Source organism: Phacochoerus africanus, chromosome 9 (assembly GCF_016906955.1).
Source record: "Phacochoerus africanus isolate WHEZ1 chromosome 9, ROS_Pafr_v1, whole genome shotgun sequence".
Taxonomy (NCBI): Eukaryota; Metazoa; Chordata; class Mammalia; order Artiodactyla; family Suidae; genus Phacochoerus; species Phacochoerus africanus.
The window spans coordinates 31,777,851-31,922,029 of NC_062552.1; the positions used below are offsets into that span (position 1 = coordinate 31,777,851).

The window sequence follows — 144,179 nt, forward strand, 5'->3', positions numbered from 1 at the left end:
AACAGCATGAGTTTTTTTTGGGCACAGAGATGGAAGAAAGCAGGGCATACATGGGGAAGAGAGTGCCTGTTGCCTCCCTAATATTCATTCTCCCCTTGAGATAACTGGAATCCCAATTGTCTGGGATGAAATCATGCCAGGATTCCTTGGAGACAGAAGGAACAGTTAACCAAGTCTGGCTAATGGGATACAAATTATTTTGTTGGGGTAGGGATTCCAGGGCAGCTCCTTTAAAAAAGGGCTGATTCAAACTCACCTCCTTTCTGCTTGGAACTGGGATGTGGTGGCTGGAGCTGCAGTGGATACACTGTGACTATGAGGAGGCCTTGAGGATGGAAGTCAGCACTGTAATTACCGTCAGACTTTACATTTAAGGAGAGGAAAGTATCTTGTTTAAGCTATTGTCTTTCAGAACTATGCTGACTGCAATTCCTAAATGACTCAAGCGGGTCCGTCAATAATCTCCTTCTTTACCATCTCCTTCTGTGTCTCGATGGTCTTGGGTGACCATTTCCCTTAAGAAGGCCTTTGAGAAGCTAAGGGGTTGAAGAGAAAGGGAACAGGGCCTAGAAGTGAAGCCAACCCTGGGAGAAGGCCAGGGGGTCCCCAGGCCTGGGAGTGTCGCCCTCAACAATAAACTTGTAGATAAACATATGACAGCTAGGCACATACAAATCTCCAGTGATACCACCCATTCTCCCAAATACATATATCCCCAATTGAAAATGTTCTAACACCCAGGAACTCCACCAGGGCCTCCCCTACTGCCACTCCTGGCAAATGCATCTAGCAGTCAAGGCCCTGGACTGAGGCTGTGGCCCACCCTGGAGTGAGGGTGACTGGGCCAGAGGCTTCTCTGGAAAACTCTGCCAGGCCCTGGGACCAGAACTTGGGTGACCACAGATGCCTCTCACTTGGTTAGAGCAGGTCCTTGAGGGCAGAGTGCTCAGGTGGACAGGGCTGCTCATTATCTAAGCCTCATGTCATGTGGCTGAAGAGACAGAGCCCAGAGAAGAAGGGTGGCTCCACCAAAGTCACACAGCACTAAGGGGCGGAGGGGGGGTGGTGGCCAGCATCTGCATTTCACATAACTCACAATTGGCATCTAAACGCAATGGGTGCCAACTTTCTGCTCGGTTTTAGCCGTTTTCCTTGCGTGGAGAGCTCTCCCAGATACCCGCAATGACTGCACCCTCGGCCGCTCTTGACATCCTGCTTCAAACACCACCTTCCTGACTTCCTATTTAAAGCTTGCACCCCCTCTTCCTCTCTGTTTCTCCCTTATTACCCAAAATGCCAGCTATGTCACTGTACGTCAGCTCCATGCTGCAGGGATATTTTGTGTCTGCTTCCCTGCTGCATCCTCAGCACCTGGGATACGGCTGGGCACAAGGTAGGTAAGCGTCCACTACATATTTATTAACAGAATGAGTGAATGAATGTCAAGCTTCGCCAAGTGTGCTTCTGCTGATGGAGGGCACGAAGAAAATGCCTGATGGCTGCTTCTACGGCTCAAGTGTCCTCAGATGTGTCCCCTGCCCCATGGATACACTGTGCTCCAGAGCAGGAGCTGCAGCCCTTGCGCTCACAGAGTTCACTGATTTTTCATGAGCCAAGTCATGCCCTTTTAAGGGCAGATGGAAAACAAAGCTTAAATTGTCTCTGTTGCTCTCCTCTTGGAGAGAACAAAGTAGGGCTTCCACCCCTTCTGTGATCATGGCCCTCTGTTCATGTGAAAGCGAGCACGTGTATAAGAATGTGTGTCTGTGTAGTGAGGAGCCTGGAGTCAGAGCTCCCGGTCTGGCCATCTCTCAGTATGTGACCATGGGCTCGAGCCTCAGTTTCCTCACCTCTTAAATAGACATGATGGCACTTTTTTTTCCCCTTTTTAGGGCCACACCTATGGCATATGGAAGTTCCCGGGTTAGGGGTCAAATTGGAGCTGTAGCTGCTGGCTCACACCACTGCCACAGCAACGTGGGATCCAATCCCCATCTGCGACCTACACTTCTCACAGCCACGTGGGATCCTCAACACGCTGAGCGAGGCCAGGGATCAAACCTGCATCCTCACGGACACTGTGTTGGGTTCTTAATCCCTTGAGCAACAATGGGAATGCCAACTGGCACTTACCTTAACAGAATGTTGGCGCCTCTTGTGTATCTACTGATTGGGAAGGCACGATGGGACCTGCTGGGGCACTGGACACGTTCTAGATCGTGATGTGGATGATGGTTATGCAATGTGTGCTTAAGAGTTCAGCACGCTGAACTCCTAGGTTCTGTGTTCTTCACTGTATGTAAAATACATAACCAAAACCAGGGGAAACAGGACTTCAGAAGGTTGTTGTGAAGACAGAATAGAAAGAATTTCAACTGTTTGTCTTGCAGGGAAAACTAGTAAAAAATATCAACTATGTTAAGTATGAATGTGTGAAATGGGTGTGGGTGTGAACTTTCTGTGGACATGTGCTAGTGTGAGAGTCTGTGACCCCAAGGGTGTGGTGATGTGTCTGTGTAGGAACTAATGTTGTGAGTGGGCACATGTGTCAGAACGTGGATGCACAGGTTGTGTGAGTGGTGCACAGGCTGCATGCGTTGGATCATGTGCTGCATGTGTGCGTACCTGCATAGCTCTGTGCGAGGCTCTGTACATCTGTCCTGTGTTCCACACAGGACAGAGCCTGAATGCTGAGCCAAGGGCACCGGGACTCAGCTGTGCTCCTGACACCAGGTGAGGTGGGGGCTGGCTGGCACAGGGCCTGCTCCCCAATACCCCCCCATCCAGAGGAAGATAGGAACTGGATGGCCTGGCTAACAGTTCCCAGCGCCCATTCCCTTCCCACAGCTGTAACTTCTCAACGATGCAAATCCCTCTTCACTCCATGCAAACGAGTCCCCAGAGCCAAGGCTACCTCCCCTGGGGCCCAAACACATCCTCTGTGATTGCCCACTGGATGCCCCTAGCCTGGCTGTCTGGCTTGGGGATTGGCTTGGTGATCAGAGCCAGCTGGAGTCATTTCCTGTTTCCCAACCACTGATTTTTCTCTCCATGGGGGACCTCAGCTCTCCCTGCCAGCTCAGGTGTCCTGGAGAGCCTGGCTGTGGGACTCTGGAGAAGGCAGTGTCCCATCTGGTCTCATGTCTGGGGGTGCTCTGAACGGAGAGGAGGAGAGGCCCGGCTTTCTCAGACACCGCATGGGCCCCACTTGCAGGAGGCTTGGCTACCCAATCCCCCGCCAGTGCCCACTCTTCCCACCTCCTAGTCCTGTCCCCCGTCAGGGACAGGGGTCTTCATTAGTCCTGGATGACCTGCACTGGGGGGGCCTGGCAGGGGCTCAGCACACACAGACAGCCCTCCTGACCCATCTTGCTAACAACTGCCCCAAACCCACCAGCTTTCTGAGGGCGTCCCCAAGTCCCATCCTACACCCTCATGGATCCTGGCTAAAGTGTGCACAGCCATCAGGAAGCCAGGATGTGTGGGAAGAAAGAGGTACGTGTGAAGGCAAGGGGAGGAGCACTGAGAGGATGCGGGTGCCACCAGACTCCAGCAAATGCCACGAGGATGGGATGCAAATGCACCTCGGTGCCTCCCATGGCCTGGCCCGCAGCCCTGGCTCTGGTACTGATATGGGTTCTTGTACGCATCTGGAAGCAAACGTGTCCATCCCAGGGCTCCACCCTCGGAAGTGGGAAACCACACTGGCCAAACCAGTTCCCAGGCACAAATTTCTGGGCTGTCGTTCTCAACCTCCAGCAGGCCCATGACCCTTCCACCCCTCTCGAGGAGGCCCCCCCCCCACTGTCTGGGGACTGGGCTGGGCAGTGTCCACCTCCAGAATTCAGGCCAGTCCAGCTCCAGGTGGTCTCTCTCTCCCCTGGTCTCTCCTACACGTCTGTTCATCTCTTCACTCAACAGCACACATCGGTAAGTCTATTCCAAGCTGCTGAGGGTGGTCTTCTCCCTGAGAGTCTTCTCTTCGAGGAAGCCAGGCTCTCCTCTGGAATGGTCCTTTCCTGCATTCCAACTCCCATCCAAGACCCAGAAATACTCACAGTGCAAGGATTTGCTGGAAATAAGGGCTGTGGCCCAGGGAGCAGCTCCTAGGCTGGCTTCCAAGTTCTTGGACTCTGCCTCCCCTGTGCTCAGGAGTCCAACCTTCCCACATCTGGCAGGTCACAAAGACGCAACACTGATCACCACATACTGGACACTTAACCATGTGCTAGGAATATGATGCGAAACTTTTACGAAGGGTTTTAATTCTCATGAAACCTCTGGAAAAAAGAACTGTCCTCATTTACAGATTGGGCCACTGAGGTTCTGAGGGCTTAAACATAAGCAGCAGAGCCCAGCTTCAAACCAAGATTGCCTCCTCTGAGTGGAGAGCAGAGGCACCACTAGCCCTGGAGGACAGGGGATCTGCAAAGTATGCTGGCAGAGGAGCCAGGCCAGGGTAGTGCCCGGCCCTTTCTGATAGGCCGGGACCACGTGGTGCCCTCTGCTGGCCATGGGCCCACCTGCACCATCCCTGAGGTGGCCACACTCCCAGCACCCCCAAGGGGCCACCCCGGTCTCCACTCCCCGCCACCCCCTGCCCCCAAGTGCAGCTCAGGGCCACCTGCCTGGAGAAGATGCCCCTCACAGCCCTCACTGACCCACTGCCCTCTGTGTGCAGGGCCTTGGCTGCTCAGAGGCTTCAAGCAGTGATGGCTCATCCTTTCAGGGATCTTTGGGTCTTAGCTGCTGACCAGGGCGGGGGACCCCATAGGGTCTCTCCTCTCAGCACACCCATCCCGAGACTTCTCCTTTCCCCACTGCCCAGCAGGAGGAATTCCTAGAACTTGTTTCCGGGGCCCTTGACTGTACTTGGGAGGACAGGATCACAGCGACTAAGGTCCCAGGGCTCTGCCTTCACTCCTCCAGACCTACCACCTAGTTCCTGGGAAGGGCCACCCTGGGAGTATCTATTCTGTAACCACCTGCAGGAGTGACTAATGGAGAGAGCTGGGACATAGGCTCCAGGGACAGGACGGGGATTGCCAGGACCGGAGAGAGGTCAACTGCAGCCATCAGCGCTCTGCATCTGAGCAGGGTCTTCTTGGTGGGAGATCATCACAGAGGGAGTTGGGGCAGCGAGCAGACTTTGAGACAGTGTGTGACACATGAGGTCAAACCCTCTGGCACTCCTTTGATCTCATCTAGTGCTCAGACTTTAAATTCTATCTACTGGCTAGATCCTGCACTGCTGGGGCTGTGTTGTAGGCTGGCAGCTGGTGCTCCGATTCAACCCCTAGCCTGGGAACCTCCATATGCTGAGGGGGTGGCCCTAAAAAGCAAAAAGAAAGAAAGTAAAAATTTAAAATTCCCTCTACTGGCTAAGGACTCCCCACTGAGCTGCAGATTTGGATAGCCCCCTAACAGCCTGGCACCTCCCGTGGATGCCTAAACAGCATCTCGCACTGACTGGGTCCTAAACTCCTGCCTGATTTCCACCCCGAGCCTCTCCTCGTGCCCCTCTCAGGGGACTCTCCCATCTAGTAAGAAGACTGGCTCTTCTGGTCCCAATTTCAGGAGTTGTCTCTGTCCTCACACTTGACTCTGGCAAATACTGCTGGCTTAACTTCCAAAATGTTTTGAGGATCTAATCACTTCTCAACAGCTCCACTGATGCCACCCAGGAAATGCAGAACTCCCCCCGCCCCACACCACTTCTGCCCTTGTCTCCCTCCAGTTTATTCTCAACACAGCAGCCAGAGGGGTCTCTCAAAGGATATCAGGTGCATCCTTCCCTGCCTGTGCTGATAGCCCTTCAGTGGCTGCCATTGCACCCAGAGTGAAAGCCAAGAAGGCCATTTCAGTCACCTCAAGGCTGAAGGACCTGACCCCTCTGACCTCACCTCCTACTCCTCTTCTTGCTCCCTCTGCAGCAGCCACGTCCCCACCTCAGGGCCTTTGCACTTGCTGTTCTCTCTGCCTCCCCTGTTCTTACCCCAGATCTTGTCCACAGGGCATTCTCAGACTGCCCTGTGGAATACAGCAACCCTCCCTGGCTCCCCCTCGCCTCCTGTGCTTTTTTTCTCTCCACGCCACCTCCCATCTCCTGCACATCATGCCCTTGTTAGCCACCTATCTACCCTGACCTCAATGTCAGCTCCGTGGGGTCGGGTCTTTGTCTCTCTGGGTCACTGCTGTGGCTCCAGCACCTATCAGCAACAATCCACTAAGTGGAAGAAGAGTACATGCACTCGGGGGGCAAGGGCAGCAGAGCTCCTGGACTGGGCTGGGCCACATTCCCACACCCCTTCCCCTCCAGACACAGAAACAGGACCAACCAGAATATTTTTCAGAGGCACCGACATCCTTTCAGTGTCTCAAGTTCACCACCCTCTCTCCCATCTTCTCACAAGCTGTCTCCTCCATCCTCTTCCCACCTGTCTTTCAGGTCTCAGCTGAAGTGTCACCTCCCCAGAGACACCCCCAGACACCCCTGGACAAAGTTCAGGTTGCTTACTCCATACCCCAACCTGCACTTCCATTTCTATGAGAGTCATGGGCCCTCACGGTCACTGTTAAAACTGAGCACCAGCCCGGCCTGCTCTCAACTGCTTCATCTGGATGGCTGTGAGGATCAAATGAGGTCATTCCCATAAACAGTTTAACAGGGGATGGCCAGCCAATGTTACCATAATCATAGCAGACACTCAGACATTCGTGAGGCAAAAGCAGCATGCTAGAAGTACTATTTAAGTCAGAAATCACAGCCTGGGATAAACCCTGGGAAATGCTGGGGAACCAAGGCTCAAATTTTGAACATTACAATTCTAAATGACATGGGCTCCCTCAGATTCTGGTGGGCCTGGCCAACGCAGCCCTGCTCAGTCTCACAGACCGCATAGACGGGGTGGGGGCTGACCCCTGTGGACCACCCCCTACTGTCCCCATGCAAAGCGTGGTCTGTGGACCAGCAGCATCCACTCACTTGGGAGCTTGTTAGAAACCCAGAATCTTGCCCTCTTTCCCAGGATCTACTAAATCAGAACATGCGTTTCAACACATTCAAGTTTGGGAAGCACTGCCCCAGATCACAGCATCTCAGGACTGAGAGCTAAAAAGGATTATTTTTAAACATCTGTGAGTTCCACCTAAATTCTGCTTTCTAAACCAGTACATCTCCACTTCATCAGAGGAGGCATCTGAGCCCCATTGATCGGTCACGCTAGTCTGTGAGAATCTGTTCTCTGGACACCCTGGCTCCCAAACTCACACCCCTTCTCCCATTTCAAGCAGTCTTGTCTGCTCCACTCCTGGCTTCAAAATAAAGGGCCACCATGAGTGCCCTTGGTGCCTGTTCTCTTGGCCGCCAGACAGAGCTGGACAGCAGGTGGTGGCTGGGAAAGTGGCGGGGTCATGCCAGCAGGTGAGGGAGAGGCCTTCTCAAGAACAGGGTGGGTGGCACCTAGGACAACCTGAGCTGGGGCAGGGAGGTGGCTTGAGAGGACCTGTTTGCTCTGCCTGGAGGGCTGGGGCCAGACCACTGCAACTGCCTCCCCACCCCTAGACAACAGCTCCGCTGACAGCCCCCTCCCTGTCACCTAGCCCCCGTGGGAATGGCTCAGGCCAGGAACTACCATCAAATCTGCTCCTTTCTCCCAGGGCCTGGTGACTTCTTGAGAGGTTACAGCCCCAAAGACAAACAGATTCTGCCAAGCAAATAACTGTCCAACAGCGGGGGTGTTGGAGAAGGCCTGGGAGTGGGTCTGAGCTGCCAGAAGACCCAGGTGACAGGGTGGGGGACCTCTTCTGCAGAAAACAAACAGCCATGGGCACCTGGAAGGAAGCAGGTTGCAGGTGCACTGTCACGGTTTCAGGGGTGGAGGCAAGGGTGCTCACCCCAGGGCATCTCTTTGGGCCTCTCACCCTGGGCCTTGTGTCAGGCTACACAGAGGCCTTCGGGCAGAGACCAGTTCTTCTGCAGTGCCTCCCCCTTTTCTCATGTGATCTGTGGCCACAGGCTGCCTCAGCGAGGGAGATGGCTGGGAATCCTCTTCCTCCCATTCCCGGCCCCTAGATCCCTGGGCTCCCTGCCAGGGCCACCATCACTGAGAATACACAGCTTTGCCAGCCAGGGTGAAGGCCCAGTTCGGGGGGTCTGCAATTAAGGGAAAATAATACCAGCATTTGGGAGCCGATGCCATGGGTCCAGGCCTGTTAAGACTTAAGTAATTCCTTTCCTCCTCTGATCTCACTTTCCCTTCAACACAGAAAGGGTGATGCTGTGACTGAGGACAAACTTGAGTCCTGAGTTGCTAAGAGTGCTTCAGATATGAAGGGATGGATCCAGCAAACCCATCATTTGCCGTCATATTGGTCAATTAAATTTCTTTTATGTTACTGACTCCTGTGTACCCCGCCTCGCCACCTCCCAGCCAAGATCACAGGCCTGTCTCATGTAAGTACACGGGGGCAGGTTCCAACTTTGGTTGCCAATTGCCTGGAGTGTGGTCCCTATCTGGCCTGCAGGCTCCCAGAACAGTCTGCAAAAAGAGATCTAATCCATAATCTGCCAGGACCGATAGGGGAAACACATAGGCAAAGACGCATCACTTCTTCTGAGTCCAGGGTGCCAGGGGACCCGTTGGGACTGAGGACTCCCCAACCTGGCCTTGCCTGACCCCCCAGAAGGAAGATGGCCATGGTGCTCTGCTTCCTGTGCTACTCCTGTACCTGTGCAATATGCCTGACACACAGACAACACCCCGACAACGCCTGCTGGCTGCTCAGTACTAACCTGGCCAGGAGAGCTTACGTGCTGGGGACAGAGCAGTGCCACTGGAAGCAGCTTCACCTCTGGTCACTGCAAAGCAGGAAGGGCAGACCTAATTGCAACCCCAGGACTTAGTTCCCAAACGTAATGAACCTCAGGACCTCAGTTTTCCACATGCTAAAAGGAGAGACCAGAGATCACAAAGTACACCGGACGGAGCCACTCTGGGGCCAAGCAGGTATGCAGGGGCTTCAGGGAGCAAAAAACTCACCGACACACATGAAAATAGGGGTGGATTTTTTGGTGTGTTAATTTAATCATACAAATATTCATTTATACAGTAAGGAAAAACCTCCTCATCTCCATTTCCTCCCAGGCACCATGACACCCCACCAAACACCACCCAGCCTGCTACACCACCACTGCCCAGGTAGAGGAGGCAGCCACTGCAGCTCCAGCATTCACCCAAGGAAACGAAAGGCAAGGGGTTGGGTGGGAGTGTGGGTGAATCAGCTTGTATTTCTGGGCCCTGGCAACCCCACCACCCTCTCCTGCTAGGGCTCACGCTGAATTTGGGGAGCTGGTTATTTTTATGCCCACTTCCTACCCTGGCTGCCCTCAGGCCACACCAGCTATCTTGGTGAGGCTCTCTCCAGGTTGGACATGCCTCTGATGGACTTAAGGTTACAGCCAGTCCTTGCTGGGGGAAGAGGCGGCTGTTTCTCATAGAAAAATGCCTCAAATTCAACTGTCCCCATGGCAAAAAGAAAAAAAGCATGCACGCGTGCACACACGTCCACACACACCTCACTCCATGCACAAGATAGGTTCTTTCCAAGCCTGAGCCCCTCTGCCTCCCCTGCTGGGCTCAGGTCCTTAAGGATGGTGCCTGCCTCACCTTGCGGGGGTCAGACCCTGGTGGTCCTGCCTGGAGGCAGAGGGGGGGCTCCGGGAGCTGCACAGACCCTAAACCTGTAAGACAAGGCAGCGTGAGTGGTACCAACAGCCTCCAGGTCCGAGGAGCCATGCACTTCTCCTGCCCCTGCCCCACGGCTTGCGATTGCTCTGGCCTCTGCAAGGAGCTTACCTGCCCAAGGACATGCACAGAGACAGTCTGCTCTTGGGAGGGAAACCAATGTGCTTGGGACAGTCACTTTGGGGGTGAGGTTGCCTAAAAGCAAGAGGAGGAGCGGGAGCCCCCTGGCAGGGCCAGACCCACTGACAGTGACCTAGGAGGCCACTGAACAAGGGCAGGCAGCCCCTCCTGGGGAAGGCGGCAGGGACACCTAGTGTGAGGCAGGTCAGGAAACCAGATACTGTAAAGCCTCCCGTGCTCCTGCTGGGGCAGCTGAAGATGTGATGCTTTGAGGGATATCAAGTGAGGAGAACAGCTGGGCATGTGGGGGCTCCAGGATGGCGGGTGTCCCAGGAGGTTGGCACCAACAGTGGCAGCAGTCTGGGCCTTGTAGGGCCCTCAAACAAAAAGCCATGGTGAGCCCTTGGCTTGGGCCTGTGGTGGCCTGGGCACTGGCAGGGACCCCTGTCTGCTCTGCTGGGGATGGGGTGCTCTTCGTGTGCATAGAAAGTAGGTGCTCTGGAGAGCACTGCCTTCTCAGCAGGTTGGCTGCACCCTCCCCAGGACCAATGTTTACTCCCCTTTTATTTCTGGGGAGGTGGGGAGGCAAATGGGGAATTTCGTACAAGCTTTTCTCTCACAATCAAGCTTAAAAAATAAAAACCACAGTCTCAGAAGAGGATGAGGAGGAACAAACAACACACTTTTGGAACTCAGACACCCAGACACAGGCAGGCAGACCCTCACCCACACCCAGGCTATATGACCCCTTGCAGCCGCTTGCGGACCTGGTCTCCCTGCTTGTCTCATACCCCCAGGGCTCGGGGGGTGGGCTGGAAACAGGCAGGGACCCTGCACCATATCCCCGGCTATTAAACCAACCAAGACTCAGAGAAGGAGGGGGTGAGAAGAGGGACTTTGCATATTCTCGTATCTTTGGCAGACAGCTGTTCTAGCCTGGTTTTAGCTTCCCATGGAGAAACCCACATCTCACCTGCTCAGAATCCACAGGATCCCAGCGGGGGCAACCTGTCCAAGTGCACAGCCAGCCAATCAGCTTGTGCTCTGGCTGGGCTGCTCCTTGCCCCCACCTCCCAACAACTACACCTCCTGCTCAGGGCAGGAGTCCTTTCATTTCCATCAAAACATGGCCTCCAAGATCACAGAGTTGCTAACCGTGGCCCTTCCCCATGGCAAGTTCCCCATCTGGGGCTCCATTTTCATACTTTAACAGCTCAGCCTCCACTAACACCACAAAAGACAAGTGGAAGGAAACACAGGGAAGGGAGCTGTGTGACAATAGGGAAGCAGGGACACCTTCACACTCGCTTGCTGCACACTTGCTGGTGAGCTGCATCAACACCCGCGTGTATGCACACACGCATACATGCAGCACGGAGGCTCTCTTCCCAGTGAATGGGGAGACAAAGAATCCAAGACAGCAGTAAGCACGATGGCATTTCTCTCTGCCAAGAGAAACATGGGAGGAGAGCAATTTGAACTGTTACAAGAGTGTGGAGAAGGACACCTCTCGGCCCCAGAAACTCCCATGTCACTCGAGAGCTGTCCTAACGGCTTCCTCTGCAGGCCACACAGGGAAGTTTGGTCTTCAGGGAGGTTCTGGTGGTAACGAGCCACAGGGCTGACGAATACAAATGCCAAAGGTGTAAATCAACAGAAGATTAAAGAGAAAAGAGGAGGAAAGGGGTGATAATTCATTGGCTGATGCCATTAAAAACAAATGGGGTCAGAGACGTGTGGAGTCCTGTGGGACGGCAGATGTCCTCCAATGGCACTGACCCGCAGAGTCCCCAAACATGCCCCGCCAGCTTTTAACCTGAATTGCTTCCAGAGCAAGCAGCTATTCTATAAAGAGTATGTTATTCCTTATCTAAAAAAATAAAGGTGGGGAAAGAGGGGAAAAAATTAACATGTGCTCAAAACTACAACCTGTCTGTAGGCAAAATAATTTTTGCTTAAAAAGATGGCTTTTTTTCCCCCATTTAAAACTTTTTTTCCTTCCCGAGTGACCTAATCACTTGTTAGAGACTGACACCTAATAAACAAAACCCAAAGTGGCTGCATGGATTTCTTCTTGGTAGCCTCAACACCATTCCTGGGTTCAGCATCCACACATGCATACTGAGTTTACTCAAAACTAGTCTGTTCTGCTTCTTCCTCTTCTTCCAGGATGGGGGTCAGAGCCAGGGGTCCATGCGATGTGGTCTGCAATCCAGAGGAACCCCTTGCCCTTCCCCCCCAAAGTCAAGCCTTCTGTCTTTTGTTAATTTTTCTTCTTGCTGATACCCGTTTAAGACTGGCCGAAGGGGTAAGGCCCGTGGAGCCCCTGGAAGAGAGTGAACACAGTCAGTGACGGTACACAGAACAGGTACAATTTGACAAGCAAACCGAGTAAAACAATCTGTGGTTCCCAGTGAGCCAGAAGGAAGCTCCAAGGCACAAACTCCAAGGCCTGCAGGTTGTCCCTGCCATGTAAAGCCTCAGGAGGCCAAACGCCAGCACGCTGCAAGCTGCTCAGTGTTCTCCCTCAATCACGCCATCCAAGAAGGGGGAGGCTGGTGGAAAGACTCTTCACCTTTCAACTTCTAGATCAATTGGTGCCAACTTTTTCCCACTGAGGTCACAAAGCCTTCTTTCCCTCTTGACAATGTCTTATTAATCTCTCTGCTCAAGATCCTTGGATACCACTTTCTGCACCTTAACCTCAGGTAGAGGCTACTGCTGGCTGATGACACATCAACACAAAAACACTGCAGCAGAAACGGCAATGTCCCCGGGCACCTAATACAGGCATTGTAGCAGGGGCCCTGCACACTGTCTCTAACTCTCACCTCGAAAGCCAGGTGAGTATTACTACACCCATCTGACTGCTGCCCATCTGACTGCAGAGGTTAAGAAATTTGTGCAAAGTCACATGGGTAGCAAAAGACAGAGCCAAGATTCAAACCCAAGTCTGATGTTTGTTCTCTCCACACTGTCACACGGTAAGGTTTATTTCAAATTCCTAAAGGCATTTTCTTGCCTTTGGCTTTGGTGGAGAAGGCACCATAGTCTCACTTCTCTCTTATGTGAAGAATGAGGCACCAAGATGTGCCAACACCAGAAGCAGCTGCATGGACTCACTGGAGGATGTCCTCCACATTCACAGCCCCCTCGGAGTACGTTCCCTTGAAAAGACTCAGTTGATGCCAAGGTCTGGGAGAGTAAAGGTAACTGGCAACTGTTCCTACACCCCTAACTGGCCTAGAAGCATCAGGGCCCTTAGAACAAACTGGGGTGGAAAGCAGGTATGGAAGTACAGCTGTGACCATGATTATGACCAGAGGGGTTTCCCAATGCTTGACAACTCTGTTAAGAATCCCGAATCTAGGAAGTTCCTGGATGGTTCAGTGGGTTAAAGGTCCAGTGTTGTCACTACTGTGGCAACAGGTTTAATCCCTGGCCCGGGCATTTCTGCATGCTGCTGGCATGGCCAAGGTGGGTGGCGGGGAGACTCTTGAATCTAGACACAATTGGGGTAACGAGGCACAGGGATGACTGAGATGACATTTTCCATTAGCTTGATAAGATGTGAGCAGCCAGTGTTTGGTTATCTTTTAAAAATGACATATTTCTTTGGAGTTCCCTTCGTGGCTCAGTGGTTAACGAATCTGACTAAGAACCATGAGGTTGTGGGTTCGATCCCTGGCCTTGCTCAGTGGGTTAAGGATCTGGCGTTGCCGTGAACTGTCGTGTAGGTTGCAGACATGGCTCGGGTCCTGCGTTGCTGTGGCTCTGGCGTGGGCCGGTGGCTATAGCTCTGATTAGACCCCTAGCCTGGGAACCTCCATATGCCACGGGAGTGGCCCTAGAAAAGACAAAAACAAACAAACAACAAACAAACAAACAAACAAACATATTTCTTTGAAAAGAAATGTAAGTGCTTGGTTGTAGGATTGCCAAAGATTAGAATTCCTGTTCAAAGAATGTATATATATAATGACATACAGAAACTGACAGAACATTGTAAATCAACTACACTTTAATAATACCAATACCAATACTACTACTACTACTACTACTACTAATAAAGAATCCTTTTTCAGTATGAACTTTGTTTTGTTTGCTGCCATCTCCCTGGCAATTAACATGGCACCTATCCCTTGGTAGGTACCCACTAAGTACTGCTGAATTAATAACTGAAAGAGGACAGGTATTTCTCAGACTCTACATGGAGTGTCAGACCCCTCAAAGTCACCAAGGTTTTAAAGAGCAGCTTAGGCCTGGGGACACAAGCGCCACCTATCTGGTCCTAGCCCCCCAGGCCCCAGGAAGGGCTGGGCTCTCTGGAGGTAATTCGCTAGAAATGCTCGACCTTCCGTTTCCAACGCAGTGGGGTTTGGGTCCTGCAGAACCAGGAGAAGGAGATCTGGGTTCTGCTCCCGGCTCTGCACTAGCTTGCCAAGCAACTTGGAGTAAGGGCCCTTTCCCTTATAGGACCTTGGATTGCTCTTTAAATTTTTCCAGATTTAAGGTTCTAGGAGTTGACACAAAGTACATAGCTAAGGAGGCTGAAAAACAGTATTCTAAGAAAAAAATTCCCTTTGGTCAGGCTTATTTAGGCCAGAGGTCAAAGCTGCCAAGAACAGGGAACATGAGAGTAAAGTTTCTAGTTTTCTCAGTGGAAAGCACTGAAATTGCATTTGTCCCCCGCCCCCCACCCCCAGAGCCTCAAAAGACCAGAAGCATGTCCCTAGGTGCTTGGTGGTATCACTGAACACAAAAGCCTGAAGAGGTGAATATGGATGACAGGCAGGCTAACATTTATAGGGCATCAGTTGTGTGCCACATGGTGCTGGAGCACTTCAACATGTTCCCTTTAATTCTCACAAAGATAAACTGAGACAAGTATGATCCAAGCTCAGAGAGGTGAAGGAACCTGATCCAGGGCACAGAGCGGGTAGGCAGAGCAGTAGTGATTAAAATGCCATATGTCTGCCAGCCCCCAGCCTCAACCATGCCTCCATGGCTGTCACCATCTCAGTAGTTTAAGCACCGACACACTCAACCAAGTGTGGGCTGGAGCAGCAAAAGGCTCTCAGACTCTATTTTGTGGGGCCTGGTCAGAGGGTCTCTCACACACTAGAGGTGGAATTAAAGAAGCGCAAAGCAAGCTGCTCTCAGTACTTCCCAACAGCATTCTTTCACCCGGAAAAATCCAAGGGAAGAAATAAAGGATTAGATTCCCTAGGACTTAGAACCAATACAATGCTCAAAGATCTCTGTGCAGCAAAATACACACGCAGAAAAACAAACAGCATTTGCCTTCTATAAAATATTTGCCCCTTTACCCTAAATTTAACTGCTTTTCAGACCAAAGCTCCACACACTTCATATGCGCCTTTATTACAGCAAGCACTAGTCTTCTGACTGACTGGTCTGGAATCCCGGAGAAGAGAATTCATGACTTTGCCAAGGATCTGTTATGCATTCCCATTTTACAGATAAATTTAACGAGTCCTTTGCAATCGGCACAGAGAGGAATACAGACATGGGCATTTTCAGACTTGCACCTGAAATGAAACATCCTGGCCCTCAGACCAATTCAGTGCGGTATTTACTGTTTTACCATTTATTTAGCTATTTACTGCTGTGTCTTTTGGAAAGAAAATGTTACCTAATTCCTTTTCATCCAGAGAATGGTACATTGGGGCGGTTGATTTTAATTGGTACAGAAAGGTGGCTTGAGGAACAAGCTCTATTTTCCTTCCCTTCAAATTAACTACCACCACTTTAAGGAAGCCAGAGTGAGCCAATCTATTTCAAAACTACCTTACCATCAAGACTCCCCACACGCAAGGTTAGAGGTGTCACCAGTGGATCACAGAACACAGGCAATGCAACTTCAGCTACATAGGAAAAGCCTGGCGGAGACTCCAAGAACAGCTTGTCCAGGGTGTCCTACAGCAGGAGGCCAAGTGGGGAGTGCCTTCCTAAGAGTGGCATGGAGGTATATTCCAAACGAGAGGCCCACCCACAGTTCAGGTTCCACTAGAGTTCCAAGACCTGGTGTAACAGGTTCTGGTGGCTAATATCTCCAGTCCTGGCCTAAATGTAGGCCTTAGCAATACCGATAACGTCCTCTCTCTCCTAGGACCTTAGCAACTCTTCAACTTTCACCCGTAGCAATAGCAAATACCAAATATTTCAATGAACCTGGCAGCACTATCTCCACTGTAACAGTTGTACTACTAATAAAGACGCAACAGATGGTACTACGAGCCCCGAATTAAACTGTGACAAGCAAAAATTAAGGCGCCAAGCCTGATTACCAAAGGAGAAAGGGTGGTTCTAAGTGACTAATGCCACAGGAATCCACACGGTGCCATCCACACCAGGCCTGCCCTCTCTAGGCTCATGTTCCTTTTGGGGGGCGGGGGGCGATGCTGTGCCCCCAGCCTGTGGACGTTCCCGGGCTACGGTGAACCTGCACTACAGCCTATGACTTGAGCTGCAGCAGTGACAATGCTGCTAGGCCACCAGGGAACTCCCAAAACTCAGTGAGTTCCTCTTCTCTGTGGCGATTCACTCTCACCACATAGGGATGAGCAGCTAGGCCACTAATACTAATACTACTAGAGCATGAATCATCGAACCGAGAATCCGAGAGTCTCAAGACCAGTTCCCCAGGGCCTACTCAACTTGCATAAAGTGAGTTTTCAAAGACTACATTTCTTGGGAGTAGACTATATTTCTTGTCTCCTGGAGGACAAGGAAGTGTTCCTATTGAAGGAAAGCCTTTAGGCCACAGGGGTTGAGGTGTTGCTGGTTTGCCTCAGTCTTCCCTAAGCTTTTCAATGAACTCCATCATGGCTGTGAACCCTGGGAACTAAATTCGTCTTGGCTACCGGGCAGGTGAGGCCTCTTAAGAGCTCAGGAGCTCCATCCTTGGCAGCTAAGACAGAGGGGCTTCCCCGCTCATAGGTGTCTGGGAAGAGACCTCGGCCTCATGCCAGCACAAATGATTACAGTGGTTGGGCCAGGTCCTGCACTGCACTTCTGCGATGGAGCAACTACTGTGAGCCATGATTTGGCTAATTTTCTAAAGTATTTTAAAAACAGAACACTTATAAACATAAAAGACAAGCCCAGTTTCATTCATCACAATCTCCTGAAAGGACAATTTAAGATGCAATACTTGTGGTCCTGTGCTGAAAGCAAAGCTAAAAATAACTACTATTTGTTTTTCACAATAGTTTACAGTTGCCCCTATGGAACAGCAAAGTTACTCCTAGCCAGCGATCTGACATGAGTGGGTACCTAAAATATCTTAAAGTTCTTCCTAGCAATTATACAGAAATAAAAATAAGTTTTCCAAAAAGAAAAAATAGGAAATTAGGTCTGTCTCCCTTAGAATATTTCTAAAAGTTTAATCATCAATGTTTGACAGCAGGAAATACAGCCCTATTAGAGGAGAAAGTGGCCCTTCTATGACAGTGGAATCTGTTTCTGCCAGTTATTTGTGCCTTGTACACATGGTAAGACTCAAGTTAAAAAAAAAAAAAGACTCAAATATCGGTGAAATGAATGAATGACCTGCACACTGGTGAGCCATCTCTGTTTAATCTTCCAGGGGAGAAAAAAAAAGGCAGCTAAAATTCCTCCTGAAACAAGGCTATCTTATGAGGACTTTTTGGGTTACCTTTTTTAATATGAAAGTTGTTGTTTAGATAAAGTACCACATGGACACTTTCACATACCTGTCTTTATTTTGCTTTCACTTGTGATTTGACTTAAATAAATAAAAAGGTTAATAAAAAGGAGGAGCATTTGCTGCAGGGCTGTGAAACAACAGGCCCTCCCAGTGAGTGCTGATGGCAGCATCAGATAACACCCCCTGGGCCCTCCTCCTCCTTCCCATTTCCTGGGCCCTTTTGGTCAGTGCTTCACCCGCCTAGTGCTCCTCCTGTGTCCATGTGCACTGAATGTAAACACAGAAGAATACAGGGTCGAGGACTCGGTTCTGTCCTGATCCTGTACTGCAAACGTGTGATGAGGCCCTGCTCTTAGGGCTGGCATGCCTGGCAAGGGCCAGAAGCTGACCAAGCTCTGATCAAACCATGAATTTCTCATTAATTATAAATAAAATCTGTATTGGAGGAAGGAGTAGGCAGGGCAATGAGGACTTCTCTCAGGAGCACTCAAAGCAGGAAACTTCCCTTGATGGATGCAGACCCTCAAGGAGGTTTGCTGGTGGAATGGCAGGGCCATAGCAGCATGACAGGAACTTCTGCAGATGCTTTAACACTGGTGTTTGAGCCACTTTCATTTGACAGTCCTCAGAATTTCAGAGATGTATTTGATGCACTGGCTAAAGATAAGCATGAGAACCAGCCAAAGAAAATAAAATAAATGTACTTTTATGCATGCAGGCTGTTCATCGGGGAGACTCAGTTTATAGCCTTCTGCCTGTGCCAAAGCTGTGCTTATTAAAAGCATGGCTCAGTTATAAGCATGATGAACGGGTTTGTTTTTTTTTAAGCCCTGTAAAAGCATTTTTTAAAAAACTCAATGAATTTTATATTTTTATAGTTGTACAATGATCATCACAGTGTAAAAGCATTTTTTATACTTACCTTTGTAACAGTTTTTCTGTTGCTCTTAACCAATTTCTACAGTCCTTCTGGGGACCGTCTCATCTACCTGTCCATCCCCCCACCCGCTCATCCAACCCTTTGCCACGCATCCCTCATTCTTCCTCCCTCCAGCTTCCTTCTTTCCGTCCTCCCTCCACACATCCTCCATCCTCCCACCATTCATCCTCTCATGTACAACGGCAACTCCCAGAGCCTTCCCCTACCCCCTGACAAATCAAGAAAATCACCATGAAGAATAAAACTCAAACATAATTGTGATTTAAAACACATTATTTAAAGTTTTACAAGGAGATGGAGGATATTGGCTGAGAATGACTTCGCCTTTCAGTAAAGACTTCAGAAAAAGCTATTCACTATTTGAAATTCTAGCCCCTAAGGTCTCATGTAAGAGCAAGCAAGTGTTAGAATCCAGGTGGGATGCTGGCGGACAGAGCTCCCTCATGGCCATCTAGGGTAGAGGAGATTCCTAGAAAGGAAGAAAGATGTGGTAAGAGTCTCACTGGGGAAAACACTTAAAAGGAGAGAAAGTGTATCCAGGTCCCTAGCCATGGGGCCCTCAGTGTTATACTATGGTGGTCCTGCTGAGCAGCCAGGGAGGCTGCTGGTCCCACTTCCTCTGAGAATTCCCATTCGAGCCTTTGTACATTTTCCTTACATGCTACTGTCCCCCACCCCCATCTCTCTTATAATTAATTCACAGCATCACCCTCCACATCCCTGCGCCCCAACCCCCGCAATGGCTGGTCGATTGAGGGAGAATCAACTCTCTCTTTCAGCCATATTTGGTTTCATCTTGCCCTGCCCCTGCTCAAAAGCGTTGCTGGCACTCTGTTCCCTTTCACATTAAACATGACCTCTCCTTTGCTTGGTTTTCAAAGGTCTTCCTCCAAAATTCACCCCACCCTCTTTAAGTACACCTCACTCACCACAGCCATGCTGGCCAGTGTCCCATGAATATACCCTGCCTGTCAACGCCTCTGGGCCTTCCTGCATGTGGTTCCTCTTCCCCGCAATTCAGTTTGAATCTATCATTCACCACAGTAACACTTTCCTGGCTGTTCCCAACCTCACTGCTTTCTTCCAAACTCAGGAGCTCCTAAAAATCAACTGCAACTCAAAATACTCCATCCTCAATGCCTCTCATTCTCTCCTATGAACTAGTCACATCTACGAAATCAGACAATAAATTCTTTGAAGATAAGGATTAGCAAGGGTGAGCAACCTAGGAGGGCTCCCTTAGTGACTAAATAGTATCAAAGCTCTTTCTGTTAAAACACTTTCAACCTGCCTGTGGGTGGTGTGAACGTCCCAGCTTTGAAAAGGGCCTCACTTTCAGTCAAGCTTTAAGGAAGCCCGTTTCCCCCGACATATAGCAATTCTTAATCTTAAGTCCTGTACCTGGTCCTGCTAGAATACAGTTATGGGGCAGACTCAGTGGAGAATGAGTCATTTGAAACCTGAGCATCTCCACCAGGATGCAAATTCTCACACTTGTGAGTTATACTTACTTGTTTGAACCTATAATTTCACTTGTCTCACTGTGAGAACTTTCATCAGAAATTAAAAATGCTATGTTCAGAGAACAGGGAAAAGAATAGCCCTTACGACTAAAAAAAAAATATGCTGGCTATCTTGGGAACACTAGCTCTGTTTCAACTATAAGACTGCCCAGCATCAAATCAGTCCAAAACAATGCTTAGAGCTCCAAAACAAAGAAAACGAAGCTGAACGTTCAGCTTTGAAGCTGCTGAGGTACAAAAGGGAGAGTTCCTGGAAATTCTTTTTATTCTCAGTCAGATAGTAATGTTACAAACAACAAAAGACATTTTCTAAGGCTCACAGTGTTTGCTTAATTTATTTTTAAATGCACACATGACCCATGCCAATGCAAACACCAGCTAGGCTGGGAGGACGTTACTGGTTCCTCTGGGTTTTCAAAAGAGAGTCATCTTAATATCATTAAACCAGAGTCTCTTGGCAAACCCCTTCTGGTACAGAATGTGCTAATCTGCCAGCGAACAGGGGCAGGTTCCTCAGTTGTCAGGCTCTGCTTCCTCCTTGGCCACAAATTCTTCTGCAGCTCCTGAAGATGAACAAGGTCTCTACAACCTGACACTAAGTGTATAAACTACCTTCAGAGAACAGCAAACAAACTTTGCTTCTGCCAGAAGCCTTGGCATAATGTAGTCTAGAACACAAGACTCAAATTGGGTTTCCTGGGTTCCAGCCCATGGCCCACCCCTAATTTACCGTGTGAATGTGAGCAAGTCACTTACAACCTCCTTATTGTTTGTCAAGTGAAGAGTATAACTACAAAAAAATCACAAGAGTTGTGAATTAAAAATAAGAATAAATGTAGTAAAGGTGCTTTGGATAACATGAGGCAGTTTGTTTATGTGTTATAGATGGACTGTGTTAGGCTCAGTCTCTGGACCTTGTCTCTATCTACATCAGTGGGTCTGCAAGGAGGGCAATTCTGCCCCTGCCCTAGGGGGGCGTATGGGCATGTTTGAAGATGTTTTTGGCTGTTACACAAGGGGTTAGGAAGGTACTTTTGGCATCTAGGGGGTAAAAGCTAAGGATGTTGCTAAACACCTCAAAATACATAAGATCTGTACACCCCCCCCCCTGCAAAAAGGCTTATCTGGCCTAAAATGTCAACAGTCTTAGTCTGTTGGCTGAGAAAACCCTGCTCTATCACGTAGTGAATTGCAGCCAGTCTCATAGCATTAGATCTCATCCATATGGCATGACTCCCAAATTTACATCACCATCCACAGCTCTCTCCTAAACTCTATATGCAATTTGGATATACAATAGTCCATTTGGATGTTTACAGAAATCTCTAACATATCCAAATGGAACTCCTGATCTCTCTCCACCTCCACCACAGCCTTTCCCCTCTCCATGGATGGCAACCCTATCCTTTTGAGGTGCTCAGACCAAAAACCTTGGTGTCATCACTTATTCCTGCTTATTCCCCTCTGCCAACCCATGAGCACACCATTAGCTCTAGCTAACAGACCAGATCCAGCCTCAGACCACTCGGTCCACAACACTCATCTCTTTACCTAGATGACTGCACTAACTTCCCTACTGGTCCCCTGCTTCTATCCTTGCCTCGTACTCTCCACGTGAGAGCCAGAGTGATTGATCCTTTTACGGCATTAAGTCAGACCACATCGCCCCTCAGCTCAAAATCCTTTAAATGGTTCCCTCTATCCCTCGGCACAAAAGCCCAAAGCCTTACAAGGGCTCATAAGGCCTTCCATGGTCTGGTTTCCACCCCTGTCCCTGCCTCACTCCAGTCCTTGAACAGGCCAGGTAAACTCCCACCTCAGTGCTGGTACTGACTATACAATACTCTCTCTCCAGGAACCTTTGCAGAAAAGAAATCTGACTTTAAAGGGAGTAAAAGAGCCCCTAAGTATGCTCTAGTTTTTAAACACTAACTATGTCCAAAGGGAGGTTTTAAATTCATTCCAAAAAAATGAAACTCCAGAGACTGTTGTCTTTTGGCCACAATCAAGGAATATAGATGGGTTTTGTGACTTCAAGAGGTATATAGGCTTTGCTGTCACAAAAAGTGAATTAATGGAAATTTCAGTATCAACAAAAATCTAAACCCAAGTGACCACTGAGGTTCTAGGCAATCTTTTCCCTTCAATGGAGGCTACAGAGAAAGGCTGATTTCTGTAGTTTCCATAGCAGCTCGTGGAGAAAGGGGTTTTAGCAGTGGAGAAGTCATATAATAGCTGTCCAATTATTGGCTGGATCCTCATTTGAAATGCTGCACTATTCTATAGAAAGCATACTCTATCAGGCCTACAGCTGTTAGCTCAACTGATAAAAATGTGCACTTGAACACTATTTGTCATTGGAAAGCAATGTATTGGATTGTTAGGAAAGCAGTCTCAGAGATCAAAAACAACTGGTTTTGTTTATATCCCGGTTTTATCACTTTTTAGCAACATGACCTTGGGCGGGTCATGGAACCTGTAAACCTCAAGTCTCACCAACTGTAAACAGGGGTAACAACAGTACCTGTATGGTGGTACAATTGTGGGGTCGAAATGAAGTAAGGCAAGTCAAACTGCTGCCTCGGACTCTGGGGAACAAATACTAGGAGCTGGGAGGCCAGGAGGTGACTGGTGTTTTTTGTAATAAACTTTGTAGAACTCCTTGGCTCCTTAAAATATGTACATTGATAAATACCTATATCTATGTATCTATTTTGTCTTTTTAGGGCCACACCTGTGCCATGTGGAATCTCCCAGGCTAGGGGTCGAATTGGGGCTGTAACTGCCAGCCTACTTCACAGCCACAGCAAAGTGGGATCCGAGCTGCCATCTTCGACCTACACCACAGCTCACGGCAATGCTGGATCCTTAACCCACTGAGCAGGGCCAGGGATCCAACATGCATCCTCATGAATACTAGCTGGGTTCATTACCCCTAAGTCGCAACGGAACTCCCACTGATAATTTTAACAATAAAAATTAAGTTAAAAAGTCCTCAGCACAGTGCCTGCCTGGCACATATTAAGTGCTCAATGAATGGCAGCTTTACAGCTCTGATTACTGCACTCTCATGGGCCCCAACCTGGGAAGAGTGTGCCTTTGCCAGAGGAGAACACAAGCTGGGTAAAATATAAAGTAACACAGTTTTCCTTCCAGATTCTCTCCGAGCCATCTTTAAATCTTTCAGAGAAAGTGTCTGCACCTGAGAATTAAGACTCAGGCTTCATGGCAGTGGGAGGGTTATATTGCCCTCTGTTGCCATTAGCCCAGCTAAGGACACCAACCACCTGCTTTTGGGTCAAATTTAAATTCAGCGCCCTCTGAACTGGGCCCCATTCCACTGAACTCACCCCTTCTCATTATATTAATCTGATCGGCAACTTCAAAGGAGATAATAAGGTCCACAAGCCATTACATCCTGAGGCCCATGTAGTAAAAAGATTGGCTTTCCCCAAACTCCCCTGGTAACCTCTACTATGTTTCTAAACCCTCACCCAAAGAGAAATGAACTCTTCCATGCCCTGTCAGCACAGACAGCAGCTGGTTAAAAGAGAAATGGTTTCTGATGTAATAAAAGCAGACTGGCTTCTCTAGCCCTGGATCCAAAATGTACTAAAGGGTGATGATGAGAGAGAGAGAGAGAGGTGGAGGGAGGGAGAGGAAGAAGAGCAGGTGGAAATGTGGGCAGGCAGGGCAGATGGCACTCGGCAGTGGCTGACGCTGAAAGAGCACGATGAACCTCCCCCAAAGATAATAACACGTTTCTTCTTCTGAACCAGCACTTGGCGGAAGTAATAACAGTGGCTCAGACGGTAATCAGTTTAAAGGAGGAGTAGATGACAAACACCAGCTCCAAACATTTAAAAAAAAAAAAAAAAACATAAAATGAGAGGCATAGTCCAAGTAACAAAATAAAAAGAATTTGGGATTTTTCCCCACTGCCCCAGTGTAAACCATTACTCTTTAGAAAAGGGAAGCAAAGCAACTGGGCTCTCCTAAAGAACAGCCCTTGGTTTTGTCCAGCCACACTCTTATTCCCAGCTGTCCTGAATCAGACCAATTTGGCTGGTGTCTTATTCCTCTGTAAGGCTTTCTTAGAAAACATTTAGAAACTTTAAAAATTACCGGCAACTAAGAAAAAGAAGTATCTAATTTCAATAGGTCTTATTTTCTCCTTCCTCACCTCTATAGATTCTTTTTTGCGACTCTAACACTGTCCAAAGAGAAGCTATCCTGGCCTCCAGAGAGGAGTCAGAGTTATAGCCCCGAGTCAACAGAATCAGCCCCTAGCCTACTCTGACTGTCCTCCTCAGAGGCTCCTGAGCTAATCACCTAAAAAGAATTCATCAAAACAGCACCTAACCTTCACCAATACTTGATCTGACTATCCAACTGGGACAGGTCAGCCACAACTCAGCTCACAATGAGGCCAGCCAATATTGAACAAAAGCAGAGAGTCAGATTTATGAATCTTTGCAGCAGGTCAACTTACACCTATTCACCTTTCTGACTCCCTCTGACAGCTCTCACACAGGAGGGACCAGGGTCTCTGGGCTGTGGGATCGAGCTAGGACAGGTGTTCCCACCTAGAGATTCCTCCCCCCTCCCCAACCCCTCTCTGCACAGAGCACAGTCCAGAGAACATATGGTTATTCAAGGCTAGCTGGGGAAGGGCTGCAGGGGTGTTCAGTTCCTGGCACTGACCAGTTCCTAGTTCCATTATGTTGACATCCACACAGCCCTCATAAAGCAGGTGCATGAAGCAATCTTTTCATTTCATCCTACCAACCTTAGCGAGTTCAACTGTAATTATGGAGGCAGCAGGAAACTGTGCCTACCTCCTAAAACTGTGGTCATGGGCTTCCAGGAGCACTGTGTTCTTTCCCAGCCTTAATGGCAGGCAGAGAATTTCTTCATTTTATTATTATTTTTTTAACTCAGTGAATTTTATTGTATTTATAGTTGTACAACCATCATCACATCCTAATTTTACAACATTTCCATCCCAAACCCCCAGTCTATCCCTCTGCACCACAACCGGTCTCCTTTGGTAACCTAAGTTTTTCAAAGTCTGTGAGTCAGTTTCTGTTTGGCAAAGAAGTTCACTGTATCCTTTTTTCAGATTCCACATATAAAGGAATTTCTTGAGAGCAAATCAAGTCTGTTGTCAACTCCTACCCATCCAATAAAGATGGCACCTGGGGAGAAGTGAAGACACCTGCCCCAACTCTAGAGTCCCAAGGGTCTCACATCTTTTCCAGTCACTTATAAATAAAAAGGGGGCTATTTATTATTAACACCACATGGTTGATGCACCCCAAGAGTTTAAAAATAGTTTTTATTTTCATCAACTAGAAAAAGTAAGTCACTACTTTTTTTGTTTTTTCTTTTTTGGCTGCTCCTGCGGCATATGGAATTCCTGGGCCAGGGATCAGTTCTAAGCCGCAGTTGTGATCTAAGCCACAGCTGCTGCAAAGCCAGATCCTTAACCCACTGTGCCAGGCCAGGGATCAAACCTTCATCTTAGCACTCCCAAGACGCCGCTAATCCTGCTGCACCATGGCAGAACTCCAAGAAATCACTACTTTAAAGACTCAACAAACAGGGGACCTCTTTAAAAAGAAGATGCCTCAGGCAATCCTCAGTTTACATTAAAGCCACTAATCTTAACTCTGCTTCTTTCACACCTTGGTGATACTGGTTATCAACTCAGTTCATGTTTTTGCTCAACACAGCCTCCAGCCTAACAGGAAGATCTAAGGAGAGTCCAGGTTCATCTACTAAAACCTTTAGTAATGTGGCACCTAGATTTGAATCACAGCTCCGTCTCTTGCTAGGTGTGTGATACTGGGGCAAGTTACTTGGGCCTGTTGGAGCTTTTGTTTTCTTTTTTTTTCTTTTTCTTTTTTTTTTTTTTGTCTTTTCTAGGGCCGTTCCCTTGGCATATGGAGGTTCCCAGGCTAGGGGCCCAATTGGAGCTGTAGCTGCCGGCCTACACCACAGCTCACGGCAACGCCGGATCCTTAACCCACTGAGCAAGGTCAGGGATCGAACCCGCAACCTCATGGTTCCTAGTTGGATTCGTTCACCACTGAGTCACGACGGGAACTCCAGCTTTTGTTTTCTTATCAAAATTTGAGATGATACATGTAAAGTACTTGGAGGCATACCTTGCACACGCATAGGAATAGCTAAAAAATAATTTTAGTATATACTCCTTCAAATGTCTGGTTTTTTTAGTGCTGTACCTGTGGCATAAGGAAGTTCCCAGACTAGGGGCTGAATGGTAGCTAACAGCTTCCAGCCTATGCCACAGCAATGCCAGATCCTTAACCCACTGAGTGAGGCCAGGGATCAAACCCACATGGATCCTAGTTGGGTTTGTTAACTGCTGAGCTGTGAAAGGAACTCCTCTATCTTTAAAAATAAATGTCTATTCTCAAGCCAAACACAAATGTTTAGAACTATGTATCATCTCTGCTTTATGATATCCATTTAACTATAGGCCCAATTTTTTTTTAAGTGTCCAAATGAACACATTGTAACCAATGGAATATATCTCCCATTGACCATCAACCATTATCTCTGGACCACACATCCCTTAGCACTTCAACTGTCCTCCTACCATCATCCTTCCTGTCTTTCCAAATCTGTACATTCTCTGAAAAGCCCTTTCCATCAACTCCATCTCTATTTTTTTTTCTCCTTTTTATGGTCACACCTGCAGCATGTGAAAGTTCCCAGGCTACGGGTCAAATCAGAGCTGCAGCTGTCAGCCTACACCACAGCCACAGCAACACCAGATCCGAGCCGTATCTGTGACCTACACTGCAGCTCGAGGCAACGCCAGATCCTTAATCCACTGAGTGAGGCCAGGGATCAAACCCATGTCCTCATGGATACTAGGTGGGTTCTTAACCCAATGAGCCACAACCAGAACTCCATCTCTACTTTATCTCTGCTTCTTTAACTCTAACCTGCAGCCATGCACACAAAATTACACATTCTGACTGTGCTGTGTTCTACTCACCAAATGCATGCTTCATACTGACTGAACTGCATGCATGTCTCAGCCCCATACTGTACTGTTAGCTGCTGGCTAGTAGGGAAAACTTTTATTCTTTACATGTCCTTACTCAGCAGTAGACCCTGCTCTAAACAGTGCACAGAAGTGTTAACAAACACTTACTGATAACTACCTATATCCTATGCCATTTCTAAGGAGCCCTAAGAGGTGCAGCTGACTCAACTTTAGCCAGAAATGCTTTCAGAGGACTTGCTAGTATTCATGTAACTGCTTTCTGAGTAAGATTTGGCTTAACTTAAGATAAAAAGGAGGCTCCAATTTCTGTGGGTTCAAGTGCCACATTCTCGGTGCACTACAGCCCACTGTCTTGTATATCATCTCCAGTGAGTACCTTTTCTCTGTGGTTCTTGCAAATGCTACTTCTAAATGGTCCTACAGTGCTTGTGAAAAAATTAGGTAACACTATGAGTTCGTCAACTTCAAGAAATATCTCAACAGAGTCACCATCGCCCAAGCCCTCCAAAACAGCAGCATGGTAGGATGGTGGTAGGTGATCCACTCTGACAACCTCCTACCCCCACCCCAGGCCAGGGCAGTGACAGAGTTAAAAGGCAACAGTCCTACAGCCCTAAAGAAGATGAAAACAACTAACAGGTTCACAACTCAGGAAGATGAACGCAGTGCTCTGGCCAGGAAGCACCAGGCCTCTCCTGAGACTAAAGGGAGGCAGGGAGGTCACGGCTGAGTGAAGGGGCTTCAGTGAGAAAGCAGTGGAGCAACTGGTTTTGCCTCCTCCAACTCTCTCACCTTCCCATCACACTCAATTGCCTCAAAGTTCTCATTCTAACAGGGCATGCTTAGCCTAGACTCTGTACCACCTCAATAGTCATACCCTGGGGGGTAAAAATTAAGGAAGAGAAATCTGGACCAATGGGAACTTAAAGGGAAACCTTTTATGAGAGTATTAAGACGTGAAGTCTTTCCTCAAATATGAGCAACTTATTGCCTTGCCAATTTACCTCCTTATATCCTGTATGACTAACATGACCTCATACTATCCTTTATAACGACCATCAAACCAATAAATAATTCTTTGTTACACTCCTTGTCAATGAGGTCCCTCTTACCAGACCATGTGGAGAAAAAGAATAAAGATCATCAGGTTTCTTTTCTTAATTTGCCTCTTGATCTAGACCACATATAAAGCACTGGTCAGAAAAATGCCATACTTATAATAGAGCAAGTTGTCTCTCAAATAAACATCAGTGCTATTTTTAAAATTTTGATGGTGAATGCCAACACAAAGCAAGGAGAGACCTAACAGCTATATGATTACACAGGTGGGACACTGGGCCTAATACACCACCATGTTAACCAGAGAACATTCACAGGCCCTGCCACACAAATCACCTACGACGTTAGCTCGGCACCAAGGCTTTATTCAACCAACCAACACCAACGACCTGGAGTCAGCATCACCTTAGCAGAGTATGGAAGGTGCTCTTTAGTCAGCCAGCAGAGAGAAATAAACCAAGAAATCAAACTTCTAGAAGACTGTCTTGAACAATCAGAATACTTAAAATCATGGTTAACCTAATAAACAATTTTCCCACTGATTCCTCATGAATGGAAAGTCAAAATATGACTCGGGCCACTCTGGGTTGTGGGTCAGGAGGTAGAAGGTAGATGGGCCATGAGAGACTGGAAAGACATGCAAACAAGGTAAATGAAGAGAAGCCCAACAACATTTAGGATGAATAATTGAGCTTATCTTTTTCCTCAGGAAAAATACCCCATCCTAAACCAAAAAAACAAAGGAACAAGTTCCAAAGGTGGGCTGTGCTCTACACAGTATACATTTACTAAGTGAGGCATGGCTGGTAATATTTTGACTTTCTTTTCCTTTTTTATTTTAAATGCTAAAGGTAAAAAACTTTGTTCTTTCAACACCCAAACCAGAGCAGAGAGACAGTAGTAAATTATAAACGTGGATGAAGTTATATCCACAGAACATGGAGAGAGGGAGGGGGGGAGGGGAGAAGGGGTAGGTTTTTGTGCTGTTGCATTGGCAGAGCTAAGCAGTCTTAAAGAACATTCGAGGCTTCTAGGTTTGCCATGAAGGGGTATCACAAATCCCAAGGCCCACCACCTACCCCTTCTCCTCTTCTCCGAGGGCACCTACCTTACTGTAAGTCACTACTGATAAGTTGTTTGCGTGACTGCTGGGGGACAGATTTACAGAGTTCTGTGAGAGTCTATTCTCATCTTGCTCGGTTTGGTCAGGAGCAGGAGCCCATGTGTTTTTGCTGATCGAGTCGAACCCGGAACCCCCAGGGTCTTTTAAGTTGTTTTCATCTGATTGTCGGTTCTTTTGGGGAGAGGCAAACGGGTTGAAGTTTCCTTCTACCTTGCGATGTGGCTGTGTGTTGAACTCCGTTTCAAAAGATGACAGCTGCTGCGTTACTCCTAAAAGTCCACCCACCTCCACACTGAGAATGACCCAGATGACATCTGAAACAAAAAGACAACTCAAGTCAATGCCAGGCACACCCTCAAGGCTCAAATCAGCCACCAAAGAGAATCCCGAACACCACCTGAACCACAGAAAGACATGTTCCTCAATAGGCTAGTTCAGAAGCTTACTGACAAAGTAATTCAGTACATTTGTACTGCAGGGGTACACATTTTTGGTAATGTTAAGTTCCAACTCTGGTACAAATTGAGTAGAAGTCTGTGGTGAGGCCCAAGAAACTATTTCTAAGCATGTTACAGTAGATTCTGATGCATAACCATAGCTGGAAATCACTACTCCACAGAACAATGATCAATATACAGAAATCCAAAAGCTATTTCCCCAGAATTATAAGCACTTTGTCGTTTTTACTTTATTTCACATGTGTTTAACTCAGAAAACTCATGGCAGGCATAATTCTTGAGTCAAAAAAATGCTTATAATTATGAGAACTGCAAGTTATCAACCACTCCCTCCCCCATTTGGGGCAATTTAGAGTGACCATATGTTGTCAAAACCAGGACAACTGAGAGTAAGAGAGGGAGCTATTAATAATTACACCAGGACACAGATGTAAACCAGCACTAGATATATTAGAACAGATATTACCCTGGCTATTTTCACCATATATATGTTCAAACGACACCAAAATTTAGTATTCCTGAGACTTTCTGAAATAATCCAACTTACACCAACTTTGTCTTTCTGTCAGACAAAGAAACTCCACCATGTACACCGAAACCATTAAGAGATCTGCCTTAAAAGTGCACCAAATACAAGGGCACCAAAGCACTTCTGGTCATAATTCAGTTCTTTTATTTCCTCAACTGCCAAAGCAAAGAGTTCACAAAGAAATAAAGAGAGAAAGCAGCAGTTTCTTTTGATGTTCATCAAGTCAACTCAGAGAACAGTGGCATCTACTGTTGGAAGGTTTCAAAAAGCAAGTTGCAGAAAGGCGAAGAAGCTTTTAAGTGTGAACTGTGCTGAAAATAAATACAAAAAATTGTCCAGGTTCCTAAAAAAACAGGAAAAGATAGAATCTCCCTGGTTAGCTGCGCAGTGGTCCCCACCGTCTGCAATTCACTCTGCATGGCTTAAGTTGTCCCTGTCAACAGTGGCCCAAACTAGCACATGGCAAGTGCCAAAAGTAAACAATTCAGAAGTTTTACACTGTGCACTGTTCTTAGCAGTGTCACGACATTTTGCTGTCCTGCTTAGCCCTGAATGGGGTATGACTTATCCCTCTGTCCACCATATCCTCTCTGTATATGCTACCTGCCCATCAGTTGCTTCTGGGTTATCAGACTGACAATCTGGTATGGCAGAGCTTATATTTAAGTCACCCTTATCTCACTTAATAATGGCCCCAAAGCATAAGAGTAGTGATGTTGGCATTTCAGATATGCCAAAGAGAAGCCACAAAGTGCTTCAGTGAAAAGGTGAAAGTTCTCAACTAAAGAAAAAAATCATATGGTAAGGTTGCTAAGACCTACAGTAACAAATCTTCTTTCGGTTTTGTCTTTTTGGCCACCCTGAGGCATATGGAGTTTCTGAGCCAGGGATCAGATCAGAGCCACCTACGCCAAAGCTGCGGCAATACCAGATCCTTTAACTCACTGTGCAGGGCTGGGGATTGAACCTGAATTCTGGTGCTTTCAGAGACATCAACGATCCCCTTACACCACAGTGGGAACTCCAGTAACAAATCATCTTCTTTTTTTGCTTTTTAGGGCCACACCCACAGCATATGGAGGTTCCCAGGCTAGGAGTCGACTCGGAGCTATGGCTGCCGGCCTATGTCACAGCCACAGCAACGTGGGATCCAAACCGAGTCTTCAACCCACACCACAGCTCATGGCAATGCTGGGGCCTTAACCCCCTGAGCAAGGCCAGGGATCGAACCCACATCCTCAAGGATACAAGTCAGGTTCATTAACCACTGAGCCACGATGAGAACTCCTCCAGTAACAAATCTTCTATCCATAAAATTGTGAAGAAGAAAAAAGAAACTTGTTCTAGTTTTGCTGTCACACTTCGAACTGTAAACACTAGAGCTACAGTGAGTGGTAAAAGCTTAGCTAAGAAGGAAACAGCGTTAAATTTGGACAATAAGATATTTTGAGAGAGAGACCATATCCACATAACTTTTATTACAGTATATTGTTATAACTGCTCAACTGTATTATTAGTTACTGTCACTAATCTCTTACTGTGCCTAACTTATAAATTAGGCTTATCATAGGTAGGTATGCACAGGAAAAAACAGGGTATATATAGGGTTCGGTTCTGTCTGTGGTTTGAGGCCTCCGCAGCAGGGGTCCTGGAATATACCCCCTGCAGATAAGTGGAGGACTAATGTATAGACAATATATAAGCCTAGAACAAATACACTTAAAAAGATAGTGAAGGAAAAACTGAGTAAAACCCTCTTGGGCTGTGTTTGTTCTCAATTTTCAGTTTGGGTTCTGCATCTAAGGAAGGGGACCTTAAGTGTCAGGTAACCATAAATACTCGATTTAAGATTAGTGGTTAGATGTATTAAGAATTTGGTTGTACCCAAAAAGCTATGAGACAAAACCCTAGTACGTGGAGATGCAGTGACATCTACTGTTCACGTGTATAAGGAGCAACTCTTTACAAGTCTTGTGAAGAGGAGGCTAAAGCCACTAGAAGCACTAGCAGGAATCAGAGGGATGGGCATTCACTCCAGATACACTTATCAGTGTGTGAAACTAATGACACTTCCTCCCTGGGCCTTATCATACTTAAGCCACCGCACTCTCTCCACCTTGGCTATTTTTCTGTACTGTTTACAAATTCTACATAGCAGCTGTAAAAGGAATGTCACTTAAGCCACTGATTTATAAACACCAAAAATAAACACTCCAGTTCTGATCCTCCAAAGTTATTACCATGATGGGTTATTATGAACAGCACAACATGGTATGATCTGAGCCCTCTAGACAACTATAGACCTCACATTTCAGAGTGTGTACATCCTACACATAGCATGTGTGGGGTTCTTTTTTGTTGTTGTTGTTTTTATGGCTGCACCCATGACATATGGAAGTTTCCAGGCCAGGGACTGAATCTGTGCTGCAGAAGCAGCAACGCCAGATCCTTAACCTACTGTACCAGAGCAGGAAGTCCCTGGTTTCTTCTTCTTCTTTTTTTTTGTCTTTTTGCCTTTTCTAGGGTCGCTGCCGCGGCATATGGAGATTCCCAGGCTAGGGGTCGAATTGGAGCTGTAGCCACTGGCCTATGCCAGAGCCACAGCAATGTGGGATCCGAGCCATGTCTGCAACCTACACCACAGGTCACAACAACGCTGGATACTTAATCCACTGAGCATGGCCAGGGATCAAACCCGCAACCTCATGGTTCCTAGTCGGACTTGTTAACCACTTCGCCATGACAGGAACTCCTGGTTTCTTATTTTTTTGGGTTTTTTTTGGCTTGCTTTTTAGGGCCACACCTAAGGCATATGGAAGTTCCCAGGCTAGGGTATGAACTGGAGCTGCAGTTGCTAGCCTATGCCACAGCCACAGCAACGCCAGATGAGGGCCATCTCTGTGACTGATACCACAGCTCATGGCAACGCTGGATCCTTTAATCCACTGAGCAAGGCCAGGGATCAAATCTGCATCCTCATGGATATTGGTTGGGTTCTTAACCTGCTGAGCTACAATGGGAATTCTGCCTCCCCCTTTAAAAAAAAAACAAACAAAAAAGGTTGACCATTTCCAATTCTCATCAGAACACCTTGATAACTGAGATTAAAACTACCAGCTATGGAGCTCCCTTGTAGCACAGTGGGTTAAGGATCAGGCATTGCGACTGCAGTGGTTCAGATTGCTGCTATGGTGCAAGATTGATCCCTGGCCCAGGAATTTTCCCATGCCATGGACATGGCCAAAACACCCCCAAACCAAAAAACTGCCCACTAGATAGTCTAGTACCTCTGATAATAAAATCACAGCTGAAAGGAGTCTTAGGAGTCATCTAATAGAACTGCTTCACTTTCTAGATGAAGGATCTGAGGACTGGAGGTAGAAGTGATGGGCCCAAGATCAACTTCAAGTTAGAAGCTGACCATGATGATGACCAAGAACTTCCAGCTCTTAACATAGCTCTTCAAACCCACACTTATTTCTTCCCAACAGGAGCCTGGGAAGCCAAGTGCCCAGGGAGCTACAGCTACAGTTAAGCCAGTCCCATCTCCCAGGCCATAATATCTTTACCTACAGACTTAGATCTTTGGCACTGATAATAAGAATGGCCCAAAAAGATGTCTCAGAAAAGTAGGCAAGAACGTAAAAACAAGTGTCAAGCCTAAATAGTCAGAGATTAGTAAGCAAATGGAGAAAATGATTTTAGGATGTCTTGCTTAAGGTGATTTTTAAAAAGCACCTAAGCCAGAACTTTGGAGCTACAATCTACTGTAAATATTATTTCATTCAACTTGTCCCTTTTACATATGAGAAAATCTTTAATAAGTATAAACATCCAGAGTTTCTGTCGTGACTCAGTGGAAATGAATCTGTCTAGTATCCATGAGAGTGCAAGTTCAATTTCTGGCCTCACTCAGTGGGTTAAGGATCCGGTATTGCTATGAGCCGTGGTATAGCTTGCAGACACGGCTCTGATCTGGCATGGCTGTGGCTGTGGTTGTGGTGTAGGACAGGGGTACAGTTCGGATTCCACCCTAGCCTGGGAACCTCCATGTGCCACAGGCGTGGCCCTAAAAAGACAAAAAACAAAAAAACAAACAAATAAAAAACCCCACAAACTTCCTTTTGCAAAAATGTGTAATAAATTACTAAAGAGAGAACATAACCTTTCATTTTTTAAGTTTAGACTATCAAAGTGTAAAGTAAAAAGAAAGTATTTTACTTGGAGCCCAAGTCTATAATTTTTTTTTTTAATAGGCAAGAAATACATTTATCAACATAGGACTTTTGTGAGAAATGCAAACAGGGAGGCAAGGAGGCTCTGCCCCAAGAATCAGCTCTCAAGTCTATAATCTTAATGAATCACGCTGACATACAAAGACATGTAAGATTTTGGTAAGAATGTTAAAAATATTTGCAAGCATCTAGCATCACAAGTCAAATCACACCATAATAAACATAAACAAACACCTATGGCTTGTCCACTAAAACAGAATTGTTAAAAATCAGGACAATATTTGAAGTGGTAAATTCGTTTCTTATGGGGATATTGGTTATAATGTATTTACAATGCAGGTACACTTATACTGGGTTGAACAAATAAATGAATGGTGGCTGCAAGGTTTTTCATTTTCCAAGAAGGGTATTACCAAAAAGCAAGAAAAAAAGTCAGATTTGTTAACCACTGAGCCATGACGGGAACTCCAACCCAATGGTTTCTAAATGTCATTCTCCAATAAAAAGAACAAGGGCTTCTTGGAGAAATAGCTGATTCCAGGGCTGGGGCATGGAAGAATATATGGAAAGCAATGATTGTCTTGGAGTACCAGAAAGTAAGTACTTAAACACCAGAAGATAAGGGTGTGTAACAGGGATACAGGAGCCACTTGAAAGAGCTCCCTCTAGAGCTGGAGCCATCTGGGCAACAAAATAAATAATGTAGTCCTCGACTGTAACTCCAAGTATAAAATAAATAAACATGGGCCCATAGTTACACAAATAAATGGGGGAGAAGAGACAAACTTCCTTACAGAAGAATTTCGAATGATATATAGAGATACTCCCCCTTCTGAGAGTTGGAAAGGTGGAGTTTACCTGTAGACATCCTCCAGCCCACCTTGAGGGTGGGCTAAATTTAGTGATGGGGGGAAAGAGAAAAGGAGTAGCTTTATATTGGAGAAAGTGGCAAACAACTTAACCTAGAGACCAAGGTTAACACCATCAGTGATGTTATGCAAATATTAAAAAACCCTCAGCAGGGTGTTTCACTTTCGTAGTATTCTTCCCCAAACCCATAACATCAGTCTCATCATGTGGAAAACATGAGAAAAGCGCAGACTGGGGGACATTATAAAGGATACTTTATATAGGATACTTGCCACTATCCCTCAAACCTATCCAGGGTTGTGAAAAACATGGGAAGACTGAGAAACTGTCACAGACCAGAAGAGACTGAGACACACAACAACTAAGTGTAATCTGGTTTCTGGAAGAGAAAAAAATCATGAGTAGAAAACTGAAGAAATCTAAGCAGAATTAGGGGTTGAGATAATAGAATCTACCTATGCCGATGTCTTCATTCTAGCAAGGGTGCCATGATTATGGAAGGTGATAACAATGGGGGAAACTGCGTATGTGAGAATTCTGTATCATCTCTGAAACTTTACTGTAAAACTTAAAATTGTTTCAAAGTAAAGCCTGGAAGAAATTAGTATTAGAAAATTGTACTTTTAAAGATCCAGTTTACAAGGACACCTCAAAGTAGTTCAAACTGTGGCTGAGACTGAAATCTTACAGGTCTCTGATCTCTAGAACAACTGCCTTGGGCTCACTCCCCAAGAGCTGTGAGATGGTACCAGGAGATACAAGCTGGCTTCAGTCTGCATGTACACTGAAGATTTCTATGGAGGCCACTTCTAGATCTGGAGGCTGCGGATTTAAATCCTTCCTAAAACTCAACTCATCTTCAAAGCATTAACAGGAACCTCACATTTGCCCTGAGGATTGATAAACAACTTGGGTCCGTAGAGGTAAACAGGCACTAGTCAGCTGTGGGGCTACAAGCTACAGGCTCACATTTCATCTCCGCAGTAGGAAGGCTGGGTATGTGCTGAGCTTCAGGGGGAGAGGCTTGAAAGGAGAGTCTGAGTGCTGGTAGTCCAGTGGACTGAAAACGCCCCCCAGTAGCTGGTGCAGAGGTCAGCACTAGGAGCAGGTTTCTTCGAAGTGCCAACTTCCAGTCTGTATCTCCACAGTGTTTACTCAGCACATGCCTTGCTCCGAGACACAGGCCAGACACTCTGATACTTTCACTATCTATCAACATACGACCTACCTCAGCATCCAAGGGGAAAATGGTAGAACCAGGTTCCAGTTCATCAGCTCCTCAGAGGACAACTCCTGACATCTGAGGCCCAGGCCCTATCTTCAGCAGAGTAACTGTTGAAAGACTGCCTCTACTCACCTCTGCTCCCCTACCCATTCTCACTCCCCACCCTATCTTGCCACAGTGTGCATTAAACACTTATTCCTTAGGGAGTTCCCGCTGTGGCTCAGCTGTTAACGAACCAACTAGCATCCATGAGGACAAGGGTTTGATCCCTGGCCTCGCTCAGTGGGTTAAGGATCTGGCGTTGCTGTGAGCTGTGGTGTAGGTCGCAGACGTGGCTCAGATTGCATGTTGCTGTGGCTCTGGCGTAGGTCGGAGGCTAAAGCTCCAACTGGACCCTTAGCCTGGGAACCTCCACATGCCGTGAGTGCAGCCCTAAAAAGACTAAACAAATAAATAAAAACTTATTCCTCAATTTCATATTCCTCTCAGGAATTTCCTTTTGAAATGCAAATGCCTCTAAACGAACATATTAAGCTATCTTAATCCCATTATCAGATGAACCAATAGGCAGAGGTTTATATGGGGAGAAGCGAAGCCTAGGAAAGAACCTGGAAGCCTGGATGAGTTGAGACAGTGAGGGGTCCCCAGTGCCCCTAACAGCAAGAGGGCTCAGAAAGAAAAGCAGCAATGGCAGCAACAAAGAGACTATTCTTACTTCGAAATTTTTCCAAATCAGGTCCTATTTAATAACCATGAGTTTTGGCTTTAACCTGGGGTGTGGGGGAGTAACAGCAATCATTTAATCACTTATTTATTTACTTCAACTCTTGGGAAATAATGATCTCTACTTCCCAAACCCAGTAAAATCAGTGTCATGAAACTGAAAGAATGAAATTATGTCTGAGACAAAAGATGAAAATCGGCTCAGATTGGGGGGAGGGGAGGGAGGGACCAAAGTTGCCGTTAACTGGGCTGAGAGGACAGACACAGAGAAAGGCAGGTGCAAAGATAATAGGAAACATTATTTCTCCTAAGGTCATACAGCAGCTTTACAATGTATACTGACCCTCTCTTTGGCCCCCGACCAGCTTCACTATAGCCATCTATTACTGTGGATATCCAACGATACACTGCCCTTCCCCAGCGCCTAAGCCCTAACTAATCTTCCCTTCTAATCCTGTCTCGGAAACAGCACCCAATCCAAAACAGATCCCATATCCCAAGAGCCTCCTCTGTATCCTTTGGCAGAACCCAACACAATGCCGCCTCCTTCTTCCCTCTGCCTGTCTGGCACTTTGATGGTCCCCTGCAGGGCCTTACCTTACCACATAGGGCCATAAATCTGGTTTTGTCAGACTACAGGCTTGTTTCAGGTGACCTCTGAATCTAAAAGGCGTACTCTCCCTCCCCTCAGCCTTATTCCTAGAGGCAGAGACTCCACCCCTTCCTCCCAGGCTTCCCCTCTTGTAATCAGCTGATAGCTGGGCCCAGCCTTCAGCTGATAACATAAGGAAGGAGGGGTCTATTCATTCAATGATAAGGAGGTCAGAAAAAAGAAAGAGAAGGAGCAGCCCCCCAAATAAAGGAAAACCAGGAGTACAGAGTGTGCTAGAAGCTTAGTGACAAAATTGTTTCAGGAGAACAGAGTCATCAATTGGAGCCAGCACAACTAATAAATCAAGGAAGTTGAGAACGGAGAGCACTGGATGTAACATCATACAGGTCACTGGTGACTTTGAAAAAAGCAGTTTTAGTGGAATGATAGGGACAGAAGCCTGAATGGAAAGAATTCCTGAGACAAAGAAATCAGGAGGTGAAAACAGCCATTACTGACATTAAATTTTCCAAGGAGTTTTGCTATGAAAGAGAGTAGAAAAATGGGGAAGAAGCCAGAGGAGGAAAACTAATATTAAATTATATGTAACAGCATGAAGTTTTTAAATAACTCAAATTTCCATCAAAGCGGACTGACTAGAAAAATAACATATCTACCTGAGGGAATACTCTACCGCCATAAAAAGGAATGAAGATTTCTACAGTGACTTACTTCTAGAACATATTATGAAGTGAAAAAAAGTAAGACGCAGATCCATATCTATAGTTATGACATTTCTTTATAAGAAAAGGGACAATACTGAAGTTCCCGTCGTGGCACAGTGATTAACAAATCTGACTAGAAACCATGAGGTTGCAGGTTCGATCCCTGGCCTTGCTCAGTGGTTAAGGATCCGGTGTTGCCATGAGCTGTGGTGTAGGTTGCAGAAGCGGCTTGGATCCCACGTTGCTGAGGCTCTGGCGTAGGCCGGCGGCTACAGCTCTGATTAAACCCCTAGCCTGGGAATCTCCATATGCCGCGGAAGCGGCCCTAGAAAAGGCAAAAAGACAAAAAAAAAAAAAGAAAAGAAAAGGGACATAATTATATATCTTTGCTGGTGTTTGCAAAACAAAACTTAACACTGAGTGGATAATCTATAAATGAATAAATAAAATGAAAACCTATACGAGGACAAAGGGACCAGCTGAAGGGGACAGAATGGAAGGGAGACTTAACTAAATACATCATTCTAAAATTAGACTTAGGATCACAGAAATGTTTTATATACTCAAGAGAAACAAAAAACATTAGGTCAAAGGGGAGTAAGAGTAAGGATTGGAAATAAAAATACATTTTCTAGGATGGCAACTGGCACAGGTAGGTGCTCAACAAATAGAAAATTATTTATGCAGAAGTATATAGCATTGTAAATGACATTTAAAAAAAAGTTGTGTTGCTCTGTTGGAAGTTAGAGTCAATGCTGAGTAATGTCTGATCACTGGCTATTTCTAACTGTAGCTGGAAGACTCTTAACAATGACAGTAAAACACTTTTCATATATAAAACCTAAGAGTTTATGATACCTACAAAAAGATCATATAATCTTTAATGAGCACCAAACCCTTACTCTAAAAAATTGGCAATTAAAGGTAAAGGCGCTTAATCTAGCCTTATCTGTAAAAATGAATTTCAGGAAAAATAAGCCATTGTGATGAAGAAAAGTTTCCTCCCCTGGATCTACTCCAGCTACTATGTGTGGGGGAAAAAATGCCACTTCATAATCCCTAATTGAAATGATTCAGGCAACAATCAATGAACAAAACCATTAGGCAAAATGTTGGTTGAAGGGGAGGACCTTTGGAGGAATCCAGCTATCACAACCTGAACCCTTCAATTGATTTCAGCATCACTGAGCCGAATAACTTTGAAAAAGAACAAAGTTGGAGGTCTCACACTTCCTGATTTCAAAACTTACTACAAAGCTACAGTAATCAAAATTGTGTGGTAATGGCATAGAGATAAGACATAGAAACCACAGAACAGAATGGAGAACTTAAAAATAAACCCTCACATTTAACATCAAATGATTTTCAACAATAATACCAAGACCATTCAATGGGGAAAGGACAGTATTTTCAACAAATGGTGTTGGGAAAATTGGATATCCACATGCAAATAATGACTTTGGATGCTTACTTTATACTGTATACAAAAATCAACTCAAAATGGATCAAAAACCTAAACATAAGAACTAAAACTCCTAGAAGAAAACAGAAGGAAAGCTTCATGCCACTGGATTTGGAAATGATTTCTTAGATATTACACCAAAAGCACAAGGAACCAAAGAAAAAAGATAAATTGGACTACATCAAAATTACAACTTCAATCCATCAAAGGACACAATCAACAGGGTATAAGGGCAAAGCCATGGAAGAGAGAAAATATTTGCAAATCATAGATCTGATAATGCAAATACCCAGAATATATAAAGAACTCCTACAAAATAAAATAACATAATTTTAAAATGGGCAAAAGGCCTTTGCTTCACTGCATCCAAGAAAGCAAGACAAGCCACCAGCAGATTTACTAAAGCCACCTAAGAAAATTAGGCCAGAGTTCTTGCTCTTGCTGAGTCTGCTCAAACTTGTACGGTCTGATCCAGAAATACAGCCTCAATATGTACCACCTGTGTTCCCAGCTGTACACAAAGGATACAGGCTTCATTAAGTTGGACCAAGTGAACTTCCTTGAATGGGTCATCAGGACATCGACCTTAGCGCAGAAACAATGTTAGCTCTTTGTAAATTAAAAAAAAACAAACAAAAAACCTTTCAATTGAGTGTTTTAATGTGAATGGAATAGTCAACTGACTATAGATATCTCCTTTTAAAATTTACTATTATCTTCTCAATAGATTCATCTTAAAATAAGTGGTTTTTCCCCCCCTCAGTTATAAAAGTATTCATGCTAAGGGGGGAAATGGGCAAAGGACTTGAACAAACTGAAGGATCTAAAAACATAGGTAAAGTTGCTCAACATCATTCATCGTTAGAGAACTACAAATCAAAACCAGAATGAGACACTACCTCACACTCATTAGGATAGCTACTGTCAAAAAACAGAAAACAAGAAGTGTGGGCAAGGATGTGGAGAAACTGGAACCCTGTACACTGTTGGTGAGAGGGTAAAATGATAACAGCCACTATGGAAAACAGTATGGCATGTCCTCCAAAAATTAAAAATAGAATTGGTCGGAGTTCCCGTCGTGGCGCAGTGGTTAACGAATCCGACTAGGAACCATGAGGTTGCGGGTTCGGTCCCTGCCCTTGCTCAGTGGGTTAACGATCCAGCGTTGCCGTGAGCTGTGGTCTAGGTTGCAGACGCGGCTCGGATCCTGCTTTGCTGTGGCTCTGGCGTAGGCCAGTGGCTACAGCTCCGATTGGACCCCTAGCCTGGGAACCTCCATATGCTGCGGGAGCAGTCCAATAAATAGCAAAAAGACAAAAAAAAAAAATAGAATTGGCCATATGATCTAGCAATCCTACTTGTAGGTATATACCCAAAAGAACTAAAAGTAGGGTCTCAAAGAGGTATTTGTATACCTGTTTTCATAGCAGCATTATTCATAATAATGAGGTATACTTATGGAGACAACTATTCCTGGCAGAAAAGATGGAAATACTAACACTGTAATAATTTACACTTTTACATCCTACTAATAAAGCATAACTGAGTGGGTGATAGCACAAATTGCAGAAAGTTAATACAGCATGAAAGTACATTTAAGCAACTTAAATTACTGATTTAAACCTCAAAGTATAATTATGTTTAAAGATAATGCAGGGAATCAAACCTATAGCGCATTAAGAGCCAAACATATGTAACTAGCATTTTAACAATCATTTTTCCATTAATTTTGAAAGGCACTTAAATATAACATTGGATAAAAAGCGTTAACATTTAAATATCGTCCATTTTACATGCAAGTAAGTAGGGAAATGGCTGGTTTTCTTATTCCTTCACTACTTCTGCTGAATATATCAACCAACCTGACTGGGACACCCTTGATGCTTCTCGATACCCATAACTTTTGCTTTTTTGTTTGTTTTTTTTTAAATGGTCCCAGCGGTGACATAAGGAAGTTCCTGGGCCAGGGACTGAATCCAAGCTGCAGCTGCAACCTATGCAACTGTAAATGCCAGATCCTTTAGCCCACTGCACCAGGCCAGGGATGGAAAACCCGTGGCTCCACAGCAACCCAAGCCATTGCAGTCTGATTTTTTAACCCACTGCACCAGAGCAGGAACTTCTGTATCTGCAGTATTTTTTATGAAAGGGTAATTTAAAATAGAATATTTAAACAGAAGTATTTCCAAATAAGTACTTGTTCAACAACCAGAAAGTCAAATTTTAGACTAGCAACTGAATTCCTTAATTCAATCTTAAATAGTTCCACTAAGGAGTTCCCATCGTGGCTCAGTGATTAACAAATCCAACTAGGAACCATGAAGTTGCAGATTCGATCCCTGGCCTTGCTCAGTGGGTTAAGGATCCGGCGTTGCTGTGATCTGTGATGTAGGTCGCAGATGCGGCTCAGATCTTGCATTGCCGTGGCTCTCACGTAGGTGGGTGGCTACAGTTCTGCTTAGACCCCTATCCTGGGAACCTCCACATGCTGTGGGTGTGGCCCTAGAAAAAGACCAAAAAAAAAAAAAGAGGAAAAGGTATGTTCCTCTTGGTATACAAGCTCCATAGGTGATGTTTAACTTAAGACCCTGATACCTTTCTACAGAGTTACTATGTTTCTCTGAATACTAAAAATCATAATAACAAGACATCAGCCCCAATTGACTTTTTTTAGAAGCCCAAATCCCATCTTTAACATAATTATGGCCAAAAAGGGTAAAACAGCATTACCGATGCTAATTAGTTATCCTCTTCTGTCCTAGAGAGCTCTGTTAATGTACTGAATCAACTCTGCTCTCCCCCCTCCTCCTAAAAGAGGATGGGCTTTGTTTCTGGCTTCAGGGAAATTTCTCCTAGTCAACATCATCCTAGGGGGACCAAAGTGAGAACTAGCAAAATAAAGAAAACAGTAATACTCATCCACCCCCAACATTATCTCTAAAAAGAACCACATTACAAACAACGCATTCACTGTCAAGTCAGAGTCAGACAAGATTCTTCATTCTCCTTTCACTTTCTTCTTCATCTCTTTGATCTTACCCAATCTTCCTAAGCACCTCTTCCTCTTCATTTCCACTGAAGGCCCTTAACAGGCTGAAATATTTTCCTAGCTTGAATCTGGGCACAGAGCTGTGAGGAAATGAATGACTGTTCACCCCGAGACTGAAGTAGCAACGTCCACACACAGGGGATCCTAGGACTCACTCATTTGGAGGTCTCAGTCCTAGAAAGAGGGAATCACCCTTACCACTTATCACAACTGAGGTACAGAGCATTGCGCCTTTTGGTCTGGGCCAGGACAGCCTGCTACTCATCTCTCCTGTGGATGTAAACATTCCTTGGAGCACCATCACCCTCAGTCCATCTCCCACTCTTTTACACTCAGAACGCTCAACTCATGCCAATCGCACAGCCATGCTCAGCTAGAGTTTATGCTTAATTACTGCAATCTGGAAATGTGATACCCTGTCACCCATATGAATCTAGTTAAAACACTGCATATCTGGGAATGCCCTTTCACATACCATTTGACCTAGGAAGTTATTATTTTCTAACGTTTATTATTTATTATTGAAAAGAACTTTTATTATTTTCTTAAGACTTTATTTTTAGAAGTAGATGTAGGTTCACAGCAAAACTGAGAAGATTACATACACCCTCTGCCTCCACATATATGCAGTCTCCTTAACTATCAACATCCCACAGCAAAGTGGTGTTTTCGCTACAACTGATAGACCTACACAGATCACTGTCACTCAAGAGCTACAGTTTACACTAGGGTTCACTCTTAGTGTTGTACATTCTATGGGTTTTGCTAAATGTATAGATATCTTTCCACCACTATAACATCATACAGAATAGTTTCACTGCCCTAAAAATCCTGTGCTCTGCCTATGCATCCTTTCCTCCCCTAGTCCCTGTTGCCAGAGTTATGCCTTTTCCAGCATGTTCTATAATCAGAATCATACAGTACTTAGCCGTTTTGAATTGGTTTCTTTTACTTAGTAATATGCACTTAAGGTTCCTCCATCTTTTTGGGAACTGAAAGTTTGTTTCTTTTTAGTGCTGGATAGTATTCCACTGTCTAGATGTAGCAATGTTTATCCATTCACCTACTGAAAGACATTTTGGTTACTTTCAAGTTTTGGCAATTATAAATAAAACTGCTATAAACATTGTAAGAATATTTTAGCTTTTTTTTTTTTGTCTTTTTGCCTTTTCTAGGGCTGCTCACACGGCACATGGAGGCTCCCAGGCTAGGGGTCGAATTGGAGTTACAGCTGCCAGCCTATGCTACAGCTCATGGCAATGCCGGATCCTGAACCCACTGAGCGAGGCCAGGGATCGAACCCGAAACCTCATGGTTCCTACTTGGATTCGTTAACCACTGAGCCATGACGGGAACTCCAACTCTGTAAGACACTGCCACATTATCCAATAAAGTGGTTGTACCATTTTGCATTCCCATCAGCAATAAATGAGAATTTCTGTTGTTTCATACCATTGCTAGTATTTGGCATTATCAGTATTCCAGATTTTAGCCATTCTAACAGGTGAATGGTGGTGATTTAATCTGCAATTCTCAAATGACATATGATGTTGAACTTTTTTTATATGCTTATTTTCTATGGCGAGATGTCAGTTCAACTCTTTTGCCTGTTTTTTTAATTGGGTTGCTGTCTTACTATTGGGTTTTAAGAGATTTTTGCATATTTTGGATAATAGTCCTTTATCATATGAGTCTTTTTCTTCTTTTTCTTTTTTTTTTTTTTTGCTTTTTAGGGCCGTACCCACAGCATATGGAGGTTCCCAGACTAGGGGTCCAATCGGAGCTACAGCTGCCAGCCTACACCACAGCAACTCGGGATCCGAGCCACATCTTCAACCTACACCACAGCTCACGGCAACACCAGATCCTTAACCCACTGAGCTGGAGGCCAGGGATTGAACTGGCAACTTCATGGTTCCTTGTAGGATTTGTTTCCGCTGCACCAAGATGGAAAATGCCCCAGGTGAGTCTTTTATAAATATTTCCTCCCAGTCTGTGGCTTGTCTTCTCATTCTCTTGACACTGTCTTTCACAGAGCAGAAGTTTTTAATTTTAATGAACTCTAGCTTATCAATTCTTTCATTCATAGATCATACCCCTTCGGTGCTGCATTTAAAAATTCATCACCTGGGAGTTCCCGTTGTGGCTCAGTGGTTAACGAATCCGACTAGGAACCATGAGGTTGCGGGTTTGGTCCCTGCCCTTGCTCAGTGGGTTAAGGATCCGGTGTTGCCTTGAGCTGTGGTGTAGGTTGCAGACTCGGCTCAGATCCCGTGTTGCTGTGGCTCTGGCGTAGGCTGGTGGCTATAGCTCTGATTCGACCCCTAGCCTGGGAACCTCCACATGCCTCGGCAGCGGCCCAAGAGATAGCAAAAAAAGACAAAAAAAAATAAAATAAAAAATAAAAAATCATCACCTATAAGTGAATCACTCTGCTGCACACCTGAAACACAGAACTGTAAATCAACTGTACTTCAAGAAAAGAAAAAAAGTCATTGCCATACCCAAGATCATCTAGGTTTTTGCCTGTATTATCTTCTAGGAGTTTTACAGTTTTATGTCTAGATTTTTAATTCATTTTGAGTTAATTTTTGTGAAGGACGAATCTGTGCGTAGATTCATTTTCTGCAAGCAGATGTCTACTTGATCCAGCACCATTGTTGAGATGACTATCTTTTTCTCTGGTGCATTGTCTTTGCTCTTTTGTGAAAGATCAGTTGACTATATTTGTGTCAGTCCACTTCTGTGCCCTCTATTCTGTTTCATTAATCTATCTGCTTATTCTTTCACCATTACCATAATATCCTGATTACTGTATCCATAGAAAGTCTTGAAGTTGGGAGAGTGTCAGTTCTCCAGCTCTGTTCTTCTCTGTTATTGAACTGGCTATTCTGGGTCTTTCGCCTTTCCATATAAAATTTACAATCAGTTTGTTGATATTCACACAATAACTTGCTAGGATTTTGATGGAAATCATGTTGAATCTGTACATGAAGCTGGGAAGAACTAACATCCTGACAATGTTGAGTCTTTCTACCCACAAACATGGAATACCTCCTAACCTATTTAGTTCTTCTTTGGTTCTTTTTATCATTTTGTTTTCCTCAATATCTTATTCATATTTTGATCATTTTATAGTTAAGTGTTTTGGGTGGATGGGAACATAAATGATAATGTGTTTTTAACCTCAAATTCAACCTGTCCATACTGGTTTATATGAAAGTGGTTAATTTTTGTATATCAATCTTATATCCTGCAACCTTGTTACAGCTGAGTTTAGTTACAGGATTTTTTGTTGTTGTTCATTCTTTCAAATATTGCCAGCTGCCCAAAAAAGTTTTATTTCGTCCTTCCCAATCTGAATACTTTTTATTTCCTTTAATTGTCTTACTGCACTAGCTAGGACTTCCGCCACGACGATGAAAAGCAGTGTATTTTCCCTTGCTTCATTTCTTTTTTCTTTTTTTTTTTGTCTTTTTTGCCTCTTCTAGGGCCACTCCCGTGGCATATGGAGGTTCCCAGGCTAAGGGTCTAATAGCAGCTGTAGTCACCGGCCGTGGCCACAGCCACAGCAACACCATATCCGAGCCATGTCTGCGACCTACACCACAGCTCACAGCAACGCCAGATCCTTAACCCACTGAGCAAGGCCAGGGATCAAACCTGAATCTGCAACCTCATGGTTCCTAGTCAGATTTGTTAACCACTGAGCCATGATTGGAACTCCCCTTGCTTCATTTCTGATTTTAGCAGAAAAAGTCTAAATTCTCACCATTAAGTATGATATTAGCTGATGACTTTTTGTAAATATTCTTTATCAAGCAGAGAAAGACACCCCTCCTCTATTGTAGTTTGCTGGAATTTTAATCATGAATAGCTGTTGGGTTTTGACAAATGGTTTTTCTGTATCTACTGATATGAACATGTGGCTTTTCTTCTTAGCCTATTGATGTGATGGATTATATTGTGATTTTTGAATGTTAAACCAGTCTTGCATATCTAGGATAAATCTCAATGGTCATAGCATGTGTATTTCTCTCTATACATTGTTGTATTTGACTTGCCAATATTTTGTTGAGGATTTCTGCATCTACATTCATGAGAGATAATGGTCTGTGATTTCATTTTCTTGCACTGTCTTTCTGATTTTGGCATTAGGGTAACACCTCACAGTATGCATCAGGAAGTATTTTTCTACTTTAATCTTCTGGAAGAGACTAGAGAACTGGTAAATTTCTTTCTTAAATGGTAGAATTCACCAGTAAACTCAGATGAGCCTGGTGTTTTATCCTTTTTAAGATTATTAATTGTTGGTTCAATTTATTTGATATAAGCCTATACAAATTTTTTATTTCTTCCTTGTGTGAGCCTTGACAGATTGCACCTTTCAAGGAATTGGTTCAATACACCTAGGTTATCAACTCTGTGGGCACTGCATCTGTTTGTTACCAACATGAGATGCTCATAATATTGTTTTATTATCCTTTAATGTCCATGGGATCTGTAGTGATCTTTCCTCTTTCATTTCTGATTTTAGTAATTTGCGTTTTCTCCTTTTTTTCCTGTTAGCCTGGCCAGAGGCTTATTGATTTAATCAGTCTTAAAAAAAAAAAAAGTTTTTGGTTTTGTTGATTTTCTCTATTGATTTTGTTTGCAATTTCATTGATTTATGTTCTAATTTCTACTTTTCTTCTGCTTTGAATTTCATTTGCTCCTTTTCTAGTTTCCTAAAGTATAAGCTTATAAATTTTAAATCTTATTTATTTTATAATATATGTATTCAATGCAATAAACTTCTCTGTATGCAATGCTCTTGCAGCATTGCACAGTCCTGATAGGTGTTATTTACATTTTCATTTAGTTCAAAGTTTTGTTTTTTTAAAGCTGCCTCCATAGCATATGCAAGTTCCTGGACCAGGGACTGAATCTGAGTTGCAGCTGTGGCAACACCAGATCCTCTAACTCACTGCACTGGGCTGGGGGTCAAACTTGCACCTCCACAGCAACCTGAGCCACCACAGTTGGATTCTTAACCCATTGTTCCACAGCAGGAACTGTTCAAAGTATTTTAAAATTTCTGGAGATTTCTTCTTTGATCCTTTATTTAGAAGTGTGGGGATTTTCCCACAATCTCTCTGCCATTGCTTTCTAGTTTAATTCATTTGTGGTCTGAGAGGATATACTGTATAATTGCTATTCTCTTAAATTTGTTAAGGCGTTTTATGGCCCAAAATGTGGCTTACCTTGGTGAATGTTATGACAACTTCAGAAAAATGTGTACTCTGCTGCTGCTGGATGAGTAGTCTGCAGATGTCAATTATATCCAGCAGATTGATGATGTCGTTGGGTTCAACTGTGTCCTTAACGGTTTTCTGCTGGATCTGTCCATTTCTGATAAAGGAGTCTTGAAGTCTCCAATTTTAATAGTGGATGCATCTATTTCTCCTTGTGGTTCTATTAATTTTGTCTCATATAGTTTGGTACTCTATTGTTAGGTGCATACACATTAAGGACTGTTATGTCTTCTTGGAATGCTAACCCCTTATCATTACATAATATCTTTATCCCTGACAATTTTCTTTGGTCTGAAATCTGCTCTGACTGAACATAGGTACTCCTGCTTTTTTTGTATTAGTGTTAGTTAGCATGGTGTATCTTTCTCTTCCCCTTTACCCTTAACATCATGTATCTTTATATTAGAAGTAAATTTCTTCTTCTTCTTTTTTTAAAAATTTTTATGGTTGCACAAGCAGCATATGGAAGTTCCCAGGCCAGGGTTCGGAATTGGAGCTGCAGCTGTGGTCTATACCACAGCCAAGGCAATACTGGATCCAAGCCGCATCTTCAACCTACGCCACAGCTTGCAGCAACGCTAGATCCTTAATCCACTGAGCAAGGACAGGGATTGAATCCATATCCTCACAGAGAAGATGTCAGGTTCTTAACCTGCTGAGCCACAATGGGTGAGCTGAGTCAGAAAATAACATATAGTTAGGTCTTGTTTTGTGATCCATTCTGACAATTTCTTAATTTGTTTATTTAGACCAGAGAGGTTTGAAAGTGGTTATTGATATAGTTGGACTGGTAACTACCATATCTGTTGCTGTTTTCTATTTGCTGCCCTTGCTCTTTGTTCCTATTTTTGTCTTCTATTATTTTTCTGCCTTTTAGGTTTTAGTTGAGCATTTTACATGATTCCATTTTCTCTCCTTTCATGGCGTATCAATTATACTTTTTTTAAAAAGAGGTTATCAGTTTGCAATGCATATTTATAACTGATTCGGGTGAAATCACAAATGCCACTCCACCACTTCATGGGTAGTCCAAGTATTGTATAAAAGCAAAATATTCCTAATTTCTTCCTCCTCTCCTTATATCATTGCTGTCAATCATTTCATTTATTCATATACACAAATACAGGTATACACATAGAGATCTATACACACAAGCACATATGATTGAACACAAGCATACACAATTGATCACACTGTTGCTATTGTTATTTTGAACAAATTGTTATGGTACATCGATTAAGAGTAAGAAAAATAAAAGTTTTTATTCTACCTTTACTCATTCATTCTCCACTGTGTTTTCTTTCTTTGTACAGATCAGAGTATGTGACTTATAGTTTTCTTTCTCTCTGGAAAACTTTATATTTAGTGCATGGGAGGACTACTGGTAACAGATTCTCTTAATTTTGTTTTGTCTATTTCTCCTCAACTTTTTAAGGATAAATCTGCAGAGTACAGAATCCTAGGTTGGGAGGGATTTTTTTTTTTCCCCAACATTTTAAATATTTCACTTCACTTTCTTCCTGCCTGTGTCATTTCTGAGAAGTATATAAATTTTCTGTTCTTCTATGTAAACTGTTTTTCTCCTCTAATTTCAAGAATTTTTTCTTTATCTCTGATTTTCTGCCTTATGAATGTGACCTTTTTTTATGTGTTTTAGGGGCATTTTATCCTCCCTGGTGTTTCGCTCACTCAGCTTCCTACATCTGTGGTTTGGTGTGTGATGTTAAATTAGGAAAATTCTCAATCATTATTGCTTCAAGTATTTCTGCTGTTTCGTTCTTCTCTTTCTGGTATTCCAATTACGTGTGTGTTACATCTTCTGTAGTTGTCCCACAGTTCTCAGATATTGTTTCACTTTTTTTCCAGTCTTCTTTGTTTTTCAGTTTTAAAAGTTTCTCCTGAAGTATCTTCAAGCTCAGAATTTTTTTCCCCATCTGTGCCAGTCTACTAATGAGCCCATTAAAGGGATTCTTCATTTCTGTTACAATTTTTGATCTCCAGCCTGTTTTTGTGTTCTTAGAATTTCTACCTTTCTGCTTGCATGGCCCATCTGTTTTTGCATGTTGTATACTTTTCCCATTAAAGCCCTTAGCACGTTATTTGTAGATTTTAAAAACTCATGGTCTGAACATTCTTTTTTTTTTTTTTTTTGGTCTTTTTGCCTTTTCTAAGGCCGATCCGACGCCATATGGAGGTTCCCAGGCTAGGGGTCGAATCGGAGCTGTAGCCGCCAGCCTACACCAGAGCCACAACAACGTGGGATCCGAACCACGTCTGCAACCCACACCACAGCTCACAGCAACGCCGGATCCTTAACCCACTGAACAAGGCCAGGGATGGAACCTGAACCTGCAACCTCATGGTTCCTAGTCAGATTCGTTAACCACTGTGCCACGAAGGGAACTCCCTGATCATTCTAATACTCTTGTCATGCCTGACTTTGGTTTTGATGCCTGTTCAGTGTCTTCAAACTGTGTTTTTTGCCCTTTCCTTTTTCCGGTGAAAGTTGTAGATGATATACTGTGTAAAAAGAACTACAGAAAAAAGCCTTTCAGTTAATGTGTGGGGGTGGGGAAAGCATTCTGCAGTCCTATGATTAGGTCTCAGTCTTTTGGTGAGCCTGTGTCCCTGGACCATGAACTTCATTAGCGCTTCTCAGTTTTCTTCCCCGTTTATGGGGACAGGAAGCTAAGGGGCCTGGAGCTGGCCATTCCCTTCCCCTAGGTCATTCAAACTCTGATAAACCATAGCAGGTTAGGATCTGATAAAACAATTTCTCCTGAGGGCAGGCCTTAAGAAAAACAGAATATTCTGGTAATTTCAAAATAGTTACTTTCCCCCTCCTCCTACCAGAAGCATTAGGGGATTTTTCCCCTGCAATAGTCACTGGGAAAAACTGATAAGAGATTCTTGAGGTAAAACTAACCAAAAAACTGTGGGGACACTCCTAGAGTCTTTATTTCTCAGGCATGTCCACACTGAACCTTCAGCAGTTTATCAATTATAATTCTGGTTTTTATACCCCAGTGCTGGTTCTCACAGAGATATCTGCTTGTGGTTCTGCTCTGGTGAATTTTAATTCTCTGTATAATTTTCAGTGCACATTAAGCTGCACATTCTTCTGCCTTGGGTCCTCCACAGAAGTTTTTTTTTTTTAATAACTTTCTCGTTTAATGACCTGGGCTCTTCAAATCCACCCTGAAAAAGCCAGCAAGACTCTAAATAAACAGATCACTGGGATAGCTGAGATGGAAAAACCTTAAAGGACCTTACTAAGAGAGTTCTTATAAGAAAACTAACAGATGAGGAAGGATTACTGCATAAGGCTTCACAATCTAGTCAGATCTTTTTTTTTTTTTTGGTCTTATTAGGGCTGCACCTGTGACATATGGAGGTTCCCAAGCTAGGGGTCGAATCAGAGCTATAGTTGCCAGCCTACCTCACAGCCACAGCAACGCCCGATCCGAGCCAAGTCTGTGACCTACACGACAGCTCATGGCAACACTGGATCCTTAACCCATTGAGCGAGGCCAGGGATCGAACCTGCATCCTCACGGATGCTAGTCAGATTCGTTTCCACTGAGCCATGACTAGTGAAACTTCATCTAGTCGGATCTTTTAAGAATAATAAGCATTTAACACCTATTCATTGCCTCCCATGCCAGGGGCTATTCTAAAAGCTTTTACATACATTTACTCTTCAAATTCCTTCAAAACCCTATGAGGTAAGTTTTGTTTTCCTTATTTTATAGGTGAAGAAACTGAGTCACTGAAAGATAAAATAATTTCCTAAAGGCCACAATGATGATGCACTAAAGATCCAGAAGTCAAATCCAGAAGATATGACTTCAAGGTTTATAATGCTACTTTCCTTCTTTAATAAAAAAGAATATTTAAGAATTTAACTATATATGACCCAAATAAATTTTGGTTGGTTGGTTGGTTTATATTTTACAGTCACACCCATGGCATATGGAAGTTCCCCACACCAGGGACTGAATCAGAGCTGTAGCTGTGACAACAGTGGATCCTGGTGCCCTTAACCCACTACGCCAGGGATCAAACCCCATCTCTGCAAGTGACCTGGGCTGCTGCAGTTAGATTCTTAACTCACTGTGCCACGGCAAGAACTCCGATTTGCTCATTCTTAGTAAGCAGCCTAGATTCTGTTTTTCAGATGAATGTCTAAATACATTTTATTATTTTATCACTATTTATATACTTTGCCCCAACACATAAAAAGAATTACCAACCCACAGAGACAAAAAGTAGATGAGTTGTTGCCGGGGGCTTTACAAACGGGGAGTGACTCCTTAATGGTGTGGAATTTCCTTCTGGTCTGCTAAGAATGTGTTAAAACTAAATAGATAACGGTTGTACAATTCTGTGAATGTATTAAATGCCAATGAACTGTACACTTTAAATGGTTAATTTATGTGAATTTTATCTTAATTTGAAAAAGAAAGAATGGGTCTACAATATTTTGGTTAACAGTAACCCAGTGGAATAGTAAGCACTACTGAAAAGTGTGTTTCTGAAAGTAATGATGGGAGAAAGATTCTAAAGTATTAGTGAGTAGGAAAAAAGTATTACATAACTATATGTAGCAGAATACTAAATCTGAAAAACAATTTTTTTTGCTTTTAATATTTGGATAAATACACTAAGTGTATATATATCTGTATTCCAGAATATTTTTTTGATACTTTCTATACTTTCTTTTTTTTTTTTTTTGGTCTTTTTGCTATTTCTTGGGCCGCTGCTGAGGCATATGGAGGTTCCCAGGCTAGGGGTCCAATCAGAGTTGTGGCCACCAGCCTACGCCAGAGCCACAGCAACGCGGGATCCGAGCCGCGTCTGCAACCTACACCACAGCTCACGGCAACGCCGGATCGTTAACCCACTGAGCAAGGGCAGGGATCGAACCCGCAACCTCATGGTTCCTAGTCGGATTCGTTAACCACTGCGCCACAACGGGAACTCCTAAATAAGATGTATTTTTAAATGTTCTTTAAAGTCTTCAAGTATGACTTGGGTCAGAAATAAGATCTGCTTTCCTCATCACTTCTGATTTATCAATATAAAACACAACTGTAAAACTAAAAAGGAAAAAATGACTTTGAAGTGGCTACTCTGCCAAAGCCTGACCCACTCTAGAACTCAATTACTTTCAAGTCCATCTCAAAACAAAGTACAAGCAAAACTCTTAGAAATCATAAGAGGAAACTGGAAGGACACTGATCACTAAAAGGAAACTCCAGAGGTTAAGAGGCTTAGAGCATTCCTACCTAGAGCCAAATGTCCAATACTGACACTCTTTGTAAAGAAAGGAAAACACTCGCTCTTTAAAGCTAAAAGGAGAGGAGTTCCCGTCATGGCTCAGTGGTTAACAAACCCAACTAGTACCTATGAGGACGCGGGTTTGATCCCTGGCCTCGCTCAGTGGGTCAAGGATCCAGCGTTGCCGTGAGCTGTGGTGTAGGCTGCAGATGAGGCTTGGATACCGTGTTGCTGTGGCTGTGGTCCAGGCCAGCAGCCACAGCTCTGACTGGACCCCTAGCCTGGGAACCTCCATATGCTGCAGGTGCGGTCTTGAAAAAGACATAAATAAATAAGTAAATAAGGCTAAAAGGAGAAATACTGAGAACTTTTTAAACGAGGGATTTTTTCCTCAAGATAAAGATTACAGAATGAACTAATTTCTAAATATTAAATATCTTTGCCATTCCAAGGAAAAACTCATTAGAGCATCATGTGGCTAGTGTCAAAGCACCATTAGAGGAACAGAATACAGTCTGCTTTTCAGTAAGAGATACACTCTTCAAAGATTCCCATCTTTAACTACAAGGCTGATTTGAGGTTTACAAAAATAAAATAACAGCTACATTTGGAGCAATAATAAAGCGCATCATAAAAATTAGGATATCTGGGAATGTGTGTATGTGTATGTATACATAAGACTGGGTCTCTTTGCTGTAAAGGCGGAAACTAGCACAACACTGTAAATTGACTACACTCTAAATTTTTTTTAAAAAAATTGAAAAATAATGATAAATAAGGAGTTCCCATCGTGGCTTAGCAGTTAACAAACCCGACTAGTATCCATGAGGATAAAGGTTTGATCCCTGTCCTCGCTCAGTGCGTTAAGGATCCTGCATTGCTGTGGCTGTGGCGTAGGCTGGCAGCTATAGCTCCGATTCAACCCTTCTCTGGGGAATTTCCATGTGCCATGGGTGCGGCCCTAAAAAGACAAAAAAACTGGAAAAAAAATAATAAATACAAATCAGGATATCAGATAAAGCTTAGAAGTCCTATATAACAATTATTTCAGACACTAACCACCATTCTATTATATATATAAAAAAATAGCCACGTATTTTTCAGTAGTTATATAGTCCCCCCCCAACACGTGGAGTTACTTGAAGCGAACCTCAATCTGAAAATACTAAATGGAAAATTCCAGAAATACACAATTCATAAGTTTTACTGCACCCATTCTAAGTGATGTGATGAAATCTCACACCATCCCGCTCCATTCCATGCAGAATCCCCAACCATCAACATCATCTGCTCCTGATATCCAACCATTCACATCATCATGGCTTGATGAGCCAGGATTATCCACAGCAAATGATCCTCCCTGTAGGTACTTTACCGTTGCACATCATCACAAGAAGGGTGAGTACAAACCACACTCACATAACTCATTACAGCACAGTTATAAATGCTCTATTTTATTATTTGTTACTATTCATCTCTTCTTGTGCCTAATTTATAAATTAAACTTTATCAAAGGTATTTACTTACAGTAAAAAAAACAGCATATACAGAGTTCAGGACCATCCATGGTTTCAGGCTTCCACTGAGGGTCTTAGAACATATTCCCCAAGGACAATGGGGGACTAGTGTATTGGTAAATTAAGTTCTCGCCATAATCTGAATAGGAAGCAATTATGCTTGCTTTCTTATTTATAAGAGATATGCTCTGGTCTGTTTCAGGGACAGGTATACACAAAGGCACTTATTAAAAATTCCCATCACACAACAATTCAGTAAGACTTTCTCATCTGAAACAATGTCAGCATTTTTTGCTTTTTAGGGCCATACCCATGACATATGGAAGTTTCCAGGCTTGGGGTTGAACCAGAGCTACAGCTGCCGGTCTACACCACAGCCACAGCAACACCAGATGCTCAACCCCACTGAGCGAGGCCAGGGATCAAACCCACATCCTCGTGGATACTAGTCAGATTCAATTCTGCCGTGTCATGACAAGAATTCCTGTAAACTTTTTGTGTGTGTGTGTGTCTTTTTTGCTATTTCTTGGGCCGCTGCCGCGGCATATGGAGGTTCCCAGGCTAGGGGTCCAATCGGAGCTGTAGCCACCAGCCTACGCCAGAGCCACAGCAACGAGGGATCCGAGCCGAGTCTGCAACCTACACCACAGCTCAAGGTAATGCCGGATCCTTAACCCAATGAGCAAGGCCAGGGATCGAACCCACAACCTCATGGTTCCTAGTCAGATTCGTTAACCGCTGCGCCACAACGGGAACTCCCTTGTAAACATTTTTTGTGACAGGAAAATGTACGTATCTCCTCCATTTGTCTTACTTTTTGCCTCATTTTTAATATTTCTAAAATCAAAAGGTATATGATCAAATATGTTCATTTAATATAGTAATGGCTCTTCCTTTCACATCACTAGTCATTAAACTAATGATGGATATTAAAATTACTGTCACATAAGAATCAACAAAGTACAGGAGGTTTTATGCGTGTAAGTTTTACTATGATAGGGATATACTCTCTAAGTAAATAAACATTTTGTAACTAGATTCGATCTCAGCTACAGCTTTTACCAATGCATACACACAAAAAAGTTAAGGACCATATATACACACACACACACACACACACACACACATATATATATATATATATATACACACAAAGCAAATTATGTCTAAATATATATTTTTAAATTTTAGGTCAGTGGCTTTACAACAATTTTTTAATAAGTATATCAAAATTTTAATAAAGAATTATATTTGGTTAAGAAATGTTTAAGGAAGTATAAATCCCTAAATTCAGAATGCTTAGAACCTAACATTCTAGATCAAAGACATTTCTGTTAACAGAAGGGCTCTGGCAACCGTAAGAAAAAAAGATGATGTTTTCAAATTGTATTTTTGCCCGTCTACCAAATCCTTAGAGATATATTTGGTCTACTGAGAAATAACAAAACTAATTATAAAACAAATGGTGTCAGCACTAACAGTTCACATTAAAACTACCCACAGGTGAATTTCTAAGTAGTTAAAAGAGCTGATGCTTCATACCTGGACATGCAAATATTTTATCTACTACTTTTTGTTTTTTGCTTTTTAGAGCCTCACCTGCAGCACATGGAAATTTCCAGGCTAGGGGTCAAATCCGAGCTGTGGCTGCTGACCTACACCTCAGCGATAGCAACACCAGAGCCGAGCCGTATCTGCAACCTTTGCTGCAGCTTGTGGCAATGCTGGATCCTCAACCCACTGAGAAGGCCAGGGATCAAATCCGCACCCTCATGGATACTAGTCGGATTCTTAACCTGCTGAGCCACAATGGAAACTCCCTATTTACCACACTTTAAAGACAGATCACTGTTTCATCTGCTCTCTTGATGTCCATGCTCCAGAGAGGTTCAGGACCCACATATTTGCATTTTAGAGATTAATCTGAACAGCAGAGTCACTTCACATTGCCTCTGACTCCTGTGGAAGTCAGGACACGACCACCAAACAATCACGACCACTTGGTGCCAGTACAACCAATAGCAGGCTTCCTTCTCTGACTCTGAAAAAGCTTTTAAACCTTTTAAACTTAATACAGAACTTATAATGTAAAGATACTTAAGGATTTCAGGAGTTCCCGTCGTGGCACAGTGGTTAACAATCCGACTAGGAACCATGAGGTTGCGGGTTCGGTCCCTGCCCTTGCTCAGTGGGTTAACTATCTGGCACTGCCGTGAGCTGTGGTGTAGGTTGCAGACGCGGCTCAGATCCCCCACTGCTGTGGCTCCCATAGGCTGGTGGCTACAGCTCCGACTGGACCCCTAGCCTGGGAACCTCCATATGCCGCGGGAGCTGCCCAAAGAAATAGCAAAAAAAAAAAGACAAAAAAAAAGATACTTAAGGATTTCAGATCTCATTTACATACTGAAAGTCCCTTCTAAAAACATTTCCCATACAAATCACAATCAGCTTAGGCTAGCATTTCTTTTATCGAAAAAGAAATCTGTTATTTTCAAGGGCTCATATTTCTTTTTTCTTTTTATTCTCTTGGCTGTACCCCCAGCATGCGGAAGTTCCCAGGCAGGAATCAAACTGAGCGACAGCAGTGACAAGTGCTGGATCCTTAATCCACTGAGCCAGCAGGGTTGGCTTTTTTAATATACTCCTATTTCTGATACTAGAGGGTTACAGAGAACAGAACTGAAAGAGCATCTTATTGAGGATCTTGTGGAAGCAAATGAAACAGTCTTTTTGAGTGTTATGTAAAAGGTGCTACATAAAAACTGGGGTCAAAGGGCAAAAGGGCAAGAGAACCGGTAGAAATGGCAAAGAGAACAGCATCTAAAGAGAAAACATCTGCGTAGAGGCTCTTAGAGTAAGGCTGTATAAAACCAGAAGTTCTTTTATAACATGATCAGTTAAAACACTGGAGAAGAAGGAGGAACAGCAACCCACATTACCTGCTTAAGGAGGACATTGTGTAAACCGGAGAAGCTGGAAAAAGACTTTACAAAAGTCTTAAGAAATAAACAGTGTGGTTTACATAAAGCACACATTAAGTTCCATAACCTGTGGGACTATATTATATATTATGTTTTGGGAGCCTAATAAGGGACGTTTTGTTTCTAACCTCTGAGAAAACTAAATGAATAATGTGTAGTAGTTCATCTACAAATGAAATGCCCCTAAGGACCTACGTGAAGCATTTAACAAGAGCACCTATTTTGGAGTTCCCTTGTGGTGCAGTGGGTTAAGGATCTGGTGCTGTCACTATAGTGGCTTGGGTCACTGCTGTGTCACAGGTTCTATCTCTGACACAGGAATGTCCACATGCTATGGATGCACCCATCCCCAGCCTCCCCCCAGTAAGAATAGCTATTTCAGAGTTCCTAGTGTGGCTCAGTGAGTTAAGAACCCAAGTCTCAGAATTCCCGTTGTAGCTCAGTGGTTACCGAATCCAACTAGGAACCATGAGGTTGCAGGTTCGATCCCTAGCCTTGCTCAGTGGGTTAAGGATCCGGCATTACTGTGAGCTGTGGTGTAGGTTGCAGAAGCAGCTCGGATCTGGTGTTACTGTTGCTCTGGCATAGGCTGGCAGCTACAGCTCCGATTGGACCCCTAGTCTGGGAACCTCCATATGCCAAGGGAGCGGCCCAAGAAATGGCAAAAAGACAAAAAAAAAAAAAAAAAAAGAACCCAAGTCTCTGTGAGAATTTGGGTTCGATCCCTGGACTCACTCAGCAGGTTAAGGATCCAGCATTGCTGCAAGCTACAGTGTAGGTCGCAGATGCAGCTCAGATTTGCTGTTGCCGTGGCTGTGGCGTAGGCCTGTAGCTGCAGCTCCTCTTTGACCCCCCCCCACCCCGGAACTTCCATATGCTGTAGGTGTGATAGTAAAAAGAAGAAAAAGAATAGCTATTTCAGGAGTTCCCATCGTGGCGCAGTGGTTAACGAATCCGACTAGGAACCATGAGATTGCGGGTTTGATCCCTGGCCTTGCTCAGTGGGTCAGGGATCCGGTGTTGCCGTGAGCTGTGGTGTAGGTTGCAGACGCGGCTCGGATCCCGCGTTGCTGTGGCTCTGGCGTAGGCCGGTGGCTACAGCTCCAATTTGACCCCTAGCCTGGGAACCTCCATATGCCGCGGGAGCGGCCCAAAGAAATAGCAAAAAGACCAAAAATAAAAAAAAGAATAGCTATTTCAAGTGGAAGAAACCCACAGCACTCCGTGATAACCGGAGTATCATGTGACCTTAGCTCGCCTCACAACTCAACCCCCTGCATTAGAAGGAACCATTGCAGTGCAGGGTATATCTTTCCCATGGAACATTGAAAGAGGAAGATGGGAGGGATGTTGCTGTTTGTACCAGGGATAAAATAGGACAGACAATCCCTCATGCTGCTTACTCCTTGTAAGAGTGAAGTGTCCTACAGGAACCGAGTATCTCCTAGCAAGCAGGCACTCCTTGGGCCACACTGATTTACTCGACTTGCCAAGCTCAACCCCACCCTCACTGCAAAAAAGGAGAGGACTTGGGGACCATGTACCTCAGTCTCCCTAAACCCTGCCAACTACCAACACCCTGGAGCCAGTTTCCCTGTGAATCCATATAGTAGTGGCCAGTGACAAAGATCATAAAATTACTTTTGTTAATTTAGAAACATAATTTTTAGCTAATTTATAACTTTTACTGAAACTTAGACAAATCAGTAATTATCTCTGATCTTCAGTTTCCCCATCCACAAAATGTAGTTAACACTTCCTTCATAAGCTTATTTGTATGACAAAGCCCAGTACAATGCCTGACATACAGTAGGTATTAGGTAACAGGTTGCTTTTATCTAAAAAGCAAAAGTCTGCTGAAAGACGATAAAATGTTTGGGCTTGAAAAGAAATCTGCCAAGAATCATATACTCAACCAAGGGAGTTAGAAATATGTGGTGGGAGAGAAGGGGTGTCTGTAAAGATGAACACAGGAAGCTACAAGTCAGATAGGGCCAAGGGTCTTATAAAAATCCCCCACATAATGAAGCACCGTCCACACAATACATCAATAGCACATTCCTGTCAAGAAACTAAAAGAGTGTAACCCATCTAAAATGAGGGAAGAAGACCCAGTTTGTAAATTCTTGAACAGATAGCAAAAATTCCTTTTGAGAAAGAGAAATGAGCTCAAACAACATTAGCATTACTGTAAAACTAAGGAGAATGGATTTTTTCTAGAAAAGCCCATCTAAAGACTAAAGAAGAGACCACCCAACCCAAAACCAAACAAAACAAAAACAAGCTTTGCTGTTAAAACAGAAAGACAGGGATAGAGAAGTTTTCTAATTTGTCCTAGTCCATGCCCAGGTAATGTAGTCCTACATTTCAAACTCTTACCGCTACACTACACTCAATGAGCTAGCGAGCTAAGAGTGAGCAGAAAAACTGAAAGAGCCAGTCTCACCAAGGTTAACCTGGCAGCTCACTGTTTTTCACACATATACCGTTGTGATTTTACATATTATAATCACTTTCTGCCAGTCATTTAACAGTTCTGGCATCATGAGGTGGTTTGGGTTTCCTTTTTGCCTTTTTTTTTTTTTTTTTTTTAGGGCTGTGCCCACAGCATTATGGAAGTTCCCAGGATAGGGGTCTAATCCGAGCTACAGCTGACGACCTGCACCAGACTCACAGCAATGCCAAATCCGAGCCACGTCTGTGACCTACACCACAGTTCACAGCAAGCCGGATCCTTAACCCACCAAGCGAGGCCAGGGATCAAACCCGCAACCTCATGGTTCCTAGTTGGATTCATTTCCGCTGCGCCACGATGGGAACTTCCCATGTAGTGTTTTATAATGAACCGTAAACTGAATTCAATGAAATTCAGTAGCTTGTAAACAGAATTAAATCTTTTATTAGAGTGGATGAAGGATTTGCAAACTATACTCCACAGAGCCTTGGAGGGCATCTCAGACAGGAAGCAGGGAAACAAAGGTCATAGAGGCTCTGAATTCAATAAAGCCAGTTTCATTTTTACCTTTTCTCTTTTTTTTTTGGAGGAAATATTCATCTACGCTTTTTTATCAAGGAAAGGATTCCACTGATTAAGAAAAAGGCTTGAAAACCATGGAAATGAGATGAATTATTTAGGTCCCTTGAAGGTATTATATTTCACAATGTGGATTAAGGATCCAACAATGGTCAGTGCTGTGGCTCTGGTTACTGCTGTGGCATGGGTTCGATCCCTGGCCCAGGAACTTCCACACGCCAGGGGCACAGTGGGCTCCCCCCGCCCAAAAAAAAAAAAGAAAAAAGAAAGGCTTTTGCCTTCAGAGCCAGTATACTTATACTCTACCTACTTATAGAACTTGAGAAGGATGTTACAAGCATAAATTTTAATGTCCCAAACAGAGTACTTATTTTTAATTTAACATTAAAATACACACAGGGTGTTCCCATTGTGGCTCAGTGGGTAAAGAACCTGACATAATCTCTGTGAGGATTCAGGTTTGACCCCTGGCCTCGCTCAGTGGGTTAAGGATCCTGCACTGCCACAAGCTATGGCACAGTTTGCAGACACAGCTCAGATTGGGTGTTGCTGTGGCCTCAGCTGCAACTCTAATTCAACCACTAGCCTGGGAACTTCCATATGCTCTAAGTGTATCTGTAAAAATAAAATACACACACACACACACACACACACACACACACACACACACAGAGACCCCTCAAACATGGGAGAATACTAAGAAGCAATATATCTGAATCAAAGAAAAAATTTCTTTCAAAGTCACGGATGTTGGTGCTCCTCCTCCCTTAAAAACACTGCTGTTCATTTAAAAAATTTAATGAATAGGCACTTTCCACTCAGCACTGGGCTCAGCTTTCTCAAGAGTTAATAAAGATAAATGAGACATGAATCATTGTAAGTTTTTTGTTTTTGTTTTTTTCTTTTTAGGGCCCCACCCATGGCATATGGAGGTTCCCGGGCTAGGGGTCGAATCAGAGTTGCAGCTGCCAGCCTACGCCACAGCCATAGCAATGCCAGATCCGAGCCTCATCTGCCACCTAGACCACGCCTCATGGCAATGCCAGATCCTTAACCCACTGAGGCCAGGGATCGAACCTGTATCCTCACAGACACTAGTCGGGTTTGTTACAGCTGACCCACAACAGGAACTTCCACATCATTTTAAGTTTTAAAGGTCATTATTAGGTATGTGTCAAATTAACTGAATAGAAGGAAGTGCCAAAGAGAGGTAAAGGAGTGAGAGGGAAAGAGATAATGCAACAGAGCTCAGTAGCAGGAGAAACCATTTCCAACTGTGCAAATAGGATTTGCAGGAGAGGTGGCTTGAAAACAGAGTCCATCCAGAAAAGAAGGGACAAATTATCTCTCTTCATTCTGATACACTGTTACATGATGCTGATTTGTTATTCAATAAAGAGTTCACTGTCCAGTAGGAGAAAAGGATAAGTAAATAAACACCTAAAACAATGTGATAAGTATAAAACTAGCTGCCACACAACATAAATGAAGAGGGAGGAGGCATTTCCTTGGGGTAGTGAGGAGAGAAAAGGGTGGGGGAGGGAAGGAGGAAAGGTGACTTCACCAGGATCCTAAGGGTGAGCAGGGGAGTGTTGTAAAGAAAAAAGGTATTTCAGGCAATGGGAACAACATGAGCAAGGGCATGAAGAAGGGAAATCATGTGGTGTCTTTGGGGACTGGCTTCGGGGAGTACATGAGTGACTGAGGATGAAAGTGAAAATGAGGCCAGGCCAGACTGCGGAGCTTTAAGTCCTAAGTCAAGGAGATTGTCCTTATTACAGATGGCACAAAGGTTTTAAGGTAAAGAATGATGTTACACAGGACGACATTATGAGATATACTTTCGAGCTTTAAAAACTTTTAAGGCAGCAAAATATTTTAAGTTTCCACTGACTGCACAAACATACATGAGAAAATTAATTCCAGGACCCCCTGAGATAACTCCAAAGGTCCCACTGGTCAGGAGTCCAGCGAAGAGCTCCCTGAGGACAGGAAATACTTTTATTTTTCTCTGGATCTCCAGAGAAACCAAGAGGAATTGGTCTATGATTAAGGATGATAAGACAGAACAAAAGATGACTCAAGTTCCTGGCCTGATCATCTCAATGGGGTGCCAATAAGAATATAAGTTTTGCCTAGGAGATGTTAAAATACTAAAATCTACAGAATATCCAGAAGTTCTGTCCAGAAGCACTTAATAGACAGTTTGAGAATCCAAAGAGTCTGTACCTACAAATGTGAATTTGAGCACTGCCATGTATGTTGTACTGGTGACAGCTGAAGCCATGTGGGTGGATGAGGTCACTTAGTATGATCAGGGCCCAGATCAGAATCTAGTACAGGCAACACTGGAGATACTGCAGGTTTGGTTCCAGAATCATGCAACACGGTGAATATGGCCATAAAGCACATTCCATGTATTTTGGTTTACCAGTGCATATAAAAGTTATACTGTAGTCTACTAAGTGTGCACTAGCATCATGTCTGACTAAACAATATACACACATTAATTTAAAACTACTTTACTCCTAAAAAATGCTAACCGTCATCTGAGCCTTTGGCAAGCTATAATCTCTTTACTAGTGGAGGGTCTTGCCACAATGTTGATGGCTGTTGACTGATCAGCCTGGTGGGTGCTGAAAGGCTGGGAGCGGAGGCTGGGGTACTTTTCTTATTAAAACAAGACAACGGTGAGGTTGGCCGTACTGAGTGACTCTTCCTCTCACAATGATTTCCCTATGGCATGCAGGGCTATTTGATGGCGTTCTGCCCACAGTAGAACTTCTTTTAAAATGAGGAGTCAGTCCACTTCAACCCTGACACTGCTTTATCAGCTGATATCATATTCTGAGTCCTTTGTTGTCACTGCAACAATCTTCACAGCATCTTCCCCAGGAGTAGCTCCCATCTCAAGAGGCCACTGTCTTTGCTCATCCATAAGAAATAATCCTCAGCTGCGAGTTTTATCCTGCAATTGCAGCCACTCAGTCATATCATCAGGCCCCATTTCTAGTTCTCTTGCTTATACCCATCACATCTGCAGTTACGTCCTCTAGGGAAGACCTGAACCCTCCAAGTCATCCGCGAGGATGAGGGTTGCAATCAGCTCCTTCCAAACCCCTGTAAATATTCATCTTTTGACCTCCTCCCACAAATCACCAATGTCCTTAATGGCATCCAGAACGGTGAGTCCTTTCCACAGGGTTTTCAAGGGACTGCCCATATCTACCAGAGAATCACTGTCTGTGGCAGCTATAGCCTCACAGATTGTATTTCTTGGAAGTCGAAGGCGTTCCCCAGGTGGCACAGTGGGTTAAGGATCCGGTGTTGCCACTGCAGTGGCTCGGGCCCCTACCGTGGCACAGGTTCGATCCCTGGCCCTGGAACTTCTGCATGCCATGAGTTTGGCCAAAAAAAAAAAAAGACTTGGAAGTTGAAATGACTCCCTTGACCCATGGCTGCAGGATGGGTGTTGTGCTGGCAGGCTTGAAAACCACATGAATCTCAGTGTTTGTGTCCAGCAGAGCTCTTGGGTGACCAGGAACATCATCGGCAGTCTCAGCGGTGGGCTTGAAATATTCGCAGACCATGTGGCAAAAAATAGATGTACGGTCCTCCAGGCTTTGTTGTTCCATGTACAGAGCGCAGGCAGGGTAGAGATTTAGCAAAGCTCTTAAAGGCCCCGGGGTTTACAGAGTGGGAAATGAGTACTGGCTTCAACGTACAGCCACCAGTTACATGAGCCCCTAACAAAAACTCTGTCCTCTGAAGCCAGACACAGAAAGTCCTAGACGACATCTTCTTGAGACCAATATAAAGCTCTTCCATCTACACTGAAAATCGATTGTTAGTACAGCCACCTTCGTGAATCTTCTTACCCACATCATCTGGAAAACTTGCTGCAGCTTCTGCTTCAGCACGTGCCGCTTCACCTGGCACTTTTATGTTATGGAGATGGCTTCTCTCCTTAAACTTCAAGAACCACCTCTGCTAGCTTTAACCTCTCTTTCTGCAGCTTCCTCACCTCTCAGCCTTGTTCACAGAGTTGAAGAAGAAGGCCTTGCTCTGGATTAGGCTCTGGCTTTAGGGAATGTTGTGGCTGTTTGATCTTCTGTCCAGACCACTCAAACCTTCTCCATATCAACAGTATGGCTGTTTTACTCTCTCATCAATCTGTGTGTTCACTGGAGTAGCACTTTTCATTTCCTTTAAGAACTTTTCCTTTGCTTTCACAGCTTGGCTAACTGTTTGGTCCAAGAGGTTTTTGGCCTGTTTTGTCTCTTGCATGCCTTCCTCAATAAGCTTAATTACTTCTAGCTTTTGAGAGATGTGTGCCTTTTCCTTTCTTTCTCTTCAACACTCTTGAACACTTAGAGGCCATTGCAGGGTTACCTAATTTCAATACTGGGAAATAGGGAATAGGGAGGCTCAAGGAGAGGGAGAGAGATAAGGGAATGGCTAGTTGGTAGAGTAGTCAGAACACACACCGTATTTATGGATTAAGTTTGAAGCCTTATATGGTTACAATTTGTGGCACCCCCAAAACAATTACAATACAGACATTATTGATCACAGGTCACCATGAGGATAAAAATAATGAAAAGCTCAAAATATTCTGAGAATTAACAAAATGTTGACACCGAGACACAAAGTTAGTAAACACTCCATTGGAAAAATGGAGCCGACAAACTTGCTCAACAAAAGGTTGTGACAAGTTTTCAATGTGTAAAAAGCAAATTATCTGTGAAGCATAATAAAGTGAATAGCAATAAACCAAGGTACGCCTACAGTCCCAGGGCAAAGCTGAGACTAGACAGAGAAAGAACATTCAGATGAGGAAGAGGAGAAACAAGAGAGGACTCATGTGAGTCAGAGAAGGTACACATTTTGAAAACATTTAGAGTTTTTTGCCAAATGACTGAAGGTCAGTTACTATGAAGACTGGAAAATGGCTTTTGGATTTGGAACCTGGGTGATTGCTGATGAACACTTCACTGAGTGGGTAAAGGACTGATTGGGTTGAAGAATAAAAATAAATGGGAAGAAGAGACAATGAGTGCACTCTGTTCAATAAAGAGGAGTGAGAGGTTTATCCTGGGCAGGTCATCAAGTAGAGAGAAGTGTGCATATTTTGTGCATTATCTTTCTTTTTTATACAATTTGTGTATAGAGACTATGAGAACAAGGACTGCCTTCAGTATTCTTACAGCATCTACTAGATTATGAAAATAAAAACAGCAGCACTACTAAATCATTGTTTATAATTCAAGATGAATCTTAAATACTTTGCTAAGTTTTAACTAAATTCCTAGTGTACAAAGGAGAGTGCTAGACTGAACCAATTAGAGAATCATTAAATTCATGTCATTTACCTGCAGGGGGTCACTGTTTAAAAGAGACCACACTCTGCTATGTAATTTGACAGGCTCTGTGGGCAATGCCAGGGAGGCTGTAAGATGTTACCTTAATTCCTTCACCCTGGGCTGCACAAGGACATACTCACCTCCATAGTAGAGTCCTGTAGCAGTGCACATCCGCCACTGTCCCTGATACATTCCTGCTCTGCTGGGGCTGCACATCTGGACGCTGACATCTGCAATCTCTTGGGGCTCTAGCGATCTCACCATCACCATGTTCACATGTCCAAATTGGTCTCCCCCGACATATTTAAGACAAACCCCTGGAGGCCAGGCCTCTGCCCCTGAGTTCAAGCAAAAGAAAAAAATGTTAGGCAATCATTGGTCCTATGCTGGGTGCAGTTCATCACAAAACTGTAGAAGAGGCCTCTTTCTGTGTCTCTCACACCTAAACCTATTCACGTCTCCTTGAGCTATAGATCATCTCTCACTGATCAGAAAGACTCAGAGTCCACAAGCTCTGACCAACAATCTATCCCTAAGAGAAGGCACACACAGCAAAAACAAGGCAGCTCTTCTTGCAGATGCATTCTGGGTGACCCTGGGGACGATCACACGTCACACTGAGTCTGCAGAACCTAAGAATGATATCTGAAAAAAGCCATAGAAATGAGGCACAGGCCCAAATGGGGAAGACTGCTTCTTCCACTAAGAAGTTAATACATATGCCCATTTGCACTTGAACTAAAAAGCTGGCAAAGTAAAAATACGGCCAGCTACCCCCAGTTTTTTCCATTGAGGCAAGAGGATGAAACACATGAGGAGTAATTTCTGTATTACTTCCATTCTAAAACTGCTTTGTCCCTGACATTCTGTTGTCCTCTACTTTTCTTTTGGAGTCCCTAACTATGAAAAGATGGAGGCTCAAGAGACTTGGCAAATAAAAGAGGAGTCAAGTGAAAGTTTCATTTTCAGATTCAAACAGTAATGGGAAAACCATGAACAAGGGCATGAACTCCCCTGATAACAACATGACCCATGGTCTCAGGGGTGATGACACAGCCAGAGGTGCTTGCACAAAGAATAGGATCATCAAAGAAGACAGAGAAATTGCTTTGGCAGAATGTCTTTCCCACCTTTGCAAGTGGCAAAGGTTTTATCTGGTTCCCACCCCTGTGCACCTTTTCCATACAAATGAACTCAAATGAGAAATCTATATATTGACTTCTGATCACAGGTAGCCCCACAGTGACCCGATATGAGCTTTCGTGTGAAGTCTCTCCAATATACTCCCTTTTACTGTAGATAGAAACCTCTACCTATCTTTTTTTGAGAAAAATACATTCACTATAAAAATAAATCACTATGGAAAGCCAGATAGCATGCTTGAAACTCATCTCCTAAGAGTACTCTAGGATGCCTTGGTACCTTGCTCTCAAATTGCCAAGTCGGTTTTGATATACTCTTTTTTTTTTTTTTTTTTTGCTTTTTAGGGCAGCAACTGCAACATATGGAAGTTCCCAGGTTAAGAGTCGAACTGGAGCTGCAGCTACACTGCAACACGGGATCTAAGCCATCTGCAACCTATACCACAGCTCACGGCATCACCAGATCCTTAACCCACTGAGCAAGGCCAGGAACTGAACCCACATCCTCAATGGATACTAGTCGGGTTCATAACCTGCTAAGCCACAACGGGAACTCTGGTTCTGATGTACCTGATGGCTTACAACTGAAAAGAGAACCGGAGAGAAAAGAAACTAACACTCTACTGCTGAGATCTCAGGCCCAGGATGAAGTTTCGTGCCTCTTGGATTACAGGGGTAGCAGATGAAGCAAATACCACTATGGTCACTATTTTTGTCAGGCCCTCTTCAAAAAACCCACAAAAAACAAAAAAACCTGCCAGCAAGGTACCCTCTTAAGTTAACGCTATAAAGGGCAATTGCTGCTAGTAAAAAGGTTGTGGATGATACACTGGCAATACATGCAAATTTTGCTTTTCATTTCTGGGGCCTATGGTCTGGCAAAAGCATATTTGTCTTAGGTCAAGAATAGTAGCAGCTGACGTGAGAATGAAGCACCTTGGAAAATGTCGGTCTCTTTAATGAGACCAAGATCCAAGAGGAAAAACTGAACTGTTATATGGCTGAATTCACAATTATTCTTTAAAAGATACACATACACATATCTGTAATAAGACAATGTCTACTTATATGAAAACTCAAGGATGTGTCTGTTTTTGAACCTTTAACAAAACAAGGAAAATTGAGACTGTCTGGGTGTGGGAAATACGTGGCTGTCCTGAGCAGACAACCACAAGCAGTTAAGACAGTTGGATCACTCAAATATGCAAAAGAGGCTAATATTCCCAGGAGACTGAGTTAGTTGGTAAAACATTAAATGATTAATAATTTCGCAACTATACTCCTGATCTTTTTACATCAAACCCTACTGACATGGTACTTGGAGAGTCTCATGAAGGAAAAATTGGTAGAGTTATGTACCATCAATTCTAAAGTTCTAATCTGCTATAAAATGAGGAACCAGAGGTGGGGGGGTGGGAGGGATGAACTGGGGGTTTGGGATTGGCATGTGCACACTGAGGTATGTGGAATGATTGGCCAATGGGGACCTGCTGTATAGCACACAGAGAACTCTAGCCAGTATTCTGTGATAATCTACGGAGAGAGAGATTGAATCTGTGTATAGGTATGACTGGGTCTCTCTGTTGTACAGCAGATATTATCCCAGCCTTGTAAATTAGGTATACTTCAATGAAACAAATAATACATAAAAAGAAGAACCAATCATCTTCCTTCTGAGAGTTACCAACAGTTCACAATGACGAATAGTTCTTACAGCCCCAACTGTCAGGTAAGGTAACTCTGAAAGGTCACTGATATTTTTTTTTGATAGACAAGAAATAGATTTATTAAGATACGGTGCTTGGAGTTCCCGTCGTGGCGCAGTGGTTAACGAATCCGACTAGGAACCATGAGGTTTCGGGTTTGGTCCCTGCCCTTGCTCAGTGGGTTAACGATCCGGCGTTGCCGTGAGCTGTGGTGTAGGTTGCAGACGTGGCTCGGATCCCGCGTTGCTGTGGCTCTGGCGTAGGCCAGTGGCTACAGCTCCGATTCAACCCCTAGCCTGGGAACCTCCATATGCTGCTGGAGCGGCCCAAGAAATAGCAGAAAAAAAAAAAAAAAAAAAAAGATACGGTGCTCGTGAGAGATACAAGCGGGCAGGCAAGGAGGCTCTGCCTGATACTGATTTTTGATATAGAAGGAAGGGAAATACTGACAAGCAAACTGGGAAAACATGGACTAGAAGTATGACACAACGGGGCTTCCAATTAAGTCTGTGACAAATTGGCTTAATGGGGGATAGATAAATCCAGAAGAAAAGAAAGACTAATCTGTGTTTTATGATTTTCAAAGTCAACTACCACAAGCACACATATGACTAAAGCTGTGATTCTCCAGTTATCACAGAATATAATTTTATTAAAAAAAAAAAAGGGCAAAGCGAATCAAGACAAAGAAAAAAAAAACTATCACGTGGCAATTCTGAGATAGAGAGCAGGGCAAAAACAAAATAAAAGTTCATCAGTTCCAGAAAGCCTGGGGCATTCTAGGTATAAGCGATTACAAATATAGTTTGGAGTCTGTAAGGAACATCCAAAGAGCAATACGCAAGACAAACCTCAATGGAGATCCCTTCTCTTTTTAACCCCTTTATGTCTGGAGACTGCATTTCAAATTAAGATACAAGCAAACAGGGACCTTCATTGGCCTTACTGCCATTTTCCTCCTGTACCTGTTAAAATGACTGGAACATAATAAAATCTGTTGAATTAATGAAGCAGAATTATCTTCTCTACAGTCATACTAAAGACAAAGGTAGAAACTTTTAAGGAGTCAAATGAAAAATGAAGAGAATCGTTGCTCTTTCTCAAGATTCCCCCCTCCCCAACTCTTGTTTTATATTTATTCACTTCTGAGTAGTTCAGAAAACAAAGATGACTCTGAAGCCACTCTCTCATATGACAATCATAACTACTTCATTAAAATTAGAGAAACACCAGATGTCATAATATGCTTAATTTCACATTCACCACAGCTAGACAGCAGAGCATGGCTGTAATAACTGAGAAGCTGTAAATGTTGGTGAAGAGAATTGTCTACTTTTCATCTTCAGAGGGACAGTTTCAAATTTTCATTTTAAACTCCAACTGTAAGGTTTCCTGCTCAAGTTTGCCAAATTCCTAAAACTTACAGTGCCAAAAGTTTGGATTCTGGAATTCTGCATCAATGTCATTAAATGTTTCACTTCTATTTTTCTACTGTGTGAATGAATCTGAGAACTTAGACAACATTAGGTGTTTGATTTTAAATACTATGTGACATTTATCTTCTTTGGGGAAGGTGCTGGCACAGTTATATGTTCCTATCAATCTCAGCAGCTATAAACCTGAATGCCTGGTATGCTTAAAACATAAGAGCAAATAGGCACCATGAAAATTATGTCTGAAACTCTTTCAGTGAGCACTTATCATCTCGAAGGGAAGTTCTGAATAAGAGTAAGTAAGCCAGAGGAGAAAGAACTAAGGCCCAACCTACTTCTGTGTTACTACTCTATTTCCAGAAAGAACGCAGGCCAGATTAGGATGACGCCCAAGAACCTGTGCACATGCGTGCCTTCCCTCCCTGCCCCCCAACAACATACCTGTCACTTAGTTATGAGAGGCCAGTTTCTTCTTAATTAAAGAGAAAGTATTTAGTTTACAGATGCAAAACTATTTTACAACTGGTGGAACAATTTCCAGAAGAATAAAAAAGTTCAAAGTACCTTGAAAGGTAGATCTCTAGCAACTGTTGCCCAACTTTTCAAGAGATATACAGAAACAAAAATGTCCTTTTACGGGAAGAAAGGCTGCAGACTCAGAAACACTTTTAAACTGGAGTTACTATGCAAAAGCATGAAGAAAAAGAGCCAGCCCCACCAAAACAGATTTTCTCCAAGTCAAAGTGAAAGGCAGCCTCTTTGGGCTTCTGATTTGACATTCTAGCCAGTTTATATCCATCCCATCCAATCTCTCATTAACCAAGTGTCTAGTGAGTGAGTAGATATATCAAGAGGCTTTCCAAAATATAAAATGGTTATTCTGCAACAAGATGGTATTTAAAACATTTCAAACTCTAACAAACTTTCAATATTTAAAACAACATAAAGGAGTTCTCATTGTGGCTCACGCAGCAGAAATGAAACTGACCAAGATCCATGAGGATTTGGGTTTGATCCCTGACCTCGCTCAGTGGATTAAGGATCCAGCGTTTCCATGAGCTGTGGTATAGATTGAAGATGTGGTTCGGATCTGGTGTTGCTGTGGTGTAAGCTGGCAGCTGTAGCTCCGATTCGACCCCTAGCCTGGGAACTTCTATATGCTGCAGGTGCAGCCATAAAAAGCAATAACTAAATAAATAAATAAATAAAAATGCTAGAAAGAACTCATGGAAAGCCAGATCATTTTCCAATGTTTTCACTATTAAGTAAACAAGGTCTTGGATTATTTTCTTTAAATAGATACAACTTTTAATAAGTTATACTTCCTCAACAAATGTTACTCATTTTAAAAATTCATGTCTGGATTTCAAAAGCTCTTTAGTAATCAATTAGGAAACATGATGAATAAAAGGTGACCTAAAGATATTATTTTAACATTTTTAAAAGCAAGCAACATTAAGAAAGGTGAGAAAGAAATTAGGCAGAGAAAAGATAATTAAACTTTGAACAATAATTTCAAGAAAAATAGAAAACATGTCTATTTTCCCATATTGCCATGTGCCTCTTAAACTAACAATGCACCACACTGTTATAACCAAAAAGTCAAAGAAGCTAATGAAAATTTTTGATGTCCCCAGTCATCTACTACACTGGGAGGCAATCCAGATAACATGTATTTGCTCAGGGCCACACCAAACCTTCATCCAAGGTAAAGTTACTACTAAATAAGCCAGAAAACCTGAGAATAACAATTTGGTACATTAATTATTATACAAATGGCTAACTAGCTTAGCCAGCCTCTCCCCATCATAAAAGAACTGAAATATAAAGAGCTGCAAAGTCTACAGGGTCCAATAAAAGGTCATTCTTACAGGCTTGAGTCTCCAGAGTTTTTTGGGTTTTTAAAAACTTTTTTTTCTTTTTTGGCCACATCCAAGGCATTTAGAAGTTCCCAGGCTAGGGATCGAAACTGCGCCACAGCAGTGACCAGAACCGCCCACAGTGACAACACTTGATCCTTAACCCGCTGAGCCACAAGAGAACTCTGCCCAGAGTTTTATATCATCTCACATCAAATTACCTTGCTAGACAAGGTTCTCCCACACTCAAATTTTTAACTAAATAAGGCTTTTGCCTAGTTTTCCATCTCTTAGAATTTCTTTATAAGTCCTCATTAAAAACAGAGTTAAAGCATTTTCACCTAGACAGCATAAACTGTTATTGGATGGGACAAGAAATACTAAATGCATTCAAATTTAAGAAGTCATTAGAAAATAATTCAACAAGTAAAAAGTAATAACAATTACCAGATAGATATTCATATACTGTTTTCAAAGAACTATGATTAAACTATGTTATATTTTTCTTAAAGTACACCAAATCAGTGCTTTTTAAAAAAAGCAATTTCTGGAGTTCCCTTCATGGCTCAGCAGTTTATGAACCCGACTAGGATCCATAAGGTTGCGGGTTTGATCTCTGGTCTTCCTCAGTGGGTTGGGGATCTGGCATTGCCATGTGCTGTGGTGTTGGTCACAGATGCGGTTTGGATCCCACATTGCTGTGGCTGTGGTGTAAGCCGGCAGCTACAGCTCTGAGTAGACCCCTAGCCTGGGAACCTCCATATGCCGTGGGTGTGGCCCTAAAAAGCTAAAAAAATTTAAAAAATTAAAAAATAAAAATAAAAAAGCAATTGCTTAATCTTTCCATCTTTTCCATTCTGGGTAAATCCCTACACTTCTTACCCTATTTTCCAAAGTGGGGTTAAGATCTCGGGTAGATGGCTCAATGAAAATTTCAAATAGAATAATCTCTGTGGTTATAAAGAAATGAGCTTTCAAAAGAGCAGATGCTCACAGCTCTAACTACCTTTTCCCATTCAAGGATGTACTCCTCTAGCCTGCTGGAAATAACTGGAGGATTAATTAGAGCAGAAGTAAAATGATGGAGTAAAACTGCACAGGTGGAGACAATATCGCCCCCACACAGGCCCAGTTCCTGGTATTAAAAGAATATTGTGTTTAAATGTCATCAAGACTAAACTTTTCCTAATCTAGCAAATCTTTTCAATGATGCTTAGGTCATTATACCAGTACAAGAAAATGCTACATCATGTGTAAGGAAAAACTCAGTTACACAAGCACGTAATTTAAGCTCAAACATTTCCTTATTTCTTTTAACTACTAAGAAAAAGAAAATTGGACAAGGAAGATTGTTCATTACACATTTACCAGAATTTTGGATCCGCCATGTTTTTATAAACTGAGTGTCAGGAGGTATTGACTCTCCTTCTCCTATGGTGACATCTTCAACAAAGGACATAGAGGGCACACTGATGTTTGGGCTCTCAAAGTCATAATAGGCGCCAATTGCTGCTTGCAGGTTCCTATAAATAAAGAGAAAAGGCAAAAACTTAAGTCCTCTCCAGAGGATATTTATCCTAATTGTCAAAGGGAAAAAATGTGTTTCTTAAGGTGTGTTATAGAACCTATACACAGAAGGTGCAGACATGGCTCCCATTACATAATCTTCAGAGTCACTGACTCTGGCTGAGGAATAACAGGAAAAACACCAAGACCAACAAACTGGTGTACCACTTTCTTCCCAAGGTACCCTCATGGAAAGTAACAGACATTACTAGTACCATCAGCAGCAGCATGAGGAAATCTCCCTCTTACGCACAAGAACAGCAAGTGTGGACAACGAACTCAAGTAAAAGAGAGTCTCTCTGTAACTGTGACAAAAATTCAAAGAAGCTCCCCCTTTTTTTTTCAGCTGCACCCACAGCTCCCAGGCCAGGGATCGAATCTCTGCCTCCAGAGGAACCCGAGCTGCTGCAGAGACAACATCAGATCTTTAACCCATTGTCCCACAGCAGGAACTCCAACAAGCTCCATTAAAAACAAAAAACAAAAAAAACCCACCATGAGTTCCCATGGTAGCTCAGCAGTAATGAACCCAACTAGTATCCATGAGTATGCTGGTTTGATCCCTGGCCTCACTCAATGGGTTAAGGATCTGGTGTTGCCAAGGGCTGTGGTATAGCTTGCAGAGACAGCTCGGATCCTGTGTTTCTGTAGCTTTAACTGGCAGCTGCAGCTTCAATTTGACCCCTAGCCTGGGAACTTCCATATGCCACACCCGTGGCCCTAAAAAGCCAAAAAAAAAAAAAATTCTAGGGATTTCCCTGGTGGCCTAGCAGTTAAGGATTCGATGTTGCCACTGCTGTGGCTTGGGTATAATCCCTGGCCTGGGAACTTCCACGTGCTGCAGCAAAAATGAGTAAATTAATTAAACAAAAATTTTAAAAATAAAACAAAATTTTAAGAATTTTTGAATTTTTTTAAATAAAAAATTTTAATTAAAACAATTAAACAGGAGTTCCTGTCGTGGCGCAGTGGTTGACAAATCCGACTAGGAACCATGAGGTTGCGGGTTCGGTCCCTGCCCTTGCTCAGTGGGTTAACGATCCGGCGTTGCCGTGAGCTGTGGTGTAGGTTGCAGACGCGGCTCGGATCCCACGTTGCTGTGGCTGTGGCGTAGGCCGGTGGCTACAGCTCCGATTCAACCCCTAGCCTGGGAACCTCCATATGCCGAGGGAGCGGCCCAAGAAATAGCAACAACAACAACAAAAAAGACAAAAAGACCAAAAAAAAAAATTAAACATAAACATTCTAATTATTTAATTTTCTTAAAAAGCAATACATGTGCATGGTTTAAAAAGTTTCTTACAATAGAAAATACTCATCTTCTCTCTTCTTTCCTACACACACACATTTCTTAAATATCCTTCCAAAACTTCCTTATGGACATACAAGCAAATTACATTCTTATTTTCACCATTCTTACACAATTGGTAGCATATTATACACTACCCTTTTCTTTATTCCCTTAATACTGTATCATGAGGACATTTCTAAGTCAGTACAAAAGGAGTATCCTAACTGCTTTTTTATAGCCGTATCCACTATAAACACACCATTATTTATGTAACCAGTCCACTTTCTGAGTTTGTTTCCAATCTTTAATTCTTCCAAGTATAAGCTTAAGCCACATAGTTTTATATATAAGTGCATCCCTATAGGATAAATTCCTAAAAGTGGTACTGCTGAGTCAAAAGGCATATATTTGTGGCTTTATCTAAACTTCCCTCAAATAAAAGAGTTATATACTTAAGGAATGCTCCCATCAAGAATGTATTACAGGAGTTCCTGTCGTGGCGCAGTGGTTGACGAATCCGACTAGGAACCATGAGGTTGCGGGTTCGATCCCTACCCTTGCTCAGTGGGTTAAGGATCTGGCGTTGCCATGAGCTGTGGTGTAGGTCGCAGGCTCGGCTCAGATCCCGTGTTTCTGTGGCTGTGGTGAAGGCTTGGAGCTACAGCTCCGATTTGACCCCTAGCCTGGGACCCTCCATATGCCTCAGGAGCGGCCCTAGAAAAGGCAAAAAGACCAAAAAAAAAAAAAAAGAAAGTATTACAGTTTCTATTTCCCCACTGGCTCATCAACAGTTTTTCTCCAACGTTTTGGATTTTTGTCAATCTGATAGGTAAAAAATAAGATCTCAGTGGGGTCTTAAGATGGTTTTCTCGAGAGAAAGTTTTCTCTTTTTATGAGAAGTTAAATGTATTTTATATGTTTACAAGTCATTTGTAGTTTCTTTTCGGAAGTACCATTTTGTAAATTTTCTTTTTAATTACTTACATGCTTATAAGCCCCCTTACATCAGAAGGAACTCCAAGCACACAAATCAGAGTCTCCAATTGAACAGAACCACATGACTGACAGCATGGTTCATCAGTGCCAGAAACCAAAGGCCACTAAAGGGTTTAAGTAAGCTATGTTCATTAGAGATCAAAGAAATTATGGTAACTGCTTCTCTTATTATGGTCTTCCTCAAACCAGTGACATCATCCCCAAGCCCCACAGTTTAACAACACAAAAATAGCCTTTTCCAAACATAACCCAACCATAAGCCAATGGATTCAGTGGGTTGCTTTTAATTATGCACAAACATAGCATGAAATAAGTTCTGACAGTACACAACTGTTGAAGAGACATGCTATTAACAGCAAATACTTTTCTGCTGGGGGCCTGTCTGCTCCTCCAGGTGTTTGCAGCTGCCAGAAAGGAAGGCTATATTTAGAGCAGCTACCTCAGGTCAAGGCTCATGCAAGGGTGGCCTGTAGTATTAATCAGTACTGCCTGGAATTATACCACTACCAGCTGCCGGCCCGTGTGTGCTAGATAAAATTTACACAGCACAGAGCTGGGCCAGGGTCCAAACTGTGCCTGTTTACTTGACCATTCAATAGGAACATTTGGACTTTAGACTCTTCTAGAAATTTCCTTATCTAGCTGACTGTGATCCAAAGTGAAGAATATGTGACTGGTCAAACTTGGGGAGGCCCAGACCCTACCACCCACAAATAGGCTTAGGAGTACATCTGGAATCAGCCTTATACTTAGAGATCAAAGATAAAATGAGGGAGAGAAAAATAAGCCTAGTTTGCATTTTGTTCTTCTGAAAGCTTTTCATAAAAACTAAGTGTCCACATTTTATAAAGATAATTTTTCTGCCGAAGGTCCCAGGCAAACAGCCTGAATTGTTTTCTGTTCACTTGGCTGTAAAATATGCTTGGGAGGGAAGAAACTATTTGTGCGCTCAGGACAACTGCCAATTCTTATCCTCAGCCTGTGTCATATTTCGCCACTTGGCTCCACCTCATATCAGACAGGACTCAGAGACGAGCGCAGCAGAAATACTAACAAGTGGAAAAGTCCAGCTACCCTACTTAGGCAGATCCATCGCCCTCCTCAAATCAGCCTTCATCCCACAGCCAAGCCAAAAAACCTGCTTACTTGTACCTCTATTATATAGGAAATTTAGCCACAGATTAGGAAATATTTGTTAAAGCACGAAGTGAAACTGAAAGTAGTGAAATGGACTCCTGGCAGGAAGCAGGAGCGAAGGATGACAAAGCATATTCATTTTACAAGTAAAAGGTGGAGAGTGGACATTAGCCCAGTGGTGCTCTAATCTATCAGGAAGGTACACAACTTAAAATGTGGGTATAAGTTCCTTGGCACCTGGACCATCTAGATCACTGCCTCACTGGGCCAAGGAATAGCAAGAATAGACTAAACAGCTCCAATTCAATGTAAGAACAAGCAGACATGATAGCACTGTATTCCGTTCAAAACAACATATGCAACTATTACTACTAGCCAATAAGAAACTGCATGAAACAGAGCTGGCTGAGGAGATGGGAAAGGGAAGGCACTAACTCAGCATGAGGCCCAGCCTGAAAGGTTAAACTTCTCAGTTCCTTCAGTGTTTTTGCTCAAGAAAAGTTTTTCTCTGATTTCAAATGGTTAAAAGTGTCCTGAAGAACAAAGGGAGGTAGTGTAACAGGGGAAAAAAGGGCACAAGCAAAGATGGATGATGATGATGGTTACATAATACTATGAATATCCTTTATACCACAGAATTGTAGTAAGTTAAAATGGTAAAATTTTATTCATTTTTTATTTTTTAAGTGAAGCACAGTTGATTTATATATCATGCTAGTTTCTAGTGCACAGCGAAGTGATTTGGGTTTATACTGAATGCAGTTCCCTGTGCTATACAGTAGGAACTTATTGCTAGCTATTTCACATACAGTAGTTTGGATCTGCTAATCCCAAACTCCTAATCTCTCTCTCCCCGACCCCTTTTCCTCTTTGGTAACTGTAAGTTTGTCTTCTATGTCTGAGAGTCTATTTCTGTTTTGTAAATAAGTTTGTTTGTATATTTTAGATTCCATATAAAAGTGGTATCATATGATATTTGTCTTTCTCTGTCTTACGTCACTTAGTATGATACTCTCTAGGTCCATCCATGTTGCTGCAAATAGCATTATTTCATTCTTTTTATGGCTGAGTAATATTCCATTGTGTATAGTACCACATCTTCTTTATCCATTCCTCTGTCAATGGACATTTAGGTTGTTTCCATGTCCTGGCTATTGTAAACAGCACTGCCATGAACACTGGGGTGCATGCATCTTTTCGAATTAAAGTTTTCTTTGGATATATGCCCAAGAGTGGGAGTGCTGGGTCGAATGGTTTTTTTGTTTTTTTGGGTTTTTTTAGGGCCTCACTGGTGGCATACTGAAGTTCTCAGGCTAGGGGTTGAATTGGCTGGCCTACACCACAGCCACAGCCACACAGGATCTGAGCTGCATCTTTGACCTACACCACAGCTCACAGCAATGCCGGATCCCCAACCCACTGAGCGAGGCCTAGGGTCAAAACCACATCTTCATGGATACTGGTTGGATTCATTTCTGCTGTACCACAACAGGAACATCCTATTTTCAGTTTTTTAAAGAAATTTCTTTACTGTTTTCCATAGTGGCTACACCAACTTACATTCCTACCAACAATGCAGGGGTTCAATCCCTGGCCCAGGAACTTCTGCATGCTATGGGTATGGAAAAAAAGAAAAGTTTATAAAACAAAGGTAAAGGAAAAAAAAAAAAAAACAGAAAGAAAAGGTATCTTTTTTTCCCACCACTGCAAGATTAAAAAAAAAAAAACAGCCACCTAGGGAACACTCAGATGACCTAATGAGGATGAAACTGATATGCTGAGGATGATAGATCAGAAAGAGGGAAATAACTGCTGTGTCCTTGATGATGTAGTTGAACTACTAAATTAGGGAATCTCAAAGCCATCTTACATTGGGTATTCTTGACATCTGAGAAAACACAACTGGCCTATTGTTTAAAAGGGGGCAGAGGGGGGCAGATGCTGAGGATACAGCAACTCAACACTAGCATTGCAGAGTTTAATTTCTGAGTCCCTTTGGCTAATGATCATGATCAAACTATTTTTCCTTTTTAAAAAAAATTGAGGTGAAATTCACACAACAATTAACTACATACTTAATATATACAATTCAGTGATATTTACTGCATTCACAACATCGTGCAACCACCACCTCTACTTTCAAAACTCTTAAGTCATCTCATACCCATTGAGAACACCCTATAAACAGAATCACTCCTTGTTCTTCCTCCTCCCCCCACAGCTGCTGGCAACCACAAATCTGCTTTCTGTCTCTATGAATTTGCCTGTTTTGGGTAACTTCCATAAAAGGAATCATATAATCTGCAAACTTCTATCTCTGCCTTCTTCCACTTAGCGTAATATTTTTGAGATGCATCCCAAATAGCAGCATGATGATCAGTATTTCATTCCTTTTTATGGCTAAATAATATACCATTATATGTACCTACCAAATTTTGTCTATCCATTCATCTGCTGATAGGCATTTCAGTTGTTTCTATCATCTTTTGACTATTATGAGTAATGTTGCTATAAACATTCACATACAAGTGTCTGTATGGGCATGTGTGTTCTTTGCTCTTTTTTTTTTCTTTTTGCTTTTTAGGCCTGAACCCTCGGCATATGGAAGTTTTCATATACTTGTTGGCTACTGTACATCCTCTTTGGAGATGTGTCTATTAATATCCCTTGTTCATTTATTTTTTACTAGGGTTGCTTGTTTTCCTGTTGTTCAGTTGTAAGAGTTCTTTACATATTCTGGATACTAGGCCCTTATTTGATAGATGCAATGGGTTGATGTGGGATCTCAGTCCCCAGACCAGGGAGTGAACCTGGGCCGCAGCAGTGAAAGTGCCAAATCTTAACCACTAGACCACCAAGGAACTCCCAAGAAATATTTTCTTCAACTATGTTGCCTGTCTTTTTACTTTCTTGATAATGGCTTTCGACGCACACAAGTTTCTAATTTTGTTGAAGTTTAATTTATCTAGTCTTTATTTTGCTGCTTGTGACTTTGATGTCAAATCTAAGAATCACAGCCAAATCTAAGGTAATGAAGATATATCCCTGTTTCTTCAAATAGTTTTATTGTTTTAGCTTTTATTTGGGTCACGGATCCATTTTCAGTTAATTTTTGTGAGGTAGGGGGTCCAACTTCATTCTTTTGCCTGTGGTTATCCAGCTGTAACAGCACCACGTGTTAAAAAAAGATGAAAAAAAATTTTTGGCCATGCCCACAGTATACAAAAGTTCGAACCCACACCACTGCAGCAACGCAAGCTGCTGCAGTGACAACACTGGACCTTTAACCCACTGAGCCACAAGAGAACTCCAGTCAAACGTTTTTAAGAGAAAAAAAAGAGCTGGACAGACTCTTGGGTGTGAGTGGGATTTTTGCCCTATTTATATGCAGTCCTAGCTAGCCTTTGGTGACACTTCCATGGAAAGTACAATAAATAGCAAAGCTCCGACATGGGAAACTGAGTGGGAAAACAAGCTGAGACATGCACTGCACCTCACCATAACTCAAGTATGGTACACTTTTGCTTGGATCACCCTAAAAGATATTTCCATTCCCACCAAACACAGTTTCTAGGACTGAAGGAACCAACAACATTTATGTAAGAATCAGTCAACCTAATTATAAACACAAAACCTTTTTCCCTATCTGCCAATTGATAAGTACATATACTTCTTTTATATTTATTTTTCACTTGTTCATGGCTCTGGGTACTACAAATGTAAAGATAAGTCTTTATTACCAAGGAACACCAAAGTCTATTAAGAAAGATTTGGAAACAAGTTATCACAATTCAATGTGGTAAATGTCAGAGAAGAAACACAACCAAGGACCACAAAACTACAGAAAATACCTCACTTAAACTCAGGAATTCAGGAAAAGCTTCATCAACTAGGTAGCATCAAAACTATACCCAATGAACTAGTTAACCACCTAGAGAAAGGGGGTAAAGGAGGATTTCAGATAGAGGGAGAGAATGTGCAAAAGGCACAAGATGTATGAGAGTTGCAAGAACACCACAAACACAATCAGCCAGAAAAAGAGAGGCCTGACATCATTCAAGTCCATGGTTCTGGCTGCTTCTGAAACCCAAATGAACTACTAGCTTAGGTTCTAAGATACTCCTGTATCCTCATTCATTCTCATTTTTATTCAAGCTCACTTAAGACAGGGCTCTGGTTCACCTCCAATAAAGTCCTAAATGACACAAGACTGAAAGAAGTATTTCAAAAGTTAAACCCACAATGTATATATATCAAAGTCAAGGTGAAGTAGAAAGAACTGGACTCCCCTCTAGCTTGGCTGAGCAAGGCAGTAGGCCTTGTATGTAGCAAAGTAATTGGTCACACTCCATATGCACTCCAAAGCTAGACAGAGCCTGGACAATAAAAGAAAACCAGAAGACTGCAAACTTCAGTGAAAACCTGCAAGACAATCCAATCTGTTAAAACACAACCCAATCCAATCTGGCCTTCCAGAGAAAACACAGAATACAATACAACCTTCTGGCTAAAGCCTGAGATCTGAAACCTCTAGTAGTCAAATAAAGACTACTGAGGAGGAGTTCCCGTCGTGGTGCAGTGGTTAACGAATCCGACTAGGAACCATGAGGTTGCGGGTTCGGTCCCTGCCCTTGCTCAGTGGGTTAACGATCCGGCGTTGCCGTGAGCTGTGGTGTAGGTTGCAAACGCGGATCCCATGTTGCTGTGGCTCTGGCGTAGGCTGGTGGCTACAGCTCCGATTCAACCCCTAGCCTGGGAACCTCCATATGCCGCGGGAGCGGCCCAAGAAACAACAACAAAAAAAAGACAAAAGACAAAAAAAAAAGACTACTGAGGCGTTCTCTTGTGGTGTAGCAGGTTAAGGATCTGGTGTTGTCTCTGCAGCAGTTGGGTCGCTGCTGCGGTGTGGGTTCGATCCCAGGCCTGGGAACTTCTACATGCCACAGGCTCAGCCGAAAAAAAAAAAAATTGCTGAATTTCAGCAAATAAATTCTCTACGTAACTAAGAAACTGTGAAATCTGACATATACAAAGTAGATAGCCCCAGGGCTCTCCCCCTGCAACTGCTATCTGCTTCTCATTATAAAGCATATCTGAAAGCAACGTAGCTGAGAAGAGGGGAAATTTAGGGGCTGACATTCCACAGAAGATTTGAGAAAGCTCTCAATCCAGAATTATCCACCCACGCCCTGAGTAGAGACCTTTAACCTGGAATGATAAGCAGAGCTAAGGGCCGGTGCTAGCAATTTGCTTTAACAATCTTGGAGACTAAGATTAATTAATAATTAATACTAATTAATTAATTAACTAATTAATACTACTGGAATTGATAATTTATCAAAGGTAAGGTTCAAATATGAAATGGATAAGCAGTGAACTTAAGTTTGAAAGGAGTTCTATCATCAGGAGGCTATAATTTTTTTACCCCTAGTCAAGCCCTAGCTCCAAAAAGTAGCATTTTATTGCAAGAGGAAAGCTAAAGCAGCAAAGCCCTCATAAATGAACTATCTCCCACGCTGGTCCCACATCCTGTCTCCTCTCAAGTATGGTCATGGAGAAAAGCAGACTCGAGGAATCTTTCTCAGGGAAGCCGGGCCCAGGCCTTCAGTTCTCTGCCAGTGAAGTGAGTTAACAGATGACCCTAAGCTTGCTGTGCACTTGCATGTGCACTACAGAAGATAACATATTCTCTCTCTGATTCTTTATGCCTGTATCCCTCAGGCTGAGAACAGTGCCTGGCATATAGAAAGTACTTAATAAATATCTGCTGAATGGAATACATTGGTGAGCAAAATACATGACCCTTGGACATGAGTTGAATTATGCAGGTCAGGAGTTCCCGTCATGGCGCAGAGGAAAACGAATCTGACTAGGAACCATGAGGTTGCAGGTTCCATCCCTGGTCTCGCTCAGTTGGTTGGGGATCGACGTTGTGGTGAGCTGTGGTGTAGGTCGCAGTTGAGGATTGGATCCTGTGCTGCTGTGGCTGTGGCGTTAAGCTGGCAGCTGTAGCTCCAATCCGAGTCGACCCCCAGCCTGGGAACTTCCATATGCCGTGGGTGTGGCCCTCAAAAGCAAAAAGAAAAAGAAAGAAAAAAAAGAATTATGCAGGTCCATTATATTGAGATTTACTCAACAGTAAATACTACATGATCCAAGACTGGCTGAATCCATCGATTTGGAATTGCTGATATAGGACCAAATATAAATTATACAGGGATTTTCAAAAGCATGGAGGGTTGGCACCCCTAACCCGTGAGCAACTGTATTTTTCCTTTCTTTTTATCACACTTATCCCTCACACTTTTTTTTTCTTTGTCTTTTTAGGGCCGCACCCATGGTATATGGAAGTTTCCAGGTTAGGGGTCAAATGGGAGCTGCAGCTGCTGGCCTACACCACAGCCACAGCAATGCAGGATCTGAACCCCATTTGCAACCTACAACACAGCTCATGGCAACACCGGATCCTTAACCCACTGATCGAGGTCAGGTATTGAACCTGAAACCTCATGGATACCAGTTGGATTAATTTCCACCGAACCACGACAGGAACTCCAGCCCTCACAATTTTATAATGGAACTATAAGCATATCTCATTTTATTGTGCTTCACTTTATTGCACTTTACAGATAGCTGCTTTTTGTTTTCTTTTTAAACAAAATGAAAGTTTGGGATTTCCTGCTGTGGCACAGGGGATTAAGGATCTGGCATTTTCTCTGTAGCAGCTAGGGTTGCTGGTGAGCTGTGGGCTCGATCTCAAGCCCAGTGCAGTGGGTTAAGGAAGTGCCACTGCCCCAACAGTGGCACAGTCCCAGCTGCAGCTGAGATTCAATCCCTGACCTGGGAAATTCCATAAGCCCATGGGGGGTAGAGCCCCTGGTAAAACAACAAAAAACTGAAAATTTGTAGCAAACTTCAGCTAGCAAGTCTATCAGTACCATTTTTCCATCAGCATTCACTCTGTGTCTCTGCATCACAATTTTGTTAATTCTCACATTTCAAATGTTTTGTTATTATTATATTTGTTAGAGTGATCTGTGATCAGTGATATATGATGTTTCTATTGTAACTGTTTTGGGATGCCACGAACTGTACCCATAAAGACCATGAACTTAGGAGTCCCTGTCGTGGCTCAGCAGAAACAAATCCTATAGTATCCATGAGGATGCAGATTCGATCCCTGGCCTCAATCAGTGTGTCAGGGTCCAGTTTTGCCGTGAGCTGTGGTATAGGTCACAGACATGGTTCAGACCCCGTGCTGCTGTGGCGCAGGCTGAGAGCTGCAGCTCCAATTTGACCCCTAGCCTGGTAACTTCCATATGCGGCAAGGGTGGACCTAAAAAGCAAACAAAACAAAACAACTATGAACTTAATAAGTGCTGTGTGTTTTCTGACCACTCTACCAACCAGTCATTCCCCCATCTTTCTCCCTCTCCTTAGGCCTTCCTATTCCCTGAGACACAACAGTATTGAAATTAGGTCAGTTGGTAACCCTGCAATGGCCTCTAAATGTTCAAGTGAAAGGAAAGTCACACATCTCCCACATTTTTCTAGCTTTTGAGCTAGAAATGATTAAGCTTATTGAGGAAGGCATGTCAATATGCCAAGCTGTGAAAGCAAAGGAAAAGTTCTTAAAGGAAATGAAAAGTGCTACTCCAGTGAACACACAGATTGATGAGAGAGTAAAACAGCCATACTGTTGATATGGAGAAGGTTTGAGTGGTCTGGACAGAAGATCAAACAGCCACAACATTCCCTAAAGCCAGAGCCTAATCCAGAGCAAGGCCTTCTTCTTCAACTCTGTGAACAAGGCTGAGAGGTGAGGAAGCTGCAGAAAGAGAGGTTAAAGCTAGCAGAGGTGGTTCTTGAAGTTTAAGGAGAGAAGCCATCTCCATAACATAAAAGTGCCAGGTGAAGCGGCACGTGCTGAAGCAGAAGCTGCAGCAAGTTTTCCAGATGATGTGGGTAAGAAGATTCACGAAGGTGGCTGTACTAACAATCGATTTTCAGTGTAGATGGAAGAGCTTTATATTGGTCTCAAGAAGATGTCGTCTAGGACTTTCTGTGTCTGGCTTCAGAGGACAGAGTTTTTGTTAGGGGCTCATGTAACTGGTGGCTGTACGTTGAAGCCAGTACTCATTTCCCACTCTGTAAACCCCGGGGCCTTTAAGAGCTTTGCTAAATCTCTACCCTGCCTGCGCTCTGTACATGGAACAACAAAGCCTGGAGGACCGTACATCTATTTTTTGCCACATGGTCTGCGAATATTTCAAGCCCACCGCTGAGACTGCCGATGATGTTCCTGGTCACCCAAGAGCTCTGCTGGACACAAACACTGAGATTCATGTGGTTTTCAAGCCTGCCAGCACAACACCCATCCTGCAGCCATGGGTCAAGGGAGTCATTTCAACTTCCAAGTCTTTTTTTTTTTTTGGCCAAACTCATGGCATGCAGAAGTTCCAGGGCCAGGGATCGAACCTGTGCCACGGTAGGGGCCCGAGCCACTGCAGTGGCAACACCGGATCCTTAACCCACTGTGCCACCTGGGGAACGCCTTCGACTTCCAAGAAATACAATCTGTGAGGCTATAGCTGCCACAGACAGTGATTCTCTGGTAGATATGGGCAGTCCCTTGAAAACCCTGTGGAAAGGACTCACCGTTCTGGATGCCATTAAGGACATTGGTGATTTGTGGGAGGAGGTCAAAAGATGAATATTTACAGGGGTTTGGAAGGAGCTGATTGCAACCCTCATCCTCGCGGATGACTTGGAGGGTTCAGGTCTTCCCTAGAGGACGTAACTGCAGATGTGATGGGTATAAGCAAGAGAACTAGAAATGGGGCCTGATGATATGACTGAGTGGCTGCAATTGCAGGATAAAACTCGCATTATTTACAACAGCCAAAAGATGGAAGCAACCCAAGTGTCCATCAACGGATGAATGGATTAAACAAAATGTGGTATATACATACAATTACTGAGCCTTAAAAACAAAAAACTGCCACATGTGACACACGGATGAACTTTGAGGACATTATGCTAAGAGACATAAGCTGTCATGGAAAGTCAAATACTATATTATTCACTTATACGGGGAATCTAGAGTAGTCAAATTCATAGAAACAGAAAGGAGAATAACGACTGACAGGCTAAGGGAAAGGGGAAATGAATGTTTTTTTTGTTTAATGGTAAAGAGTTTCAGTTTTGCAAAATGAAAGCTTTCTGGAGACCAACTGCACGATATGTTTAACACTACTGAATTGTACATATAAAAATGGTTAAGGTGGTAAATTCTACATTATGTCTATTTTGCCGCAATTTTTAAAAATTTAATTAGGATGAGACCAATACACTTCATTAAGAACTTGGGGAGTTCCCATTGTGGCTCAGTAGTTAACAAATTTGACTAGGAACCATGAGGTGGCTGGTTCTATCCTTGGCCTTGCTCACTGGGTTAAGGATCCGGCGTTGCCATGAGCTGTGGTGTAGGTCACAGATGTGGCTCAGATCCCATGCTGCTGTGGCTCTGACATAGGCCGACAGCTACAGCTCCTATTGGACCCCTATCCTGGGAACCTCCATATGCCGAGGGTGCGGCCCTAGAAAAGACAAAAAAAAAAGGAATTTAGGACTGGGGTTGTGAAATTAGCGTATACACACTGAGCTATATGGAACGACTGGCCAACGGGGGCCTGCTGTATAGCACAGAGAACTCTATCCAGTATTCTATGATAATCTATGTAGGAAAAGAATCAGAGAGAATGGATGTGTGTATATTTATGCCTGGGTCACTTTGTTGTGCAGCAGAAATTATCACAACATTAACTATACTTCAATAAAACTTAAAAAAAAATTTTTTAAAAAGAACTTTGGACTTACTCCTAAAAGCAAAGGAGAACATCTAAAGGCTAGAAAAACAACTTTATTCGAGTATGACTTAGGCAGCATAAAATCCACCGATTTCAACTGCACAATTCAATGATTTTTAGTAAAGTTATGAATGAACTGTAAAACCATTACCATTTTTCAGAACATTTTCATCACCTCAATTATGTCCATACCTCCGTGATGTGCATATGTTATGTTGATGGCAAAGGGGATTTATGGTTGCTAATCAGGTAACCTGGACAGGGAACATTAGCCTAGATTATCCAGCTGAATGCAATGTAATCACTTTCTTAAGAGTGGAAGAGGGAACTGGAAGATGGAACCAGAGAGAGAACAGTGTGAGGACTCACATGACCTGCTGGCTTTGAAGATGGAGAAATGAGGCCATAAGCCTAAGAATCTATGTGGTCCCTGGAAGTGGGAAAAGGCAAAGAAACTAATTCTCCAGCAAGAACACAGCCCTGATACTACATCTTAATTTTAGTCCTCTGAAACTCTTTTTGGACTTCTGAACTCCATAACTATAAAATCATAAATTGGTGTTTTTTAAAACCAGTAAGTTTGTTGTAATTTATTAACAACAGCAAAAAACAAATACAATGGCTATTATATTAGTCTTTCTACTTTGCTATATGTTTGAAAATATTCATCATACAAGGAAAAAAAACTATGACTATAAAAGCAGACTAAAGAAACGTTACAAATAAAAAGGTACTATTTTCTGCTGAGTCATTGTCCTTCAAAAGAACTTTGCTCTCAGGAATTCAATTATCCATTAAAGATGCATATTTAGAAGTAATTCCTGTTTTTCTTGCCCCTTCTCCCCCCACCCCCACCCCACCCATTTAACTGTCATGGATACTTCCTGAAAAGATAAACAATTGCTAGGCTCAGTGCTAACCAAAATTTCTGAAGCTACTAGAACAGAGTAGACATACCCAGAGGAGACATGAAAATGTATGATACCCCAAAAGTCCCAGAATGACAAACAGAAAATGTGATTCAGACAAAACTATCCTCATAAACAAAACATTTGTGGTTTACTGTTGTTCAGAAACCTTTCTTTGGGACATAATTTAAAGTAACAGTTACAAAATGATCAAGTAAATCTATAATTACGTTTTTCAAAAGTGTGTTCACCTCACAAGGAACTTAGAATAAGCCAGCAATGGTCAAAATGTGTCTTATACTACAGCCTAGTCAGAGGGCTACTTTCTAAAAAACGCTAGGAACTTTTATTCTTTTCATTTTTAAAAAAGGAGAAAGTGCCAAAACGCTAAATTGTAAATCAACATTTAAGTCTCTAATCTATCTGTTGTTTCTGTGCACAGAGAAGGAAAAAAAAAAAAAAAACTCAGGGGCTTTGAAAAAAAATCTCACATCTTTTACACACAGCTTTGAAAAAAAATACTCCACACCTATCTAATACATCTTGCCTAAGGACTTCCTGACGGTGCACTCAAGGGGCCAGCTTCAAAGCATCTTCAGTTTCATCTCCCTTAGGGAACCATGATGACCATACCATCTTTGGAGATAAAACAAAAGTAAGCCTCAGGAGTTCCCTTGTGGCCTAGAAGTTAAGGATCACTGTTTTGTTTGGGGTTTTGTTTTGTTTTTTCTTTTTTGGCTACCCTGTAGCATATGGAGTTCCCTGGCCAGGGATCAGATCTGAGTTGCGGTTGTGACCTAAGCCACAGCTGCAGCCACTCAGGATCTTTAACCCACAGTGCCAGGCCAGGAATTCAACCTGCGGCCCAGCAATCCTAAGACACAGCTGATCCTGCTGCACCACAGCAAGAATTCCAAGGATCACTGTTAAGTTGTCACTGCTGTGGCTCAAGTTCAATCCCTGGCCTGGGAACTTTTATATGCCATAGGCACAGCCAAAAAAAATGTTTAAAAAGTAAGCCTCAGCATATCTGCTCTAGGAATTGGAAACTAGGGTACATGCCTAAGACCCTACATAATTTTATTCGCCTCTAAGCACAAAAAGGTAAATAAATCTTGGCCAAGTTCTATGTAATATGATGAACAAAGTCAATGCAATGTTATCATCACAACTAAATAATGTCACATGGCATTAGTGCCTACTCTGCTCATCCTGCAGCCAACCCATCTCCAAATACTCTGTGGCTATATTTGGCTGTTCTCTAGTACATATGAGATAGGGACCTTAAAAAACTACAGACTTAGACTGAAAGGCTAAATTAAACTGGTTGGAACATGGAGAAAGACTAGGATAAAGGTAGATTTTATCACAGCTCACAAACTTGAGAGGATCAGGCCTTTTTTTTTCTTTTACAAACTAATCTAAATGACAACATAAAAATGGTAGAAATTGGTGCCATTTTTAGTAGCAACTAATCACTGAGAACAAACAAGGAAGACGACATGTAAAGAATATCGCCTAAAAAAGGCCTACGACAGTTACAGTCAGTCTCAAATACTCTGTTCATGTTTTCACAGCTGGGCAGTCGGGTTTGGACAGCTCATTCAACTAGGGCATTTCTTATACATTACAGAAGAAAAGGATTTTTAAAATAGCCACTTTACATGACACTGCATAAGTACCACCAGTTAAATTACTACCAAAAAAAAAAAAAATCACAAAACCATCCAAAGAAACATGGGAAAAAAATTACCTAATTTGGTTTACAAAAAATACTAAGAAGCTGGGGGAAAATGTTTCTACAGGTTTTTCTGATTCTTCCTAAAAAAAAGAGTGGTCTCTCAAAGAAAGAAAAGCAGCAAACATCCCCAAATAATGCAAATGCAGTGCAAGAGTTTATACATTTCAAGCTTTAAAAAGGTTGAGATCTCTCTCTCTTGTACCTTTTCTTTGGATCCTCTGTGGCTGAGGGTAATGTAAATATATTTAGCACCCCACTACTAAGAAAAACAAAATCTGTTTCATTCACCATAAATCCTTCAAGACTCTGATAAGTTCCATTTAAAAATTAGCAATATCTTTACAAGACACTGCCAACTAACAAATATAGAAAGAAATACAGAATTAGAAAATTATTTTTTTGCAACCACTAGGCAATGCACAATTCAAGCAAGGATCGATCATCAACGGATAATACAACAGGAGAAAGAGATCTGGGGAAAAGGATACTCACAGTCTCTCATAGATTACTTATTAATTACAAAAGAGAATAAGAGGTAGATACCATCTTCACTAAATATTCAAATTTACCATAATAAAGGGACAAACTAGCAGTAGATGACACAGAATCATCTATATTATTATTTCTAACAACAACATTTAATTTGACTAACTATAAGGAAAGAGACTAGTCAATTATATGAGACACTCTAGAGGAAAACTGGTTTGGACTCTTAAAAATGTCAAGGTCGGAGTTCCTGTCGTGGTGCAGTGGTTAACGACTCCAACTAGGAACCATGAGGTTTCGGGTTCAATCCCTGGCCTCGCTTGGTGGGTTAAGGATCCACAGAGTTGCCGAGAGCTGTGGTGTAGGTCGCAGACGTGGCTCAGATCCTGGTTGCTGTGGCTGTGGTGTAGGCCAGTGGCTACAGCTCCGATTGGACCCCTAACCTGGGAACCTCCATATGCCGCGGAAGCGGCCCAAGAAATAGCAAAAAGACAAAAAAAAAAAGAAAAGAAAAAAGTCAAGGTCATAAAACATGCAAATGACAAAAGTGAGGGACTGTTCTAGATTAAAGATATGACAATCAAATGTAATGCGAGATGTTTGAGATTCTGGATTTTTTAAAAAACTTATAAAAATAGGAAAATCTAGATAGGAACTGTATATTGGATTTCCACGCTAAATTCCTTGGAAGGGACAATAATATTGCAGATAGGTAAGAAGATGTCCTTGTTCTTAGGAGTTATCTGCTGAAGGACTAAAGGGTGAAATGTCATGATGTCTGCAGTTTATCTCAAATGGTTCAGAAAAAAAAAAAAGGGGGGTATAAAGTTCATAGAGAGCACGCTCATAAACTGCTGGTGGGAATGTAAAATGGTAGTAACTTTGGAAAAGAGTTTGGTAGCTTCTTAAAAAATTAAATGTAACTTTACAACATAAAATTAGCAATCAATTCCTAGGTATCAACCCAGAAGAAATAAAACTTCACAACAGTTTTATTCACAATAGCCAAAAAGCAGAAAAAAACCAAATGTCCATCACTGGTGAATGGATAAGCAAAATGTGATATATCCATACAATGGAAAATTACTCAGCAATAAAAATGAGCAAAATACTAACAGATGATAAAACATGGATAAATCTCATAAACATTATGCTAAGTAAAAGAAGCCAGATAGAAAAGACCACTTATTATGATTCCATTGAAATAAAAAGCAAAGAAATGACAACTATTTAGAAACAGATAAAAGATTAATGGCCGCCTAAGGCTAAGGATAGCAATGGGGATTAACTATAAACAGGCAGAAGAGGAAGTTCCCTGGTGGTGCAGTGGGTTAAGGATCCTGCGTTGTCAATGCTGTGGCTTGGGTCACTGCAGTGAAGTGGATTCAATGCCTGCCCCAGGAACTTCTGCATGCCACAGGCACAACCAAAAAAATTTAAACACCCCCAAAAAAAAAATTGGGGGGGGGGGAGTCTTTTTGTCTTTTCTAGGGCCACACCCACAGCATATGGAGGTTCCCAGGCTAGGGGTCTAATCAGAGCTGTAGCTCCCGGCCTTCACCATAGCCACAGAAACTTGGGATCTGAGTCGTGTCTGCGACCCACACCACGGCTCATGGCAACACCGGATCCTTAACCCACTGAGTGAGGCCAGGGATCGAACCCAAAACCTCATGGTTCCTAGTCGGATTCGTTAACCACTGAGCCATGATGGGAACTCCTTAAAAAAAATTTGCTTTTTTGGTCTTTTTTTTTTTTATTTTTTTATAAAATAAAATAATAACCAACAAGGCCTTACTATATAGTACAGGGAACTCTACTCAATGTTCCATAATAACCTATATGGGAAAAGAATCTGAAAAAGAATAGATATATATAATTTATAACTGAATCATTTTGCTTACACCTGAAACTAATATAACCTTGCAAACCAACTATACTTTAATAAAAAAAAGATTTAAACAATTGTTTTAAAAACAGGCAAAAGAAATCTTATTGGAATGATGAAAATATTAGCGATGGTTGCTCAGTTCTGTAAACTTATTAAAAATCATTCATCTATAAACCAGGAATCAGACCCTCATCAGACGTCAAATCTGCTGACATCTTGATCTTGGGACTTCCCAGCCTCCAGATCTGTAAGGAATAAAACTCTATTGTTTATAAGTCACGCAATGATATTCTTGCTATAGCTGCCTGATGAACTAGAAGACAAGTGGGGGGAGTTATAAATTCACAAGGACAAAATGAGGAGGCAACATCTGGGTGGCCAGAAACCAAAGAGACAAGTGGTAAGTGACAGCCCCCCCCTAAGAAAGATGACTCTTCCTCAGCCAGCAATGGGGACAAGTAGAGATGCAACCCAACTTAAAATGAGGAATCCCCAAAAGGTTCAGAAATTAAGAGAAATTAAGAGCACCAGGTCCCCCACAAATGAAGGTGAAGACATGGATAAAAACAGGAGGAGCTATGCATTTGCCTAAGAGTTAGACCTCAGACCCCCTAATATAGTCTAAACACTGCACAGCCTGATGACTGCCCCACCCTGGAGGAAATGGGTGGAGCTGTCAGGCCCATAACTTGCAATATACTTTTAGTGTCCTACTCTTAAAAGTAAGAGTAGAAAGCTAAGAACCAACAAGTATTTAAGGTAAAGTATCTAATACGAAAGAAAAAAAACTAAAGCAAACAGAAAAGGCAACTTAAAGAAAACAACACGGAGGAAATCTCATAAACCAAGCAAAAATTTTGTCAAAAGGCGAAAAACGAAAAAAAGGCAAAATAGAGGACCAGACCATTTCTGAAAAATAGGAGATCTAAGAAAAGAGAAGAGACAATAGGAAGAAGAGGAAGTCAAAGAATTAATTCAAGAAAATTTCCAAGATCTAAAAAACAAAACAGGGGTTGCCCTGTGGCCTAGCAGGTTAAGGATCCAGTGCTGTCACTGCCGTGGTGTGGGTCAGATCCCTAACCAGGGATCTTCCACATGTCACAGGCACAGCACTGCCCCCCACCAAAAAAAAAAAAACTTAAATAAAAAATAAGAAACAAAACAAATGAGCCAACACAACAAAACAGAGGGGAGAGGGGAGGAGAAGGAAAGAAATAGGTGAGGGAGATTAAGAAGTACAAACTTTCAGCTGCAAAATAAATGAGTCACAGCCATGAAATGTGCAGTGTGAGGAATACAATCAGTAACTATGTAATATCTTTGTATGGTGACAAATCATAACTAGACTTAGACTTACTGTGGTGAACATTTTGAAATGTACAGAAATGCCAAATCACTATGTTGGTAACAGGAACAAACATAATATTCTAGGTCAACTATACTTCAAAAACAAACTCACTGAAAGAGACATCAGATTTGTGGTTACCAGAGGCAGGGGGGGAATTGGATGAAGGTCATCAGAAGGTACAAACTCCCAGATATAAGATAAATAAGCACTAGGGATATAACTGACATAGTGTTGTATGTCAATTATATCTTAAAACTGGAAGAAAAAAAAATAGGAAATATTCCAAGAATAAGAAGACAGTTTCCAACTAAAAGGGTTCCCAAAGCTAAGCTCAACCTAAGGAAACACATGCTGGAATGCATCACCATCAAATTTCAGGACACTGGGCACATAGTAAAGTTACCAAAGCTTCCAGAAAGGGAAAAAATAGAATTCACTCAAAGAACAAAGAATCAGAATAGTATCACATTTCAACATTTCCACTGGAAAAAAGAAGACAAAGGAACAGTGCCTTCGAAGTTTTGAAAAAAAATATTTCCAATCTTAGTTAGGTAGCTAAACCTGGGATACCAACTAAACATGAGAGTAAAATACAGTTATGGGATACGAAGGTCTCAAACTTTATCTCCTCTGTATTCTCAGGAAATTTTTAAAAATGGGGTCCAGGAAATAGGGGTTCCAACAAAGCAGGGGGAGCATGAAAGAAATCCCCAGGGCATCTGAGCAGCAGACCTAGAGTTCAACCAGTCTAATCATAGTTGGTCAAACACTCGGGAAGAGACGTCTTCGAAAATATAAAACTGATAGAACAGCTAAAGTGTCTAAACCTACTGAGAAAAGATGTATAGTTGGCAAGGGAGTTTGAGGATAATTTTTTTAAAAATATGATCCTTATACAGAAAAAAAAAACAAAATTTTCTGTCTATCCTATACACAGATATTATATACAGATGTTGTACACAGATGTTGAACTATAATGCTGTATACCTGAAACTTAAGTAATAAAGCTTTTACAACATCTATGAGACTGAGCAAACCAAAAAACTTAAGACAATTATTCTCTGGTGGGGGTGCAAAAGATTGTGCAGAAAAGGAAAAGGAATACAAGTAAACTAATGGCTCAAGTGTCAATAAGGATTTTAATAGTTTAAACATAAACACTGAAACCTAATTTAATCAAATTACAAATAAAATGGGAGCATGAAAGATAGGGTGAATGTAACTAAAAGTTACCATGTGCTGGGCACAGTTCTACATCTTTACATCTATTTATTTATCCAATGCTCAAATAAAAGCTGGGATTTTCCTTATATATAAAGAAATCAAGGCACCGAGAGAGTAACTTGCCAAAAGTTACAGAGTAAAGAGCAGGGGCTTTGAACTTTGCTCTTCGCCACCGCATTGACTCTCTCAGAGTAACATCCTCATCTCCCTGTGGGTAGTCAAGAGACAATGGTCAAACCAGAAAAAAAGTCAACAGAGAGGTAAAAGCCCAAAAATCCCTAAAAGAAAAAAAAACTGCCTTTGGGGAATGAAATAAGAAAAAAGGAGTCTAGAATCCCTAGTTCCTTTTAACAAGCCTGTATAACTACCTTACCCTTTTTTTTAAAATTATTATTATTTTTTTGTCTTTTGAGGGCTGCACCAGCAGCATATGAAGGTTCCCAGGCTAGGGGTCTAATTGGAGCTGTGGCCGCCAGCCTACATCAGAGCCATAGCAACACGGGATCCGAGTCGCATCTGTGACCTACACCACAGCTCATGGCAACGCCAGATCCCCAACCCACTGTGCCAGGCCAGGGACCAAACCCAAAACCCCATGGCTCCCAGTCAGACTCCTTAACCACTGTGCCACAACGGGAACTCCCTACCTTACCCTTTAAACCATGTGCATTTATATTTGGATTAAATGAAAATTATATTATAATAAAATGTACTTCCTTTTAAAAATACTTTTCCGGGAGTTCCCATTGTGGTTCAGCAAGTTACGAACCAGACTAGTATCCATGAGGATGAGGTTCAATCTCTAGCTTCACTCAGTGGGTTAAGGATCCAGCATTGCTGTGGCTGTGATGTAGGCCGGCAGTTGCAGCCCCAACTTGCCCCCTAGCCTGGGAATTTCCATATGCTGCAGGTGCAGCCCTAAAAAGCAAAAAAACAAAAACAAAAACAAAAAAATTTTAAGTGAACATTAAACCTCTTATTCGACCTTAGAAAACTGGAGATACATACTAATACAAAAAAGGAAGAAATACAAAAACCAAGCCCAAAAACATACATAAGCATTTGATACATGACAAATCAAAAAAGGATTTGCTGACATTTCAAATCAAATCACATGGCCAAAAAAGATAAGGAAAGATATTCTACCTCACTCATAATTAGAGCAATACAAATTTAAATGAATATATATTTAATCTATCAGATCAGCAACAATATAAAGACAAAGATCATTCTTCCCTTGCTAAGAGAGTTGTAGAATAGGCAATCTTGTAACTGATAGTAAAAATGAAAATTGGTACAACTTTTGAAGTGAATTTGATACTACCTATTAAAATTTAAATTGCCCATACACCCGGCCCCAGCAATTCCACTTCAAAGACTGTATCTACACTTTGTATAAAGATATCTACACCAAAGCAGCTTTCTAAAAACAAATAACTAGAAACTGTCCGCCAACAAGGAAGTGTTTAAATAAAATATGGTCAGCCACAATAGAACACCATGCATTCATTAAAAAAAAAAAAAGAAAGAAAAATGATGTCCATATTGTGAAGTGAAACAGGCTAATCTACAAACAGTATGCATAGTATGATTCCATTTGTGCATGTATTTTAAAGTATAAGGAGGAGGATAAGACTCTATACACAAGACCTACATACCAAGCTCTCCCATTTAAAAAAAAAATCTTGGAGTTCCCATCGTGGCGCAGTGGTTAACGAATCCAACTAGGAACCATGAGGTCGCGGGTTCGATCCCTGGTCTTGCTCAGTGGGTTAAGGATCTGGCGTTGCCATGAGCTGTGGTGTAGGTTGCAGACGTGGCTCAGATCCCGAGTTGCTGTGGCTCCGGCGTAGGCAGGCAGCTACAGCTCCGATTCAACCCCTAGCCTGGGAACCTCCATATGCCACGAGAGCGGCCCAAGAAATGGCAAAAAAGACAAATAAATAAATAAATAAATAAATAAAATCTTGACAACTAAGGTGGATGATGGATCTGAAATGGCTTGGCCTAAAGTCCATGCTTAACAACATATCAGGGAGTTCTTTTGTGGCTCAGCAGGTTACAAACCCTACTAGTATCCATGATGATGCGGGTTCGATCCCGGGCCTTGCTCAGTGGGTTAAGGATTCCACATTGCCACTAGATGCTGTGTAGGTTGCAGATTTGGCTTGCTGTGGCTGTGGTGTAGGTTGGCAGCTGTAGCTCCAACTTGACCCCTAGCAGGGGAACTTGCATGTGCCACAGGCTCAGCCCTGAAAAGAGAAACAAAAAAAGAAAAAAATACCAAAGTTTGTTTTAAAGCACTGTGGAGGTGAAAATTTCACAACAAGGCCTAGCACTGAAAACCTAAAGATACCTATCAAGGAAGACATTCATGACTTAGCTATCCATACAGAAGACAGTTCTTTTTCACAGAAATGGTTAGGAGAAGGGATTGAGAGACTTTTACTTACTTATTTATTTTAGGGCTGCACCCAAGGCATATGGAAGTTCCCAGGCGAGGGATCGTATCACAGCTACAGCTGCTGGCCTACACTGCAGCCACAGCAATGTAGGATCTGAGCCATGTCTGCGACCTACACCACAGCTCATGGCAAAGCTGGATCCTTAACCCACTGAGCCACAACAGGCACTCCAGGAGATGGGATGCATGGAGAATGGAGGAAAGTATAACAATAACTTCTCATCAGCATACATAAATACTCTGTGACCATCCTGATCAAATACATGCCTACAAAGGTCAAAATATCTTTGAATCCAGCTATAATGGAAAAAATAAAAATCATTAAAATATTAAAAAAATATATATCTTTAAAAGAACAGAATAATGGCCACCTCTGTAGAGTGGGATGAGAGAGGTAAATACAGGGATTTATGTACTATCTAAACTTATCACAAGAAACATTTATTATTTTTATGATTATATATCCAAATAAAATTTTAAGAAGTTAAAACACGAATAGGAAACTGGAAAAACATGGGCAAAACAGAATGGTGGTTGCCTGGGGCTGGGGTAAGATTGGGGACTTACTACAAATTGGCATAAATCTTACCTGAATGATAGAAATGTCCTAAAATTGTATCATGATGATGATTGTACAAAGCTATAAATTTATAAAACTCATTGAATTGCACACTTAAAATGGGTGAATTTTATTTAATTACAACTCAACAGAGTCACCACATAGCTGGAATTTACTTTAAAATCCTGTTTTCTAGTAGATGAAAAAGAGGCAAAACATTAATGATTGTTAAAATGATGGGTACACACAGTTTATTACACTTTTCAAAATAAAAATGTAAGTCTAGAAAAAAAGGAGCCAACACACATAAAACTTAAGACTTCACAATTAATGCCTTTTATCTATCAGATAAATATACCCTACAAAAATTAAAAATTCTAATTCTCAGCAGACTTTCTAATGCCTAACTGTAAGATTATCAATTGGTACACCCTTCATGGAGGCAACCTGGCAATGCTTATCAAGAACCTTCAAAAGGGCATATCTTCGACGTGGCAATCCCACTTCTAAGAATTTGTCCTAAGTAAATATATGGGTTATACACCACAATCTTTTTAAAAATTAAGGAAGAAAGGAGGAAATAATTAGGCAAGTTAACAGATATTTATAATAGTGAAAAACAAATAATAAAAGGCTGTTTAAGTTAGAGAATACTCAAGAAATAGAATATTAACAGCCATGAAAAACAGACATGGAAAAATATCCTTAATGTTTAGTGATAAACATTAAGCAGGCTATAAAGCATTAAGTATTACATAACTGCATTTTAACTTAAAATATATAATATACATATGAGGATCTATATATGTACATGTATAAACACAAACTGACAGCAGTGATTAGCTTTGAGTAGCATTACAAGTGCCTGTGTTGTCTTCCTTTGACATTTCTGAATTTGCTATTTTTTTTTTTTTTTTTTTTCGTTTTCTTTTTACGGCCATACCTGCAGCATATGGAAGTTCCAGGGCTAGGGGGTCTAATCAGAGCTGAAGCTGCCAGCCTACCCACAGCCATGGTGACACCAGATCCAAGCCATATCTGTGACCTACACTGCAGTTTGCGGCACCACCGATCCTTAACCCACTGGGCAAGGCCAGGGATCAAACCTGCACTTTGTTGAGTTTTCAACCTGCTGAGCCACTACAGGAACTCCTGCTTGTTTTTTTTATATTCAATATTATTATGTTTATAATCAGTGGGAAAAAATAGTTCTATTGTCCCAAAAGGCAAACTTTCCTATTAAAAAAAAAAAAATGGATAAAGGTCACATTCAGTCAATTCATTAAAGATATACCAGAGATTTGGCACACAAAAGTAATCATTAAAGGAGTTCCCATCCTGGCGCAGCAGTAACGAATCCGACCTCGATCAGTGGGTTAAGGATTTGGCATTGCTGTGAGCTGTGGTGAGGGGTCACAGACCCGGCTCAGATATGGCGTTGCTGTGGCTCTGGTGTAGGCCGGCGGCTACAGCTCTGATTAGACCCCTAGCCTGGTAACCTCCATATGCCACAGGTGCGGCCCTAAAAAGACAAAAAGACAAAAAGACAAAAAAAAAAAAGAAGAAGAAGAAGAAGAAAAGTAATCACTAGAAATTATAAAATCCAAATTAAAACAAGATCACATTTTTTTACCTACCAAACTTAAAAAAAATTTTATTATAATAAGGTTCACTGACGAAGTATTAAAGAAATATTCACTCATACAGTTGTAGCAGAAATAGAAATTAGTCTGGCTTTTATGAGGGAGAAAATTTGGCAATTAAGTGTTAAGAGCATTAAAACCATATTCATCTTTAGCCCAGCAACCTAATTCTATGAATAAATTCTAAGGAAATTATAATTAAGGATGCAAGCAAAGATTCAGTGACAAGGATATTCAATACTCACTTCGTACTGACAAAAAATTGAAAACAACCTTGATATTCAGCAAAAAGCAATTAATTTATTCTACATCCATGTAAAGGAATACTGTGAAGCCTTTAAAATAGAAGTGTAAAATCATATTTATTAAGAATAGAGAAATAGAGGAGTACCCGCTCTGGCACAACAGATTGGCAGTATCTTGGGTCCACTGGGACAAATAGGTGAAGGATCAGGCACTGTGACAGCTCTGGCCTAGGTTGTGACTGTGGCTCAGACATGATCCCTGGCTTGGGGATTCCATATGCCGAGGAGTGGCAAAAAGAGAAAAGAGAATAGAGAAATAGTCATAAGAGAATTTTAAATTAAAACAGATTACAGATAGTGTGTATACTGTTTGAAGAATATCCCCCTGAATTCATGTCTACTCGGAACCTCAGAATCATGATCTTATTTGGAAAGAGAGTCTCTGCAAACATAATTAGTTAAAATGATGTCATACTAGATTAGGTTAGGCCCTAAATCCAACTGGCTGGTATCCTTCTAAGTAGGGGGAGATCTGGAGATGGAGACAGACAAAAACACACACACAGAAGTCATGTGACTACGGAGACAGCAACCTGAGTGATGCAACCCCATGCCAAGGAACACAAAGAAATTCTGGGAGCTGGAGTTTCTATTGTGGCGCAGCAGAAACAAATCCGACTAGGAACCATGAGGTTTCGGATTCCATCCCTGGCCTTGCTCGGTGGGTTAACCATCAGGCATTGCCGTGAACTGTGCCATAGGCTGCAGACAAGGCTTGGATCTGATGTTGCTGTGGCTGTGGTGTAGGCCTGCAGCTATAGCTCCAATTAGACTCCTAGCCTGGGAATCTCCATATGCTGCCAAGTGCAGCCCTAAAAAGCAAAAAAAAGAAAGAGAGAACGAGAGAAAGAAAGAAAGAAAGAAAGAAAGAGAGAGAGAGAGAGAGAGAGAGAGAAGCTGGGAGCCATCAGAAGAATAAAGAAGGATTCTTCCCTAAGAACTTTCAGAGGGAATGTGGCCCTGCCAATGCCCTGAATTCAGACTTCTAGCCTCCAGAACTGTAAGAGAAGACATCTGTTTTAAGCCACCCAGTTTGTAGTAATTTGTTACAGCAATCCTAGAAAACCATATCGTGTGTAAAACACAGCAATAAGAAGCACAGGTTGCTTACATTTGAATTCTATTTCTACCGTTTATTACCCACATAACTTTAGGAAAGTTACTTAACCTCACTGAGCCTCTATTCCTTTTCTGTAAAGTGAGGATAACAGTATGTATTTCCTAGAATTATTGTGAACATAAATTATAAACTCGATCACTTAAGGAGTTCTCTTAGCACAGTAGGCTAAGGATATGGCATTGTCACTTCAGCAGCTTGGGTCACTGCTGTGGCATGGGTTTGATTCCTGACCCAGGAACTTCTATATGCCACAGGCACAGCCAAAATAAACAAATAGATATTTTAAAAAATAATAATACACTTAATCATTTAAAACAATACCCGGAATATAGTAAATACTCCATTTTTGTAAAACAAATACAAGTGTATACACATACACACACACATACTGACATAGTATTAGGACATAGATCAAAAGATTAAAATTGTTTATTTCTGAGTCTCGTATGTCTTACTTTTTCCTTTTTGCTTTTTAGTACTTTATTTGTGCAATAAAATTTATGTCATAATAAAACTATTTGTCATAACTGTTATTTTATTAAAATATTTTCAAAGCAGTAGTAGTTCCCAGTTATAGCCGTATGCAAAGCCTACCCCTCAGCTAATGATTTCCACTCCTCAAAGTGTGTTATCAAAGTTATCTTTTTTAATTAAAAAGCAAAATTTTCTTTAGAAAATAAATGCTGACCAAAAGGCATTTTAGAAGGACATCATGTTTGTCATTCAATCAATCATTAGTAGGCTGTTGCTCCAAATAGGCTATGAATTACTGACTTCAAGCACAATGATTCAAGTTCAAACTCCTGGAAACACTTACAGACCCGAGGCTCAAACATTTTAAGAAAACTGAACTGTTCTTTTTTTTTTTTAAGGGCCGAGCCCTCAGCTCATGGAGGTTCCCAGACTAAGGGGTCGAATCAGAGCTGTAGCCACTGGCCTACACCACAGCCACAGCAACACCAGATCTGAGCTGCGTCTGCAACCTACACCACAGCTCACAGCAACGACAGATCCCTAACCCACTGAGTGAGGCCAAGGATCAAACCTGCAACCTCATGGTTCCCAGCCAGATTCATTTCCGCTGAGCCATGACAGGAACTACCAAAACTGTTCATTTTTATTTTATTTTTTATTTATTTATTTTTTATTTATTTTTTTTTGTCTTTTTGGTATTTCTTGGGCCGCTCCCGCGGCATATGGAGGTTCCCAGGCCAGGAGTCGAATCGGAGCTGTAGCCACCAGCATATGCCAGAGCCACAGCAACGCGGGATCCGAGCCACGTCTGCAACCCACACCACAGCTCATGGCAACGCCGGATCGCCAACCCACTGAGCAAGGGCAGGGACTGAACCCGCAACCTCATGGTTCCTAGTCGGATTCGTCAACCACTGCACCACGATGGGAACTCCTGTTCATTTTTAAAAGTGAGTCTTTTAAAACCCAATACATAGTAAATTCAGTGAGGCAGAGTTCCATATTTGAAATAAGCTGCTACACACCCTAAGACATATGTTAACTTTGGCAAATCATTAGAAAATCACTTACAAAATCAAACCTTTCCAACAAGTGAAAAATGTATTGGTGTCATCTGTACAAGGTGATTTAATAAGGGTTAAACCTCTTCAGTGAGTTTCAGTCTCATGTTTTGGGTTCCTAAAAAGTTCAACTTATAAAATATGTTCTCTGACAATACCTCATAAGTAAATTCAGATAAGCTCACTACTAGTTTTAATAATTATATGTAATTACTGGATGAGAGTTTGTTACTTAAACCAGTGAAAGAATGCTGCTGTATTTGAGGAGATCAAATTCACCACTGCATGGTGTTTTTTGGGGGGTTGTTATGTTTTAATTGAAGTACAGTTGATTTATACTGTATTAGTTTCACCACTGCACTGTCAATCTTACAAACATACTGGCATTCCCACTGTGGTGCAGTAGGTTAATAATGATCTGGCTTGCCTCTGTGGAGGTGCTAGTTCAATCTCCAGCCCAGTACAGTGGGTTAAGAACTGAGGGTTACTGCAACTGTGGCATAGGTCACAGCTTCCCCCTCAGATTCAGTCCTTGGCCCAGAAACTTCCATATGCTGTGGGTGTGGCCAAAAAAGGAAAAAAAAAAAAAAAAAACCAACCATATCTATTTGATTAGCCTATCCAAGTACCTTGACAACTAATCCAGTTCCCACTGAAGCAAAGGAGGTACATGAGTTATGGTACCCACGACTCTGGATAGGAAAAACAATTATTCAAATAGCAATACTACTAAAATTTTTACATCCACTTAATTTTTATATATCTATATACACATATACACACATAAACAATTACCTACATATATGTGTGCATATGTACAAAACTCTGTAGACATAAAAATTTTCTAGGAGTTCCAGGAGTTCCTGTCGTGGCTCAGCAGTTAACAAATCCGACTAGGAACCATGAGGTTGCGGGTTTGATCCCTGGCCTTGCTCAGTGGGTTGAGGATCCGGCGTTGCCATGAGCTGTGGTGTAAGTCGCAGACTCGGCTCGGATCCCGAGTTGCTGTGGCTCTGATGTAGGCTGGCGGCTACAGCTCCAATTCGACCCCTAGCCTAGGAACCTCCATATGCCGCAGGTGCGGCCCTAGGAAAAGACGAAAAAATAAATAAAATAAAATAAAATAAATTTTTCTAAAAGGTACAGAAGAAATACTATCTAGAAAGGAGAGGGGATTTTTGCTTTTCACTTTCAGCCAAAGGTTGCAAATTAGCAGTCCAAGGACCACATCCCACCTACAGATGGGCTTTATTTGGCCCGTGCAGTATTTTTAAAATATCTGAAATAGTTGCCGACATTTGAAAATCAGGAAATTTCCCATATAAATCTGAATTTCTGGCTTCTCTTTAAAAAAAAAAAAAGGAAAAAAATCTAAGAACATTGGGCCCCCATTCCAGCGTGGCAACATCTGACTTAAGGCAAGTTATCAGACATCCTCTTTAAAAGGCAAGTGCTTTCCAGCTGACACATACTTCAATTGTTCATGTCCCCTACCTGGTATCTTTAGGCATTTCCGTTTCAATGCCTGCTTAGACCCTTCTAAACTATCTGAACTCTTGTGTGCTTATGTTATTTTTTAAAGTTTTCCTCAACAAGACACACTGACAAAAATCCAGGAGAACTTTAGAGAGTTTATAAAATATTTTTCTCCATTCACATCTAAATAACTAAATATCACTTAATTTTTGTGAATAATAAATACTCTCATAAACTGATTACAAAAGATATTTAGTACAAGGGGCCAATCTGCAGAGGGCTCAAATTACTTTCAGATATATTCCCTTTTTTTTTTTTTTTTTTTGACCTCACCTGAAGTATGCAGAAGTTATCGAACCTGAGCCACAGCAGTGGCAACACCAGATCCTTACTCACTAGGCCACAAAAGAATTCCTAGATATAATATTCTTATTGGTACAAATTTTAATTTGCTTTCATGTCATGAATAGAACTATGAGCAACATTTAAATCTCAATTCTCAAATTAAACCTACAAACAAAAAAGACATGGGAGTTCCCATGGGGGTGCAGTGGTAATGAAACCAACTAGTATCTACAAGGATGCAGGTTCAATCCCTGGCCTAGCTCAGTGGGTTAAGGATCTGGGCATTGCCGTGAGTCGTTGTGTATGTCACAGACGCATTGCTATGGCTGTGGCATAGGCCAGCAGCTACAGCTCTGATTCCATCCCTAGCCTGGGAACTTCCATATGCCACAGGTGGGGGCCTAAAAAGACATAAAAAAGAAAAAAAGAAAAAAAAAAGCCTGAAAAGAAGCTTAGTTTATAGAACTTGTTTCTTCTAACAGCACTAGACTTAGACTTTTAAGACTTCCATAAAAATGAAATCTTTAGTCCCATTTACATTCATGCATTACCTCAACAAATACTAGGCACATACTATGTACAAAGCATTGCATCAGATGCTTAGGAAGAAACAAAGACTACAACAGGACACCTTCCTCTCCAGAGTGTGTTACCATACATGATAAATGTTATTAAAAAGTTAAGAGTGGAGTTCAGAGAAGACAGTACTACAAAGAATTAGTGTCCCAATTAAAAAAAAAATAGGATTTCATGAGGTATAAAGAGAGGAAAGGACAGCATTCTAAGTAGAGGAAAAAAATTAAAAATTGGGAAAGCAAAAGCATGTGTGGGAAATGAGCAGTCAGCCAGCTTGAATGGTGCAGATACTGGATCAATCTTTGGAGGAATTGTCAAGCTGAAGCTAAAACTCTCTGCTCTTTATCTGGACCACAAGGCACAAAGGTTTCTGAGGAAAGAAGGGCCCTGATCAAAGCTGTGATTCAGAAAGCTTGACCTAGTGGTAGAATGTCCACAAAACAAACTAGAAGGAAAAGAACCTGATGAAAAAAACCAATTTGGAGACTATTCCTATGTTACTTACCCTGTTAAAATGGTAACATAATCTATAAACTAAGGTGATGGCACAGGGAATGGAAAAAATACAGTTGGGAGGTGCACTGCAGAGTGGAAATGATGGGCCTGGCAAATGACCTGGGGTATCCAGGAAAGAGAGGGCACTGTAAATAGCTCAGTTCGAGTCTTATGTCTGGAAGATCACTGGAGCTATTGACAGAACATGGAAAAGTCAGAAAGAAAAGCTGAAGGATTGGGAGTAGGAGAGTGGGGATTGACCTTTTGAACATACACTTAGTTTCAGATGCCAGAGAACATGCATAAGTTTGTTCTCCCATCAGAAAACCTTGCACATTTTTCTGGCCCAATTTTTAGTGACAGCCGAAGAAAGTAAGGTATATATATTAATACCAGTAAAGGATATATTTAAGGCAGAGTCAATGAGAAGCCAGTACTGTATCATATAATAGTAACAAAATTAAGCTCTATAGACTAAACACAGACTCCTACCTCAACCTTATGCAAAAATCATCCCAAAATGGATGAGTGACCTAAATATTAGAACTGAGGGAGCTCCCGCATGGCTCAGTGGGTTAAGGATCTGGCATTGTCAATGCAGTGGACTGGGTCACTGCACAACAAAAAGACAAACAATCCAGTTAAAAAAACAGCAAAGGACCTGAACAGTCATTTCTCCAAAGATACACAAATGGCCAAGAAACATATGAAAAGACATTCATTAGTAATTAGAAAAATACAAATCAATCTCACAGTAAGGCATGACTTCATACCCACTATAAGTTAAAAAAGGAAAATTCAAGTGTTGGAAAGCTTGTAGAAAAACTGGAACAAACCTTCATATATTGCTAAGGGAATACAAATGATTCAGCCACTGTGGAAGCAGGTTGATGGCTCCTCAAAAAGTTAAACATAGAATTACCAGCAAGTCAAATGCTAGGTATATAAAAAACAAATGAACTGAAAAACAGGTACTCAAACAAGTACCCTAAATACATGTTCATAACAGCACTATTTTCAATAGCTGAAAGGTGGAAATGGCTCAAAAGTCCACCTACAAACGAACAGACAAACTTGTATAATATACACTGGAATGTCACACAGTCATTAAAAGGAATGACGTACTGATACATGCTATACAACACAGATGAAGCTTGAAAGAAGCCAGTAACAAAAGAAAAAATATTTTGATTCCATTTATATGAAATACGCAGAACAGGTATAACCATAGAGAAAGAGTTCACACTGATGGTTGCCAGGGTCTGGGGAGAGAAGGGTATGGGGAGCAACTTCTTGATGGGTGCAGGGTTGCCTCCTGGAGCAATGACAATGTTTTGGTAGAGGTAGTAGTTGTAAAACATTGTGAATACACTAAATGCAGGTTATGTCAGCTTCACAATTTTTAAAAAATCAGTAATATTTCAAAGCAAACATAAAAATTAGCTCCATCTCTTGTCACTTTTGATCCCATTAACCACATTCCTGCCACATCAATCTTCCACTCAGCTCTGCTCCACTAGCTCCTTCCTAATTTCACTCAGGAAATATCCTCTATCTACGTTACTCTACTTTTCCATCAATTCAGAACCCCCAATCATTTCAAGCCTTCTAAAAAAGCAACCTGCCATACCAAGCGCACAATATTTGTCAATCACTGGTTCTCTTTAAGTCCTTTTCTACCTGTTCTGAAATTTTACTAAGTTAATTCAGCATTAACATACTAATGTTTCTTCCCTATTATCCAAAAATTTTTTCTCTCATAGTTTCAGGTGGGTTCCTTTCCTATTAGAGGGCAAACTATGATAAGAGGCTGTCTTCTGCTCTTGCATTACACTATCTGCCAGAGGTCTACCCAAAATACACTTGTTTAAATACTGTGTGGTTGAGTTTTTGCTGTTAGGAGCTAGGCAAACTTAGCGGAGGGGGAGAAGACAAGAGGTGGGAAAGAAACACCTCCACCCACCCTAGCTATAATGGAGATTAGTCCTGACTTGATATAGGATCAGAAATGCAAGTACCACAGTGATAAAACAGTAAAAAGATTTCCTACAGGACAACAATGTGCTTTTCACTGTGTTCTTTTTAAAATTAAAATGAATCTGGATGCTCTATTTGTAAAGTATTTTATATTACACCCAGAGTCCAAACCTGTGTGTGTCAGTCAAAAAATAAAAACAAACAAAAACACCAAAAAAGTGGGAAAGAAGACTGTCCAAAGCAAGAACTACCAACCTTCTTAAATGCAAGAGCGTGCACAACACTCTATCACTGTTATGCAACTCTTCCTACTCTCTTTCTAAAACTGCTGCTTGGCACACATTTTTAAAGGAAACCAGTATCAATATCTGTCACAAAGGGACTTTTCCTAGATCATACATATAAACAGAGTGGACCAGAAACTCATTTAGCACACAGGTGAATGAGAAATGGATTAAGATCAGGCAGGGGAGGCACTGTGAGATCAGACAAGAGGTACAACTGATTTTCACAACAGATCAATGGATTCTGAGTTCACTTCACTGCAGAGTGGTTATACCTTCATTTCATCCAGAAGGGTACCTCTGACAATGCTGAGAAAATCAACAGGACATTATTTTACACAAATGCTTTTCCTGAGTTATTTTTCTAGAAAACATCTGTTCCGTCCATGACGGGTGCGCGGAGTGTTCCAAAAAATACACTCTGCTTCCTGAATATACCTGGAGGCAACCTAGGATGTTGCAACACCAAAACTGCAAAGCGCTAGCCTAATGAGTAGGAAGAAGAGGAATAGCCAAGACTGTCTACACGCTGGTCAAAGATAATTTACTTATCCTTATAATGAGAAATAACTCCTACATTAACGTCCTCTAAAGATCTAGAAGTGTTAGTTACCTCTTGTCATAAATGCTAAAGAATAACTCACTTTGAAAATATAAGATACAAATGGCTTTAAGGGCCACAAATGTATATAAAATCTTATGTAACACTGAACTGTACACCTAAAATTGATTTTAAAATGGTAAATTTTATGTTATGTGTATTTCACCACAATTAAGCCTTCCTCTCAATTCTGTTGGTTTCCCCGGCAAAAATTATAAATCTATCAGACCACATTAAAGGATGAGAAACCATTAAATGTAATATGTTTAACTTATATATGGTTGAAAATTTTTAATAACTTGTATTAACAGAAGCTTTCTGACTTTTTAAGGAAACTGTTTACTAGATATTCTCTATCAAGCAAATGAAAAAAGCTTAAATTACAATAAGAAAGATTTAGTTTTGACATAATTCTAACTAAAAAGGTAACTAAACGCTACTGAGAAGGTATCATGCACATCTCCCCTCAGGGATGCAAGAATAAGCTATCTTGGAAGGGTTATATGCAATTTTGCAGGAAAAACTGAAATTAACTAGATAATCTTAAATCAGCTTCCAGCTTTAGAATTCCAAGTTCTCTACTCACAGCTCAATAGTGTTTCTGCAAGACATTCCACCAATAGGTAAGTTATACCAATCTACAAGTCATTTCAGTTTGGCTTCAGATATCGGTTCTTTCAGCACACCATTTATTCACTTTATGTACTCAGCAACTGAAAATTGACTACCTTTAATTAACAGGCAATTCCACCAATCTCCAGCAGCAAGGCTGCCAGCTCAGGTATAAACAGTACAAAAAAATGCTTACACTGAAACAATACTGGGTTCTAAATTAAACAAATAGAAATATTTACACAGTGCACATCCAACCTACCACTTAAAAAAAAAAATCTATGTTTAGCAGGTAGGTAAGGCAGAAACACTGAATTTAGTCAATTTCCAAAAGTTTCTTAAAAAGTTGTTTGTTACCAACAAAAGAAAATAAATTCTTACTTTTGAAAACAAAGGCAAAGTCTTTCTGACTTGGGTTTCATTTTAGAAGATTCATGGGAGTTCCCGTCGTGGCACAGTGGTTAACGAATCCGACTAAGAACCATGAGGTTGCGGGTTCAGTCCCTGCCCTTGCTCAGTGGGTTAACGATCCAGCGCTGCCGTGAGCTGTGGTGTAGCTTGCAGACACGGCTCGGATCCCGCGTTGCTGTGGCTCTGGTGTAGGCCGGTGGCTACAGCTCCAATTGGACCCCTAGCCTGGGAACCTCCATATGCCACGGGAGTGGTCCAAGAAATGGCAAAAAGACGAAGAAGATTCATGGCCTTCATTTTAAAATAATCATTTTTACTTTACCACATTTTTTTAACAGTCACCAGATAAGAGAATGGTGGTTATTTATTACAATCCAAAAGCGGACTCTTTGTGAAGTCACAGGAAGGTTAATCATCTCAAATTCAACAGGTTAACCACAGCAATTTGTGAATTATTTTGCCAGCCTGTATTGGGACTATCTCAACAGCTTAAAAAGCCAGACATTAAACGACATTTAAAAACAATACATTTCTAGGCTCTATTTATTTAGCACACATATATTCTGACCAAATGTGCATGCATTTTACTTTAACTCAATTTCATTAATTATGATGAATATTTGTTTAAAACAAAAATCTAATAAGATAAATTTGGCCAGATCAACATAGGAATCAAAATACAATCATGGATTAGGAAGCTGTTTTCATTAGAAAGAAAAGAATATCAAGCCTTACTTCCTTCAGTTCACAAATTTTTCACTTTATAATTAAAGAAAACTAAAACCATGACTTCCACAGTCCAAAAATAAGGTAATTTGGCTTAAAGCAGCTATCACTTAATTGCCTGGATCCCTAAGAAATTACTGACTTCTAACTGCTTTAAAACCAGAATACATTTTTCAATGGTTCACTGCTCTGCTCAGAAATATATTTCACCTTGTTTTCTACAGAGATAACATTTCATCAGAACACATGCTACTCCATGTCACTAAGCTTAATAATTTTTATATACAATTCAAATAAAATTTTTATAAGGCAACTGTAATTTTTTTTCTTATCCACACTGGGCCTCACCTTTCACAACACTTAAAAACAATCTTAGATGTTAAACACACACACCTCAAGCATATAAAATTCATTACACTGGTTCTGTAGCCATAATAATTTTACTGATAAATACTGACTCTAAAAAACTAAAAACTTATTAAAGCAGGATTTAAATGGTACAACTCAAAAAGGCGGGGAGAAATACTGATCCTCCCCTACTAAACTGGCAGCAGCAATATGCCAAGTTTCCTATGCTAAACTAGTGTAAACAAGGAAGAAAAAGAACCAAGAGTGGGAAACAGGCAGGCATGGGGTACACGCTCCTCAACACATTGCTTTACTTCTAAATTTCACCAGCGTAATGTCTCTTTTCAGTGTTTTCAATAACCTCTGTCACTCTTTATTAAACACACAGGCTCGTGTTCAGAAAACTACTGTAGGCTGTAGTACCTATCTGAGATCATTCCAGACATAAAAGATAAAAGAGGGGATCACAAATGCTTCTTTAATTATAAAGACTACCTCCTACATTCAAAGAGTTTTCTAAACATCTAGAAACTCAATCCTACTCTTACTATAACAATCAACTTTAAAGACAGAACAGGACCTACCAATGATGCTGCACAGAAAAAAATTCACACATCACTTTTGGAGCCATCACAGCCACAAGGCTCCCATTAGTAAGATGCGCATCATTTAGGACAGGGCTTGATGAGGAATGGGATAAAGACCAGGCTCACAGGACCTCCTTTTCTGGCACTGCCTGAAGTGGTGGACAGGGAATAAAGGTGAAACTGGCTATATAAGTGATGCCAAGAGAAACAAGATTCCACATGCCAGGGGACAGAATGCCCAACACAGAGAGCAAAGGGCACTTATCTCATGGCTTTCTGACCAAAGAAAGATGAGTTGTTTCACCTGAAATACTTTCAAAGGAAGTTAATATTCTCCACTTTATCACGCACTCTGAATGAATTCGACAACTCCTCCTCGGTACACAAAGGGAAGCCTTACTTGAAAAATAGCAAGTGCTAGCATCCAAAGCCAGTAAACACTTCTTTAGTCTAAGTTATCACGGTCTTCTGTCCCAATTCAGTCTTCTACAAGAAGTCTCCAAGCCAAAAATACTTGGTTTCCAGCCTAAGTTCTCCATCTTCCCAAACATTTAAAAACCCAGCTGTCTTCCCCTTAAGCCCCTCTGGACAAGCCCCTCTCCTTTCCCCGCATTCTGGAGCCCAGGGCTCCAATCCCCTTAGAAAGTTCCCTCCCCCAAGATAAACTCTCCTTCACTTTTCCTAAGTTTTTTCCCAGACACTGCCCCGGGTCTAGCGCTCCATTTCTCCACTAGTAGATCCCACTAGTAGATCCCACTCTATCCTGGCACAACTCTTTGGAAAGTCTTTTTTTTTTTTTTTTTTTAAGCCGTATTCACCTGTCCTCCCCCATGAAGTTCTTCCCTTTTCCCTATCTGTCCTCCAGTGGACACACACACACACGATCTATTCTTCTCAAATCCTAACTCCAAGTCTCACCCGTGCCCAGGTTCTTCCACAGCACCTAATTCTCTCCCGGAGTTTCCCCTCATCCCTGTCCTCCTCAGCCCCTAAGTCCACACCCCAAGCTTTTTTCCACTCCCTATATTTAGGTTTTCTGTGCTTTTTACTCTTAGCCAACAGCACAGCCCTCTTCCTCCCAGATTTACCCCACTCCTCGATACTCAAGTCTCTGCCCCTCTTCCTACGTTCCTCGGCTGCTAATTCTCCGAAGAACCTCAGGAAACCCCTCCCCACACACACACTCTCCCGTCTCCCTTCCGCCTCTCCTGCCCTCCATAGCCCCCAACTCTCCTCGTGTGTCCCCCTCTAGCCCTGCTCAGTCCCCGAATTTCTCGCAGGCCCGTAGGACTCCCCACACGCCCTCCCCGCCCCCGGAAGAGGGTGCCCCTCAGTGCCCGCCCGGCCCGCCTTGCTGCCGAGCTCGGGTGTCCCTTCCCTTCCCCTCGGGGCCCCGAGGCCGCTGCTAGGACTCGCGCGGCGGGGCCGGCTCACCAGTTGGTCATGTCCAGGAAGAAGGCGCAGCCGGCCGGGTTGAGCTGGAAACCGAGCAACCGCTGGAACTCGGAGATGAGCACGTCCTTGTCGGTGGTGCCCAGGCAGCTGAACTTCTGCATCAGCTCGGGGTCCAGGTCCACGTCCATGCCCTCCATGGCTGGGGCCGGACACTCACTTCCCCGCCTCCTCACAAGCGAACCGCCGCCGCGCCGCCGGGCCCGGGGACCAGGAGGGGGCCCGCTGCTAGCTGGCGCCGCGACCCCGCTCCTCTGAGGTAGGCCCCGGGCCTCTCACCGCCTCATAGGGGTAAACTCACTCAGCCACTCACTCGCTCGCGCGCTCCCCCCCCTCCCCACCCCCCCCAGCGCCGCCGCCTCCGCCGCCGCCGCCTCTCGCTTCTCCACCACCTCCGCCTCCTCCCGCGTCGCGCCCACTGCGCAAGCGTCGCCGGCCTAGGCCCCGCCCCTTCCTTTCCAGAAGGCCCGCCCCTCAGTGGCGTCACAACCCCGTGACGTCCCCCGCGTGACCTCACCGCGGTGGAGCGAGGGAGCGGGCGGTGGGAAGGAGGAAAGGGTTGGCCAGGCGACGCGGGGAGGTGACTGATGACCTGACATTTTTCTCGCCCCGCCTCAACCCTCAAGGGGAGGAGTTAAACCCAGCGGTTGGGGGACAAGCTCAGGCGTGTTCGTTTACAACTCCAGCATTTTGCGCGTGAGGAAATGAGAAACAGAGACCAGGGCAAGGTCAAGTACTGAAGTGCACAGAGAACCCAGCCCTCCCAGCCGGGGCTTGCGCTCGAAGGACTTGTTTGCCTAAGTTTCTAGAGCGGCTTTCCCAGAAGGAAGATGCCATAAGTCCTTGGTTCCTGGCCACCCTCGGGGATGATTGCTAGTTTACCCATGCTGTTTCTGTTATGTATGCAACGGTAGTCTCCAGAAAGAAAAGGAGGCCTGGATACAAACGTCAATCACAGGTCCAGGTGAACATTGTGCATAATCTTCTACCGGCTCCATCAGGGCCAACCCTCTCTTAAAAGTTAAGTCACAAGGAGTTCCAGCGGTAAGGAATCCAACTAGTATCCCATGAGGATGAGCGGTCCGTCCCTGGCCCTGCTCAGTGGATTAAGGATCTAGCGTTGCATGAGCTGTGGTGCAGGCCAGCAGCTGCATCTCTAATTCCACCCCTAGCCTGGGAACTTCCTATGCTGCATGTGTGATCCTGAAAAGCAAAAAAAAATTAAGTCACAAGAATTTGACATGCCTTGTTCAGTTGTAGAGAGCAAAGTGTTAGTGAACATATAGTACACCTGCCTGGTCAGGGCCTCTTGTTAAGCTCAAAAAATGAGAAAGGAAACACAGACTATCTTGTCTACCCCCTTTCATTCCTCTTTCAGCATGAGCTTTTAAACACCCGATTTGACCAGCAGTCTGCTACATCCAAAGAGGGAAGAGATAATTTAAAAATGGTCTCCTTGCTGTACAGTAGAAAATGGACAAAACACTGTAAACCAACTATAACGAAAAAATGAAAATAATAAAATAAATTTTTAAAAAAAAGGTCGCCTGCCTTCAAGTAGCTCCGTCTTACAGATACGGAAAAGAACATCCAGAAGGTTTCTATATCTTGTTCAAAAATGCAGAGCAGCAAAACTAGAACCCATTTCTCAGTCCTAATACAATGTGTTTAACATAATTTCAACAAGCAGACAATTAGGATAAGTGACCAGTAGTATCCTGGGTGCTTTGAGATTTGGGAAAAGGAAAACATTCTACCTCCTTCTTTCCCACTACCAGATGAAACTAAAACTATGGCTTTAAAAGCCTAGGTTCTGGGGTCACACCCATTTGTGAATCAAATTCTCCTTCTGCTAGTTATTGGTAATCACAGTGCTTGCCCAGATAGGATTGTTGTGAGGATTAAATGAGGTAACAGTATATAAGCTCAGTACCCTGTCTGCTCCATAAGAGCCATTCAAGAAATGGTAACTAGTATTGTGGCCATAAGCCTGACGAGATGACTGTGGGGTTACTGATACAAGCAGGCAGGGATTACATCTCCTGGTCCCTCTTCTACCTTACTTCCCTTACTGGGCCTTTATTAAAATATGAAATATGGAGTTACCATCGTGGCACAGCGGAAATGAATCCGAGTAGGAACCATGAGATTGTGGGTTCGTTCCCTGGCCCTACTCAGTGGGTTAAGGATCCAGTGTTGCCGTGAGCTGTGGTATAGGTCGCAGATGTGACTCAGATCCCATGTTGCTGTGGCGTAGGCCAGCAGCTGTAGCTCCAATTAGACCCCCAGCCTGGGAACCTCTGTATGACGCAGGTGTAGCCCTAAAAAGCAAAAAAAAGAAAAAAAGAAAAGAAAAGAAATATGTGCCTTCTTTCTTAATAAGGGACTACCCCTTCTCTATTTATTTTTTCCTCCAATGGAATATTTTATGGGAGACACCTTTAACAGCATACAGTAATAATACTTAAAAAGTCATACTCAACAGTAGTTATAAACATTTTATAAGAAACTGTTCTTGGGCCTCTAATATCTGTATGGAAGCTTAGATCATTGCCAGAGCCTAATTTTTGGATGGCCATAATGTTGGCCTATTTCACTAATACTACAGAAAATTTAGTCTCCCTCAGAGGTGAGCACATATGGTCCCAATCTTATGGATGATGTAATGAGAATATAGAAAGATTATAAAAATCCCTGTATTAGAGCTGAAAGGAAATGAGACTGTCTAATCTAATCCCACCCCCATTTTACAGATAAAGGAACCAAGAGATGAGACTTGATTAACCCCAAATCACACAGCTAGTAAGGGGTCTCCAAACTCCCAGTCTAGGACTCCACCTGCTATATCCTGCTACAATTCTTTTTATACTTTGAGTTCAATTTGGCCTTGTATACAAAGTAAATCGAAATATAGACCCAAGAGCTGATTTGATGTTAGACTATACACTTTCTAGGAAGTGTTTTAACTTGCAGCATTCATGGATTAAAGCTATGTTGACCAAGGATCTAAAAGAAGAAAATGTTATTGGAACCTGACTACTGTGTTACAATGCTGACTCCAAGGAAACTAAAAACTCTTGGCCAACCCCATGCAGTGCTAGGGTCTTAGCTCCCACATGAACAATGCACATAATGCAAAAGGATTCTTGCAGGAGTTCCCTGGTGGCCTAGCAGTTAAGAACCCAGCATTGTATTGTGACTGCTGTGTCTCAGGTCACTGCTGTGGTGCGGGTTCGATCCCTGGCCTGGGAACTTCCCCATGCCACGGCCAAAAAAAAAATCCTTGCAGATGAGAGACCCAAATAGCTCAGAACCTCTGTTCATGATAGGAGTTATCTCAAAGAAGTGTAACTACTCCTCAAGTGAATTCTGAAACTCTGTGGGGATATTTTTGGCTCTCATGAGCTTGAGGGTGGTACCCTGGCCATTGATTCCCTACAGGGATGTTAATCATCTACAATTCTTGGGACAGTCATACACAGTAATAAACTGTCCCATCCCTAATCATTGTATACACTGACCAAGGCACCCTAGATATAAAGCAAGAACCAGGTCCCTCCACCCCCCCCCCATGGAATGATTCTTTTGTGGGAGTGGAATAGGAAACAGAGGAAAGGAGGTATTCCCAGAAATGTGAAATTCGCAGCAATGTGAATTTCCGCTTGCATCTGAGGGGTTAGATAACACCACCTATGGTTTTGCCCTGATGGCCCTGCAGCTTTGGTGTTTGCCGATCCCACCAGCCTCTCACAGAGGCCTCTTAACATTAACCTACCTGCCATTGCTCGGTGTAACAGACTCTCCTTTGTGTTATGTGGATATTGCCATCCTGGGCAACAACAAGGGAGCTCACTTGTGGGTCTTGATGTGGTGGATGCTCGCCCAGAAAGTTCTGTGCATGTGTGCAACCATCTCCCATGAACACCTGTGGGAAGTCATGCCTGATCTCTACTTCTACAGAGCGCCTGAAGAGACTGAAAAGGAAGAGCAGGAGTTCCCATTGTGGCTCAGATGTGTAAGGACCTGATATAGAGTCCACGAGGATTTGGGTTTGATCCCTGGCCTTGCTCAGTGGGTTAAGGATCCAGAGTTGCCACAAGCTATGGTGTAGGTAGCAGATGAGGCTCAGATCTGGCATTGCTGTGGCTGTGGTGGAGGCTGGTGGCTGCAGCTCCAATTCGCCCCCTAGCCTGGGAACTTCCATGTGCCACAGATGTGGCCTTAAAAAGAAAAGTAAAAAGAAAAAAGGAAGGAAGGAGAGAAGGAAAGAAGGGAGGGAGGGAGGAAGGAAGGAAGAAAAGAAAGAAAGAGCAGGCAGCAGCAGAGAAGGCTGTGTGACTGTGTGACCAAGGAGAAATTTCCAGGTGAATGAACTGCTCTAACTCCTAAGTTCACTGCTACTCAACCTGAGGTGGCAGACTGGACTGCAGGGGTGCAGGTGCCCTCTGTGCACCCTCAACACCTACTGGAGACTGAGTGCTCAGCCCGCCACTGAAGACTGGTCTGCAGCTCTGCTGCTCAGGCCATTGAATGGGGAGGAACAACCACTGAATGGTCTTAAGCTGTTCTTCCACAAACTCTTAAAATAGAAGTAGGTTGAGGGTAAATAAAAAGGTGCTTTTTGGAGTTCCCATTGTGGCTCAATGGTTAATGAATCCAACTAGGAACCATGAAGTTGTAGGTTCGATCCTTGGCCTTGCTCAGTGGGTTAAGGATCTGGCGTTGCCATGAGCTGTGATATAGGTCGCAGATGCAGCTGGGATCTGGTGTTGCTGTGGTTGTGGCTGGTGGCTACAGCTCCGATTGGACTCCTAGCCTGGGAACCTCCATATGCCACAGGTGCAGCCCTAAAAAGACAAAAGACAAAAAAAAAAGGAAAGAAAGAAAGAAGAAAAGAAAAAGAATGTCCCATACTGTTTTCTATAACACTTGCCCTGTCTTCAAGCCCACCAACAGTGCACAGGTGTTCCAGTTTCTCCACATCCTTGCTAATACTGGTTATTTTGTTTTTTGATAGTAGTCATCCAAAGGGTGTGAGATGATATCTCATTGCAGTTTTGGTCTGCATTTCTGTGAGTACGCTCAAGGGAACATTCTTCCTTTTTTTTAAATTAAAGTTTTATTTTTCAAAATATACAGTGTACAGTTGGTAGGGCCTGTTTATGCATCTTCTCCAGCAGCTGGGGCATCTCCACCCTTGCTATTCCAGATGTAAATTATTTGAGCTCTGTGCTTTGAAACCAGTTTAATAAGTCCTTTGCTCAGGAACTCCTGAAGGGCTGCCCTGGCCAGAGAACCATGAATCTCCAGTCTCTCAGAGACAATAGCTGGAGTTATAACCTTATAGTTGGGAACTTCTTTACAGAGTTTGTCATATGTCACTTTGTCAGACAAGACTAGGTTATTGAGCTTGTTCCGAACTTTGCCTTTGGACAACTTCTTCTTTTTGGCCTTGCCCCCAGATTTGTTTACTGGGTCTTTGTCTTTCTTGGCCGACTTTCTGGCATCTTTCTTCTTCTTGTCATCCTTGGGCAGCATCTCGAAGCTGGGAAAGCAGCTGCCAGAAGTGCCTCCTTGCTAAGATGTCGGACAGAAAAGGGGAGCATTCTGCAGTGAATGGTACCTCTACTTTCAACACCCACCCGGAGCATGATGGGAAAGGGCCAGATCCCCCACATTTGGGGTTTTTCCAGTTCCTCCACCCTATTATTCTATTACTCAAGAGATACAAAAACAGAAGGCATGAACCTTTTGTATAATTTTTCCTTCTGGACAGAGCATCTGATGCCCTTGGTCTCTTTTTTTCCTACTATGATGAATGGGACAGTGCAAAAGAAAACCTCTCTTATCTCACATCCCTCAGTCCCTTGACCTAGATACATCTAGAAGTAGTCCATTTTTTCTTCATTTTTAATTATTTTCTTGGCCCCTTAGTTTATCAGAGCCAAAACATCTTCTAGGAGCACACCAACTCCTTACCGCTCCCTTATGTAAAAAAAAAAAAAAAATCACAACTCCTCTTGTTCATTATGATCATTCTTTTCACTCTATCTCCAGCTGCATCACAATGTCAAAGCATGTTGTTGTCTGCAACCCGGGCAGAGGTAAGAAAGAAAAGGAGGAAAGGAGAACAAATACATAATGAACGCCTGCAGTGTGCCACGTGTCACTCACTTTGGTACTTTGACTCATTCAATCCTCATGACAAAAGGAGATCAATATTATTATCATTTTGCAGGTAAGGAACTGGAAAGTAAAACTAAATAATGTGTCCAAGAAAGCCAGGATTTAAGCCCAAAGCTAAGAGAGAAACCCTGAGCTTTAATCTAAATTTCTTTCAGTTCCAAGAAGTTTACTTATTTATTTTTTTGCCATTCCCATGGCATACAGAAGTCCCCAGGCTAGGAATCAAATCCATGCCACAGCAGTGACCCAAGCCACTGCAGTGACAACATGAGATCCTTAGCCTACTGAGCCAATGAGGACACTCTCAATAAATATAATTTTACATCATTTTTAATAGCTATATAGTATTCTAGTTTAGGAATGTATTTTCCTTGACCAATCTCCTGTTGATGGACTCTGAGAATACTTCCAATTTTTTATTGTTATGGAAATTATTAGCCCCAATTTAAACATTGGAGAACTGAAGCTCAGAAGCTGAATGACTGACTACCTTTTTCCAAATCCAGGTCTGGAAACTACACTGCTCCATCCAAGCCCCAAATTGTGACTCTTAAAGTAGTGCTCTTTCCAATTAAACCACAGAAACAAAAACTGGAATTACTGACATAGGACATGGACCTGACAACTAAAAATGAGATTTTCTTTTTAACTGCTCCATTTTTTTTTCCTAAGGCTGCACCCATGGCATATAGAAGCTCCCAGGCCAGGGATCCAATCCAAGTTGCAAGTGTGACCTACGCCTCAGCTGCAGCAATGCCAAATTCTTAACCCACAGTGGCACAGTGGGAACACCTGCCCCATTTTTTTTTTTAAAGTTATGCATGTACTTGCCATAAAACTTAACCATTTCATTCCTGTGTATTTATCCAAAAGAAATAGAAGTTCTCCCAAGGCTCAGAGGGTTAAGGATCAGGCATTGTCACTATAGTGGCTTGGGTTGCTGCTATGGTGTGGGTTCGATTCCTGGCCAGGGAACCTCCACAGGCCTCTGCCATAGCCAAGAGGAAAAAGAAAGAAAGAAAGGAAGGGAGAAAGAAAGAAAGAAGGGGTGGGGGGAGGGAGGGAAGGAGGAAGGGAGAAAGAAAGAGAAAAAGAGAGAAAGCTTATGTCTATACAAATATTTGTACATGAATGTTCAGGGCAGCTTTATTTATAGTATTCAAATAATGTAAACAACCTAGATGGATATTCATCAACAGGAAAATGGATAAACAAATTGTGGTATATCTATACAATGGAATACCATACAGCAACCAAAAGGAATAACTCCTGATACATGCAACAATGTGGATGAACCTTGAAAATTTTTTTTTTTTTAGGGCCGCACCCGCGGCACATGAAGGTTCCCAGGCTAGGGATCTAATTTGAGTTACATTTGCCAGCCTACACCACAGCCACAGCATTGTGAGATCTGAGCCTTGTCTTCAATCTACACCACAGCTCACGGCAACACTGGATCTTTAACCCACTGAGTGAGGCCAGGGATTGAACCCGCAACCTCATGGTTCCTAGTCGGATTTGTTTCCACTGAGCCACATCAGGAACTCCGAACCTTAAAAATATTATGTTGAAGAGTGTCTGTTGTGGCTCCGAGGGTTAAGAATGTGACTAGTATCCATGAGGATGTGGGTTCAATCCCTGGCCTCACTCGGTGGGGTAAATGATCCACAAGCTGTGGAATAGGTCAAGGATGCCACTCAGATCTGGTGTGCATTAGATTGGCAGCTACAGCTCCGATTCGACTCCTGGCCTGGGAACTTCCATTGGCTGTGGGTGCAGCACTAAAAAGAAAAAACAAAGGAGGTTCCCATCGTGGCTCACTGGTAACGAGCCCAACTAGCATCCATGAGGATGCAGGTTCCATCCCTGACCTTGCCCAGTGGTTTAAGGATCTGGCATTGCCACGGCTGTGGTGTAGGCTGGCAGCTGTAGCTCTGATTCTACCCCTAGCCTAGGAACTTCCATATGCCACAGATATGTCCTGAAAAAGAGAAAACAAAAATAGAAGCTCAAGGAGAAAAATAAGAGCTGTTTCTTGAAGCTGAGCATAGGAAAGAAATTCCTGGAAAGGGCAAATGCTGGAAAACCTAGTTTGGATTTTAAAGGCTGAGAGTGACTCTGGGTGAGAACAATTTCAGGGCTTCGGGGTCCTATAGAATCTGACTGCCTCGTTTGCCTTCAGTCTGCCTCTTCCCACCACAGAGCCTCTGAGACCACTTTAAAGGCCACCTCAGAAAACTTTCAGATGCTCAACTGATTAGGAAAGTCAGAGGTGGCTGCTTGCCAAAGAGAACAGGACAAATAAAAACTGAAAGCCTTAGAGAAGAATCTCTATAAATCAAAATATTTGTCTTTAACTGATTCAGCAGCCTGTAATAAAAGCCTTTCCAAACCAAAATATCTGGTTTTTTTCTACAGAAATGTGAGTAAGGGGTGGTAAGAAAGAGAGAGACTTTTCATGACCAAAAAGTATTACTTTTTAGACTTTTCATGACCAAAAAGTAATAAGGTTCATACTCAGGAAATTCTCAAGTCTATGTGTTTTATTATATATATATATATATCTACACACATATTTCTAATTAAAGTATAGTTGATTTATAATATTGTGTCAATTTCTTTTTTTTTCTTCTCTTTTGTTTTTTGTTTTTTAGGTATATTGTTTTACATGAAAACCTTTTTTTTTTTTTTTTTGTCTTTTGTCTTTTCTGTTGTTGTTGTTGCTATTTCTTGGGCCGGTCCCCCGGCATATGGAGGTTCCCAGGCTAGGGGTCAAATCGGAGCTGTAGCCACTGGCCTACGCCAGAGCCACAGCAACGCGGGATCCGAGCCGCGTCTGCAACCTACACCACAGCTCACGGCAACGCTGGATCGTTAATCCACTGAGCAAGGACAGGGACCGAACCCGCAACCTCATGGTTCCTAGTCGGATTCGTTAACCACTGCGCCACCACGGGAACTTCTTTCTTTCTTTCTTTCTTTTTTTTTTTTTTGTCTTTTCTAGGGCCACACCTGTGGCATATGGAGGTTCCCAGGCTAAGGGTCTAATTGGAGCTGTAGCTGCTGGCCTACGCCAGAGCCACAGCAACACAGGATCCGAGCCGCATCTGTGACCTACACCACAGCTCATGGCAATACAGGATCCTTAACCCACTGAGCAAGGCCAGGGATCCAACCCGCAACCTCATGGTTCCTAATAAGATTGCTTTCCACTCACCACAACGGGACCTCCTCTTCCTTTTTCTTTTTGCCCCACCCCCCGATGCATATGGAGTTCGTTGGCCAACCATCAGGTCGCAGCCACAGTTTCAACTTAAGCTGCAGCTGGGGTAATGCCGCATCCTTAACACACTATGTTGGTCAGGAATTGAACCTGCGTCCCAATGATCCCAAGACACTGTCGATCCTGTTGAGCCACAGTGGAAACTCCAGAACTGTACACTTTAAAAGACTGAATTTTGGGAGTTCCCATTGTGGCTCAGTGGTAACGAACCCAACTGGTACCCACGAGGATGCAGGTCTGACACCTGGACTCACTCAACCCTGCTGTGGCTATGGTGTAGGACGGCAGCTACAGCTCCGATTTAACCCCTAGCCCGGGAACTTCCATATGCCACGGGTGCAGCCCTAAAAGACAAAAATAAATAAGTAAATAAATAAATAATTTTTTTTAAAAAAAGATTGAATTGTAGAGTTCCCACTGTGGCTTAGTGTGTTAAGAATCCGACTGCAGGAGTTCCCGTCGTGGCGCAGTGGTTAACGAGTCCGACTAGGAACCATGAAGTTGCGGGTTCGGTCCCTGCCCTTGCTCAGTGGGTTAACAATCTGGCGTTGCCGTGAGCTGTGGTGTAGGTTGCAGACACGGCTTGGATCCCGCGTTGCTGTGGCTCTGGCGTAGGCCAGTGGCTACAGCTCCGATTTGACCCCTAGCCTGGGAACCTCCATATGCCGCAGGATCGGCCCAAAGAAATAGCAAAAAGACAAAAAAAAAAAAAAAAAAGAATCCGACTGCAGTAGCTTGGGTTGCTGTAGATGTGCAAGTTCTATCCCTGGCCCAGCGCAGTGGGTTAAAGGATCTGGAATTGCAATAGCTGGAGGTCCCAGCTATGGCTCAGATTCAATCCCTGGCCCAGGAACCTCCATGTGCTGTGGGTGCGGCCATAAAAAAAAAAAAATTAAAGAAAGTGTGAATTTTATGGTATTGGAATTGCATTTCAATTTACTTATTTATTCTTTCTAGGGCTGCACCTGCAGCATATTGAAGTTCCCAGGCTAGGGATCCAACTGGAGTCTGCAGCAGCCACAGCAACGCTGGGATCCAAGCCACATCTGCCACCTACCTTGAAGCTTTAGGAAACGCCAGACCCTTAACCCACTAATTGAGGCCAGGGATCAAATCCACATCTTCATGGATACTAGTCAGGTTCTTAAACCCCTGAGTCACAGCAGGAACTTCACATTTCGATTTAAAAAAGAGACAGGAATTGACACTTAGCATGAATGTCTGGCATTTAGAAATGGCTCGTTTGGGTAAATTCTTATCCACTATGTTGCCATGACTTCAAGCTCTAAGGTAGCTACAAACCCTCCTTAAAAAAACAACAGTGACCGAGTTCCCACTGTGGCACAATGGGAATTGGTGGTGTCTCTGGAGCACCAGGACACAGGTTAATTCCTGGCCTGGCAGAGTGGGTTAAAGGATCCGGCATTGCCACAGCTGCAGTGTAGGTCACAGCTGTGGCTTGGATCTGATCCCTGGCCCAGGAACTCCGCATGCCATGGGACATCCAAAAAAGAAAAAGAAAAAAAAGAAAGAAAAAAAAAACACAACAGTTTTTATACAATATTGTATAAAGTGTAGTCATGGGAATGTGGGTGACATTTTTCCCCTCAGTTTACATGAAAATTTTACACGATTCTTTACATTAAAATTTACATGAGGAGTTGTTGTGGCTCAGCAGGTTAAGAAGCCAATTAGTATCTATGAGAATGTGGGTTTGATCCCTGGCCCCACTCAGTGGGTTAAAGATTGGGCATTGCTGTGAGCTGTGGTGTAGGCTGCAGACACGGCTTGGATCTGCCATGGCTGTGGCTGTGGAATAGGCCTCAGCTACAGTTCTGATTCGACCCCTAGCCTGGGAACTTCTGGCTGCAGGTGTGGCCTAAAAAAGAGAAAACAAAAATTTACATGAAAGTCTTCTGTGATTCATATGTACCACTTAATACAAATTTGTTTTTGGTCTTGCCTGCAGCATGCAGAAGTTTCTGGGTCAGCAATCTAACCCTCGACATAGCAATAACCAGAGCCATAGGAGTAACATCGATGGATCCTTAACTCACTGAGCCACTAAGGAACCCCACCCCAATTTTCTTTTTTTTTAAATCCAGCCATATTAGCTCTCAGATTGCTCATTATCAGAAGGCCTTCTGCCAGAAACTTAACACCACAACCAAAAGTTGATTTAGGGAGTTCCTGCCGTGGCGCAGTGGTTAACGAATCTGACTAGGAACCATGAGGTTGCGGGTTTGGTCCCTGCCCTTGCTCAGCGGGTTGACAATCTGGCGTTGCCGTGAGCTGTGGTGTAGGTTGCAGACACGGCTTGGATCCCGAGTTGCTGTGGCTCTGGTGTAGGCCGGTGGCTACAGCTCCGATTTGACCCCTAGCCTAGGAACCTCCATATGCCACAGGTGTGGCCCTAGAAAAGACAAAAAAAAAAAAAAAAAAGTTGATTTAATGCTATTCCTTAAAGAAAATGCTCACGGCTCAGCATTGGGACAATCACAGGGGACCCAATGTCTGAGGACTTGAGTTCAAATCCCAGCCCTGTCACCTACCAGCTATGTGCAAGCAGCCAAATTCAAATTAAGTGTGCCTTTTAAATCTGGTACTCTAGGAAGTTCCCTGGTGGTGCAGCCAGTTAAGGATCCGGTGTTGTCACTGCTATGGTCATTGCTGTGGCACAGGTTCAATCGCTGGCCCAGGAACTTCTGCCTGCCATGGGCACAGCCAAAAGGAAAATAAATACATAAATAAATCTGAGCCTCTAGCACCTCTCTCCTATAGTCAGGAGGAGACCTAAGAGAGAGAAGGTAAATAAAGCACTTAGCATGTGATCACTTGTGTTAACCCAACATATAGTGGGTTAACATTTTTGGTAGAAAGCCTGTTGTATGCATAGAATGATAGGGTTTTCCTTTTGATAGATGAAGAAACTGAGGAGCTTCAGGAGTATTGCTGAGGGTATGGAGCCAGAAGCCTGATCCTTCTCTATTGGGAAAGTGAAAATCAGGACAACCACTTGGCACAGGCACAACTTGGCTATGTCTAAGGAAGAGTGATCAGGTGGTTTTCCCTATATTCCAGCCAGTCCATTTCTAGGCATGTGTCCTAGAAAAATCTCACATGTATGGCAAGGAAACACATCATTGCCACAGTGCTTTTGAGAGTAAAACATCAGAAGCAATCGCAATGTCCATCAATGGGAAAATGGATAAATCAACTGTGATAGAGTCATGAAATCAAACCCCTGAGCAATTGAATTAACTGATCTAGCTATACATGGCACCCTGGGGAAATCTCAAATCCACAAGGCTGAATGGAAAAGGAGTGGCAGAAAGATTCATATAATATGTTAATTTTTTTTTTTTGTGTGTGTGTTTTGTCTTTTTAGGGCCACACCTGCAGCATATGGAAGTTCCCAGGCCAGGGGCTGAATTGGAGCTGTAGCTGATGGCCTACACCACAGCCACAGCAATGCAGGATCCCAGCTAAATCTGTGACCTACACCACAGCTCACAGCAATGCTGATCCCTAACATACTGAGTGAAGCCAGGGATCAAACCCGAGTCCTCATGGATAATAGTCAAGTTCGTTACAGCTGAGCCATGATGGGAACTCCGATACTTTTTATTTTATTTTATTTATTTCATTTAATTAATTAATTTATTCATTTATTTTTGTCTTTTTGCCATTTCCTGGGCCGCTCTCACAGCATATGGAGGTTCCCAGGCTAGGGGTCGAATCGGAGCCATAGCCTCCAGCCTACACCACAGCCACAGCAACGCCAGATCGACCCGCATCTGCGACCTACACCGCAGCTCATGGCAATGCTGGATCCTTAACCCACTGAGCAAGGCCAGGGATAGAATCTGCAACTTCATGGTTCCTAGTCGGATTCATAAACCACTGAGCCACGACAGGAACTCCCCGATAGTTTTTATTTTAATGGCTGCACTCACAGCATCTGGAAGTTTCCCGGGCCAAGGTTTGAATTTGAACTATGCCACAGCTGCGGCAATACTGGATCCTTAACCCTCTGCATCATGCTGGGGATCTAACCCACACCTCCACAGCGACCAGAGCCACTGCAGTGAGATTCTTTAACCCTCTGTGGCATGGTAGGAACTCCAGTATGATACCATTTTTATAAGATTTTAAAACATCTGAAACAATAGCATATAATTTTTATGGATTCATGTATATCAACTTTAAAAAACAGTAAGTAATAAATTCAGGATAATGGTTAGCTCAAGAAAGAAAAAGAGAAGAAAATAATGAGGGAGGGACACCTGAATGTGTGTGTGTAATTGTTTCTGTAACATTTTATTTCTTTAAAAATGTCTAAAGCATGGAGTTCCCATTGTGGCTCAGTGGAAACGAATCCAACTAGGAACCATGAGGTTGAGGGTTCGGTCCCTGGCCTTGCTCAGTGGGTTAAGGATCCGGCGTTGCCGTGAGCTGTGGTGTAGGTCACAGACTCTGCTCAGATCTGGCATTGCTGTGCTGTGGCCAGACGGCTACAGCTCCAATTAGACCCCTAGCCTGGGAACCTCATATGCTGCGGGTGCGGCCCTAAAAAGACAAAAGACCAAAAAAAAAAAAAAATGTCTAAAGCAAATATGGGGTATAGTTAGGATTTATATGTAAGGACTTGGATGTTTGTTATGTTATTCTTTATACATATATGTATCTATGAATATAAGCAGGAAACATTTATGTAGTGCTTACTATGTCATAGGTATCATCAGATTTTTTACCTGCATTAACTAGTTTAATCATTTCAACAACCCTATAATTAATTACTATGATTAGTCTCATTTTACAGATAAGAAAACTAAGGTACAGAGACTAGAAACTTGCCCCATGTCACATATCTGCTAAGTGATGATCCTGGAATTTGAAGGCAGTCTGGTTTGAGAGTCTCATTGCTTAACAACCCTACCTTACTGCCTCCTGAAATAACTCAAAATTTTTGGAGTTCCTTCTGTGGAGCAGTGGGTTAAGGATCTGGTGTTGCCACAGCTGTGGCTAGATTGCAGCTGCAGCTCAGATTCAATCCTTGTCAAGGAACTTTCATATGCTGTAGGTATGGCCGAAAAGAAAAAGGAAAAAAAAATTCAAAATTTTAAAAAAATTGGAATTCCCTGGTGGCTCAGCAGGTTAAGGATCTGGCATTATCACTGCTGTGGCTAGGGGCGCTGCTGTGGTTCGGGTTCAGACCCTGGCTCTGGAACTTCTGCAAGCCATGGGTGTGGCCAAAAAAAAATTTTTTTTTAATAAAAAGGAGGCAGGGCCAAGCAAGGAGGTAAACTCCTCTAGTATCACACAGGTGAGTAAAAAGCTAGGTTAGCAATCTTTCCTAACCTTCTTTTCTTACTGGGAGGAAATGCTTAATTTCCCACCAGACCATGTGGCAAAAGCCAGCGAGCCCTGCCCAGACTTCAAGACCATCCACCATCACCACATGGTACCAACACTACAGTAAAGACCAAGTTAGCTCTGACCTGGGATGAGGAGGATAAATCAAACAGTAAACTCTTAGAAGACTCTTGTGAGGCCTCAAGTCTTCAAGAAATTCTCCAGAAGGCAATGCAAAGCAGAATAATTAGTTCTATTCTGTGAGTGAAGAGGGCATTTCACTTAGACTCTGAGCTGAGAATCACAAGAGTTTTGATTGTAGCTAAATTATTACCTGCATTTGATCAGGACGATTGAACAGACAAATTCCTGAATGAGTCATAATCCACATAAATGAAATTTTAAAAATGACCCCAGGAGTTCCCTTGTGGCTCAGGGGGTTAAGGATCTGACATTGTCGCTGCCGTGGCTCTTTTTACATCTGTGACACAAGTTCAATCTGTGACCCAGGAACTTCTGCATGGCCAGAGTGTGGCCCCCCCCAAAAAAGGACTCCAAGGGAGGAAGGATAAACTAGGAGATTGGGATTAATACATACACACTATTGCATATAAAATAGCTGATTAACAAGGACCTGCTCTACAGCACAGGAGCATTTACCTAATACTCAATAATAACCTAGATGGGAAAAGAATCTGAAAAATAATGGATATGTGTATGTATATAACCAATTCACATTGCTGTACACTTGAAAGTAACACACGTTATGTCAGCTAAACTCCACTGAACTTTTTTAAAAAAATGACTCCAAGCTTCTCTCCGTATTACACAAGAACAATATTAAGGCTAGCTAGAAATCAAATGTGGTATCTGTCTCCAGATTTGTTGAGCGCCTCCACTAACCTTTGGGGAAGGTCAGAGGCCATTGTGGATGGCTGGACCTGTGAGTGATGGCTGTCAGCCTCCTCCAAAGATCCTCCCCAGCTCTGTCTCCAAGGTCCACATCCAGGCACAGAACGGCTCAAAGGTTTGAGGAAATTGACATCTTGGACTAGTGGTGGCAGGTCTCATGGTGAAGAGAACTAATCAAGCAGAAAGCTTTAGGAGAAAAGTCACCTAAACATTTTCTTTTTCTTTTTAGGGCCACACCCGCAGCACATGGAAGTTCCTAGGCTAGGGGTTGAATCGGAGCTGCAGCTGCCAGCCTACACCACAGTGACAGTAAGGCAGAATCCAAGTGGCGTCTGTGACCTACCCCACAGTTCGAAGCAATGCCAGATCCTTTAATCCACTGGGCAAGGCCGGGGATCAAACCCGCATCCTCATGGACACCAGTCGGATTCTCAACCTGCTGAGCCACAACAGGAACTCCTGAATTGTACACTTTCAAATGATGAACTATTTAGGCAATGTGAATTTTTTTTTTCTTTTTTGGTCACACCCATGGTGTATGGAAGTTCTCAGGCCGGGGATCGAATCCGAGCTGCAGCTGCAGACTGCACCACAGCGACAATGTAAATTTTATCTTGATTTTTTTACACTGCAAAAGGGAAAAATGAAGCGCTTACCACGTGCTAAGACTGGTTTGCTTCAAGCTACTTCTCTCTCCTAATCATCTCCACAAGCGAATGAGATACGATCATTTCCTCATTTTGAAGATGGAGGCACAGCCTCAGAGAGATGATTGGTCCACGGTGATGTGGCAAACACATAAGACCCAACCAAAATTCAGATTTCTGACCCTCACTTTCTAAATCAGATCTTTAACTGTCACCCAGTAATTCAAGAAGATATTTACGAGTGGAACTCATCTGAGAGTATTTTTTCTGAGCTGCTCTTAGTAAAAGATCTTTGCAATGCTTTTTGTTTTCCCTTTCATGGTGCCTTTTTTAAATTTGTGGTTGTTTCTCCCCAGTGTTTGAGAGTTAAACATAGCAGTGATTTTCCCCCTTAAAGTCCTTAACTCTCTAAACCACCTCTCTTCTGATAAAAACAAAACAAAACAAAACAAAAAAAACAAACCCACGAAGTTTCATTTCTTAGCTCCTCTCAAGGGAAGTCCCATAGGGTCACACAACTGCAGCTGATTTTAAGTAGAGCTGTGACATCCTCCCCCTGCACTCACTCTGCTTCAAGGACGTGATTACTTTGCCACTCAGTTCCCCAAGGGTTTCTGTTTACTCTGACCTAGGAGGTCATCTGGATTACAAATGAGTCAGTCAAAACACCAGTGAAGGAAAAGACACATGGCAACAGTCCCTGGTGTGGGTGACTCCTCAGACATTCAGAATTCCAGGATGGAGAGGCTCGGAGTGACGTTCCTATAGCCATGGAGTTAGGAGCAGACCTGAGTCTAAAATTCTAACATTATAGTAGATTTCTCAAAGGAGTCTCAATCAAGAGAAATTGACATTTACATAAAATATAAGTTTAAAATGGCTAATTAAAAAAATAAGTATAGTACCATCCCACTTGTGGTTGCCAAGTTTCGGGGAGGGGATGGAGGAGGGATGGAATGGGACCTTGGAGTTAGCAAAAGTAAGCAATCGTGTGGAGAATGGATAAATAACGAAGTCCTACTGGAAACTATATTCAATATCCTATGATAAACCATAATGGAAAAGAATGTTTAAAAAAGAATATCACTGGAGTTCCCGTCGTGGCTCAGTGGTTAACGAATCCGACTAGGAACCATGAGGTTGCGGGTTCAGTCGCTGGCCTTGTTCAGTGGGTTAAGGATCCAGCGTTGCTGTGAGCTGTGGTGTAGGTTGCAGACATGGCTCGGATCCCATGTTGCTGTGGCTGTGGCGTAGGCCGGTGGCTACAGCTCCGATTCAACCCCTAGCCTGGGAACCTCTATATGTCGCGGGAGTGACCCTAGAAAAGGCAAAAAGACCAAAAAAAAAAAAAAAAAGAATATCACTTTGCTGTGCAGCAGAAATCAACATAACACTGTAAATCAACAAACTTCAGTTAAAAAAAAAAAATAGAATGTCCACAGCAGTGCTCGTCATAATCACCAAAAACAATGCAATGTCAGCGAACTGTCTACGCAGTGGAATATTGAGTGGAACTGTCTACGCAATGGAATAGTAAATACAAATATGAACTCCTGCTTTATGCAACAACATGGATAAACCACACAGACAAAATGTTGAAAGATTACATGCAAGAGAGCACATTCCGTCTGACTTCATTTGTAAGACTGGCAAAGCTGGAATTCCTGCATGGCTCAGCAGGTTAAGAATCCCACGTTGTCACTGCAGTGGCTCTGGTTACTGCAGTGGTGAGTGTTCCATCCCTGGCGTGACACAGATGAAGCCAAAAAAAAAAAAAATTGGCAAAACTAATCTCTGCTGATAAAGGTTGGTTGGAATGTTGATTATCTGGGCAGATGGGGAGGAAGGGACAATGGCTCTTAACTATACATGGATGCATAGAAAGCCTTCTGGGGGGCTGGAAATGTCCCAGGTACCAACCAGGAGTTACACAGGTGCGGATGCAGGTAAAAATTCATCAAGCTTAAGATTTTCACACTTTGCTGTACATAGTTACACTTTAAAATTTTTTGAGTTTTCTTAAAAAGTGTCAGAGTAGTGGAGTTCCCATTGTGGATCAGTGGTTAACCAATCCGACTAGGAACCATGAGGTTGCGGGTTCGATCCCTGGCCTTGTCAACAAGCCAAGCAACACCTGGCTTGGGGAGCCGGTGTTGCTGTGAGCTGTGGTATAGGTCACAGACAAGGCTCAGATTCTGAGTTGCTGTGACTGTGGTGTAGGCCAGTGGCTGCAGCTCCAATTAGACTCCTAGCCTGGGAACCTCCATATGCTGCGGATGCAGCCCTGTAAAAGACAAAAAGACCAAAAAAAAAAAAAAAAAAGGTGTCAGAGTAGCATTAGAAAAAGCCATTTGTTTAGTGTTTGCATGGTAAATACTAAGAGCTTGCAAAAACAACCCATACAAAATGTCCAGGCTTCCTCCCCAATAGAGAAGGACAATTATGAGCTTTTCTACTGAGGATGTTCAATCTTTTCCTTGTCCCTTCATATTTTATTTCTCAGAGGGCACAAGGGGCTGAAATAGCACTAAAATCCCCCAGTCAACTCAGATTCCAACTCTTTCTCGGCATGTGCATTTTTTCAATTAAGGGGCTGGATTAAGTAGAATTTATACACATACATTTACAAATATATACACATAGCACAGAAAGAAAAGCAAGTGATTCTAACCCTTTGGATAGGAATTGGCACATATAACAAAATTGTTGAAAGATGGTCCTGCTCTGCCTGGTTTTTCCCTCTGCAAAATTGGGGTGCAAATATGTTTGCTCTCCACCTCATCTGCTGCAGATCGCTGAACCTCCAAGTGGTCCTCCCTTCCTTCTCAGGAACCATCCCACGTGTCACTCCTGCTCTGAGCTGAAGCACTTATGAAAAATTAAGGTGTTACCTGGAAATGTGTCTGCTATATTTTTCCTCAGGGTGGTTTGCCTAGATGTATCTGGGAAGGAGAAGGGGAGTTTACAAAACAAGTTACATTTGAAATGACTGTCAGGTTCCCTAAAATTTCTGGAGGGAATTCCAAGAAGCAGGGAAACTTTTAGGTAAACAGAAAATTACAATCAGAAGCAAACCAAACCCCTCACTACACTCTCACATCATTATTTTATTATTATCTTTTTCTTTTTTGGCTGCACCCAGGGCATGTGGAAATTCCTGGGGCCAGGGATTGAATCCAAGCTACAGCTGTGCCCTATGCCACAGCTGCAACAATGCCAGATCCTTACCCCACTAAGCTGCCGGGGGATCAAACCAGTGCCTCCACAGAGACAAGCCAGATCACTAATCCACTGTGCTGCAGAGAGAACTCCCTCTCACGTCATTATTTTGTCTGAGCCTTACAACAACCTGTAAGGTGGACTGAGTCACAGATCCTAGTCTACAGACCAGGAGACTCACTGTAAAAGGAAAGCAATTTTCACAGGGTTCAGTCACCAGGAGTTTAGAAGTGCAGGTGGTCACCCGACTCACAGCCCCAGGATGCTTTCTGCTGCCAGAAAAACCTTTTAACCAGTAGGGTTTCATGAGCCATCCTCCTCTTCACCAGCAGAGAGGGACAAAGAGCCCTTACATGTAGGTTTGCTTCTGGCCAATTCTTTCTTTTTTATTCTTTTCAAGTTTTCATTTTAGTCTCCCTTCTGCTGTGTCACTTCTTGACCCTTCTGAAAGTGCTTGCTAGTGGTACCTGCAAACTGCCACAATCTTTGATTTCAAAATTTCGCCACACATCTACTTTCCTGTCTGGACACGGGTGGTAGCGGCAGCACCAAGAGGTGACTTGTGGAGACCTTTGGCCTCCATACCCATCAAACCTCTCCAAATAGACACACAATTGAAGTAGAAAGAGTGCTAGGGAAAGGCACCAGTGGTAAATGGTAAGAAAACAGGACTCCCTGGATCTGGCCGATACCAGTAGAAAACAGTCAAGTCACAGCACAACTATAAATGCAATAAATTAATTGAGGAATTAAAAAAAAGAGTCAAGTCACAGAGATAACTACTGTGATGGGGAAATGGAGCAGGGCCCTGAGTTGAGTTGGGTAAGGTCCAGAGTCCAGGACATAGCCAGCAAACAGCACAGCTAAACAGAGCCTAACATTGATCCTGGAGGCGAGGCTGATTGGACTTTGGTCTTGCATGGGGAAAAGAAGAGCTCTGAACCCACTCACGTTGACTTGAGTCACGAAGAAGACCGAGGCTTACAAGTAGCCATCAGGAGTGCCAGGAGGGCTTCTCACAAGAATGATCAGAATGATCAGAGGTTGCATGTTTGGAGTTCCTGTTGTGGCTCAGCAGAAACAAATCTGACTAGTATCCCTGAGGACACAGGTTTGATCCCTGGCTTCACTCAGTGGGTTAAGGATCTGGTGTTGCTGTGAGCTATGGTGTAGGTTGCAGATGTGGCTCAGAACCCCAGTTGCTGTGGCTGTGCTGCAGGCCGGCTGCTGTAGCTCTGATTTGACCCCTGGCCTGGGAACGTCCATATACCCTGGGTGTGGCCCTAAAAAGAAAAGTTGCATGTTTGATTAAAGACTTTAGTAAAAGTTACAGTCTGTTTCAAGTGGATTCAAATTTTGATCTGGAATCTTGAGTTTTTACTTTACTGTGTGCCAGATCTGTTAGTTTGTAAAACCCAAGAGAACTTGGGCATCTACTAATCTAAAAGAAGATTAATTTTGCTCTACCAGCATGAATTCAATTGTTTACCAAATTTGCTAAACTTCTCAACTCTGCTCACACACTGGAAGATTAAACCACCCTCTGTGCTGGTGGGACAAATCATGTTTTGGTTGCAGGAAATGGAATAAGACCAAGGCAAGGGGCAGGCCCCAAATTCTGGCCCCAGGTGCCCATTTCCAGTCTGAAAGGAATGCTTCTATTGAGCAGGAGAAATGGTCATAGAAGACTCTTTTGTGGAGTCCACCCTGTTCATAGATCTCAGCGTTCTGTTTTCAAGTCACCAGGAGGCCCAGAATGTCCCTAGCCGGGCCTCTTTGGACAGGCCTTAGTTGGGCCACCTTGAACTACTGTGGCATTGAGCATGGGCCAAGCTGTGGGCCCTGAACGGCTTTTTGCATCCATCCTCCCCGGGACACCACTCCTCCTTCTCCCTCTAGATTCCAGAGTAGAGAACAGACTTCTTAGCCAGCTTTGTTGGAAGTCTGCCAACACCTGTCCTTAAGAAAAAGGAGAGGAGTTCCCCTTGTGGCACAGCAGAAACCAATCTGACTAGTATCCATGAGGACACGGGTTTGATCCCTGGCCTTGCTCAGTGGGTTAAGGATCTGGTGTTGCCGTGAGCTGTGGTGTAGGTTGTAGATGTGGCTTGGATCTGGTGTTGCTGTGGTTGTGGCATAGGCCGGCAGCTGTAGTTCCAATTCAACCTGGGAAATTCCATATGCTGTAGGTGTGGCCTAAAAAAGAAAGGAAAAAAAAAAGGGAGTGAGGCAGCTTCAGCAACTGCTGGGGGTTCAGGGGTTCTTGCACTGCCAAGGCCTCTATACTGAGGAATATTTCACAAAATGACACTTGTAACCTATTGCTCTTCATGTTACATCCTGCCTTCTGGGCCCTGCTCCAAGGTCTTGATCTTTTTTTTGGTGAAACAAATCTATGTTACACTGTGAGCAAAGAGCAAGGGACAAATGGGCAGCACCCAGAAAGGTTTGGCATGAATAATTCCTACTACTAGTCAAGGAACTGGTAGAATTAGGACTATAAGAGAACTAGGACTATGAGAAGTTAATGGAATATTAATAATAAGCATTTATGGCTTATTATGTGCCAGGCACTATGCTACATATCTCATGTACATCATGTGCTTCATTTAATACAATAACCCTATGTGGTATTATTGTCTCCATTTGATGAATGAGAAAACCTGGAAGGAATTTAAATAAATTGCTCAAGTTTACATTGTTAATGTGGCAGAGATAAAGATGGGTGCTCCCTGAATCTGTTTCTTTTTTTTTTTTTTTTGTCTTTTGTCCTTTTAGGGCCACACCAGCGGCATATAGAGGTTCCCAGGCTAAGGGTCTAATTGGACCTGTAGCTGCTGGCCTACGCCAAAGCCACAATAATGCCAGATCCGAGATGTGTCTGTGACCTACACCACAGGTCACGACAACGCTGGATCCTTAACCCACTGAGCGAGGCCAGGAATCAAACCTGCAACCTCATGGTTCCTAGTCAGATTCATTTCTGCTGCGCCACGACAGGAACTCCTTGGTTTTTTTTGTTTTTTGTTTTTTGGTTGTGCCCATGGAATGAGGAAGTTCCCAGGCCAGGGATCAAACCATAGGAGTGAGCCAAGCTCTTGTAGTGACAATGCTGGATCCTTAAAATGCTGAGCTACCAGGAAACTCCTCACTGACCCATTTTACTTTCCTCTTGACTGCATGGAAAGACTGCATTTCCCAGATCTCTATGCATTTAGATGGGACCATGTGACTGAATGCTGGTCAATAAAATGTAGGTGTGATCCATCCCATTTCCAGGTTTAAAACAGTCCTCTCAAATTTCCTTTTTCTCTTTCTTAATTGCACAGCTAGAAGCCAAGAATCCTCTCCACCCACTGCCCCCTCTCAAGGATAGAGCCTAGAGCCCTGAGTAACTGCTTGGAGGAGAGGGTCTCATAGGACTGACCGGCCTACCTTACACTGCAATGGGAACAACCAATAAACCTTGGTTGTGCTAAGCCGGTGACATTTCAGGGGGTATTTGTCACTACTGTATAACCTACCTATGCTGAGTAAAACAGCTAGGTGAATTGTAGCCAGGACTTTTGTACAGGTCTGTCTGACTTCAGCTAGTCTTAACTATTTCTTTAACAACTAGTACAGGAGGATCTGGAGAGAGGTTCTTTTTTTAGCCTCTGGCCTATGCCATAGTCACAGCAACACCAGATCTGAGCTGTGTCTGCGACCTCCACCACAGCTCACAGCAACACCAGATCCTTAACCCACTGAGCAAGGCCAGGAATCGAACCTGCAACCTCATGTTTCCTAGTCAGATTCATTTCCACCGAGCCACTACGGGAACTCCTGGAGAGAGTGTCTAATCTTCAACTCTGCCTCTAACCTCGTGGGATCTTAGGTGAGTCACTTAAATGACTCAGTTTTTCATTTGTCCAGTGGGAATAAAAATATCTGCCCTTCCAATCCCATAAGATTATTGCAAGGATCAAATAAGATAACAGCTATGACATGATTTGGAAAAGTATCATCTAAATGCAAATAAGTTTTATTATCAAACCTATTTTCCTGCCTATGGTTAGGAATCTATCCTACCGAACTTAAAATCGAAATGAAATTTTTTCTTATATCCTTGTCTCAGTTATCCCTAATAATTATTCTCCCCCCCGCCTCCACCTCTTTTTTCATTTTTGGCCATACCTGTGGCACATGCGAGTTTCTGGCCCAGGGATGGAATCTAAGGCACATCTACAACCTAAGCCACAGCTGTGACAACACCGGATCCTTTTGGATCCATGTTTTGGCCACACCCTTAACATGTGGAACTTCCCTGGCGGCGGGGATCAAACCCTTGCTGGAGCTGCAAACTGTGCCACATCTGAGGCAACAGTGGATCCTTAACTCACTGTGCCACATAGGAACTTCTTATACATATTCTTTTTTTTTTTCCTCTTTTCTTTTTTATTGAAGTACAGTTGGTTTACAGTGTTTCAGGTATACATCAAAGTGATTCAATTATACATATATACTCCTTTTCAGATTCTTTTCTGTTATAGGTTCTAAGAAGATATTGAATATATTTCCCTCTGCTATACAGTAGATCCTTGTTGTTTATCTATTTTGTATAGAGTAGTGTGTTCTAATCCAAATCTTTATCCTTTCTAGTCCATCATACAGTTTCTTTCTTTCTTTTTTTTTTTTCCTTTGGTCTTTTTGCCTTTTCTAAGGCCGCTCCCATGACATGTGGAGGTTCCCAGGCAAGGGGTCTAATTGGAGCCCTAGCCACCGGCCTACACCAGAGCCACAGCAACTCAAGATCCGAGCCGCATCTGCAACCTACACCACAGCTCACAGCAACGCCGGATCCTCAACCCACTGATCAAGGTCAGGGATCGAACTCAAAACCTCCTGGTTCCTAGTCAGATTTGTTAACCACTGCACCACAATGGGAACTCCCATCATATACAGTTTCTATAAGATTTTTAAAAATTTGATTAAAAATGTTGTGCCTAAATATATTCTCGATACAAGTCATTGGTGAAATAAATGTTTTATGATCATATTCTCTTAGTCTACAGCTTTCCTTTTTTTAACCATCTTAATGATTTTAAAGTGTACAGTACAATAGTATTAGCTACATGCAATTATGCAACCAGTCTCTAGAACTTTTTCATTTTTCAAAATAAAAAGTCTATATCCGTTGAACCCTTCCCCACCCCAGGCCACCCCATCTCCCAAGCCCCAGGCAATCACCATTCTGCTTTCTGTTTCTAAGAGTTTGACTACTTTAGATACCCCATATAAGTAGAATCATATACTCTCTGTCTTTTTGTGACTGGCTTATTTCACTTAGCATAATGTTCTCAAGGTTCGTCGATATTAGAGCATATGACAGTATTTTCTTCTTTATTAACACTGAATAATATTCCATGTATATATGCATTTTATCAACTCATCCACTGATAGACATTTATTTTCCTTTTACCTCTAGGCTATTATGAATCATCCTGTAATGAATATAAGTGTGAGTCTATGGCTTTCTTATTCGTTTCTTACTATGTCTTATCAGAAGCAGACGTTTTAAATTCTGATGAAGTCTGATTTATCCAACTTTTTAATCTTTTTTTGGCCACATCTACAGCATGCAGAATTTCCTAGGCCAGGGATCGAACCTGTGCCACTGCAGTGACAATGTCAGATCCTTAACCTGCTGAGCCACAAGAGGACTCCTGATATATCCAATTTTTAAATAAATGGCTATTGTTTTCTGTGTCCAAAGAAATCTGCCTATCTCTAGGTTGTGAATCCCAAGAACTTTCAATTAGTGCTGGAAGCAAATGAATACATTTTTCTGCTTTAAATTCAGAAAGCCAGTTGCCAAACAGACGTCTTTGGGGAGCAGATGAAGGATTTTAAAAGACATCCAGAAGGTAAGAAAAAGGAAGAGTTCTTAGGACTGAAATCTCAGAACCAAAAGCTCTTTTTTCAAGTGGAACAAATCTTACATGCAGTCAGTGGAGCCCAGGTTTGAGTCAACCAGGCTGAATCACCTGCAGTCTAAGCAGCCCCACCCCTTCCCACAACAGAAAGGATTTTAGGGAATGAGGCTATGGGTGAGCCAGTTCGGGAGGCTGCGTGTTTTTTGAGTCACTTCAAATGAAGACTTTGCCTGCTGAACAAGGCAGTTTATGAGGTGTGGTTCTGGGAGATGCAGCCAGGACAAGTAGTGTGATTCTCCCACCACATGGTTTTTCTTTTCTTTTCTTTTTTTTTTTTTTTAAACAATCATACTTAATTTTAAAAATGCAGGAGTTCCCACTGTGGCTCAGCGGTAACAAACCTGTCTAGTATTCATGAGGACTCAGGTTTGATACCTGGCCTCACTCAGTAGGTTAAGAATCTGGGGTTGCTGTGAGCTGTGGTGTAGGTCACAGACAAGGCTTGGATCTGGTGTTGCTGTGGCTGTGGTGTAGGGGGACAGCTGCAACTTAGATTCAACCTCTAACCTGGGAACTTTCATATGCCATGGGTGTGGCCCTAAAAAAAGCATAAAAAGGGAGTTCCCATCATGGTGCAGTGGTTAACGAATCTGACTAGGAACCATGAGGCTGCAGGTGCCATCCCTGGCCTTGCTCAGTGGGTTAAGGATCCGGCATTGCTATGAGCTGTGGTGTAGGTCACAGATGCAGCTTGGATCTGGTGTTGCTGTGGCTGTGGCATAGGCTGGAAGCTACAGCTCCAATTAGACCCCTAGCCTGGGAACCTCCATATGCCACGTGAGTGGCCCTAGAAAAGGCAAAAAGACAAAAAAAAAGCATTTAAGTTTTGTTTTTTGGTTTTTTTTTTTTGGCTACACCCACAGCATATGGAATTTCCTGGGCCATGGATTGAATCCAAGCCACAATTGTGACCTAAGCCACACCGAGGAAATTCTGTATCCTCAACCCATTGTGCTGGGTTGGGGATTGAACTTTCACCTCTGCAGCAACCAAAGCTGTTGCAGTCAGATTCCTAACCCACTGCACTACATCAGGAACTCCTAAGAGAATTAAAAAAAAAAAAATTTGGGTACACCTGTGGCATGTGGAAGTTCCTGGACCAAGGACTGAACCCTCGCCATAGTTGTAACCAGAGCCAAAGCAGTGACAACGCCAGATCCCTAGCTCACTGAGTGAGGAGGGAATTCTTCCTTTAAGAGATCTTTTAATGCATTTACAAGAAAATACAAATACATAGTATCTCCCTCCTTTTTTATATAAATGGTGTCTACTATATACACTGTTCTGCATCTTGCTTTTTTTCAATCAATAATATGTCTTAGAGAGTTTTCTTTATCACTTCTTTCCATATCACACAAAGATATCTATTCTTTTCTACAGCTGCACAGTATTCTACTATGATATCCTACAATTTATTTAACCAAAACTTTGTTGATGGGCATTTGACTTTTCAGATTTTTGTTCTTTCTTTCAAACACTGCTTCAGTGAAAAACCTCGTATCTACCTTATTTGGCACACTTGCAGCTATAACTCTAGGATAAATTCCTATGCTGAGTGAAAGGGTGTAAATATATATATATATATGTGTGTGTGTGTGTGTGTGTATACATATATCTCCATTGTTTTTGTAGGAATTTTTTAATATATCATATGCAACATCTTTCTATTTTATTTATTTATTTTTGCTTTATTAGGGCCGCACCCTAGGTTCCCAGCTAGGGTCTAATTGGAGCTGTAGCTGCTGCCCTACACCACAGCCACAGCAACACCAGATCCAAGCCACGTCTTCGACCTACACCACAGCTCAGGGCAACACCGGATCCTTAACCCACTGAGCGAGACCAGGGATCGAACCTGAAACCTCATGGTTCCTAGTCAGATGTGTTTCTGCTGTGCCACAACAGGAACTCCTATTTATTAATTTTTTGGCCACACCTGCAGCATGAGGAAGTTTCAGGGCCAGGGATGAAACCCTTGCCACAGTGGTGACCAGACCAGAGTTACAGCAGTGACAACACTGTTTCTTTAACTTGCAGCACCACCAGGGACTCCCCTAACACCTTTTTCAGTATCAGGTTTACTGAAATATAAATTATACTCAATAAGATCTGCCTTTTAGCAGTGCTGTCGCTTTCATGTGGAAGGCCACCCAGCTGGTGGTTTGAAGTTCTTACCTGAATAAATCAATCAGCTTCATCTATTGCAGTAAGGGAGTTACCAGGAGGGGTTTACACTTAGGCTGAGATTTTGAAGGTCTCTTCAAAATTCAGGCAGTATATTCAATGGAAAGAGCATAAGTATTGGACTCTGACTATCTGGAATCAAATCCTCTCTTTTTTGGGGGTTGGGGGGACACACGTGGCATATAGAAGTTCCCAGGCTAGGGGTCGAATTGGAGCTACAACTGTCGGCCTACATCACAGCTACTGCAGCTCAGGATCTGAGCCAAATCTGCGACCTATACCACAGCTCATAGCAACACCGGATCCCCAACCCACTGAGCAAAGCCAAGGATGGAACCCACATTCTCATGGATACTAGCTGTATTTGTTTCTGCTGCGTCACAACAGAAACTCCCTGCCATGTTTTAAGTAGGTGTTTTGTTCAGATAATATCACCTCTTTGGGTTATCAGTTACCTTATTACCAAAAACCCCTCGAAATCAAATCCTCACAGATAATAAAATGAAAGCACACTGTTAGTGATAACAGACTCGGCGCTTAGTAAATATTAGCTTCCCCTTTCTCCAGTGAAAGCCAAGTTAGTAAAAACAACAAGCCCTGGGGCAGCAGAATGCTGTGTGTGCATGTGTGCATGTGTGTGTGCGTGTGTGTGTGATTCTCAACCAGGTCCTGCTGGAGTGAAGCCACAAAGGATCACTTATGTTTCTATTCCTGGCTTTCTAGCCTGGCACCCCCAGAGTCAGACTGAAAGCTTCCCATGCTAATAAAATGGGCTCACAGGGAAAATATCCTATTTGTCGAAGAGAAAACATTCCAAGAGTGAGTAATGACATTTCTTAATAAGGAGCTACTCAAAACCACTCCACCAAACCCGTTTTTCTGCCTTGGTGCCTGGTGCCTGGTGCCTGACCCAGCTTCCTCTTGGTACCACGAACTATTGGCCCAATAGCCTTAAATTAATAAAGAGGTTCAATAAAAGATCTTGCTCCTCTGTGTTGGGCTTCAAGGCCTCTTCAAGGAGATGGCAAGATGTTAACTACCTAATGTCCATGAGGACGTATCCCTGGGCCTCCTGGGGGCTAAGGATTGATAATGTCAACCTGTGACACCACCCTTATTATCTCGCCATCAGCCAATAAGAGAATTACGCACAAGCTGATCCCATACCTGTGACCTTCCTCCCTCACCTGGCTTTTAGAAATGCGTTACAATTTTGGTTCAGAGAGTTTGGGCTTTTTGGGGGGCGTTAGCCACCTGTCTCTTTGGTTGGCCCTGCAATAAGCCTTTCTCTGTTCCAACCTCTACAAGGGAACTCCTGAGACAAACTACTAAAAATTTTAATTGTTGGAGTTCCCATCATGGCTCAGCTGTAACCAAACCAACTAGGATCCATGAGGACGTGGGTTCCATCCCTGGCCTTGCTCTGTGGGTTAAGGATTCTACGTTGCCATGAGCTGTGATGTAGGTCACAGATGCAGCTCAGATCTGTCGTTGTTGTGGCTGTGGTGTAGGCCAGCGGCTGCAGCTTCGATTTAACCCCTAGCCTGGGGTCTTCCATACACAGTGAGTATAGCCCTAAAAAGACAAATAAATAAATAAATAAATATTGTTTATCTGAAATTAAAATTTGATTGGACATCATATATTTAGCTGGCAACTTTACCCTACGTGGATATATAACAGTGAACCAGAAGATAATGCCAAACTACCTGACAAATATAACACATTTGCCACTGCTGGAATTTTTTTTAGGAAAGGATAAAGTTAAGTAGGTTATTTAACTGGATAATTAAAAAAAATTTTTTTTAGGGCCACATCCACAGCATATGAAAGTTCCCAGGCTAGGGGTCAAATTGGAGCTGCAGCTCCTGGCCTACACCACAGCCACAGCCACACCACATCCAAGTTGCATCTGTGACCTATACCACAACTCATGGCAATGCTGGATCCTTAACCCACTGAGTGAGGCCAGGGATTGAACCCACATCCTCATGGATACTAGTAGGACTTGTTACCACTGAGCCACAGCAGAAACTCCAAAAAATATTTTTATATTAAAATAATTATCTAGCAATCCCACTCTTGGGCATATATCTGAACAAAAATTTCCTTGAAAAAGGCATATGCACCCGTATGTTCACTGCAGCACTATTCACAATAGCCAAGTCATGGAAACAACCTAAATGTCCATCAACAAATGAATGGATTAGATGTGGTATATAGACACAATGGAATATTACTTGGCCATAAAAAAGAACAAGATAATGCCATCTGCAGCAACATGGATGGAGCTATAGACTCTCATACTAAGTGAAGTAAGTCAGAAAGAGAAAGACAAATACCATATGAATCTAATGTATGGCACAAATGCACCTTTCCACAGAAAAGAAAATCATGGATTTGGAGAACAGACTTGTGGTTGCCAAGGGGGTGGGGGAGGGAGTGGGATGGACTGGGAATCTCAGGTTAATAGATGCAAACTATTGTCTTTGGAATGGATAAGCATGAGATCCTGCTGTATAGCACTGGGAACTATATCTAGTCACTTATGATGGAGCATGATAATGTGAGAAAAAGAATGTATATATGTATGTGTGATTGGGTTACTTTGCTGTACAGTAGAAAATTAACAGAACACTGTAAACTAACTATGATGGAAAAAATAAAAATCATTTAAAAATAAAAAATAAAATAATCATAGATAAGATATGAGCTGCAACAAATAAAAGAGTTGGTAGAGGCATATTAATAGACAAACCAATGGAACAAACCAAAAGCACACAAATGAAACAGAATTTATAGAGGAAATGATAAAAGTAGCATTTCAGAGAGTTTCCTGTGGTGTAGCACATTAAGGATCCTGCATTGTCACTGCTGTGGCTCAGGTTCAGTTCCTGGCCTGGGAATTTCCACATACTGTGGGCCTAGCCAAAAAGAAAAAAGAGAAAAATAGTAGCATTTCAAATTAGAAGGAAACAAAAAAATTAGAAGGAAAAATGATGGATTACTCAATAACTGGTGTTGGGGGGATAACTGGATTACTGTTTATGAAAAGAAAAATTAGATTAGATCCCAATTCCACATTTTATTTATTTATCATATTTATTATTATTATTATATTTTTTACAGCTACACCTGTGGCATATGGAAGTTCCCAGGCCAGAGGATGAATCAGAGCTGCAGCTGCTGGCCTATGCCACAGCCACAGCAATGTCAGATCCAAGCGGCATCTGAGACCTTTGCTGCAGTTTCCAGAAATCCCAGATCCTTAATCCACTGAGCAAGGCCAGGTATGAAGCTGCAGCCTCATAGAGACAACACTGTGTTCCCAGCCTACTGAGCCACAACAAGAATGCTCCACACTTTAAAACAAATTCTGGATAGATAAAAGATATAAACATGACAAAAATGATGTAACTAAAGAATTAGAGAAAACTTTTGCACAGCAAAGAAAATCATAAAAAAGGCAACCTGCAAAATGGAATAAAATATTTGCAAATGATGCAACCGACAAAGGATTGATTTTCAAAATATACAAACAACTTGCTAAACTCAGTAACAGCAACAACCCCCCTGTTCCTGGGAGTTGGAGTTCCTGCTGTGGCAGGAACTGTGGTGCATGTTGCAGCTGCAGCTTGGATTCTATCCTTGGCCCAGGAACTTCCATGTGCAGCAGGTGCAGCCTTAGGAAAAAAAGAAAAAATTAAACAAACCCTCAATAA

The 144,179-nt window shown here is 42.7% G+C and overlaps 2 protein-coding genes across 6 annotated transcripts; both read right to left on the reverse strand.

Annotated features, from left to right (window-relative positions):
- Positions 1 to 9,056: 9,056 nt before the first annotated feature.
- On the reverse strand, positions 9,057 to 113,034 carry ILRUN (inflammation and lipid regulator with UBA-like and NBR1-like domains). Of its 5 annotated transcripts, none has more exons than XM_047797686.1 (5): positions 112,679 to 113,032; positions 74,092 to 74,246; positions 66,724 to 66,921; positions 29,232 to 29,560; positions 9,057 to 12,192 (listed from the first exon to the last, which is right to left on the reverse strand). In XM_047797686.1, the coding sequence occupies exons 1-5, from the start codon at positions 112,834 to 112,836 to the stop codon at positions 12,157 to 12,159; spliced, it is 876 nt and encodes a 291-aa protein (XP_047653642.1). In that variant the 5' UTR covers positions 112,837 to 113,032; the 3' UTR covers positions 9,057 to 12,156. The 5 variants fall into 5 exon arrangements, with proteins under 5 accessions (XP_047653642.1, XP_047653646.1, XP_047653644.1 ...); XM_047797690.1 differs by having other exon boundaries at positions 29,457 to 29,560; positions 112,679 to 113,031; XM_047797687.1 differs by lacking the exon at positions 9,057 to 12,192 and adding an exon at positions 18,755 to 18,968 and having other exon boundaries at positions 112,679 to 113,033.
- A 4,784-nt stretch (positions 113,035 to 117,818) lies between these two features.
- LOC125136090 (40S ribosomal protein S25-like) lies at positions 117,819 to 118,574 on the reverse strand. Its single transcript, XM_047796722.1, has one exon. It carries the CDS (start codon positions 118,232 to 118,234, stop codon positions 117,857 to 117,859), a length of 378 nt encoding a protein of 125 aa, XP_047652678.1. The 5' UTR covers positions 118,235 to 118,574; the 3' UTR covers positions 117,819 to 117,856.
- Positions 118,575 to 144,179: the final 25,605 nt, after the last annotated feature.

What these genes read in the sequence shown, in the direction of transcription:
- ILRUN (XM_047797686.1), bottom strand. Translation starts at nt 112,836, where the DNA reads ATGGAGGGCATGGACGTGGACCTGGACCCCGAGCTGATGCAGAAGTTC. An exon ending in ATGGCGGATCCAAAATTCTG is followed by an intron (nt 66,922 to 74,091) that starts GTAAATGTGTAA and finishes GCTTGAACTCAG; the next exon opens with GGGCAGAGGCCTGGCCTCCA. An exon ending in CAGTAGTGACTTACAGTAAG is followed by an intron (nt 12,193 to 29,231) that starts GTAGGTGCCCTC and finishes ACTCTCTTCCAG; the next exon opens with GGGCTCCACGGGCCTTACCC.
- LOC125136090 (XM_047796722.1), bottom strand. Translation starts at nt 118,234, where the DNA reads ATGCTGCCCAAGGATGACAAGAAGAAGAAAGATGCCAGAAAGTCGGCC.